Source organism: Pituophis catenifer, unplaced genomic scaffold (genome assembly GCF_029215685.1).
Source record: "Pituophis catenifer annectens isolate HBS135680 unplaced genomic scaffold, rPitCat1.0.hap2 SCAF_2, whole genome shotgun sequence".
Classification (NCBI taxonomy): Eukaryota; Metazoa; Chordata; class Lepidosauria; order Squamata; family Colubridae; genus Pituophis; species Pituophis catenifer.
The window spans coordinates 297,158,844-297,297,331 of record NW_027256882.1 but is presented as its reverse complement, the minus strand read 5'-3'; the positions used below and the strand labels follow the sequence as shown (position 1 = coordinate 297,297,331).

The window sequence follows — 138,488 nt, the reverse complement described above, 5'->3', positions numbered from 1 at the left end:
ACTCAGCAGTGGGGGCAGAAGAAAGTAGAAAGGCTCAAGACCGAGGACCAGCTGAAAAGCAGGAGAGGAGAGAGAGCGCAGCAAGGGCGTGAAAGAGACGAGGAAGAGGAGGGCAGGAGAGCCCCTACTCAGTACCTCTTCCTCTGCAGCCATCAAGGATTTGAGGGCCTGATCCATAGTACGCAGCTCCTCTTCCAGCTGCCTCACACGGCTGGGGAGGCAACGCAAGGTTTAGCCGGAGGAGAAGGCCAGCATGATCAACACAGCCAGGGCTGCCCACCCCCCGCCCCAACGTATGCCCAGGATGGGCTGCTCAGAACTCAAAATGTGGAGAAGCCATCAAAGGGGCACAAATTATGTTTGTGCCAAGATAGAAGCCACCTGGCACCTCTGAATCCTGTCAGCACCATTTGTCTTGCTCCTTCCTAGAAATGCAGGGTTGGAAGAGGCCTCAGAGATCATCTGAAGTCAGGAGCACAGTTAAGACAAGGACGTTGGCGCCCGTCTTCTTGACAGCAAGATCAGAGAAGGTGGAAGGACCACCATGCAGGGGAGCAGGGGCCATCTCCCCACTTGCACACAAGGGACCCACCCTGCATCCCAGCCCACTCTGGCCCATCAGTTCTCTGCGGAGAAGAGAGGAAAGTAGCGCAGGGGCTGAAGGAGGCTTGGGATGCTTTCTCGAATGGGAGCCGAGAAACGGACCGATTGTGAGAGAGGAAGCTATGTGTTTCTCCCCACAGCAGGGGAAGGGAGGGAGAGGAAAGCTGGCTGATTCCCCCAAAGGATGCCCCCTGCCCATTGGGCTCCCTACACTCCCAACTCCATGGCCAGACAAAGTAGCTGGCAGCTCCTGTGGCTGTACTCACCTCTCGGCCACCTCTGCCCTCTCCTCAGAGCGCTCTAGATCCCCCTCCAGGATCACCAGTTTACGGGCCACCTGGCAAGCAAAGGGCCACATCAAACGGGTGGGCTGGATGCCCCCCCCCCCCGAAAGGCAGCCAGGGCCATGGCTGACATCTCCCATCCCCGGCCCTCAGGGCTCACCTCCTCATACTTGCGATCTGCCTCTTCAGCGATGTGTTTGGCCTCCTTCAGCTGCATCTCCTGCAGTTCCATCTTCTCCTCATCCTTCATGGCTCGATTTTCGATGACCTTCATGCCTCTGGGGGAAACAAGTCCCAGTCAAGAAAGCCCTCCTGCAGCTGCTGACCTGGAGAATTGACCACAACCTCGACACAAGTGTCTGTGCACACGAGCCCATCCTGCCTTGCCCATTAGTTTCTGCTCAGCACCTGGAGTGCCCAACCTTGCACTGTGGCTCCCTGGGCTTTGACTGAAGTCCCCACAGCTCCTGTGTTGCCTTTGACCCCCTCCTCCATCTCATGGAACAGTTCACAAGTTCAGTGCTTCAAAAGCCCTGGGTTCTTAGATATAAGGATTTACTAACAGACAAGGGGGAATTGAGAGGAGAAAAGGAACTAGAAGCACAGGGGATTGAGACAGACTGGTATATGTATATGCAGATACAAACAAGATATGAGAAAGATGCTAAATCACATGGTTTTTATATGGAAAAGACTTGAGTTGGATGGGATACTCACAGGAACGGACGATAATTTAATAAAAAAGTTTTATAAGTTTCTACTTAGTATTGAATTAGGGGAGGAGCATGTAAAAGAGACAATGAAGAAATTGTCTTCATTGGGGAAGAAATTTTGGATATTCAATTGATTTGGAAAAATGGCAACAACTATGGGAAAGGAATTATAAATTAACGATGTCCATTGCATACAAGGAAAATCAATATAAAATGTTTTATAGATGGCATATGCCACCTGAGAAATTAGCAAAAATGTTTCAAGATAAATCAGCCAAATGTTGGAAGTCTCATCAACTTCCAGGATCATATTATCATATGTGGTGGACATGTTCAGAAGCCAAAAACTATTGGGGTAAAATTAAGACATGGTTGGAAGAAAGCTACATTATCGTATTGAATTTAAACCAGAGCTGTTTCTATTGGGCATCCTACCAGAAAAAACGAGCAAGGAAAATGCTTATTTGATAATACATGTAATAACAGCTGCAAGGATTGTTTTTGCACAAAATTGGAAAGCAGAGAAAATATCTTTGGAAGAAGTAATTTTAAAAAATGTAGACTGTGCTGAAATGAACAGATTAACAGACTCAGAATATTTTAAAATTTGGAATTATTTCTATCATTGGTTGGATAAGAGATATAAATGATTAAGTATATAAGTATGTATGTATTAGTGACGAATTGATATTATGGATTGTATAAGGATCAAGATAGAGGAAATAATAACTACACAGAAGAAGAAAGAACTATGGAAGATAACACCGAGATGTCACAGGGAAGAGATAATTGATGTACTAAATGTTGGTCTAAAAAATAAAAAAAAATTTTTTTAAAAAAGCCCTGGGTTCAGGTTCAGGCAACCCAACAAAGTTCTCTGCAGCCAGCTAGACAGGCAGAATGGGGCTGAAGAGCGACTTGGATTATTACACCTGCCTTCTCCTGAAAAACTTCCTTTGCTCGCCTCTTTCGTGAGCCCAACAGCCATTTATGCCAGCGAGACCCGGAAGGCATCAGCAAGTATAACGAGACTCGACGTCTTCCAACAAAGATGCCTCTACTGAACCCTAAAGATTCACTATTTTGACCCTGTTACTAACAAAGAAGTGCTCCAAAGAGTTTCTGCAAGCTACATAACATTGCTGCACACAGGGGACTCCAATTTGCAGGTCATATTTTCTGCATATGGAGAACAACCAAATCCCCAAAATGGCAGTCAGATGGACCCCTCCCAAACGACCATGAGGGCGTCCTCGAAATACATAGCAGAGAATGTTCATGGAAGACTCTCTGTATCAGGTGGGAAGACGCTGAAGCAACCACCCGAAAAATGCTTGGAGGACCCTGGCTGCCCAACACACTTCATAGCACGGGAGGATCTTCTCTTAGAAGCAGATTTCTTGGGCTACACTTATTTTCTTCTAATACCTTCAGTAAAAACAAGGACCTTCCAGCCCTTCCCAGCAGCCCCATGGCTTCATCTGGGTTGATCAGAGGAAGGATCCTCGCTTGCCTCCTAATGAACCTCAGTCCCACCTCTCGCTCTCATCAGCCATCTTCTCTGTCTCCTCCAGTTTCTGCAGCGCGGTGGCCAGGCGCTCCTGTGCTCGGTCCAGCTCCTCTTCCACCAGCTGGATACGGCGGTTCAGAGATGCCACATCTGACTCGGCCTGCAAAGAAATGAGTGCCCTGAGACCAGACCCTCTCCCTCCTTAAAGCTTACACCGACAGCCAGAGTAGTCTCATCACAACTTACACTTCAGAAGATTCACTCCCCACACGTCCAGGTGGGGACCCAATACCACCCTTCATCCAGACTGAGTTGGTCATTCTTCCCACAAATACCAGAACCCCCCTCCACCGAGCCATCCAGTACAAGATCCCCCAAAGGTGATTGATTTCTAGGAGCTGCCTGGCAAGGGTCTTGGCAGGCAACAACAACATCAGAGTAAGCCAGAGAAGCACATTTTCTGCCCTCCTCAGAGAAACTTCCAGGATTAAACCTAGACCCACACCCAGAAGGTCAGCCCTGACCCCGAGTACAGCCCTCCAGCCTCAGATTGTGCTGAGGAACTCTATTCCTGGCCCTGCTTTGCAAGCCCCAAGCACACCAAACGCGCTCCTGTAGGCCTCTGGGAAGATGACCTTGATGGAGCAATAAGGGGTGGAAGAGCCTTCGGGCCCCAGCAGACCAGTAATATTCAGAAGAGGCTCCGGCAGATGCCTCCCTAATTCACAGGAAGAGGAAGGAGGCACCCCTCAATCTGGCCTGCAAGATTCTATTATTATAGCCAATCTCAATAAAAGCCCTTTTACCCTTCCCGTGGATTTCATAGTCTGAATCTACTTATGGGTCTGACAATGCCCAGCCTACCCTGATGGATCCTGCTTCAACAATACAGGAAATAGACCTCAGTATTTGGAACTTTCCTGTCCTTTATTGACCGACTTAACTGATTTGTAGGTTGCCCTTCTATTAGAATCGATAAAAACATGCAGGAACCCTTTTCTGGAGGATGGCAGAAGGAATGTATTTCAGAAGCAGAGAAAGAGAAGACTGCCGCGAGGCTGTTGACTGCAATGCACACGTGTAGGTGCGCAGGGGGAAGCGCACTAGTAACTTATCACTCCCAGATGATATGCAGCGCCTTATTAGCCCGGAAATCTAATGACCCTGGGATCCAATTTCCCAAACAGTCCCTTTGCCTTTTGTAAATTCCTGCTAACATCAGGGAATGTCCCCCTCCCACAGAATGGGGGTGGCGCCTCCACCCCTCTGAACAGCTGCATGTACCCAGCACCTCAACCGGTCAGCTTTTGCTGACCCACCAACTAAGCTTGGTTAGGGATTTGAGTGTCCCTTTGCAGCTCAGCCCTGAGGGAATGGAAGGGGGAAGGGGCACCTGGTGGGCAGGGAAGGAAGGAGGAAGAGCCGCCCCAAGGGCAGAGTAGTGGATGAGGAGAGGTGGAGTAGGGCAGTGCCCGGCTATATGAGAAAAGAGGGCTGTTTTTGTTGGGCACGTCTGTGATGGGGCATCACTGCCCACCAGGACCTCCCCCCTCCCCCCCACCCCACACAGAAGGCAGCCTCTCCAGGGCTCCCTCTGCAGAGCTGCTGGCTTTCCTCCTACTCAACCCTACCCCTTCTCTCTCATCCTACATCCTGCCTTGGGGCCTGGGAACCTGCTGCTGCCCCATGGGCTTTGTAGCCTCTCCGTACAGCCCCCAGAAGCCAGCAGACACTACATAAAGGAGGAGGAAGAATGTGGGACCTTGGGCGTGGCAGGCCGGAAGACTGCTGGGAACCGGAAGTGACCCATGAACCCACTAAACGAATAAAAATGGAGCCAGGGACCTCGAGTGTTTGGGGCAAGGCAGCCTCACAGCCAACTCCGGCAGCACTGATGGGGAAAAGGAAAAGATCTTCCCTCACCCCCGTTGAGACACTCTGGATGCAGCTGGACTTTATTCTAGAACAGGAGCTCCATGGAGTAGCATGGGGGGTAGGGCTCCCACACACTGCCTGGGACTCCAGGTCCCCTCCCTAACAGGCTGTTCCTGGCAGTCTGACTCAACTCCTGCAAAGGCTGATGGGGAGGGGTAAAGCAGCAGCAAGGGTGGGGAGGAAGCCCTGCTGCTTTCTTTTAGGCAGTGTTGACTAAAGCGGGAGGAATGCCCCCCTTCCCAGAGCAGCATATTCCCCAGAGGAGGAGGACAATGGGAGCTGGGGGGGGGGAGGATTTCCTGTTTATTGCAGCCACAGCCCAATGGAGATGGGCTGCATGCTTAGAGTGGAGGAGGAGTGAGGCAGCCTCCCCACTCCACACATTCCAGGCAAGGGAGGAGCATCCTGCCAGGTCAAACTGCCACTGGCATGGGGGAGGCCCAAGAACTTGCAGGGGCGGGAGCCACTCAGCCATACCTAGGGTCAGAAAAGCAGCCTCTTCCCAGGGCTCTGGAGAGAGCGCTTAGCAGGAAACTGGCGCATGACACAACATGCTGGAGAGGAAGGGGGGGCGCAATCAAACCCCAGGATGAAGCAACCAAGCCTGGGCTGGAGAGGAGCCTCAGAGCGCCCAGGCCACAGGGCAGGAGGATAGGACAAAAGTTCCAAGCAGCCCAGCCCAATTCATGGCTTCACCTTCCAGGGTGTGGTCTTTGCATCCAGAGACTCGGCTCTCCTTTCTGGGCTGCTGACATCTGCCCATGGCATCCAGTGCCCTGAGGTGGCTTTATGGAAGCCTGAGACAATCCCTGCTGAACCATCAAGGCCTGTGGGTCACCTCTGAGGGCAACCTGCCTCAAAACAGCAGAGCCTAGTAGGGAAAGCTTCACTTCCATACCCTGCATGAACAGTTCACACATCTGGGCCCAAGCACAGGCACAGTAAGTCTGGATCAGCCATGGGGGGCAGGGCAATCCCCTTGTTACCCACATGGCATTGCACAGCGAAGGATGCTGAGGGTTCAACAAGATCCAGAAAGCAGTTAACTGAGCAGACAAAACTGAACTAGATGCACCTTCAAAACAGCTCTGAAATCCTTTGCGTAGTGAAGACAGCAGCCCCTCAAGTCCATTCAGCAAAGAAGCCCTCCTGGTGCACAAGATGCTGGATCTCTGGGGGAGGCTGTGCAGATGGACTCCCCCCCCAAACATGACACCTTGCAGGAAGGGGAGATTAAAGGGGGGGGGGTCCTGCCACCCCAGGCCATTTCATTCCTCCATGAGGCATCCTTGGTGGTCTCTGAGCTTGGTTGTATTCTTGAAGATGTTTCATTATCCAAAATAGGTAATATTATCTGTGCTCTAGGTAACCAGGTAGCATCACCAGCACTGATGTGGTTACCTAGTTTGGGTCATGGAACATCTGCAAGAAAACAGCCAAGCTCAGAGACCACCAAGACCCTTCATTTCAATCCTGAACTCCGAATATATATATTATGAGATCTCTCCTAACCCCCCCCCCAAAGTTTCAGCTGACCGGGTAGCAAGCGGAAGCAAGTCCACGCGCAGCCCAGTACTCTCTTGTCGACCCCCCACAGGAAATCAGGAGCAGCCAGACCGCTCCCCGCCCGGGTCTTATCCAGGTGACCGTGGCCTGGCTCAGTGGGAGGCTAGGAGGCTGCTTCTCCCCCATCCAGCAGCAGCCGAGAGCAGCGCGGGCTCCCGAAAGCCAGCTGCTGCGGACGCTGCTCCCTCCGCGCCGCGGGCTTCAGCTCGAGCCACAGAAGAATTTCCATTGCCCCGGAGAAGGGAAGGAGCAGCCGAGCCAGCCAGAAAACAGGAGGCGGCGTACCTGCGCAAGGCAGGGCCCGCTCGCGGGGGAATAGGAGGGCGATCCGAAGAGGAGGGCTCAGCCGGAGCTCCCCCTGGCTCCCGAAAGAGCCGCCTGCTGCTCGGCCTTGAGGCCGGCCGTGGGGCTGAGGCCCCGATGGGCTCTGCACGTGCTTAGGAGAGGAACAAGGTGCAGCCCTAGCTGGGCCCGGCGGGCGTTGCGGGGTCCACACCCGATGCCCATGGGGGCTCGCCGCTCACCCTTTCTCTGGCCTGGCGCTCGGCGTCCACCTCCCGCTGCAGGTGCTCGGCGCGCTCTTCGGCCTCGTCCGCCACTTGCTGCAGCGTCTGGATCTTCTTTTTGACCGCCTCAATGGAGCTGCCCCCGGCCATGGTCACAGAATCGGGGCGGGCGGGCGGGCGGACGGCAGGGGAGGCAGGGAAGGGCCGCTGGACCCGCCGAGGACGCGGACGCGGAGCGAACTGACTGACTGGCCAGCTGGCGGGGTTCTCGGGCCGCGATCTCTTGGCCCTCCTTCCCTCTGCCGCTCGCTCGCTCCTCGCTCGCTCGCTCGCCCGCCCGCCCAGCAGGAAGAAGCACGGAGGGTAGGGAACGAGGCGGCCCTTAGAGCCGCTGTTGCCGCCTCCCCCTCTCCCCGCCCCACCGGCTTTTCCGGCCAGGCCCTGCCTTAAAGAGCCCGCTCAGCCCGGTTGGGGTTGCCGCACCGGGGGCCCCTGCGGGTAGCAGGGCGAAGCTAGAGATGCCTCTAGAGGGCCCCAGCAGGGGAAGTGTGGGAACTCCCCTGGGACTCCCACCACTTGCCCTTCTTTCCAACGAAGTTCAACGCCACCTAGCGGTGTAACTGGAGACTGGCACTACCCACCTCCAGTGTTTCTTCCTTGAACAAACAGGTGTGCCAGACTAGCGCTCTCAAAACAGCCCATTCTCAACTGCCAAAGCCTCCAGATAGCCACACAAGGCACTGAGTAACACATTGCCATCTGTCTTAGAAGAACTGGTAGTACAGTGGTTTAATGCACCCTGTAATTAACACAGCTGCCTGCAATTTCTGCTGGTTCGAATCTCTCCAAGGCTCAAGGTTGACTCAGCCTTCCATCCTTTCTAAGGTAGGTTAAATGAGGATCCAGTTTGTGGGGGCAATAAGCTGACTTTGTATAAATATACAAAAGTATGAAGGCTATTGCTTAACGCATTGTAAGCCGCCCTGAGTCTCCGGAGAAGGGCGGCATATAAATCAAATTAAAAAAAAAAAAAAACTGGCAGACTCTCTAAAGAGGATTTGGGATTTTCTTCAAATATACTTGGACTTGGCAGGTGGGAGTTTTGTATTGACTGATGTCATCAGCTGCCATCTTTCCGTCCTTTTTCAAGCCCAGCTAGCTGAAAGAAAGAGTCTGGCTCTCAGCTGGGGTGGGCAGAGGGAAGGCTCAGGGTTGTCGTGAACCCAGAGATTCTGCTGCCGGAAACCAGGTGGTATAAGTTCATTTAAAATCCTGAAGCAAACCAAGCTGCAATCCTGCTGCAGCACAGTGGCAGGCGGGCAGGCAGAGAATTCGGGCCAGCAGAGATTACCCCAGGAAGTGGCTCTCTCAACCCACAGAAGGCAGCTCTAAGGCACTTTCTCTCTGATGAGGGTTGCAAATAAAGGCATCTCCCATTTGAAACTTCTCTGCTTCTCCAGAGTTACAGGAAATGACTTTTCCCAACCATCCGCTCAGCAAACCTTTGCTACTGGGCAAAGGCAGGAACTCTGGTTTTGGGCCAGCCAAAGGCCAGTTTGGAACATGGCTTCCAAGTGTGTACAGCAATATGAAGAATTAGAAGGAAGAAGCAGTGTGAGGAAGTGTTTCCTGCAGCACGTTGAACTTCCAAGTTAAATCTCACTATTCTTTTTAAAAGAATTCCTTTCTCCACAGCTGGTCCCAAGGAAGGATCTGTGTGGGGACCTCGGCTTCAAACTGGCTGACACTTGATTTGGGATAGCAGCTCTGGGTTTTTTTCTCCCTCCTTTCTATCAGTTGCCTGCACTTCCCCTGCTCCTCTGTCTGGCTGCAGGCTCCCCTCCTGCTCTCTGGTCCTCTCCTTTTCGCAACCTGGCTAAGCCTGCCTGATGTTGCTCTTACCCAAGAAGAGTGGGTGCCAAGAGTCCTCCTGGCATCCTGGCACCATACTAAGCCCAGCCTGTCTTGGACCGGTCTGTTCCCCTCAGCTGCTTCACAGGGCAGCTTGTCCATTCAATTGTCTGTTCAGGGCCGAACAGGAACTCTGTTGAGAGTCACAACCTATGACAGAACTGTGATGCTCTTCCGAGTCTGGCCATCCAGGCTGAGCTGTGGCTGAACTGCTGGCCAGAGGTCAGAGATGCAGCACTTGTGGACAAGTGGACATATTCCACAGATTGGAAAGATGGAAGGACAAACCTGGAAAAGGAGGGATGTCCTTCAAGGCAGCCCCTGGAATGTCATTTCAGTGTACCTTCCTAAAGCACAAAACCGCCCTTGGAGCACAAGTGACCTAGAATAATAGTCCAGCAGCCTAAGGATTTTCGTCTTGGCAGCCATGTCACATGATTGTTTCCAACTCATTTGCAGTCCACCCCATTCCAAAGGGTTTTTTTGCAAGTACAGCTCCAAGTCTGGTATCCCACATCTGGTGGTGGTGGGGTGCATTGGCTAAAATTATGGCATTGTATTTGAAGAAACATGGCACTGGTCTTGTTAAATTCATTCTATTCAGCTCATTTCTCCAACTTCCGAGAATAGTTTTGATTATTTTTTCTGTCCTCTGGGGTATTAGCTATCCTATCAAAACTGAAATGCCTGCAGATTTTATCAACATTCAACTCATTTATGAAAATATTAGAGAAGATTAGATTAGGAGATTAGATTAGGAGAAGATTAGGAGATTAGAGAAGCCAGGGTTAACCCAGGGTGAAATGCTCCTGGTTCGGACCCGATCACCCGATCCGGTAGTGATGGAGGCAGGTGGTTCGGAGAACCGGTAGCAAAAATCCCTGCCCCCCTCCCCCATGCCCAGCTGAGCCATGCAATCATCAGAGGCTTTTTTAAAAGAATTTTTAAAGCATTTTTTCTACAACCTCTTCAGCCGAAAAAATGCTTTTAAAAGTAAAAAAAAAAAGCCACTGATGATCCCAGCTGAGTTACCTGATTGGCAGAGGCTTTTAAAAGAAAAAAAACCTCTGCCGATCAGGCAACTCAGCTGGGATCGTCAGAGCCTTTTGAAAGCATTTTTTCTTCGCTGAAGAGGTTGTAGAAAAAATGGTTTTAAAAGTAAAAAAAAAAAAATGGCCACGCCCACCCAGTCACATTATCCCCACCACCACCAAGCCATGCCCACAGAACCGGTAGTAACAAATTTTAGATTTCACCACTGGGTTAACCTTTGTGGCACCCAAGCAATTTCCCTCCAACCTGATGCAAAAGCTTTGATCACCTTGCTACAAGGATTGTTTTCAAGCCAGCCCTGTAGGTTTTTAATTCTAAGACCATCCAACCAGTTCATTAATCAGCATATCGTAGGGGGTGCAGCTTTGCTGAAATCAACTGGTGTTATGACTATACATTCCCACAATCTATTAAGGAATTTACATGATCAAACACTGAATAAGACTGGCAAGATTTCTCTTGGAAATCCATGGTGGTTTCTGTTGATTATCGCATCAGAATAGATCAGCCTTTTTATGAACTGTTCTGTGGTTTTCCAAGGCATAGATATCAGAAAGCTTCTGTGGTTTATTGTTGCCCCTCCCCCATTTGTTTGAAGGCAGAGATATTTGTGTTTCTCCAGGCCTCTTTGATGCTCTCCTCCACCTGGCTGGTGTTTCTCTTGTCTCAGACTTCATTCCTGCCTTTCAGACCATATCTCAAAATGTCTGTTGGAAAACAGTTGGGGTGGGGTAGGGACAGAAGAGAGTGGACCGAAAGTGTGTTGCTTTCTTCCTTGAGCAGCTGCAGGACTGGCTCTTTTTATTTCGGATATAACTAAAGCCCTTTATATGATCCTCGCTGTCTGAATCAGCTACTAGCTGCACAGGCCGCTGACGGGCCACAACAGCATCTTCTGCTAAACTCTTCCGAGATTTTGCTTTCTTGATTCCAGCAAACAATTCAAGACTGCTTGTCTGTTCTCTTCCTGTGTGACCCGAGTCTCTTTTCATTTGGGTTGCTTGTTTTCAGATCTTTATTACACTTTTTGTGTAATCCCATTGGCTTTTTAAGTGTCTTCTGCTTTTTCTCCTCTCCAGAATTGCTTGCCATTCTGCTTTTCTTTAGGAACTTCTTCACCCATCCTGAGCAGCCTTTCCCATTCAGTTCTTCTGCTGCTGGATTGATTCTTGCTCTGAGTGATAGGTTCACACCATTCTAAGACCTCTAGGGTACAGGTGTCTGCATGTTTACTTTCGGTTCCCTTAAAATCAAACACTCCAGCAGCACCACATGGATCCAGAAAGATGGGCAAAGTGGGTTCTGCACAAGGACGGAAGGAGGACACAGGGGGACCCTGGGGTGCAGTAGGAGGCGATGGGGCCACCATGAAAGAGGGTGCGGCTGGACTTTCCAAGGCATTGCTCCTCCCCCTGTCAGCCCCACCTCCTCCCCCTGGCTCAGGGAATCACCAAATATGAGCAAAGGCGAGAGGGAGAGAAGGCAGGCCAGAGGAGGGCGGCAGTGCTCATCTTTCTTTCAGCTTCTGCTGAATTCCCTGGCCCCAGGAAGTGTGGGGATTCTAGTCTAAGGGGATGGGGGGAGAGGAGTCTTGAGGGCGCTTTGGGTGCTCATGGGTTGGGGGCAAGGGGGAAGCAGTTCCCTGATGCTGGGGATGCCTTGGGATGAGAAGCTCCAGTTGCTCCATGCAGGGAAAGGGCTCCTCTCTGAGCCAGGTCCCAGTGCCAGAGAGGCAGGCATGGTTTCCAGGCAGGTCTTGATAACTGGAAGGAGGGATCCCTTTGCCCATCTCAGCAGCCGAGCCTGGCTCCTCCAGTGGGCACCAGCTTGGAAGAGCCTGCGCATTGAAGGGCCGAGGTGGCCCCACGAAGAAGCTGCCTTCCTCTTCCTCGTCTCTTGATGGGTCGCCTGTTGCTTTCCCTTCGGGCAAGGCCAACCTTCCCAGTCGTGGGTCCTGTTCGCAGCTGGGGTATTTGACTGCCGGGATGTGCGCTGGCTGTCCTCCAAGTGGTGGCTACGTTTTAGCGGCTCCTTGAGTTTCCCGGATTGGTTTCCACCCAGACATGGGGCCGGCTTGGAAAGGAGCGTTTATTTATAGGGTCCCGAGTGCCTTCGCGAAGGCTGGATGTTAACATTACCCGCGACCGGCCTGCGACCACCTGCGCTGCCTTCTCAGCAGGGGTCAAAGCCGGTCTGCCCGGAATAGCGAAGGGAACTCAGAAATTGTCAGATTTTCGGGCGGCTGGCGCGGCGCCCGCCGATGCTTCTCTTAAACTCCGGTCACTTCTATGCACTCTGCGCGGAACACGCTGCGAGGCCCCTCCCCGGCGCCGCAGGCAGCAGCTGCTCGAGGCTTAAAGCGCTCGGAATACCTGCAGGGGCGTCGCGTCTATCTGCCGCTGCTCATCAGTGCGCCCCGGCCAACCCCGCCCCACAGGCTCGACCCTTACCCCGAAAGCACTCTCCCACGGATCTTGGACACCGCCCCACCGCCCCACCGCCCTTCGCTCGACTCACGTCGGCCGCCTTCTTCTCGGCCATCTCCAGCTTCTCCTGGGCTTCTTTGACCGCTTCGGAGTATTTCTCCACTTCATCCTCGGTTCCCTTCAGCTTTTTCTCCAGGCCCTGCTTCTCTTCCTCCAGCTATGGGGTGGGTGCCGGGGGAAGAAAGAAAAAGGCGGCAGGGAGTCAGGAGATGCTGTGCCTGGGACACTGCTGCCCACCAGCGAAGCTTAACAGGGTGGGAGCTGGGGAGAGGCGGGCCCGACCTGAACTCAGAGCCACGGAGTGTCCCCCTGGACTCTCGCCACCTTAGGAGACGGGGGAGGGAGACCAAGGGCGTCCCTCGCCTTTCCGAAGGGCACCCAGGGTCCCCCAGCCCAGGGCCCCGGAGGGGAGGTATGTTAATGGGGCTTGGCGAGCCGGGGGGCCCGGGTCAGAGACTGCAGATGGGTCCGGCTTCTCCGGGACAGTCGGGTCGCGGGCGATTCACCTGCTTGCACCGGTCTTCCGCCTGCTTCTTGTCGCCCTCCGCCTGCTCGGCTCGATCTATCGCGTTCTCCTTGTCCAACTTCAGCATCTGCATCTTTTTCTTGATGGCTTCCATGGTGGCGGCGGCTGGGAGACCGACGAAACGGACGGCTGGAGAAAGAGGAGAAGACGGGCGGCGGAGACGAGAGAGCCGAGTGGAGCCGGGAGCGGCGGGTGCTGGCTGGACGCCCCGGACCTCTGGCGCTGCCTAAAAGCTGGGGAGGGGCCGGTCCCTCCCCCGCCGACCAAGCAGCACCTTTTAGGGACAAGCTGGCAAACTCGGACAGGCCTGCGGGCGGGGAGAGAAAGGCAGACCGCCAAGGGGCAGCGCGTCTCTCCCCGTTTGGCCGTAAACGCTTCGGCATTCCCGCCTCCCCCTCCCGAGTCAGGACGGCCTAGAGGCTCCATAAACCCCGCTGACACGGATTTCTCTGCGGCCTGCTACATCGGGTGACCAAGCCACGGTGTCCCGCTGCTGCATCTCGGCGCAAAAGCACCGGAATCGGGAGGCAGAGTCATCCGAAGCCCTCAGCCAGCGCCTAGCCTGGGCTGCAGCTACCCTACCCGCATCCCCTCGCTATCCAGCCGTGTCAGGGAGCTTTGCCAGAACTTCGGCGGCAGACAGGGTGTCCAAAAACCTTTGGATTTGGGGGAATCGGGGGGGGGCATCGACTGTTGGAGGGATCTCCCTCCATTAGGCAGACTTTGATATTAATAACACGTGTAACCTGGTTTCTGAATAAATTCCTTTCCTGCATTTGTACTACACACCAAGGACTAAAGAAGTCCCCGGGCCTGGGGGAAGGGTGGGGGAACCTGTCACACTTCCAGATTGGGAGTTGGGAATGAGAGAATTGAACAGGTAGGAAAAGGGGATTGGCAGTAAGGGGGGGAGGGGGGAAGGGGCAAGGGGTAGGAGCTGGCAGCGGGACCATGCTGCTATGGCCTTCTGCTAGTCCAGAGAGGGCTGAAGAGGCAAGGCAGGTGTTGGAATAATGGGAAGGGTATGCTGGTGGGCTGCCACCCTGATGGGGACAAGGCAGACAAATGCTGTGCCATGGCCAGGCGCAAGGGGAGGCCTGGCCTCAGTCTCGGTGCATCAGAGAGGAGCAGGCCAGTAGGCTGCTTGGGGCTAGGTGTGGGGACCAGGAAGGGACAAGTTGGAGGCCTTTCATGCCCCTCACTCCTTTTTTTCCCACAAGAAAGGCTGAGAGACCCGTGCACAGGCCTTGTGGTACAGCTGTTGATGGGGGGGGGCTCCTCTCCAAGGAAAGGATGGGCAGAACCACAGACCCAGTGGTAGTCCCCTAGAGGCCCCAGCTCTCTCCTAGTTGGGTGGCACAGGCAAGCCTCATATCCAGCACAGCCCCTTTCTTACGGTTACCCATGAGTCAGAGGGTGCCTGTCAATCTGGCCGCTTTGCTATGGGACTCCCTAGGCCCATGGGGGAGGGGAGTGCTGGGCAGATTGCTTAGATGAGAATGGCTTTTCCAGCCCTGGCAGAGCTGCTTGGTTGCTGATTGGCTGTCCCAGGGCCTCCCCCCAGACTCCAGCTCAATGAGGGGCACCTGAGCCTTTTAGAAACAGAGTCATAAGGAAGGAAGTCAGGACAAGCCCTCCAGCCCCACACCAGGCGGTGAAGTCTCTCTTCTTCCGCCTCACTGCAAGGAACCCCAGATGGATGAACCCCTTTGGGGGGCCTCAGCACTGGCTTTGCCCCAACCCATAGTTCCTAGTCTTCTGAGGCCCAGAAAAACCACTAGGATCCCATGCCCTCTTCCCATAGCTCCACATGCAACCAGAGTCTTTGAGGCCAGGCAGATGAACCACTGCAGGTGTGCTGGCACATGGCCATGCCCCCTGACCACTAGTTGCTCTCTGCCCTCTTGTTTGGGCTTAGGCCCTGAGGCTTTCCTGGTCAGCCTCACCCTCCCTTTGAAACCAACTTCTCTCCAAAGAGATGGATTGCAGGATTGGTTCTTGTGCTGATTTAACCATAATCCCCAAATCCGGTTTCATCTTGGTTTGTGTGTGTTGTAGAAATGCAGCCTTCGTGCTTGAAGGGAAGCAATGTTAACAATATTAATTAAAATTGAAGAAAAAATTAAATGAATAAATTTGTTTGTTGCATTAACAAACAAAAAACAAAATATAAAATGCAGGAAAGCTCAGCATTACAGTTTAGTGGAAGGTCACATTATTCTGTGACTAATTCACGAAAATATGCCCAAATTAATTGGAATGCATATTCTCTTTGAAATTTAACATAAGTATTTTCACTGACAGCATAACGTATCTAATCTTAAATCTAAATATGTGTGTATGCTAAATACTTTTCAATTTTGCTTATTAATTAGCATATCCTTCTTAAAGCTTAAAATCTTTGATTTCTAAAATTAGAAGTGGAATCAAACTCCCTGATCAACTACAATTTTGTTGAAAGCCCCCAGAAAACCTGGACATTAAGCTTCCTCTTGAATGCATCCCACAAAAGCCCACCACCGCCATCGCCATCTCCCAGTCTGGACATGGGTTCCATTCTTGCACCCCTCTTAGGGCATTGAATCAGAATCTGACCTCTGACTCACACATTCTTCTTGATCTTGAGCAACTCACCTGTGGCCTGTCTCCAGAACCTTACCTGCTTGTGATGTGCCTGAATGCTGTTACACCTTGGGTGAAGTATGCTGCTGCAGAGCCACCTTCCAAGTTCTTCTAGATGATTTAGCAACTTTCAGTTTAAGAACTAATTTTGCATTCCATCAGCCTTCAGCAGTCCAGAGTAAGGTCATCTTGAGATAGAAAAATGTCATCTTGAGATAGAGAAATAATTCCTCTGTATTTGCACTAGTGCCATAAATCGTCACCTTCTTGGGGTTCATCTGTGGATCTGGAGTCAAACCATTTAGAATAAAAGAACATTTGAATTTTTAATTCAGAATTGCACCCGGAATTGATTGTATTCTAGAGAAGCTGGGCTATAGCTAGAGAGTGGTAATAGAGAAGCCTCTTGCTTTATGTTGTGAAGTGATCTGGCCTCATTTTTAATCTATGAATCCTGAGAATGTAGATACCTCTTTTGCTTCCTGGTGAGAGATCCTCATAGTTAAATCCTCCCATGAAGTGGCAGGAGGTTGGATCAATGCTGCTTCTTGGAGTGAAAAGATGTTTCCGCCATCTCTGCTCCCACTCCTGCAGAAGCCTTCACCTGACCTGCTTTGGAGGAATTTAGAACTGTCTCCAACCTTCCTTTTCTAGAAGTGATCTGGATAAAGCGGTCAAGAGCTCTAGAGCAGCGGGCACCAACTGGTGGTCCGTGGACCACTGGTGATCTGCGAGAAAATTTTGGTGGTCCGCAGAAAAATTATTTGCATTTTTTATATTGCACTAAATCAGGGGTCCTCAAACTATGGCCCCTGGGCCGGATACATGCAATTAATATTTGTGTTGCTGCAGGGAGTCTCCCCCTTCGGGGTCTTTATGTGCAGGTAGGATGGGTGCAGAAATTCCAACTTGGAGTCTGCTTTAGCTTCCTGGTGCAGAGCTTTGGGCAAAGGCTGGAGAGAAGTGCCGCTGGTGGTGAAGAGCCAGAGAGCCTTGTTCCAGTGGGACTGCATCATGTCTTGGAACTGGCTGACCATCTCAGCCCACTGAGCCTCCAGGCGCCCGTACCTGGCCTTGCACTCCCGCAGGTCTTCCCTCTGCTTGGAAAGCCTATGCTCCTAGTCTTCAGTCAGGTGCTTCTGCTGAGCCTCCTTCTTGGTCAGATCCAGTTTGAACTGAGCCAGCTGTTTGGCCAACTCTTTCTCATGGTGGCTGCTTAGCTCCAACAACTGCTTCCTGTTGGAGCCCTAAGGAGCCTGGGCAGGCAGGTGAGGAGTGGCTGGGAGGGGTGGGGCGAGTAGAGGTCGGTGAGATGCCCCTTGATGTGAGTCACATCAAGTTAGCCACACTCACCCAGTCACATGACCACCTAGCCACCACCACCCACCCAGCCGGTCATTAGGCAGATCATATTAGTGGTCTGTGGGATTTAAAATTATGAGGTTAATGGTCCCTGAGGTCTGAAAGGTTGGTGACCCCTGCTCTAGAGGCTATTTGGACCCCTGGAGTCAGGACTTATCAGTAGATCAGGGATTAGATCCAGCAGCAGGATTACATCGGTTGTCTTTGTGGGGATTCCTGGAATCAGAAGAGGGGGTGGTAGGCCCCCTGGTCCCTCTTGACTTCTTGGTGGCTTTCAATCACATGATATCCTTCCAGACTGCCTGCAAAGAGTTGGAATGGTGGGGGTGGGGGGCAGCTGTTCTGCAGGGATCCTCTCTCTTCCTTGAGTGCCTCAGGGGCCTTGTCATCTCCCCATTCCTTTTTACCATCTCCATGAGGCTAATGGGAGAAATTGCCCTCCAAGATGGAGGAACCTTGGTTTGTGGGGCCAACAATTCCAGGAAATTCAAAGCTGGGTTATGCCCATCAGAGTGCTCCAGAATTCCCCTACCTTAGAAGACCAGGTGGAAGTTTATTGCAACTCAGGTCATGAACTCCCTTTTTGTAAAATAACAAAAGCAAGCAACATTATTAGACCAACAACATTAATTAACATTAATATGTAATCTAATTATGTAATGAAGGCACAGAGATTTGTGATAAGCAGAGTGCCTGCAAAACTCTGAACTGAAATTTGTGGCATCAGTGTAGATGAGTCCCAAAGGTGCTTTTTCAGGAGGCAACTGGACTTTCTTGTTTTTTCTTTTGAAGACATTTTGCTTCTCATCCAAGAAGCTTCTTCAGCTCTGGCAGGATAGTGGGGAATGGAAGGATTTATATTCCTTACAGACAGCTGATCATTTGCATCCTTTTAGAGGGTTATTGAAGCACTTGGAGGTTTATATGTGTCCTCAGGGCCATCTGAGGGGTGCAAATGGTTCCTGTAGTCTGCATTTTTTTTCCTTTGGAAATACATTTCCACTCCCAGACCATTCAAAGGGTGCTCATCCCAAATTGTATAACTAAAAGTCTATAGAGATTCTCAGTCATCCAGGTCCTGGTTGTCTCAAAGGTGCTTTTTCAGGAGGTGTTTTGCTTCTCATTCAAGACATTTCGCTTCTCATCCAAGAAGCTTCTCCAGCTCTGACAGGATAGTGAGGAATGGAAATTTCTTGGATGAGAAGCAAAACTGAGCCTGTAGTACAGTGGACTAAAGCACTGTTATTAACATCTGCTGCTTGCAATTACTGCAAGTATGAAGGCTATTGTTTAACGCATTGTAAGCCGCCCTGAGTCTCCGGAGAAGGGCGGCATATAAATTAAAGCAAAAAAAAAAAAAAAAACCCTCCTGAAAAAGCACCTTTGGGACAACCAGGACCTGGAGGACAGAGAATCTCTACAGACTTACAGTGTAGATGAGGCAAGTGAACACATCCAGACCAGTGGGGAAATCTGAACCTGTTTGCTACTGATTTGCTGGCTGTGCATGCGTTGCACATGCATTGTTCGCACCAAACATGTGCTGCATGCACACGTGCAGTATGCACCAAAATGCGGCTTGGGAAGATAAGTAGAACAGCGGGGAGGAATCAGCTGTGGCATACGATCTTGGGAACCTTTTAAAAAACTTTTTTATTACCTATTCGCCTGAACCGATAGTAAAAAAAATGCTTTAAATAGTACAAAAAAAAGGTTCTGACAATCACGTGGCACAGCTGTGATCTTGGTAACCTTTTTAAAAACCTTTTTAAAGCATTTTTTTACTACCAGTTCGGGTGAATAGGTAGTAAAAAAATGCTTTAAAAAAGTAAAAAAAAAAGCTCGGATGATCACAGCTGTGCCATGCGATCATGAGCCTTTTTTTTTACTTTTTTAAAGCATTTTTTTACTACCTTATTCGCCCGAACCAGTAGTAAAAAAATGCTTAAAAAGTTTAAAAAAAAATGTTCCGACAATCAGCTGAGTGACGCGCGATCGTCGGAACTTCCCACCCCCTTTTTTTTTTACTACCGGTTCGGCGAATCAGTAGCATTTTTTACTACCAGTTTGAGTGAACTGGCCCAAACTAGTAGCATTACACCCCTGATCCAGACAGGCAGGAGGAGAAACCAGGCAAAACGGCTTAAGAAGGGAGGGAAGTCGCAATGACAGAGCCGTAGAGGTGTCATCTCAACCACATTGGCGCAGTGGTTAGAGTGCAGTACTGCAGGCTATTTTTGCTTCCTGCTGGCTGCCTGCAATTTGGCAGTTCAAATCTCACCAGCCTCAAGGTTGACTCTCCTTGCCATCCTTCCGAGGTGGGTAAAATGAGGACCCAAATTTTTGGGGCCAATACACTGACTCTGTAAACCTCTTAGAGAGGGCTGGAAAGAACTGTAAAGTGGTATATATCTAAGTGCTATTGCTATCTCTGATCTTTTCTTGGCAGAGCCCTTCGGCCTACAATCCTGGTCCTCTGGTCTGCCTTGCAGCAGCTGCTCAGGAAAGGACAGTGTTGTCGCCTTAGCTCTGGGACAGTCAAGTATCTTGCCATTCTGTGCACCCCCCTGGCAAGGAAAGAAAAAAAGGGGGGCCATAACAGGGGAGAGCCATCTCCCTCCCTCCCTCCCTTCCTCAATCTCGTACTCCCTTCCATGCCTACCTGAAACAAAAGAATGGCTGGGAAAAGCTGCCAGACATTGCTGGATGAGATCACATCAGTCAAGGAACTAGAGAAACATTTGCCCAACTAAGCCTCGGATTTCTGGGATGAACAGGAACAGACAAATTGTTACACCAAGAAACTGAGGATAAGAATTCAATGAGAGAGATGAGTTATTTATTTAAGGAACTTACAGAAAGCAAGATAAACTTTTATGAGCATGCCAAGAGACAGAAAACAAGAGTTAGATAAATGAAAGAGGAGAGAGTAACAAAGATTCCCTAATCAATGACGCATCCAGGTATTTGATCACTGGACTAGTGTCAGATATTCTGGAAAGTGAAGTTAATGGGTTCTAGAAAGTATTGCTCAATAAAGTTCAATGTTTCTTGAGGATACCTGGGGCTATAAGAAGCGGAATGGGACCTTCAGGCTCCCACCCTTGGCCGCACCTCCAAGCTTGGTAAAATGAGGACCCGATTGTTGGGTGTGATATGCTGGCTCTATAAACTGAGAAGAGCTATTTCAATACCAGATGAAATAAACCCAGACTGGTCTTCCAAAGTGCCAATAACTGGACAGATATTAAAATATGAGTCGATTCCTGATGGGAGCAGTGGTCCCTCAGATAATGATGTTCTGAGCAACTAACAACTTCAGAAGTGAAAGCCAACACCAGTTCTGTCCAATAGGCAACTGGCAACTGATGCAAAGTTAACAGTCTGGCATTTTGCACCAACTGCAATTTTGTGATACTTTTCAAGATGACTCCCACCTACGAGGTAGTGATGGTCAAGGAGTTGCAATTGAGGCATGGATAATAACTTGCTCATCCAGTCAATTCTGAGAATATTGTAGTTCATGTGCCAGCCATTAAGTGTGTGAACACCTCTTGCTGCAGCCATCTTGAAGCTGATCTGGTGAGAGCTAGCAGACTACGTGATGACTGAGGAGGCATTCCCTTAATCCTGCAGCAGCCATTGGAGTTTTGCATCCAAGAAACTATGGGCACCCATTTTCATCTCATGGCCTAGGGATGGAGGGCATACTCCCCGAGTCCAAAGAACAGCAGCTCCTGGGTTATCCTGCTTGCCCCTTGCTCCCTCCCTCCCTTGCTTCCATGGCTCTGTGGCTTCCTTTACTAGGGGATCAGGGAGAGCAGAGGTAACACTAGGGAACCATGGCTTCTTTTTTCTGACCTCACTGAATTGTGCATAACTTCTGTTTGGCCCTGGAAGGCCCTGATACTTGGAAGAGATGAGCAAGTTTTCAATTGATAAACTTCTCTTCAGGTTTCCATATTTCTGCCTGCTTGGCACGCAAAACCCTGATTTCATATAGGAGTGGATGCTGGGTTGGAACTGCTACCAGTAATACAAGAGCGGGGGGGGGGGCATTCATTCTCCTTTTCTGCTGGATTGCTTCTAAAAAACTTTTTCTATTTGGAGAAACCCTTTTGAAAACCTGCTTTATGCCAATTTATACAACCTGTGAGGTTCCGTTAGGTGAAATTACACCTTACACATCCATGCTGGCAGCCAATGGCTTTCTAGGTACCATCTTAGGTTGTGCTGCAGCCTCCAAGGTGTCCAGGTGGGACACCTGCAGGGGGCTTTTCACCACTGGTGGCTCTTCTTCAGGGCTTCCCCTTGTTGGAGGGCAGGGTCTCCAGGCACTTGCCACCGAGCTCCATGCAGCATGCACTAGTCAAGTTCCCTTTCTGCATAGGGTGGGCGGTAACTGCAATTAATAATAAAGCAGTACCTACCTTGCAACACACAGCACTCCTGGCAGATCCCTCATTTTTAGTTTATGGCTTAACCAGGGTGGGGAACAATTTGGCGGCCATGTTGGTACAAAAGATTGGCTGCTGAATGAACGGAAAGGGTGTTTTGGCTCTCTTTTGCAGCCAAGCTGCTGTGTGAGCATGCCCTCCTCCAGCCAGGAATAGCTCATTCAGCAGGTGCAGGGAGGCACAGCACATCCCTCCCTCTGGGCAGCCCGAGGATGTGGGGCAGGGTGCCTGCTGGCTCACTCCCACTGGTGTGATGGGCATGGAGCAGGTGGGGATCAGGAAGGCCTTCCTTGATCCCTGTCCATCAAATCACCCCAGTGGGCTATTTCTGGCTCTGGGCAGGCAGCCGGGGATTAGGGGCCACTTGCCAAGAACGTGGCCTCTTGCACAGGCCGATTCCTGCTCAGGGTGCTTGGCTCTTCGGCAGATGGTGGGGCAGCTTCCATAGCCTGGAACTGGTGCAATAACAAAGATGGGTGGGGGTTCCTAGGAAATGGCAAAACGCAGGCTGAATCCGCCTGAAATCTGGATGCCCCCCCCTCCCGTCGCAGCAGGATTGGCAGCAGAGTTCCTCCAGGGGTGGCGGATTTAGGGGCACCATGCACATCCGACTGAGGATCAGGTCGGTGACCCTCCTTTACGAGCAGCAGGAATGCTTCTCTGCTGCCATCCCTGACTTTGGGGTCTTCGCAGGTTGGCAGGATGCAGAGCAGCGCCCACCTTCAGAACCACAACTCCTGCCCCCTCAGGAAAGGAAGCCCCACAACCCACCTGGGGAGCCATGGGAGCAAAGCCTGCAGCCCCCACATATCGCACCATTCTCTGGGACACACATTGCCTGCTCCCCAGTGGCCAGGGGTGCTTCCTCAGTAAGAGGGGCTGCATCTTCTTCTCCAAGGGAAGAGCCCCTGCGGACCCCACCCACTGAGAAATCTGCCCCTCGGCCCATTCTCACCGGTGCTGCTTAAGCCAGCTGGCCAGAAGCCGCTCCCCAGGCTCAGGAAGGGGCCGAGTGGCAAAGGGGGAGCTGAAGGCTGAACCTCGCAGGTGCTGGTTCCTGGCTCTGGTAGAGGCTGGCCAGTTCCAGTGATGCCTGCTTGAGAAGGAAGCCATGTCCGGGCCCTGACTCTTCCTTTGGCCGCTTGTGGGGAGCAGCTGAAGGGAGCACCCCCAGGCAGAAGAAGCTGAGGATTCATCTCTGCCTTTACCCCCCTCCCCACGCTAGAGTAGGATTGTGCCATTCACAAGGGAAAGGAAACACACCCAGGAGAGAAGCGTTCACCAAGGCTCCAGGCAGGGCAGGAATCAGCAAGACCCCTCCTCTCTCGCTTGTGGGTGATGGCAGCACTCCCCTCCTGCCCCTCTCCCCCAGCCCAGGCCTGCCACTCTTCCCGTGCCAGATCAGAGCACCCACTGCCAGGGATAGACTGCTATCACAGGAAGTCGCTGGAAGCACTGCAGAGAGTGCCGCGCCTAGACGCCTACTGGGAAGATTGGCAGGAGCCTGGCACAGCCCTGACATCCACGTGTGGGAAGGGGGCAGCCGAGCAAGGATGGGCTCCTTTGGGACCCTCTATAACGGTCTTCCTAGCCAGCAAGAGGGCCAGTCTTCTGGGAACTTGGAAGGGGTGGAGGCTGCTGCGGAGGTGTGGGTCTGCCCCTAGGAGCCGACATTGGGAGCTGGCAAGCAGGTGTGGGACTCTTCTCTAGGGGAGAGGGAAGAATCCCACACCAAGCAGCATGGCTAGGAGTGGCCTACTCTCGAAAGCTGGAAAGGCCACTGGGGCCATGCAATGTGGATTCCTTCCACACGAGCTGGGGCTGTTTCCCCGGAGCACCGTTTCTCACAGCTCCAATGGTGGGAGCTGCTGCTGGCCACAAAGGAGGGTGTAGAGAGTCAGAAGAGCAGAGAAACCAGTTTATTGCAGACCAGCCCTTTCCAGACAGCCCGAGGGGCTTGGAAGCAGACCCCTCTCCCTCCCACTTCCCAACCCTGGGTTTCCTGCCTTATGGATGTATCAAAAGTACAAAGGTGAGAAGCCTCAGCTTGTGAATGGTCCCCAGATGTGGTGAAGCACACAACGCTTGGGAGCTTGTGCAGGAGAGGGGCTCCTGCCACAGAGGAAGGAGGCTCAGGATGTGGGGGGAGCCAGGCGACATTGGAGGGCTGTGGGGTCTGGCAGGCACTTGGGAATAAAGGGCAGAGCCAGCCCTTTGGCCACGGGCCAGCACCCGCCCTTAAGGCAAAATGCTCAGAGGCAGAGGGTAGGAGGGGTGGGCAGAGCCCGTGGTCCCCCCAGATTGCACAGCCCCATGGGGGCTCCACGGCCCTCAAAACAATCAGGCTGAGCAAGCAGCCAAGGCACAGGGAAAGCTCCCAGGACGGGCAGCCCAGGAAGGCAGTCCAGAGTATGGCATGAAGGGGCTTTGGGGCTCGCGCAGAAGCAGTGGGCCTGGCGGCAAGGGCCCCGGGGCCCGGCTATGAGGAGGGCTGTCCTTGCTTGGGGTCCGGCCTTGGGGCAGCTCAGTTCTGCCCTTCGTCCCGCAGCTCGGAGGGGAGGAACTTGTACTGTTGCTGCCGGATCATAGCCAGCTTCTTCCGCGCCTCCTCCAGTTCCCGCTCTTTGCGCAACATCTCTTCCTGGGCAGCGATGATCTGAGGAGAAGGAAGTGGCAGAAGTCACCTCGGGGGAAGCTCCTTTGGCTCTGTTCCAGCCCCTCCGGGGGGGGAAACCCTTACCTGTGCAATCCCCCCGACCATCCGCTCCTTCACTACCACTGTTGCGTTCTCCTCGTCCTCGAAGGCCGCAGCCTTCTGTGCTGCCTTCACCAGGTTGTCTGAGGCCCTCTTGACTGCGTTGCCGGCCGCCTGGCAGATTCGGAAGGGAAGGGGGTTACCCACCAGGGCAGCCTCGGTCACCCTGTGCCTGCAGACCCCTTACACAGGGCCCTGACCCCCCGGGGAACCTTCCAGCCGATTGCTGCCTCTGGTGGTGGAGCCGGTCTGGCTGGCAAGGGCTGGGCAGTTGAGGCACTCCCCTCGCCTCCAGCAGCAGGGCTGCCCGGGCCCTGGAGCCAGTGTGCTGTATGGAGACCCGGACCCAGCTGGCCCAAGGAAAGGTGGCCCTGACTGAATCCACCAGGGCCCGAACTGGACCCAAGAAAGGTCGACAGCGGCCACTGGGACCAATGGGGAAGGCGGGCCCGCCTCCTTCAAGTCCTCCATCCATGGGAGGAAGAAGGGCAGCTCCCTCAGACCCTCTGCCGCCTCTGCTCTCCTCACCTGCAGGCGCTTCATTGCCTCAGAGTCCTGGTCTGCCTTCACCTTGCACGCCACCAGGAGCTGTGCCGTGGAGGCTGCCACCTGCTTAGCTGAGGAGATGAGCTTCTCTTCACTGGCGTGGCCTTGGACCGCTGCATTGGCGGCTTCACAGAGGTTGTTGGTGGCAGCAGCCACCATCCGGGCCTTGGCAGAAGGAGGAGGGAGGTGAGCAAAGAGTGAAGTGGACGTTGTGGCCGCCACTTGCCACAAAGGGCCCACACAGACCAAGCCCCCAAGAGCCCAGGATGCCGTGGCCTAGGGAGCCCCATTTCTGCCCGAGCTTTCCCTTCTCTGATTGACATGGCTCTGCAGGATGGCTGGGGAGGAGCTTGGGGTCTTGGGTTAGGGCAAAAGAGCTCCCCTGCCCACACCAGAGAGAGTGGACAATGGGTGTGGGAGAGGCCTCCCTCTGTAATGAAAGGACGTCATTCTAAGCAAGAAGAGCCTCTTTCCGGTGAGTGGACAGCCACCCCCCAGCCCCCTCCACACTCACAGCTGAAATGAGGCCTTGAGACCACTGTCCGTCATCCAGGGCGTTGGCTGGGATAGCGCCCACCTGGCAGAGAAAGAGAGAGGCAGAGAGATGGGGTAGTCAGCTCCAGACCAGACTCGAGGGCTTCCTGCCCAGCCCACCCTCCCCCCACTCACTCACCTTGCCTTGGGCCACCAACTCCCTCTGGGCCGCAGAGGCCGCCTTCACCAAAGCACTGGTGGCCGCAGCAATGGACTTGGCTGCCTCCAAGATCTGCTCTTCAAAGTTGAGGCTCTCATCTGCTTGCTTGAGAGGGAGGGGACCATTAATGAGGGAGGAGGCCTTCCTCACCAGAAAACATTTCCCTGGGGAGTAACGACTGGGGCTCTGAGCCAGACGGAGTGCTTCTGCTCCCCCCTTGTGTTCGAAACGGGCATGAAAAAGCCCCAGACTGGCTCTGCTCGGGATGGAGGAAGCCCGGCTGGCACAGGGCCATGTCATCCCAGGGGGGGGTAAGCTGTGGCCGGAGTCCTCCTTAGGCCCCCTGCGATGTGGGTCTGCAAGGGGGCTGCCCAGGCTGTTCCTGGACCCAGCAGTTCTGGTGCAGCGAGTGGGGCCCTCCCCACTTCCTCCCACCGGGCGTCATGGAAGGGGCAGAGCTCAGCTGGTAGCGACTCTCGTGTGGTGCTAGGGATGGGAGCCCACCTTGGGCTTGGCTCGTGGCTTCAACTGCTCCAGCTTCTTTGCTGCAGCCTCGATTGCAGCGGCTGCCCCCAACAGCTCGTTTTCGGCAATGACCGTGGGGTCCTCAGGGTCCACCCACTCGGTCCCTGTGGGAGACAAGAGAGCACAGGGGTCCAGAGCTGCCCCAGGCGATGCCCCAATTCCCGACTCTCCTTCCATGAAGGCTGCCCTTGCTGAAAAGCGCCGTCCTTTTTTTAAGTGCAGGGCCCCACGGCATTCACACCGCATGGCTGACTGGGTCTCTCCCCCCTCTCCTCTCCCATTACGTTGTGCAAGTGCAGCCTATTGGATGGACCCACCACTCAACAATTGAACAAATCCAAAAAAGTAGAGACGGGCAGTCTGGATGGAGGCCCAATGCCCTGCGAGGAGGAGGAGGGGCGGGCAGTCCCAGGCCTCCCCGCCTACCTTTCATGGCTTCGGCTGCTTGGATGAGCTCCGTGACAGAGCCAGCTACCCGCTTGGAGTAGCCAGCCAGCTGCTGCTTCAGGTCGTGGCTGGGCTTCTGCAGGATCTGAGGAAGGGGGAGGAATCATGCTGGGCACCCTCAGGGCCCACCGGAGCCCACCGCTACCAGGGACGAAAGGGAGCAGGGAAGTCAAGAGGAAAGGGAGGAAGATCTGGATTTGCCCAGAAGAGCTGGGGAAGCCAGTTGGGTGTCCAAGCAGCCGGATCACAGGGGCCTCCCAGCGCCCTTCCCCCTTTCCCATGGGGCTTCCCCAACTCACAGGACGGGTGCTTCCTCTGCCCTGGGCAGCCTGGCCGGGCAGGGAGATGGACCTAGATGAAGGTTAACCTCTCTGCATGTGGGGGCTGCTTCTGCCAGTTAGAATTGTCCAGCACCCCACAAGGCTGGTGGCTTAACGTTTCACCACGCGGGGGAAGGCAGTCATCCTTGGGCACCCCTAGGGCCAAGCCCTAGTCCCCCTCCCTCCCGTGGTCACACCCTCACATACAGTGCATGCCACACTCACCGGCTGGGTCAAGGAAAGTGGGGGAGGGAAGAAGGGACACGCTATTTGGCGGCGGGATTGGGGAGGGATGGTACCTACCACGAGGACGTGTTCCAGAAGCTCCAGGTAGCCGCTAGCACACTCCTTGCCAAAGCGCAGGGCTCGGTGCCGCACCTCACTGCCCACATCTGGATGGCATGCAGCTTCCTGGAAAGAGACGGACAGATGATTGCCAGCCCAACACAGAAAGGAGGGGCCTGCCCTCCACCCCCCGAGCTGCCCAGCCACAGCTTCTGCTTCCTGGAGGAGAGTTGCAAGAGCCTCGTTTGAGGGAGTGCCCCTGCCACCCCACCAGGTTGCTTGTCCAATGACTGCATGATCAGACGCCTTCCTCCTCTCCGAACACCCCACTGCTCCTGACCGTGTCCCCTCCTGAGAAATGACCACAGGGCCCACCTTACAAGAGCGTAGCATGTCCGCAATGGCACGACGGCTCAGGTTGGCTGTGGCGATCACATCTTCCTGCCGGCATGAGTTGCCGGCTGCCACCGCCTTGGCTGTTGCCATGGTGATGCCTTTTGTCATGCGAATGAAGTCTTCTGGCGTAGAGGTCTTGGCGGGGGGCACCTGGGAGCAGAACACCTGGAGGAGGAGGAGGAGGAAGAGGAGTTAGCCTGAGAGGCCGGGTAGTCAGCCAGTGTTTATGGGGAGCAGGGGGACCAACCCTCACCGCCAACTCCTGCCGAATGTGTTCGATGGTGGCCTCTAGTGCCCGTGTCCCCTTGGTGGCCTCGTCCTCCACAGCTTTGACGGTCTTCAAGAGCGACGTGACGTTGGTGACCATCACCTGCTGACAACCAGCCAAAGAGCTGTTCAAGGACCAGCTGGCCATCTCCTGTGTGTCTCATGTGGTGCCCCACCTCTTCTCCTCACAAGCAGGAGGACTCCGCCGGGCCCACCCTCAGCCGCCACCTTGCTCCGCCCTGACCTTCGCTGAGTTCTTCAGCTGGTATACGGCAGGATCATCCCCAGACTTGCCAGCGGCAGCTTTGGTAGCACTGATCAGGTCTCCCAGGGCTTTAGCGACGTCCTTGACTGCATTGATCAGGACCACCTGGGCACAGAGGAGGGCAGGATGAGGCACAGCAGCCGGGACCCGCACAGGCATACCTGCCAGCCACCTGTGGCTGCGATCCTGACCTGAGTCTCGGGGTCCTCAGAGCCCAAACTGGCAGCGCCCAGCTTCACCACCTCTGCCAGGCGTGTAATGGTCGTCACCGAAGACTGCGCAGCTTGGGCTAATTTCTCTTGGCTCGCAGTGGCGTTCTGCACCAGCACTTTGGTGTCTTCCACCAGCGCTTTGGCTGTCTTCAAGATACCTTCCCTGCCAAGGAAAGAGCCCGTCACAGCCCACTGGAGACAGACGTGATGGCATCAAGGAGCTCCCGCCCACCAGCCCACAGGAGCCACAACCTGTGGTCAGCGAAGGTTTCCGCATTCTCCCGGTTGAGGGTTCCAGCGGTGGCAAACATGATGGTGGTGTCCAGATCTGCAATGATGCCTGACACGGCACTGGCTGCGGTGATGCATGCCTGGGTGCCCCTGTTGCCAGCCTGAAGGGCTGCCAGCACATGTGAAACCTGCAGGGGAGCAAAGGCAGGACATCCGCTATGGTCTGTGGGTCCAATCCCCAATACGCACCTAGGTGGGGGGTAGGCACGAGGGGGGCTCTTCCACTCCCGGCTGGAGTCACCTTCTCAGAAACCTTGCGGGCGCATTCAATCAACTCCTTCTTGGTGTAGGCATCGCTGGGGCTGCACTGGAGGGCTCCAGCGTTGGTCACAAGAGCAGCACAGCCATGGCCCAGTTCCTGCACTCTGTTCTTAATGTGGGCGCCAATCTGGATGGGAGCATGGAATTCAAGAAAGCACCTCACTGGCTGCCAGCTCTGCCTTGGAACCCTTCTAGGGGGGACAGGGGGGGATGTGGTATGCGCCTTTTCCACAAACCCACTTTGGAGCTATCCGACTCACCACTGACAAAGGGGCCCCAATATCTACCTTGCTCTCGGCTTTTATGCCTGTCAAGCCAGGCTAGGAACAGGGGCAACCGACTCCCAGGGAGACAGGGCAGCTTTCTCGAGACAGATGCAGAACTGGGCCAGCCTGCCCCCTTCCCACCACCCCAGGAAATCGACCTGCCTGGCGCACTACTCTCTGTTGCCAGGGTCTCTGCAGCAGCCTCTAAATGCTCCTGGAAAGATCACCTCCAAGGTCCTCCCCTCCCCCAACTCTCATGCCCTCCCTCACCTCTTCATTCTCTGCTGTGAGGGCAGCGGGCTTGGCCTGCAGGGCTAGGTGCCCGTAGTCCGTGGTGAGCTGGTTGGCCAAGATGCCAAGTTCATCTGGGTTGGTGGTGGATTTGGTCACCTGTGGCGGCAGCATAAGATAAGAGGTAGGAAAGGGGGCAAAAGGACCAGGCCTGGGCTCTGGAAGGGGGTCTGCCCAAAGCCCACCCTTCCCCAAAGAGGTCATCCAATCGGCTCACCATCTCCTGTACTGTCACAGCTATGGCCTTGGCAGTCTTCACCATGGTGGTCTGGTAGTCCACAAATGTGCCTTCGGGCTCTCCCATCGGGCCCTCGTCCAGCTGCCCAATGGAAGGAAAGAGCCCAGGAGGGGGGCTACTGCCCTGCTTCTCAGCATAAACCTGTGTCCCCCCCCCTTCCCTCCACTTTTCTTTTGGCTGACGCAAAGATTGCACCAATTGGGGGGGGGGGCAGGCAAGCTGGCCGATGGGAGTGACTTCAGCGCCCCAAAAGACTCGACAGCAAATTCTTTCAAGATCTCACCTGAGCCTCTCTGGCTCCGCCTGAACCCCCTGGGGTGCCTACAAAGCTGGTTTCGCAAGGCTTCTGGTGCCATAGGGCAGCCGGGCACAGAGGCTTCCCAGAGAAGAGGCCCAGTGGCCCAAGGAAGGCCGGACCGTGGTTTCTTTGCTCACCTGGTTGATGGCCTGCCTGATAGAGTCCACCATGCCGCCTACCACCCCCGCGGCGCTGGCAGCTTCGTTCAGGGTGGCTGTGAGGTCTTCCACTGCCTCCCTCATCATCTGCGCTGCCTCCTCCAGGGCCTCCTGCGTGTGGGCCGCCTGCTGCAGAGAGAAACCCCCGTCAGGCCCTGATCGCAGTCCAGGTGGCAAATGCGTAGCCTCCACACACACATGGATCTGGTGCCAGCCCCATGGGTACCTTGGGGTTTCCTCCGGCCTCCTTGGCCGTGTAGAGCATCTGCAGACCGGACTCTGCCAGCGTCTTGGTCTGGTCCAGAAGGTTCATTTGCTGCTGGTGATTCAACATCTTGGAGGCTGCGCCCACCGCGGCCATGACCAGGGGTTCAAAATACTGGGCCAGCTGGGAGACCTGGAGGAGGAGGAGGAGGAGGAGGAGGAGGAGGAGGAGGAGAAAAAGGGGTGTGGGGATGGGAAGGGGCACCCGAGATGGAGCGGGAGGGGCACGTGTAAGGGGTTGGGCAATCAAGGCACTGCTCTCCAAGCCCGAACAAGGGGGCCAGTCCAGAGGACAAGAGGGCTGGCACCAAGGGGACCTCACATTGAGTCTCCCCCATCTTCTTCAGGATCCCGAGAGCTTTCCGTCTTTTTCACCAAGCGAAAGCACATCCCTCCACGTGTCTCACCCTAGAGCTGGGTGGGCATGGAGAGCAATGCTGGTGTCACAGGTAGCCCAAGCAGGATTGCAAGTGGCCCTGGCAGAGGCTCAGCCAGGGAACCCCGAGGGCTCCCACCGTACTCCAGAGCAGCCCAGTCACGTCTAGCACCCAGACTCCCCACTGGCAGCCCTCCCACAGCCTTCTTGGCCCCAGCCTTGGGTTCATCACCTACCCGAGGACACCAAGCCATCCAAATCCTCCCCCCCTCCATGCCTTGAAGGTCATTTCCTAATTTGAAAGATTGCAGTGCCTGGCTGTGGAATGAAAAAGCAACGCCAGGGCTGTGGCCGGTCGCTGCCTGCTGCCGCCAGAGCAGGTGAGGCACCCTTTGGGGACCCCATGTTCCCCCAAGGGGGCCAATTGAAGCACAGAACAGCTTTTTTACTGCTTGAAGCCCACCTTGGCTTCAAGTCCCATGTCTTGGGGTCTTATAGCTTTGCCCCTTCAACCGCCCAACCCCTTACCCGAAGATCTCAGGATTGTAGATTGAGGAAGGGCCTTAGGATCACCCGGTGCACCGCCTGCCCTGTGCAGGAAAAGCATTCCCAGGACAAGCGTCCAGCTTCTTCTTCTGAGAAGCCTCCAGAGATGGAGAAACCTTGACTGCTGTTCCACTGTGGCATCCTAATCCTACCACTGGCCAAGTTTTGCTTATAGTTAAATGCTGTCTTAAGTAGCTGCCACTCAAAAATCAGAATACCAGCCCATCCACTTAGGGGCTTTAAGGCTGCATTTTTCCTGGGTGACTTTCTGCTGGCCCTACATGAAGGCAAAGGAGGCCTATCTGGGGTCAGCCTGCAGGGCAACCTGGTGGCCTCTCAGAGAAGCGCTCGAGATGCTGGTGGATCAGCCCCTGTCCTCAAACTAGTCTCCTGGCGGGATGATATCCAGGATCCCACGGGGCAGGGAGAGGAGAGGCTACGTCCACTCAGGAAAATGAACTTGGATCAGTGAAAGTACAGAACGTCCTAAACAGTGCCAACAAACCACAATGGCTGTTTGTACCACAGACCATGGCCAAAAGACTATAATGGCTGTGTGTGATGGGCTTTTGGACTGTGTGCTACCAAACCTGTTTTGAGCCTGGCCAAGAATCTGCCGCAAACAGAGCCAGGATGGCACCACCCTGGCAGCCAGAAAGACTCTTCTGGCTTGGAGCAAGAGGAAGACCTCAAGCCCCCACAGGGCGGCCAGGCGGGGGGCAGTGGGGTGGGGGCTGCAGACGTTCAAAGCCCTATAGTGGGACTGGAGCTCCCCCTTTCCCTCCACTGCATCACGAAGAAGGTGTCAGAGTGCAGCCTGGCCAAGGAGAGCCAGGGCTTGCCAGCCTTCCCACTTGACTCTGGCGGCGGAGGTCTCCTGTTGCTGTAGCCAGCGGCCTCACCTTGTGACCCAGCTGGGAGGCCTCAGCACGAGCAGCACCTGCCACGGGTTCAATGAGGTTCCTGATCTCCTGAACAGCTGTAAGCATCTGGTTATGCAGGGCCTGCAGAAGGAGTCAGTCCTGAGCACCAGTTTGGGGCAGCAGGAGGACAATTCCCCCCACCCCAGAAGCTGGAGCAGGACCCAATTCTGATACTGGAGGGCCTGCAGTCTCTGCCCCTGGCCAGAAGGGGCCACCCAGCTGCCGGCCTCCCTCCCACCTCCTTTTCTGCATTGCTGGAGACAGACAGCTCCTCAGGCTCTCCAACTTGGTGAACTAGTGGTCAGACTCTCCCCAGAAGCCCATCTGGCTGCTCCCCCAGCACCCGCCGAGCCCCTCCTCACCTCCTGGGAGATGCCTTCGCGAGGCGCCAGCTGCTGGCTGATGGCTGCCAAGGAGGCCTGGTCCACGTCACGGACACACCTGTTCAGTGCTTCAATGGCCTCGTCGCACTCACGCTGGCCAGGAGCTTTGTCCCTACAGACAGCAACGGCAACCAGATGTGCACACTTGGGCACCTTCCTACTTCCCCTCCCCCAATGGCTGCCTCATCTGTTCTCCCCTCCCCAGTTCTGCCACCCACAGAGATGCCAATGTCCTGCCAATGATTTGGAGGGCAGAGCAGTCACTTTTCCAGACATCTGGCAAGGAATTAAAGATGGCAATTCCTGAATCTTAAGGTAACAACACCCTCCGCCTTCCCCGTTGTGTGAATGGTCTCTCTCTCTCTCTCCCTGTCTCTCTCTCTCCCCCCACCCACCCATGGGGGAAAGAGAGCCGGGCAAACAGTGGGCACCCACCTCATGTTGGTGATCAGCTTCTTGATCGAATCGGAGACAGTGCGCGAATGGCCCGCCAGCACCGACCACTTGGGAGGGTCCTTTGGGTTGACCGCCAGAGAGCGAGCGGTCTGGATGAGGCCAGCAGAGCTTTCTAACATGGTCTTGGCAGAGGAGAGGATGGGCTCCATGGCCCTGCGCCCCTACAGGGAATCAGCAGAGAGTCATTCCAGGGCAACAGGCCAAGGGCTGCCCAGAGTGGACCCTTCCTCCTTCCCGGGCCCCCAGCAACCTCTGCCTACCTCTGGGCTGATCTGGGCAGGGATGGTGGCAAACTCAGGATTAGAGGCGAAGGCAGTCAGGTTCTCCACTGCTTCTATCAGTGGGGCCGTGGCTTCACGGCAGCGCTCGCGGTTCTCTGGAGTGAAAGCGCCATCCAAAGCCTGCGGGAGACCCCCGTTGAGCTTTTACCTTCCATGCTGTGATAGAAAAGCTCCCGGAGCCCAGAACCAGCCACTTCTCGCTCCCACAGAGGTAGAAAGCTGAGAGGCACCCACACAGCCAAGATGGAGGAGGGTCAGCCTGCAGTGGCAAGGGCGATCACTTCAACCTCACAGCCACCCTCCCCCGGCCAGAAACTTTCCCCCATCCTTTGCAAGATGACTTCACAAAACGTCTAAAATCTGTCCTTTGGGCCAACCTCCGTCATCAGGCCCAGAGAATGACCTAAGCATGTAGCGCAAACGTAGCTGCTCAGTTCGCGAGCCAGCCAGACGTGAGGCCCCTATTAACCCTGGGCCTTCTCCCTCGGGGGGCTTTGCGTTTCATGGCCCCCAACTGCAGGGCTCTCATTTCTCTCTGCTGAACATCCCCTTCCCAGCTGGAAATCTGGGGGTACCTTGATGGTCTTGACGAGGTTGGCTGTGCTGTTGGCTACCTCCTTGGCAGACTGGACAAACTGGCGCTTGGCCACCGGATTCGCGGTGCGGGAGGAGGCCAGTCGGCAGGTATTGCAAAGGGCGGAGGTATGCTTGGCCACAATGGTAGCGGCCGACAAGACCTGCGGAAGGCAAGGAGGCCCCTCCGCCTTAGCTCTACCCACAAGGAGGCTCAAGGAATCACCCGATGACAAAAAGCCCACCCCCCCTGCCTCCATGTGAGGATCGCCATTGGCTGTGGGGCTGCATTCACAACTGCTTGGCTCAAGGGTCCCCCCCAACACAGAATAACAAAGTTGGAAGGGACCTTGGAGGTGTTCTAGTCCAACCCCCTGCTCAGGCAGGACACCCTATACCATTCTGGACAAGTAGTTATCCAGTATCTTCTTGGAAACCTCCAGTTTTGGAAAACCCACAACATCTGGAGGCAAGCCGTTGCACTGATTAATTGTTCTAAGTGCTAAGAAATTTCTCCTTAGAAACATCCACCTTCCCTCCCGGCCACAGGTAGCCATTACCTGGGACTGTGTGCAGGCTGGGTCGATGAGGTTCTGGCAGGCCATCTGGATGGCTTGGTTGGCTCTGGCAAACTGGGTGGGGTCCACCAGGCCTTGCTGACCGGCCTGGCTGTTGGGGTCAGAAACGCCAACCAAATACGCTGCCTGTAACAGAGCATGAATGGGGGAGTCCTGCAACGTCTCTGCTCCACAGTGGGAGCATTCCCCCCCGCCCCCCAGCCTCACGAGGGGCCTCTGCCTCCCACCTGGGCAGCCGCTTCAGTGAAGCCGCAGAGGGCCTTGGAGGCTGTACTGACGGATTCTCCAAACTCTGGCAGCTTGCTGTTCTTGGCATTCTGTGAGATGCCAGCCATGGCCTCGCCCAGCACCTGCAGGAGACAGAAGGCAGGGAAACACGTGCATGCATGCGTGGGTGCACGTGTGCACGGAACTATGGATCCTGAGGGCTTCTGGCACTGCAATGGCAATAAGCAGCTTTCCATGGCGTTCAGAGAGAGCAGGTTTTAAAGGGGGAGGTAGAAGAGGTTCCAGAGATCTGCAAAACTTCCCAAGATGACTCAGAAAGGGGATGGACACCCCCTGCCCCAAACCCCCTTGGAGCAGAAGCTGGACTTCCTTCTATCTGGATACCTTGGTTGAGGTACCAAGGCTCTCCCAACCAGAGTTCTAAGAGCCTGGCTCAGCCTGCTGGCCATCGGATCCCCACCCACCCACCCCCGCTCACCTTGGAGTTCTCCATGACGCTGTCCAGGCAGTTGAAATAGGACATGTCACTGACGGCCTGGGTGGGGTTCTCCAGAAGTTCTCGCACCGTCTGGAGAAGGTTAGGGTTAGGGTTAGGCCTGCTTCCCAGTCAGCCTCATGGCACCTGCCCTCCTCTGGGTGGGGCTGGCTCACCTCCAGCTCCCGCAGAGCATTGTCACACTCCTTCTGTCCAGGTGCCTGCTGGGTGCACATGGTGATCAGCTGGTTGATGCTGTCCGTCACAGCCCTGCCAGGGTTGGGGGGCAGGAGAGGAAGAGACGCTGCCATTAAGCCTGCCCTGCACTCGACCCTGGGCATCCAGGTGTCACACAGCTCTCTTGTCCTAACCCCTCCCTCCTTCTCCAAGAGTGGCCCCATTGAGCATCCCGGAAGTTCTTGGGGAAGGGAGGGGGAGGCCCCACTCCCCCCCCCCGCCACCACCAGGGCCACGTACCGGGCAGCTGCTGCCAGCTGGTTCTTGAGATTGGGTGCTGCAGGGTCTGCGGAGAGCGCTTTGGCTGCCAGGAGCAACTTGCTGGAGGAGAGCGAGATGCCCTTGAGGTTGGACACCAGCTGGCCCTGGGCCTCCTTTGACTGCAGGGGAGGGAGACAGAGGGCGTCATCAGACCCTCGAACCACACCCAGCCAGCCCATCGCTGCAATCGGTGTTCTGTGACGGGCGGCCCCCTCCCCTGCCTAAATTTTCTCCCTGCTGCTCAACTTGCTAGAAGTGGGGCAGTTCCCAGAGCAAGCAGCCAAACCCTTCCCTTTTTGCCTTGGGACTTCACAGCCCTTCTGGAACAACGACCGTGCCAAGCACAGGATTTCTCAGCAGCCTGAGCTCTTAGTCCCCAGACCCCAAGTGCAGCTGTGACTTGACCCAGCCTCCCTCCCCCCCCCGGGTAGTGCCTCTGCCTTCCACAGGATGTCAAGAGCGAAGAGGGATCTGGCCGGCCCTGCCGCATCTCATCCCAGGCCCTCCGCCAATCCCAACTTCTGGTCTGACCTGCTCTGCCCCCCTGGGCTGTGCTGGACCTTCAGACTCCCCCAAGCAGACTCCCCTCATTCCAGGGAGAAGGGCCTAAGTTTCCTCCCACCCCTCCGCACTGGAACTGCCTTGCAGGAAAGAGATTTTCATCTCTGGTCCCCCCCACACACACGAGCGTTCTCTGCTCTGAAACCCCTGAGGCCTCACCCGGCCTGCCAGTCATGGGGCCTGATGCTGCAAACCCAGCTCCCTTGGCCATGGGCACCATGGCATCTGCCTGGCAGCCCCGGGGAACCCGCCCTGGACACTGTCTGGAGCAGCTCATGCCTTCAATTCGCATCCCGCCTGGGCTCTGCACTTCCAAACATCCTGCTTGTGCCTCCCACCACACACGATGTGGGAGTGCACCCATGCACGTGCTTTAAGACGAGGTGCTCCTTCTGCACAGGCACTGGAGAGCTTCTCCGCCCATCCAGGCAGCTCTTACCTGGGACTGTCCGGCCATCTCCACCCCAGCCTGTAGGAACTCATTGAAGTCCTGGCCAAACTTGCCGGAAGCCTTGGCCAAGTTCTGGGGTGTCCCGCGCGACGCCTGGACAAGCTCATTAGCCGACTGGTTCAAGCCAGCTGCAGCCTGGTTCAGCTGGCTCTGGGCCTCCTGGAAGTTCTTGGTGCTGGGAGGAAACTGGGAGCAGAAACAGGGGTCAAGCTCGGAGGCCTGGGGGCCCATTTCAACTCCTGACAAATCAGGAACTGGCCACAGCTCAGGCGGTTTCCCTTAAGGACTAGGTCACAATATCCGGTTCTCCTCCTCCCAGACACCTGCAGGCCATCCCTCCAGCAGACACCACCCCTGTGGCCGGGGTGGGGGTTGGCATGTTTCAATCTGGGTCTCTCCCAGGGATCAGTTCAGCAGGCCAGTGGGGGCGGCTTTCTTCAGAGTTCAGCAGCTGGCCCCCCCACATGGGGCCGGTCTCTCCTCGGCCCTGGCCCTGGGCCCCCCACCTGCCCAGACCTAAAGTGGCCCCCGACTCACAGAATCGGCCAACAGCCTCTTGCTAGCCTCGCCAACCGTGTGGATGGCAGCATCGACGTCCCGCTGACCGGGCAGACAGTTGACACAACGGTTCAGGGCTTGGGACACGGCCTTGGCCACCTGCAGAGAGGATGTGGAGTGTTTGGCCTGCCCTCCCAGACACCTCCCCACCCCAAGCAGCTGCTGCCCCTAGCAAGAATAGGCCCAGCCAGGCCCCTGGGCTCACCTGGGCCAGGCGCTGCTGGCTCTCAGCATCTCCTGGCTTGGACACCGCCTTGCGGGCCTCCCGGATGAGGCTGCTGGCTTTGTCCATGACGTCTCCAGCACAGTCCAGGGTGGCTGCTTGAGCCTGAGGGTCCTCCATGCTGGCAGCCACACCCCGTGCAGCCTGGCTGAGGGAGCGCAGCGCTTGCGCTGCGTCCCGGGCTGCAATCCCTGCGGAGAGGGGAAAGGGGCATGGGAGTCCCTGGGGATGGGCAGCCCAGCCATACCCACCCTGCTCAGCCATCTTCCTGCATTCAGAGCCTGGAGATGAACAAGGGCCTTGCCCCCATCCCAAGCAAGGCAAACCCAGCTGGGCTGGGGCATCTCAAGGGGAAGCGGGGTGCAGCTGTAGAGCAAAATGAGCCTCTGACCTCTCAGGCCAGGTGGGGGAGGACAGCGTCCTGGCCAAAGGACAGGGCAGGCCACCCACAAATATGCATCCCTCCAGCCACGATTGTAGCCACAACTGTCACAACCCCTGAAGAACCAGATACCTGTGTAGTTCTCGTTGCCCTGGGCAATCTCTCCCAGCAGGTGAGCAATGGCAGAGCTGACCGCCTTGGTGCTATTGCCCAGGTCCTGGGCACACTTCTCCATCTGCAGCACAGACAGGCTGTCAGGAAGGCCCTGGAGCCCCCAGAGGCTCCCCCCCCCCCCCACAGCTCCCCTGAATCCCCCTCCCCAACATACCGTCTCCCCTGGAAGGGGCTTCAGTTTGCCATCCCGTGCAGCCGCCTTGGCCTCCTGCAAGTCTCTCTCCAGGCTCTGCACCAGGCTGAGGGCCGAGTCGATCTCCAGCGGGCCACAGGCCTCCTGCGCCTGGAGGGAACAGGGGAATCCGTCCTGATCACCTGCACACACTGCCCCCCAGGGGGAGTTCCTGCCAAGACCAGGGGTTCCACATTTTCCTGACAAAAGGGAAGCCCCATCCCCACCCCGGGAAAGAGGCCAGGCTCAGCCGGGCCTGGCACAAGCAGCCTCTCAGACAGATCGAGGCATCTCCCTTGTGCTCCTGGGGGAGGGGGGGTGATACCAGAGCCCCACAGGCAAAGTTACTGACCTTCTGTGCTGCTGTGCGGAGTTCGGCAAGAGCTGCTGCCAGGTTCTTAGCGCACTGGCTGAGCTGCATGGCAGAGGCCTGATCCGAGACGGTGGGTACCGTAGCCTTGGCAGCAGCCACCATCTTCCCACCAGGCTACAATGGAAAGAGGACAGATAGGTGTCATGTGCAGTGACCAGGTTTGCCAAGCATGTGCCGTAAACCCTCTGCTAGCCCCTGGCCGGGCCAGAGCGTCTGCTCACCTGCAGGAAGTTCTGGCTGGCAGCAATGAGGGCCAGCTGGGCACTGGGGCTGTCAGGCTGCGACTGGCTGCCACGAACTCCCTGCACCAGCATCGGGATCTGATCAGCCACCACCTGCCAGGAGAGAAGATGGGAGAATGTCTTGGCTGCAGGCCCACCTTGGGGCACCCTGTTCTACTGGGGGAGGATGGTGAAGACAGGCCCACCCCACCCGTGTCGGGGCCAAGGAATCAGAGGGGGCTTCAAGGTAGGGTTTGGCCCCCCCTTCCAGCTTACCTTGCAGCTCTGCACGAGCTGCTGCTGGGCGGAAGGGTTCTTGCTCCCCCCGGCACTGTGCTGGGCAGCCGCAATCATCTGTGTGGCAGCTGCAGCGGCTTGCTTGGCTGCGTGCTGGACAGAAAGATCCGGGTGAGACCCTCACTTTCCGAGTCAGAAAGAGCTGGCCAGGAAGAACAAAATCGGAGAGCTTTGCCCTTCCCCGAAACTGACCTCTAGCCGATGCACCAGCTTCTTCTTGATGGCATTCTGGGCTGCTGCATTGGTAGCCATGCGAAGCCCCTCAGCCGCTTCCCGTAGCCGCTGCTGCTGCTCCTCACTGTCTGGGTGGGCTGCTGCCCCCTGGCAGGAAGGACGGAGGCCCGTCAGGAACAAGCTCATCCCTAAATTCCTCTGCTCCACCCGGAAGGGGCGGCTCTAATAAACAGCCACCCACAAGGATGGGCTCTGGCAGGGTCCACTCGCCGGAAAGCTGCCTGCCAGGGGGCAGAGCGTGCCTTTGCCTGGCACTGCTTGCCCAGGGGAAAGGGCCATTTTCTGCACTGTCCAGCTTTGGCCATAGAGTCAAACAGGCACCGCACACCCCAACACTCTTCTCCGTGCATTTCAGGGCCAGACCTTTGCTGCTTCCACCATCTTGGCTGTAGCATCTGCCAGGATCTTGGCGGCACTCAGCAATTTCCGTGAGTTTTCCAGGTCGGTCTCTCCCTCCGCATCAGCCTTGATGGCATTCACCAGGTCAGATGTCGCCTGGGCCAGGATGCGAGCCTGACGAACCATTTCACCTGGGGGGCAGAGATCAGGGAGAGGCCGTGAGGGGTTGTCCAGTAACCACGGCTGGCATCGCCTTGCAACTCTGGGGCTTTGCAGACAGGGCAGCCTCCCAGGTGGCGTTCCTTACCAGCATCGCCCATGGAGCTGAAGATGTTCTCAGTGACGTTGAGGATGGTGTCGGTAGCCTGGTCGTAGCGCCCAACGGGCTGTCCACCTGTGGCGTGCTGCTTGATGTGCTCCAGCAGGTCATTGAGCGCCTGAGTTACTGCGGTGGCGGCCACTCCCACCTGTTTCAGCAGCTGCTCGTCAGAGGTGGCCGCCTGGGAGGCATCCACACAGCCTTCCACTGACTTGGCCACCAGCTTCCCAGCCTCGATCAGTTGTTCCTGGCAGACGGGGGAGCTGATGGTGGGAGCGACCACCTGCCAAAGAAAGAGCAAGGTGCACAGGTCGGGAGAGGGCTCTCTGGCCACAGTCCAGCGGAGAAAGGAAGAGGGCCTCTGGGCCCAGGCAAGAAGGGAGAGCACCCCCCCAGCTGCCCCCCCAGAGGCTATGCTGCTGACCACCCAAATCCCAGGCAAGAAGGACCCACCTTGGTGCAGGCCACCAGCTGGGAAGTGGAGAGGGCACACTGTGTGGCTGCAGCGATCACCTGCGTTTGCAGCACCGAGTCCTCTGTCTTCTGGGCCACATTCTTGGCCTTCAGAACCAAAGCGGCTGCTGCACTGGCCACCGCCTTGGCAAGCTGCATCAGCACATCCTGGGGAAGGAAGGGCCACATCAGGCCACGTCCAGTGCAGGATCTCCGGCTTCTCCCCCCAGAGCCCTGCCTGGAGGTGCCACACTTCCGCCACCAGCCTGCCCAAGCAGGAATCTTCACCACCAGAGCAACTCAATCTCAGGCGCAGAGTGCCGCACACCAAGCCCATCACCAAGCCCAAGCCGTCACAGCTTGGGGGCTGAGAGAGCAGAAGGGGCTGCCAGGGCCGAGCATCCCTTTGTGCCAGTTTGTAAACCTACCCCCCCCTCCTTTTCTGACCAGCTGAAACTCCCCACATCGAGAAGGGACCCTATATCTCCGGGTGCTCAGAGAGTGCCAGGTCACCCCTGAGGAAGGCAGGTCAGATCCATGCAGTGAGCGCAGTGGGGGACCCTCATTACCCAGTCACAGATCGCTTTCCAAGGAGCTTTTAAATTAGACGGTGGGGATTGGCAGCAGACAGAGTCTAGCCAGAGAGCGGCTTTGAAGAGCCCGGCAAAGAGAAAGCTTTGCAGAAACCCCTCCGCCAAGCACACCGATTGGGGATGGATTGGCAAGAGCAGGAGCTCTTCAAGGAGCACAGCCACAGACCAGCTCGGGCCCTTTTACCGTCTTGCCATCGGGGGCGGACAGGGTCCGGAGGCGCCGGCTCTCCACAATCTGTATGTGAACATCCACAACCTGAGAAAGAGATTATGCCAAGCCCACGAACCTTGGCTGCCCGTTGTGGAGTCACTTTCCAGGCCATCAGACCTCACTGAATCCCCACCCCATCCCGACTCAAGGCAGGAACCTCAGTTTCGGACTCTCCCAGCAGATGGTTGGAGCCCTCCTGGCAGGGAAAGCTCACTCTGACTCTGCACCGCCAACTGACTGCCGACTCTCAGGCAGTCCTTGCTGGGGTGGGGCAAACTCATTAGTCTGTGACCCCAGACCCTGGGGCCCTGGTAGTCTTGGCCTCCTTTGTGGACACCCCTCTGGGGATCAGAAGGGCCCGCTGTCACCCCATAGTCCCACTGACTTTTTTCCCAGTCTCTCCACCTAGAGACTTCTCTACAGCCCCCCGGATGTCATTCAGCCACTCCTAAGCCGGTCCAATCTATTTGGGGTGGCAGGCTGGGACCAGTCTGCTCTTAGCAGACCCCTCACCTGGAAATGGGGATCCATGTCACTCTCTCCAATCTCCTGCAGCAATTCTCCGCTGGTCTGTCCCACCGCGCCAGCTGCCTGCAACAGAGTCTGCCGTGGCTGGAAGTAAGAAAGCAGGACCCACATCAGCGCCTGGTCCTCAGTCTGGTCATGTGTCCCGAGAAGGGCAGGCTGCCACTGTGCACCCTCTGGACTGTTAATGGCAAGAGTCACCCTCTCCCCCAGGATTAAGAAACTAGCTGCCGCAGGAGCTGGGGCACCTAGGCGAAAGCCCCACCAGGAAAACAGGACCAGCCCAGGAGCCCCTGGGCCAACACTGCTGTCAGGAAACTATTCTAGGTCTCAAGATAGGCAATATCCCACCCTGCTCCCCCTCCCCACCCCCCGGCCCTGCTGCTTGTTCCCGCAGGACCAGAAGTGCAATTGCACCGGTGGAATCAGGCAGGGGCCGAATTCACCTGCTCCTTTCCTGTTCCTTTTCCACGGGAGCTCTAAGCAGCAGTCACAGCGTTCCCTCCACCCCTATTTACTGCACAACAACACTGTGAGTTGGGTTGGGGTGCAAAAGAGGAATGAGCCCAAAGACTCCCAGACAGATTCCACTGCCAAGGGGGATGGGAATCTGCAGCCCCCTCCCACTCCCACCAGCTCCTACCCCACCCTGGCTCTCCTAGGTCCAGTGTCCCAAGCCAACTCCCCACCCCTTTGGAGCAGGTTCCGGGCCATTCCCTCTGTCACTGACCTCAGCGCTGGACGGCTGGGCTGTTTTTAACAGTTCTGAGACAGCCCCAGCCAGATTTTTAGCGGCATGAAGGAGTTGCCGCCCATTGCCGCCCTCGTCCTCCATTAGTGCCGCCAGCAGCTTCACCCCCTTGGACATCTCGGTCAGGTTGGAGGAGATGGTAGTGACGGCGCAGCCCACGGCCGTGTAGTCTGTTTCTGCCGGGTCACCAGCGGTCAGGTTGACCACTGAAGCCGTGCCTGCGGTGATGGCATCGACTTGGGAGTGGATTTCGTGCTTCGACTCGTCCATCTTGTTCTTTCGCCAGGCCTTGGAGGCCTACAGATGGAGAAACAGGAGTCATCCCAGGGGGCCGGCCCCAGGAAGGGCCTCTTCATGGGGACACCCAGCCTCCCTCCTTCCTGGCACTCTCACCGCATCTTGGCCCAGGGGCGGGAGGGTCTCGAAGTCGTCCAGGCTGGACTGCGCAGCTTTCACGGCCTGCAGGCTGGAGTTGAGTGTGCCCGTGAGGGCCTGCTGAGCCGATGTCTGCAGGGCAGAGCAGAAGAAAGATGGATGAGCCAATGCCCCACTAACTGTCCCGCCCCAACAGCAGCAGCAACAGCAGGAGGGGTGGGCAAGTGGGGCGAGTGTGGGGCTGCCTCCCTGTTTCCCAAGAATCAGAGGTTACTTTAGGAAGGAGCACCAAGCCTCGGAGGGCAGCAGGAATACCAACACCCGTGCCCGAGCAGCAAGGACCCAGGGGACGCAGTGGCTGGAGCTGAGGCCAACTAGGAGGTCCAGAGTCCAGCCTAAAGCATGGGACCCTTACCAGAGGGGGCATGTGCCCCCGATGCATCTGCCCACTCGTGACCTGCTGCTGGGCCTGGGGCATGGTGCCCATCTGGAAGTTCTCCGGTCCACTGGCTCCCGGCCGTATGATGACTGGGAGGGCCACGGAGCTGTGCTCGGCTTTGTTCAGCTGGTTGAACTGCTGCTGCAGAAGGGTCGACCTAGGAGGCAAGCAGGGCGTGAGGTGCAGCCCCCACTGCCTCCTCCCTGACAGACTCCCACCCCCACTCCAGTAAAGCCGGTCTTACTTCTTGGGGGACACGGAGTCCTCCAGCATGGTGGATTCCTCGTCTCCTTCCAAGCCAAAGTGGTCTTTGCTCTTTTTCTGCAAGTCAGAGGCAGCAATCATCCCTGCTCCCCCAGGCCAGACCCCGAGACAGCAGCTGAAGCCACACAGACCAAGTCAGGGGACACACACCCAAAGTGAGGCTATGGCTCAGGGTGTTGTGGTCCGCCAGCAGCCTGCAGAGCTGGCAGCGGAGTCGGACAGTGAGGAGGCTGGGGAGGAATATGGGCCAGTCCTGGAGTCTGGGGAAGGCCCGGACGAGGGCTCTGAGTTTGAGGCAGAGATGGGGCCAGGGCCATCTGGGAGTGATGCATGGACTCCGGAGCCCCCAGAATCGGGCAGCAGAGAGGCAGATAAACAGGAGGAGACTTTTCCTAATGCACGCATGCGCAGAGCTGCCAGAAGGCAAGAGCAGCTAAAGCAAAAGGGACGACTCGGGAGTAAGGCCAGGAGATGATTGGCCCCTCCCATAAGGCTTAAAAGAGAAACAAAGGCACTTGGGCCTTTTGCAGGAAAGCAACATTGCTAACTCTGTTTCTAGTTGTCATCTCTTGTTTGTTTCTGAACTTCATGGAGCTTTGCCAAGTAAGGCCTTTGGCAGGGTGTCAAAGAAGATAAAGGTTGGTGATTATCCCGAAGGACTTCTTCCTAAGGACTTGTTTTGCACCTAATTGGGACTCAGCTGGAAATGAACCTAATTCTCAGCTGTTATAATAAAATAGGTTTGTTTGGGACTAATTGTGTATTGTAATGACTCAGTAAGCCTAGGTCACAACACAGGGCACCCCTTGATCCAGATCAGGAGCCGGCCTTCCTCTCCTGCCCAGACCCCCACCCACCCGAGACCCACCTTCTTCAAGATGATGTCAATGTACCCAGCGATGAGCTGGGCAATCTGCTCCCCTTCGGTTGTCTGTACAGAGTAATAGCCGTCCTGATAGTCCCCAAAGTCCTGCAACCCCAAAGCCAAGGCAGTCACTGGAGGGGGGGTTCCGGCTGGGGTTGCTGCCCCCCCAAAAGGCGACTGCTGAAGATCTTGCTGCTCCTGGAAGGGGCAGCCAGGGAGCAACGTCTCTCCCCATGACCACCTCCCTCCACACTCCTGGGCCGGCCAAAACAAGCCCCTCTTGCTGCCGCTCAGGAGCAGCCGGACTGAAAGGCTAGGCTGCTGGTGCTAGGCTGCTGGTCAGCGGGCGGCAGATTCAGCCATTCCGTTTAGTTAGGACCACCCCATGATCCCTTGGGGGTCTCTCAGGTGGCAATGGGTTTGGAAGGCGGGTGGGCACAGCTGTTTCAGAGGGCAGTTCTCTGGGAAGTGGCCTATAAGGCCCCAAGTGGTTGGGGGTCCAGGCAGACTCTGCCTGCTCCAGGAAGTCAGGGGGCTCTCAGGGTGGCCTCTCCCCTCCAGATCTGCCTTTCGCCTGCAGACTTTGGGGTGGGGGGAGAAGGGCTTCCCCAGTCAGGCCTTAATGGGCCTTCATCTCTGTGGCCTTTTTCTTGGGGCTGGAGAGTGGAACCCTTACCAGGGTGAAGCTCTTGGGAGAGGCTGCCCAGCGCTTGATGTTGGTCAGATTCCACTCCTGAATGACCTCCTTGGTCTTCTCGTCCACACGCATCACACACTCCTTGGTGATGCCCAGGAGACGGGGGACCAGCTTGTTCTTCCCCTTCATCTTCTCCTACAAGGCAGATGCCCATGCCATAGGGTGCGCCCCCTCCCCAGCCTGGAGCAGGAAAGCTCCAGCCAGCCCCCTTCCCCCCCACCGGAGCGAGACACCTCCCTCCTCCCTCCCAGAGCCGCTGAGCAGGTTCTCCCAGGCGGGGGCAAAAGGGGGCCTGAAGGAGCATCACTTACTTTGACCAAGAAGAAGGAGACACCGTATGTCTTGAGTGAGCGGGCGAGCTTCACGTACCGTACCTTGGCTTCAATCTCACTCATGATGCCACAGTTCTTGTGGGCCTTGGGGGAGGGGAGGGAGAGCAGGTGGCTGCATTCTCTTGCTCCCAAATGACCAACCCCTCCCTGCCCCATCGCTCTCCCAGCCCTTCTGCACCATCCTCCTTCTGCACATTCTTTCTCCCCCGTCCCCCATGCCGGCCAGGCCTCCAAGGCCCTTCAAAAGTAGATTGGGGGGGGCAGAAGGGACGTGGCCCACAACGTCTGCTTTCAAGAGCCCCTCTGCTCACCAGGAAAATCTTCCGCTCCCCCTTCTGCTTGATGTACTCCTTTGGCAGAAAATCCTTCAACCTGCACAAGGGGAAAGTGGGTCTCTGTCAGAGACGGGCCTTCCAAAGCCTGACTCCCCTGTTCTGTCCAGCCCTCGAGCCAAATGCCCAGCCAAGGGAACTGCAGGGGCAAACTCTGCCCCCTGCCCAAGGAAAGGACCCAGCGGGGCCTGGGCCCAAGCTACAGACAGGCGTACTCACTCCAGAAACCCAGTCTTGTGCTTCTGCTCATTGTGAGGACCAAACTGGATCTGACACTGGTAACCGGCAAACTCGCAGGCTTTGTCGAAGGAGACAGGGTGGGAGCCATTCAGGATGTCATCTCGGGCCTGAAGACAGAGGAGCAAGATCAGCAGGGACCCTCTGCGCTGCTCCTCCCTGGAAGTGCTGGGCCTCCCTGAGCAGCCTCCTTTGCGTGCAGACGGGCTAAACCATCCTGTGCCAGCCCCCAAAGTGAAGGGAGAAGCCCTGGCAGAGGGGCAGTGAAAGGCACCTGGACATATAAGAGGTTGAGCTGCACAGGGTCGCGGGAATCCACGTTCTGGTCGGAGTAGAAGAACTTCCGCCGGAGGAGCAGTGTCTCGTTGTCATCAATGCCCTGTTCGCGCAAAGTGCGTCCGTGATCCAGCCAGTTCACTGCACGAGGAGGCAGGGCAGGATGAGAGCCGCCAAGGTCCCCTCCGCCCGCCCCCACAACTCCCTCTGAGCGCTTGGCTCGGCTCACATACGCTCGTCATCCGTGTGGAGCTTCTGCTTCAGCCTCTCCATCTTCTTCTCGTCGCGCAGGAGGGTCTTGTCCTTTCTGAGCGTGCCCGTCTGCTCCTCCTTCTTCTCCTCCAGGATCTCCCGCACCAGCGAGTACTCGTCGTAATTGGTGATGCCTGGGGGCACAAAACAGCCTTGCCAGGGACAAAGGTGGCCCTGCCCACAGCCATGGGCACAGCTCCCAGCAGCCCATCTCAGCTTTGCTAACACTGTTGTCCCTCCTGGCCCGAGGCGGGTGGCGGGAGGAAAGGAAGAACCCACAGAACAGAGGCTGTCTCCTCACTCCTCCCCCTCCCATCCGTCAACCCAACCTTCCTCAGTCTGCTCACCGATCCGGGCACAAATGGTCATGAGAATGTCGGTGACTGTCTTGGAGTCATCCACCATGACTGTCTTGACCGTTCCATCCAGCATACGGATCTTCAGGGGCCGTTGCTTCTTCTTGTACTCCATGGTGTCCTGGGAAGCCAGATTTAGGGGTGGGGGTGAGTCAAGAAATGCCAGGGTCAGAATTTGGGGGGGGGGAGGGCACGGACTACCAATGGGGTAGGAAAGAGCGAGCACGAAGGAGCCAAGAAGGCAGTCCCTCTTGGACTCCTCCTGGAAAGTCATCAGCCAGGGCTTTCTCCTGGGCTGAAGCGGTTGGGGCTATGTTGGACACGCTCTCCTCCTCTTCAAGTAGCCAGCTCCAAGGGGGGGGGGGTGTAGAGGTCAGGTCCTTGGCTCGCCTCTGAGGGATGCTTCAAGGCCCAGCCGTCTCCTCTGACAGCAGCAGCCAAGAGGACCCTCCGTAGGCAGGAGGTACCTGTCTCCCTGCTTCTCTTACAGCCCCAGGGTTAGGGTTACGGTTAGGGTTAGGGTGGCCTCTGGCTCCACATCTCCTCTGGCTCCGATGCTGGCCCAGCCAGAGGGAGCAGCTGACTTGGCTCTGGACTTCGATCAATGCCGTTCCAGAGGAATTTTAGTGGGCATTTCTGGAGGAGTGGCTTTGCTCGGGGCCACGTGTGTCCTGGTCAAGGGCACCCTATCCTGGGGGGGGGGGGGAGTTATGCTAGGCTAAGAACCCTTCATTAACTGCTGTGACTAAAACTGGCATTCAGCCTTACCCTCTACCAATTCGCTCGGCTGATCAGAAAGCCCCTCCGCAGGGAAGCACTCACCCCATTGCGGAGCATGTAGTAGTCCAGAGCCTTCCCGGCCTCCAACCATATCCCCTTCTTGGGGTCTTCATCCGAGAGAAAAAGGCCAAAGTCGTGGGCTGAAGAAAGAACAGCAGGAAGGGGGTTGGACCAGGGCGGGGCGGGGGGGGGGGCTTGAGGTCAGCCAGCAATACCCCCAAGCCACAGGGACATGAGCAAGGGACAAGGTGGAAGCAGGGACCAGTCTCCCTGGCCCACCCCTCTCTCCCTCGGCATCTCCTTCTCCAATGAAAGCCTGCCTGGCCACTTACGCTGCCCCATCTGGGCCTCCGGCACCCGTTCCCGGATGATGCGGCAGGCATCGTACACCATGGTGGAGGGCTCAAACTGCATAGTCTTCACCACATTGCCAATGCTTATCTTGAGCGATAAGGCCACCATGGTGGCGCCTGAGATGTGCCCTCTCCTGCTTCACCTGTTGAGGAAAGGTGGGGTGAGCAGGGAGCCCTCCCCAGGTGCCACGGGAGGGAGACAGGCAGGTGCCCACACAGGTGGCCCAAGCTGACTGGTTCCAAAGCAGCTCAGCCTTCAGCATCCAGCCCAATCCCGCAGCACATCCCAAAAGCATTCTCTGTGTGTGCCAACTCCCCTCCCGCTTTCCCTGGCACAGCTGCTGGAGGGAGGCAGTGGTCAAGATGAGAACAGGAGGCTGCCGCCCCATGACAAGAAACTTCCCTTTTACTACCACCGCTGTGGAGAAGTGTGGAGATCCCATGCCTAGGCAGGCACTGCTTGCGCCAGGGCAGGGCAGCAGGAAGGGGGTGGGCCCAGAAGGAGCCTGTGGGCAAAGATGTGCCGCATCATGCCCACAGGAGGAAGCCCCTCCTGGTGGAGCTGAACTGATAAGGCCGGTGGTCGGAGGAGGCTGATTATGCTCAGATGGCCGGCGAGAGGAAACCGCTGAAGGAAGCCAGAAGGCCCAGCCTGGCACCCGACAGTTGCCTCCCCCCCCCCCGGAAGGCTTCTCCAATGCCTCTGGCACAAAGTGAAGATAGTGCCTGAAATGAGGAGGCTGCAGAGGACCCTCCCAGGCACAGCTACCTCATGAGGCGGGGAGCAGGGGAGAGAGTTCTCCCTCTTGGGTTTAAAGTCAAGGATGCGCTTCCCAGAGGAGAAAAGGAGCCCCTCCAACTAGGAAGGCAGCCCATGCCAGAAAACCGAGGTGCCAACACCACACTGTGCTGTATCCCACCGTGCCACCTATACCCTTTCATCACGCCCTGCTGCTTCCCTAGAGCTCAGACAGACCATGGGGCTGGCAGCAGTTTCCAGGGAGGAGTTACCTTCGTGACCTCCATCCTGAGGGTGGCTAAAGGGGTGTGCGCTGGGCCCGCCCTGATATCTCTGATGCACCTGCCTTTTGGACCTCTTGTGCCACTGCCAGAGGCAGACTGGCAGCTTGCAGGGTCCTTTGCAGGGCTTGGAGGAGGCAGGGGCTTCTTCTGCCCTCCCCCCATCCCCCTGCGACTCCTCTGGGTACATGATTCTGCCTGTCCAGTTGCCCAGTTCTTTGTGGTCTTTGACGGGGGACTTTGGGTGTGGAGCCCACCTGCTTCGGCTTCTGGACAGGGCGAGACTCTCCTATCTGCGCCCCAGCAGCTGCAGCCCCTTTCCTCTCACCTGACCCCAAGGCCAGGCCCCCTTCTGCTTGGGTGGGTCACGCCTACTCCCCAAAGCCCCTCCCCTCAATGGCACCCACCAATCAGGTGAATTTGAATGCCTACCACCTCTCGCCCCAAAGCATCCAGGAGCAGTGAGGGGGCCTGGACAGGGATGGGCAGCTCCCAGCCCAAGTCAGAGCCCGGCCACAAGGGCATCTTTTCTGCACCCAAAGTGAGGACCAGCAGCTCAAGCCCAGCCCAGCCCAGCCAGCAGAACAGGCTTTTTCTCATTGCCCAAGGGAGGCCGCATTTGAGGAGTGGGGAGCAGAACCAGGCATCCCAGAATGCTCATAAACTGGAGGTGGTCAAACCCTGCTCCTCCTCCTCCTCAGCCACAAATCCCCCCACCTGTCACTTTGCAGTCACAGGTAGAATTGACTCTCCCTCCCAAAGGGGCTCCAGGAACCCTAGCAGCTCCCGAAGGACCACCTGGGAGGAAGGCTGAAGGAGGCTCTGCCCACTGCTGCTGCTTCTGGTTGGCCTCAGTGGGCTTCACTGCCTTTACTGCTGGGCTCCAGGATGCTGTCCCCCAATCCTGATTGACCCAGAAATCAGCAAATTCTCTACCTGCCCCACCCTGGAATTGGGCTGGGGGTGGTAGTAATCTTGTTAATGTTGTAGGCCAACATTGCGAGGGAAAGGCCAAAGCAGGCAGCAAAGACAATCTCTCAAGGGCGGGGAGAGGCTCTTAGCCCTCCCTTCTTCCTATAGACCCACTGGGCTGTTCTGAGACCCCAGTCAAGAAGCAGCTGGTAATGGGGCAAGTGCCTCTCTGCCTCTGCCTCACAGTCCTCCCTGGCCTCCCCCTAGGAAGCAGGCGCTCGCCCCGTGTCCCGTCCCCCCCATGCCCCCTGCCAGGGAGACATTCCAGGGCTGCATTCTCAGCATGCCCCAAAAATGTCTGCTCCCAGGGAGGCCCCCACCTTCCCCCTGGCTGGCTCAGCCCCAGGCATGCCAGAGGCTCTGTGGTCTGTGGGGTGAGGAAGGAGGGGCAGGCCTGTGCCTAAGCACCCCCCTCCCCCCTCTGAAAGAGGAAGCAGGGCCAGCAACCAATGGGGGACGACGACTTCTGTGCTTTCCTTTCCAGTTCCCAGAAGACATTCTCCAGCTGTTCTTTGGTTAGGCTTCCCCTTTCTCGCAACCCCCAACCCTCCTTCCAACTGCCAACAGGACAAGCAGACCCTTCTCTGAAAGACAGGAGGGGAGCCCCCTCATTCCTCAGCCCTCCTGGGCAAGGTGGCCCATCTCTTAGAGGTTGGCAAAGTTCAGGATCACAGCCTGTTTTTCGTCTCACGCCTCCTCTCTCTCGTTCGACACTCTTGATGCTGCCATAGTCCTTCACCTCCAGCTCAGGCCCATTTTGTGAGCTCCAGCATCCTAGAAATGACTTCCTAAGGTGGGAGGACACAACCCCCCCCCACACACAAAGCCTTTCTCCCATTTCCTTCTGAGGCAACAAGATTGACTCATTAAACACAGACAGACTGACTCACTGGCACCACTTGCCAGCTTCAGTCCCAAAATCCAAAGCCCCTCCACCCCCACCCCCACCCCCACCCCCCGTACCTGGCAAGGGACTCCATTGCCACCACTCTGCCTGTCCTAGAACTAAGGCAGACAATGCAGGAGGAAATGGAAGGAAGCCCCGCTGCCCCCACAGACGGTCACCTGGCGAAGCAGGAAGGAGGGCAACCAAGGGAGGCAGCTTGCCAGGAGGCTGCAGAGTGGAAAAAGAGCTGGCCTAGACTGCCCCCTCCCCCGAAACCTCCCCTGGCCTTGGCAGTGCCCCGAAGACCTCCTGTCCTCCTGCACAGCCGGTGGCTGCACCCGTCTCCGGGCAAAAAGGCTGCTGCCACCTGTTGTGCTCTAAATCGGCTCTAATGCAGCCTGGGAATTGTCAACTGCATTGGACACTACATGCGTGTGTGTGCGTGCGTGCGTGCGCGCAGGCACGCAAGGATGGTGAGCCAATTTCTTAAAACGGAAGTGCAGGAGATCAACCCCTTTAGCAAGCAGCAGAAGCTATCAGATGGGCTTCAACCACTACTTGGGGACTGGAGGACTAGGGGTGGTCTGGCCAAATCCAGAGAATTGTGTTGGCAAACTATCTGCCGAATGGGCTGGGGAAGAGCGCGGAGGAGGCTGACCCCGCCCCCCTTCCCCACCCTGATTTCCCCAAAGAAATGCTGTGCCTGGACAGGTAACAGCCACACTTTCCCACAGGGAATCCTGGTTGGAGGAGAAGGGGCTCATGCCTCTCCTCCTAAACCTACACATCCTGTCGGGACCGGGAGGGGTCAAAATGTAAGGATAAGGATAATTTTATTTCTATACCGCCTCTCTCCCGAAGGACTCGGGGCGGTGTATAGCCAGGTAAAAACACAATACAAATATCACAATTTAAATTTAAGTCTAAATGTAGGCAGCTGCAAACTTTCTGGGTCAGTTTTCAAACCCGATGAAGTCCCACCAGTACCTCATGGTTGCCAGAGAGCCAGACCTTCCTTTGCAAGAGACATATGTTGGAGGGGGGCAGTTGTGGGGGGTGTCTGGGGGACACACAGGCCCAGGCATTCTCAGCTCATTCTCAGAAACAGTGAAGCAGCGTCCGGCAAGCCTTTGCCAAGCCTCTGGTGCAGCCTGATGCAAAGGCAGGCCGTCATTCAAAAGAGCACAAATGGACATGCAGCAGATGCCTGACTGCCCCGAGCCAAGCACCCCCTGAATCATTGCCCTTCTTTCCTCACACTTTTGCTCAAGGTGGGTCCCCCATCCCCTCCGCTTACAGACAGAAGGACAAAAACACAGAAATCGGGAATTGGAAAAAAAGAGCTGCCAACTTTCTAGCTTGGATAAGCACCGAGTCCCAAAGGAAGATGGCAGCATCATTCAAAATTAAACCTCTCCCCAGTAGGACCCAGGACCAACCAAAGCCAAGCAATGGCAACACCAGGACGGAACCCCAGCAGAAAAAACTCTCTGGGGGGGTCTCAGGTGGGGGTGGGTGCCTCATGTAGAGCAGAATCACCAGAAGCAGTGGTTGGGGGGGGGCATGATGGGGTAGAGCACAGATGGACCCAAGGCAACACTAGACCATAGACTGGGAGAGGCAGATCAGCTGAACTGCACAAATGTGTTTCAATTCTAGAACTGACCCTGAAGATTTTTATAAACTCATTAACTACTTTGAAGTTCTTGGTTAAAAAATGCAGCCCGAATCCACCCCCACCCCCCCTGCCAGGTGTTTGCTACAGGTTTATCCTTCCATCCTCAGTCCATGATTATCTGGAGAAGCAGAGCCTTAACATCAAATGGTTTGAAAATAATTTGGGGTGCTGAATGCCCCTACAGAAATATGAAACAGCCTAAGAAGAAATAAGGAAGGAGGAAGAGAAGAGCTGGGCCTGGTTGCGTTCCTTCTCTGTGTTTCAGTTTGTGGCACCAAACAAGGAATCTGCCAGGCTCGGCTCTTGGCTGCAACAGGGCAGATAGAAATGGGGGTCCAGAAGGCAACGGGGGAGCCAAGTCTGGAATAGGGATAGGTGGACAACTCCTTGATGCAGGAGCGGCCCCTACCTGAGGGGCCTGTGGGAAGGTGATGGAACTGAATCCCCCTGCTCAAAGACCACCAGACACTTTTAACCTTATGCTTCACCACCCTGGAAAGGCAAAGCCGGAAAGTTTCAAAAGATAAAGCCCATTCCAGCTGAAAGGGCCATGCAGCAGGCAAGGGCAAGGTCTCCTCCTCCTCCTCCTCGCTCTCCAGAAAGCCAAAGCAAACCTGAAGCTGGTTGTGCCAGGGCCAAAGGCTTCCGAGAGCCCCAGTGCAAGGGGGAGATCTGGCTGTGCCAGGGGCACCCCAAGGCCAGCTGAGCTATCCAAGTCCCTTGACCCTTTTATGTGATGCTCAAAGGGAGCAGGCAGGGTAGTTGCTCTTTAGGAGAGTTTCTCAAAGTCTCAAGGATCAGCACCACACGGAGGGAGGAAGGAAGGAAGGAAGGAAGGAAGGAAGGAAGGAAGGAAGGAAGGAAGGAAGGAAGGAAGGAAGGAAGGAAGGAAGGAGCAGCCACCCACCCACCCGCAGGCCCAGGGCCATCTCTCCACAAGAGAAATGCAACAGGAAACAGCTCACCCGCCCAGCTTCCACTGCTCTTCTGCGGCCTGGGCTAGAGTTGACAGGCCTCCAAACACCCAGGCAGGGCTCTCCTCCTTCCCTTCCCCACACGGCACCGCCTGCCCTCCTTCTTGCTAAGGGAGGAGATGAGAGCCTGCCCTGGGCTATGCCATTCCAAGTCAGTCAGCCCCCTCCCCCCCTGGGCGTGGGGTCCATCACAGCCCCACCCTCTCTGAGCTGGGTCTACTTCCCCTGACTCTGCCCTGCAGCAGCCGCCTGGGACCCAGCCAGCTCCAGCTTCCCAATGGAAGCACAACATCTGCAGCCTTTGGCACATTGGCAGGTATGGAAGGAAGCCCCCGACCCAAACTTCTGGAGGTGCTAAGCGGCCTCGCCTGCACCCTGACTCCACAGGACAGAAGGGCCAACTCTCCCCTGCAGGACAGTCCCTGGTCAGCTGCCCGCAGCTGCACTTCCTGCCCATCCAGCTCATGGCTGCCTCAACAGGCTCCACTAACGTCAGAGCTTCCTCCCTCCTGTTCTCGGCACAAGGGAAGAAGAGCAAGTGTCAAAGGCAGAGGGGGCACAAGAGGTCCCCAGCAAGAGGATGCCCTTTCCAGCATTCCAAGGTGCCCCAAAGAGTGGAGGAGAAAGAGGAAGCACCCCCTCCCACAGAGCCAGGAGCAGGCTCAGGGCTCCCTCCCTTCAAAAGCCATCCTGGGATGGTCATCTGTAGTCTGGCTCTCCCTGAACCAGAAACCAGGAGAGGGAGTGGATGGAGGTGGCCCACGCGCACCCGGTTTCTTCTCTGTGCCCACCATGCTTGGAAGATGTGCACTCAAGAGGGCCCTTCGGCTTGACACGCCAACCTGAACCCTGTAGGGCACTCTTGGCTATGCCTCATCCCTCCCACAGCCCTCCCAAATGTGGAGACAGCAGAATCCAGCCAGAAGGAGGAGGAACTGAGTGCGAAGTGTCCCCCTCCCACGGCAAAAGAGTCCACAACGATTGCTACCAAATATGGAATTCCTGGCCACCTCTGGCCCCCACCTCAGCAGCAGCAGTCGAGGATGAGGAGGCTGCAGGGCCTCTATTCTGAGGCAGAGAGAACCACAGCACCAAGAACTGGCAGATGGCACAACCCCCGACAGGGAGGGGGCCTAGGTTTCTCTTGGTGTCAGATGAGGAAAGTGAAGGGCAAACCCCCCCCCCCAAATTCTGGCTATGCCCCCTGAGGCGCCCTCCCCACCCTGGCCAAGCATACCACTGTCCCTCTGGGGACACACTTGTGGGATTCCTGCCCCTTTGCAGCTTTCAAGCGCTCTAACCCAGGTTGTAGGGGTAGCCTTGAATGTGGCATTGCTGAGCAAAGCAGATGTTACAGCTGCAGTCAAAGGCTCTGCAGTCAGTGGGGGGAGGCCCCACTTTTGCAACTACAAGAAACAAGGGAGATGCCGAGATGTGCCCGGAGACACCTGGCAGTACCCTTTCAAGCTGAGCACTGCAATATAACTTCCACATGGGAGAAAAGCTGGCTGCATGCTCTAGAGGCCTCCCCTTGGGCACACCTGCTGCCCTGAGGAAACCCAAGGCCATAGAGCTTGGGGGTGGGGGCTTCCCACGGGCTTCCTACAATCCCTCACAAAGCAAGCCAGGATGGCATCAGCAGCCCCCACCAAGGAAGTGCAGCTTTAGAAAGAAACAGAAAGTGGAAATCAACTTGGCAGCCACCAAAGAGCAAAGCAGATAACTGTAGACAAACCGATTACTCCAAATTTCACAGCTCCATTTTCAGTAGGTTAAAAATAATCCGTCATCTTGATCAAAATGTCCCAAAACATTTGACAAAGCCTGCAGCCTTGGCGGCAGTTTGTGGTTTTATTTTTTCCTGTAAACACTTGCCTGCTAATTCTGGGGTACGCATTGCACAAGACACAATTGGTGTTATAAACCTAGTAGAGTGCTCATTTTTCAAAAAAAGTGCATCTCTGATACACTCTGGTTGCTTGCAGGCATTCATGGAAGGTCTGCTAGCAAGCAACCAAACTCAGAGAACCCCAAGACCTCCACAATTCCGCCCCCAGCCGCTACAGATTCCCTTCTATTAGAAAAAATATTTCAGAAATCTAACAGAGATCTCTTCATGCAAAGACCCGTCACCAGCCAGAAATGCCCCTCCCTCAGCCCCCTCCCCCCGCCGGAGGACAGCGCCATAAAAGGGACTATTTTGTTCACATTCGGTTGAATGTGGAAACTCCGCCTTTTCCCCCGCCTGGAATTTAAGGAGCAGGCGAGCTTCTCCCTCTTCTGCTGCGCCAACCACCACCCTGCAAAGTAGACCCGGGGGTGGGATTGCCGCCGGGGAGGGGGCTCCGAGAGCTGCAGAGTGGGCGAAGCCAGGAGTTCCCGCTTTCCTTCCGCCCAGAGGCCAACTTTCCCGGAGGCCCCTCGCGGAGTGGCAGGACCGTCCAGCCAAGAGGGGGGTGGCCGGGCCAAAGCGCTGCCGGCTCAGGCAGGAGAGCTCCCAAACTCTCGGGGGCTGCACGGGGCAGGCAGCGAGCGCGGGGATCCCAAGGCCGGGAGACGGCGGGGGGCAAGGACGGAAGGGATGGAAGCGGCGCCCGCCACGCAGAGCGACGCCTTCCTCTGCACGGCACCCCAAGGCCCCGCTGCCCTCCCGGGACCCTCCCCTCTCGGCCGGGGAAGGGGGGCTTTCTCCGCCCCCCACCCGGGGGAGACTCCCAGCGACCGCCACTTCGCGGCCGTCCTGCAAACCCGGGAAGCGCTGGACGGCGCCCGGGCCCTCCTCGGCCCGGGTCGCCTTGGGGCTCCGGGCTCTTCCCACAGGGCGGGCGAGCGCGAGGGCCGGAGCGGCGCCCCTCCCCGCCCGTCGGGCGCGCTGCCGGCTGGGCCTCCCGGGGGAGCGGCGGCGGCGCGTTCCTACCTGCGGGGCGAGGCGGCGGCGGCGGGCGGCGGCGGCGGACGTAGGTCTGTGAGCGAGGGCGGGGAGGGGAGGGTCGCCCCACCTCCCTCCCGGCCCCGCCCCGCCCGAGAGGCGCCTCCCCGCCAGGGCGCATGCCCGGGGCCGTCGGGGGGAACCTCCCTCCCAGCCGCCGCTGAGTCGAGATCCTCGAAACGCCTCTTTGCCGTCGTGGGAGCGCCGTCGGGCCGAGGGGAGAAGGGAAGTGGCGGAGCCCCTCCGGCCTTGATTTGCTTTTTCCCCGGTGGACCGGACCGTCCTCCGCGCGGTGACCTTTCGAACCTGGTCTTCGAAATGTTCCCGTACGTCAACTACCGAAATTCCTCGGCCAACTTGGCCGATCTGGAGGTTCGCTTTCAAGCCGGGGAGTTCTGGAAGTTGAAGTCTACCGGTGTTAATAGCAATAGCATTTAGACCGCTTCACAGTGCTTTGACAGCCCTCACTAAGCAGTTTACAGAGTCAACATATTGCCCCCAATAATCTGGGTTCTCGTTTTACCCACCTCGGAAGGATGCAAGGCTCAGTCAACCTTGAGCCTGGTGAGATTCGATCTGCCAAACAGCTGGCAGCCAGTGATCAGCAGAAGTAGCCTGCAGTGCTACACTCTAAGACTGCGCCATCGCGGCTCTTATAGAAGTTAAACTGGCCAAGATTGCAAAGCAGTGCTCTGGAGGTTCAGTTTCGCACTTTTGTTGCTTTTAGTGAGTGGAGAATATTGGAATGCGTCTCATCCCCCGTGTGCTGCTGGAGTCTGCGCCGGTGTCCTTGGGGAACGGACGAAGCACCTGGGCAGGATGCCCTGGGCAGGGTCTCCTGGGGCTGCCCCTTCAAAGCAGGCAGCCACCTCCCTTGGGCAGCAGCAGCTACAGAGGGAGGCTGCTTTGGAGGCCTCGGCAGAGGAGTTGACCTGTGCCATGCCAGAGGAAGTAGTCTGGAAAAACACCGGTAGGCAAGACGTCGATGATGTTGCTGGTCGGCTGACACTCGACATGCTACCAGGGAAGAGCTGAGGGTCTTTCGGGGCTCTAATGGTGTTTGTCATGGGTCGACTTTAAGACCTTCAGAACCTCTAGTTGCTGATGCTGCCCTGCAGGGAAAGAAAAAGCAAAGCTGCAAAGACAAAATCACATTAAGAACCTAGAACATAAAGCAGTTCTTGGGTGGCCCATGTGGCACCGCCTGCAAGCTGCACCGGTTGCCAGTTTGTTTCCAGGTCCAAGTCAAACTGTTGGAAACCCTTCATGGCAGATCCTCCCCATCTGCATTTTGCTCCCTTCATTTTAGTTAATTGAATTTTAACTGAATTTTAAATTTATGCTACTTAAATGTATATTTAATGCTTTATATAATGTAATTGTATGATTACAAGCTGCCTAGAGTTGCCTCAGCGAAATGGGAGGCATAGAAGTGTAATAATAATAATATAAAAACCATGAATCTGAGAAAGCTCAAGACAGTGAAAGATTAAATGCACCAATTGCCCCTTGACATCTCCAGCATCAGAAATAGTCCCTTAGAACACCATGCTGTCTTCTATTCAGGATAGAAAAAAAACAAGAGTTGCCTTCATAGGAAAGACACAGAAAGGCACGACTTGCATACAATGCAGTCAAGGAATAAATAATATGACCAACACTTTAAGTAATGGGTAGCCAACAGGGGTGGGTTCTACTTACCTTTACTACCGGTTCACAACGGGGCCGTGCACAGGCTTCTGTGCATGCACAGAAGCTCCCTGATGATGTCGGGGTCGGTGGGCGGAGCCGCCTGCCGGTTTTACTACCGGTTCTATAGAGCCGGTCTGAACCGGGAGCAGCCAACCACTGGTAGCCAAGTTTATATTCTAACCACTAATTCAGAAAAAACGGAGGCTGAAGTTGCAAAGTTCAATCTGAAATAAACAATAAACACAGTTGTTAGGCAAAGCAACTTTCTGCTGGCTTCTGTTGGAAGAAATATCCATCTGGGTTCAGTTCCAAGTCAGGAGAAAGACACTGGAAACATGGAGGTTATTTGGAAAGATGGTGTAATGGTGGACAGGACCACATGGTTTGAGGTCTTGGGCAAAATGAGCACATGGAAGAGAGATAGAGATAGATTTATATCCTCTCTTGGGCCCTGCCTTGGATCCTCCTGTTCCTGTGTAAGAAATGTATTCTGTTTGGTTGTCAGACTCCCATGGGGCCATGCAGGGGTAACTTTGTAGGTTGTCTTGAGTCCCAGGCTTGGTTGAATCTTGCTGAGTGATGCAGTCTCCTCAGGTGCCATGTGGTGAGTTCTGTTGCTAGATGGGTAGAGGTGGGTGAAATCTAAAATTTTTTGCTACAGATTCTGTGGGTGGGGCTTAATTAGTGGGTGGAGCTTGGTGGTAAGGTGACTGGGTGGGCATGGCCAAGTCAATGTCACTTCTTTGCTCTTTTTTAACCTACAACACAACTGGCTCACCCACAATGTAAAAGCAGCTGTGCTAGACCCAAAATGGCCCCTGCAACAAGCAGGAACTTCATACAGCCACAAAAAGCCCAAAAAACCAACTTTCACACTTTACACACACAAAATTCCACATACAGCTTTGTGAGATTTTGTGTGTTTGTGTAGTTAGAGTGAAACACTACAGAAACACACTAAATCTCAGAAAGCTGCACAAATATTACTTTATTTTAATTTATACTTATTTTTATATAAAAGCAGCTAAATTTAAAACTTCCTAAACTTTAAATGGCTAGGTCTAAAAAAAGAACAATTAAAAAAAAAACCCAATTAACTATTTTTTTTAAAACTCCCAAAGGGGAAAAAAAACTTACCCAATAGAACAGGGGTCTCCAACCTTGGCAACTTTAAGACTTGTGGACTTCAACTCCCAGAATTCCTCAGCCAGCTTTGCTGGGAGTTGAAGTCCACAAGTCTTAAAGTTGCCAAGGTTGGAGATCCCTGCAAGGCAGGCAGGAAGGCAGATAGAGTTGCTCACCGATGAGCTTGATTGCAGGCAGGGAGATTCAGTTGCTTGCTGATGCAATGGATTGCAGGTATTACAGCAAGCGAAGCAAGGCAGGCGTTGTGACCAGCAGCTAAGGTAAGCAAGCTGGAGGCTGGGTGGGGGAAGGGATTTTTGCTACCAGTTAGCAGGCAACTCAGCTGGGATTGTCAGAGCATGAATCGTCAGAGCCATTTAAAAGAAAAAAAAGGCTCTGATGATCATGCGGCTCAGCTGGGCATGGGGGGCGGGGGCAGGGATTTTTGCTTCCGGTTCTCCGAACTGCCTGCCACCATCGCTACCTACTCGCCGGAGCTGGTCCGAACTGGGAGCATTTCACCCCTGGGTAGAGGACTATTCCTATCATGTCCTGAGGGCCATGTCTTAATACCATCACCCTGGAGCTGAAGTGGGGGGGCAGGGAGCTCTTTAAAACATGTTTCTCCTTTTCTCATCCAGGGAAATACAATATTCTGCATTTTTAATATTACCTAAAATATTTCATTCTTCTAGGACGGGGGTGGCTGCTAATTTTCTTTCTTTTTTTATTTTATCTTATACATCCAACAAACATTAAATCTATAGCGGTCTACATCACAACGCGAGAAGGAAATAAACTTGTCCCATTACATATATAGGATAACGTACAAAAGTTTATTACATATACCAATTGACATGCTTATCCAATATCTATTTATAGCTTGATTTGACATCCAATTATACCATTGACTCCAAGATATATAGTAATATGTGTGTGTCCCCCCCCCCCCGTCCTTTCAGTAACATAGTAAGCCGATCTGATGCCACACAATTCATTATTTTCTGAATTACTACTTGTTCGGGTGGGCTAACATCCATCTTCCAGTATTGGGCCCATGCCAATCTTGCAGCTGTTGTTATATGCAGCAGCAGGTACCATGCCGTTCTATTAACATTTTCAGGTCTTATCCCTAATAAAAATACCTCAGGACGCAATTGTATATGCTATCCCAACATTTCATTGAGCCACTTCAGAATATTTTTCCAAAATTTCATTGCGTCTCGGCAGGTCCACCATTGGTGGAAATATGTGCCTTCTTTAACGCCACATTTCCAACAGACTGAGGGTGTTCCAGGGAACATTTTTGCGAGTCTGGCCGGTGGTAAATGCCATCGATATGCCATTTTATATATATTTTCTTTATATCCTATTGACTGGGTTAATTTCATATTCTTAGTCCAAATTTCGCTCCACCTCTCAGGCTCTATTGAATAACCTAGATTCTTCTCCCAGGCATGAACCGAATTCTTCACACCTTCCTCACCTACCTCTATAGTCATAAAGAATTTATAACATTTAGATAACACCTTTTCATCCACCCCAATAATATTCTATCCAAAATCTGCACCTCTCGGCTAATCTCAAATCTCTGTCTATCTCTCATATACTTAACTGCTAATTTGCATTTATGTCCACCAGTCTAGGTTCACTCCCTGTTCCTGAAGTAACAATTTAGTTTTTAACTTCCCATTCGTATCTAATATTTCTTTGTAAGTCAATTTTTTCTCCGGATTATACAGACTCGGATAGATCACAGCTTCCACAGGTGAAACCCAGAGTGGTACCTTATTATAATATGTTTTCCCAATTTCCATCCAACTCTCAATCAGGACTCCTCGCATGTGATGTTTCGTAAAATATGCTGGGGGTTTGCCTCTCTCCCACCATAGGTGGGCATGCCACCCCTGTTGGAGATCATGACCTTTGATTGCTAACAGACGTCTCCTTTGTAGTGTAATCCACTCACAGATCCAAACCAAAACTGCCCAATTATAGTAATACTTCCAATTTGGGACCCCCAACCCGCCTTGTTCTTTTGGTTTCTGCATCATTTTCAACTTAATTCAAGGCTTCTTGCTCTGCCAAATAAATCTATTTGTAGCCCTGTCCAGCTTCCTAAAAAAGGTTTTATCTAGTCTAACTGGAGCCATTTGAAAGAGAAATACCATTCTGGGCATTACATGGGTCTTAATTAAGGCTATCCGTCCCATTAGTGACAATTGTATCTTGCCCCATTTCTCCTAATCTAGTTGCTCAGTTAATTTTAGATAGTTATCAGCCTTTATTGAGGAGCATCTATCAGACAGCCAAATCCCTAAATATTTGACTTTACGAACTACCTGGAGACCCAAAGTGTTTTGTAATTCTAATTTTTGTGTTTCCGTCATGTTTTTAACTATAATATTTGTTTTTTTCCTATTTATTTGTAATCCAGCCACCTCACCAAATTTCTGTATTATGTCAATAAGTCGCCCTCCAGAGGTTAATGGCTCTTCCAGAACAAAGACCAGGTCGTCCGCAAACACCTGGACCTTGTATTCTTGTTCTCTGATCTTCAATCCTCATATACTCACCTCTTGTCTTATTGACCTAAGTAAAGGTTCTAGCGTGAATATAAACAGCAATGGGGAGAGTGGGCAGCCTTGTCTCATTCCCTTAGCTATCGTCACCTCCACCGACTCTTCTCCATTGACCAAAATCTTGGCCTTCTGTTGACTATAAATTGCCTGGATTGCATTTATGAAATGATCGCCAGCCTCCATATATTTCAATTGTGATATAAGATCATTCCAATTGACCCTATCGAAGGCTTTCTGGGCGTCCAAAAAGAGGAACGCCGCCTGCTTCTCAGGGTGAGCCTCGTAATATTCCAGGGCATCCATTATGATCCATACATTATCTTTCAACTGTCTGGCCGGTAGAAAACCATTTTGATCTATATGGATGAATTTGCTAAGGTATCTCTTAAATCTAGCTGCCATTACAGCTGCAAAAATTACAGCTAATTGTCAAATCGCTTTTAAAAAGTGCAGCAGTAATAAAGTAGGGGGTAGAGTCTACAAAAGCTCCAATTACAACCAAAATTAAGAGGAAACAGCACCATCTGCAAATGCCTTTATTCTGTAATCCTTGTTACCCTATCACAACCAATGGAATCAATAATCCTGATGAAGGACATTATACAAGACTATGGTAAAGTTTCAGGTTTTAGACTGAATCCAAAAAAGACTAAAATGATAGTTAAAAATATGACACAAGATCGTAAATATGAGCTTGAAAGGAGGGCAGGTTTTGAGACTGTACCTAAGGTAAAATATCTAGGAGTTCAGGTTGCAGAATCAAACATGAAATTGTTTCAAAATAACTATGAGGTGTTGTGGCGAGAGGTGCAGAAAGACATGGAGACTTGAAAAAAACTGCAGCTGTCTTTACTTGGAAGAATAGCAGCAGTTAAGATGAACATTTTGCCAAGATTTCTTTTTTTGTTTCAAATGATTCCGGTGCTTAAAAGTGATAAACAATTGAAAGTTTGGCAATCTGGAGTGAATAAGTTTGTCTGGAACGAGAAGAAGCCGAGAGTGAAATTGAAAATTATGCAAGATGTTCCAGAAAGAGGAGGTCTTAAACTTCCAAACCTACAGCTATATTATGATGCAGCAGCTTTAACTTTAACAAGTGATTGGTTTGGAAGGAAAAAGACTGGAATATTGAATGCAGAAAGTTTTGATCTTGAATTTGGATGGCATGCTTACTTATTTTACGACGACAAAGTAGATAAAGTATTCAAAAGTCATATACTTAGAGATTCTTTGATGAGAGTTTGGAAGAAGCACCGACTCAAATGGGATTATAAAATACCGTTATGGCTGGATCTTGGTCATACTTTGTGGAATACAAATATAATGTCACTCGGGGGGTTTTTATATAAAGAGGTTCTTTTTACAGATGCGGGCAGATGGCAGCTGAAGACATTGCAGACACTGTTGGATGAAGGGATTAATTTAACTTGGTTACAATATAATCAATTACAATTGAGATGGAAAGAGGACCAAAAAACTGGTATTATGTTGCATGAGGAAGAATTGGTTAGACATATAAGAGAGAAAGGTCCAATGCATATCAAAAGGCTTTATAATGTTTTGCTAGAAAGAGATTCAGAAACTGAATTAGTCAAAGACTGTATGATTAAGTGGGCACAGAATTTTGAAGAACCAGTGATGCTGGAAACATGGGAAAAAATTTGGGTTCAGAATGTTAAATTTACACAGTCGCAGAACCTGAGGGAAAATTTCTACAAAATGTTTTATAAATGGCATTTAGATCCCAAAAAGTTGTCATGTATGTACCCTAATGTTCAGCCAAAATGTTGGAGATGTGAATGTTTGGATGCTACGTATTATCATGTTTGGTGGACCTGTAGGAAAGTTAAGGCTTTTTGGATAAAAATTTGGTGGGTCATGCAGAATGTTTTGAAGAAAAAAATTCAATTTTCTCCACAACTGTTTTTATTGGGTATAGTTCAGGGTTTTACATCGGGTGAAACAAAATTGATATTGTATATGATAACAGCAGCAAGATTGTTGATAGGTAAATATTGGAAGAATGAAGCTTTGCCCACAATTGAGGAATGGACTTTGAAGATGGCCAGTTTTGCAGAGATGGCGAAGATTTCAGCATATTTAAAAGACTGTTCACAAGAGACTTATGAGTGGGAATGGAAAAGGTGGATAGAATATGTTCAGAACAAATATCAAACTAGAAAGTATCAAATAGCATTTATTTGAAAATAATGTACTAGAAATTTTTTAATGTAATGAGATAAAGAGAAAAATTATACAGGGGAGGGAGGGGTTCAAGTTTATATATAAGTGTTATATTAGGGTTCTTTATGAGTATGAGTATATTATAGGGAAGTCTGGGGGGAGGGGAGGGTTAGGGAGGGTTAGGGAGGTTGGGAAGTTTGGGGGGGAGGTGGGGGGGGGAAAAGGGGTGAAAATGTAATTGTAAAACTTTTGCAATAAAAAAAAAAAAGAGGAAACAGCACCCATCCGACCCAACAGGTCACTCGGCACCCAATCTCTCCGATCTTCCAGTATCGCCTCCAAGTTACTCACGAAACCAATCTGCCGCTTCCAGTCAAAAATCAGCCTTGCGCCCCCCCGAATCTTCAGCATTAACCCTGAGGGGACAATCCATTTCTTTCTCACAATCCAGTCTATTTATTTCTCTGCCAGTGCTGCTTCCGCTCCATTCCCCCAAAAGCGCTCTGTCATGGCAATGGGGCCTCTGCCCTCTCTGCAGGGCCCTTTTCTTTCTCACCAGAGATCAGGATCGTCTTTCACTTTGTCGGGAGTTCGCATTACTCCCAGCAAGCCCGGACCTTCATCCTTCTTTGCTGATCGCTCCACAATCAGCAACGGCTCCTTTAACCGCTCGGCAGAGAAACAAAAGTTTCACGGCTCAGGAAAACTTTACCTACCGTTCCACTCGCCTATGACATCACATGGGTGCTAATTTTCTTCAGTCCCCCCTTTGGGCCATAAAAGTGTGGGTTGAACACTTTTTCTGGCCAAAATTAAGGGAGACTTGATGGGTGCTTTTAATTTTATTGATGCAAAGGGGAAGGCATTGATAGAGGCATCAGAAGAAGGATTCCTTCAGTGGCTCTCAAAAGGAGAGCTTTCAACCATGAAAGTGTAGCAGCCAGAGGAAAAGTTCTGGAAAGAAATTTACAGTATCCCATTTTCTATGCCAATTATTTTCAGATGTTTGATGTCACTTTCTGTGAGCTTCCAGTCAGTTTTCAAGCAAGCCCAAGTCCCAAAATTCTTCACAGCCATGGTTTTCCTTTAAATCAGACACTGGTAAGATCTCATATTAAGAATTACCTAGTGGCTATAATGTATGTACCCGAATTTGCAAGCTAAATGTTGGAGATGTGAATGTGATGATGCAACTTATTATCATATATGGTGGATTTGTAAGAAAATCAAGGCATTTTGGATAAAAATTTGGTGGGTGATGCAGAACATTCTGAAAAAAAGGTTGAAATTTACTCCTCAATTGTTTTTATTGGGTATAACGACGGATTGTACAGCATGAGAGACTAAACTGATTTTGAACTTAATATCAGCAGCTAGGCTGTTGGTAGCGCAATACTGGAAGAAAGACTCTTTACCTACTATTGAAGAATGGATATTGAAAGTAGCGAATTTAGCGGAAATGGTGAAAATTTCAGCGTATTTGAAGGACTATACACAAGAAAGATACATATCGGAATGGAGAAGATGGATTGATTATATTCAAAATAAGTATCAGACAAGAAAATATCAAATAGCTTATGAATGAATGTTAAATTCTAGCCATAGTGGAGTTAAGGTTTCAGGGGGGATTTTGTAATTTAAGAATAGTTAGGTTAATTTAGCTTATGATTAATTGAAATACCCTGTATTTTGCTCTGGGAAGTCGGGGGGGGGGGGGAGGGTGGGATGGGAAGGGGGTGGGCGTGGTGGGGAGGGAAAAGGGGTGGGGGGGAATGGGGGGGGAAATTTTCTTTGTAAAACTTTTCAATAAAAAAAAAAAGAATTACCTAGTGGCAATAAAAGCAGCAAAGTATAATTATTTTGCTGCTCTTATTGCATCATCAGATAACCACCCAGCCGTCCTGTTTAGGGTGACCCGCTTCTTGCTCCACCAGGGAGTGCGGGAGGACCCCTTGGAGGGTAGAGCCGAGGACCTTGTACCGTATCTGTATGACAAAATCACTCAGATTCGGGAAGGTCTGGACTCCGACTGGGTAGTTTCAGGGGGGATGACTGAGGCAGGTCTTGAGAACGTTATCTGGGATGAGTTTGATCCTGTGACTCCTGATGACATGGACAGGATTCTGGGTAGACTGAACGCGACCACATGTTTGTTGGACCCGTATCCCTCCTGGTTAGTGCTGGCTTCTCGGGAGGTGACGCGGGGCTGGCTCCAGGGGATTATAAATGCTTCATTGAGTGAGGGTGACTTCCCCGCCACCTTGAAAGAGGAGGTGGTGAGGCCTCTCCTCAAGAAGCTTCCCTGGACCCGGCATGTTGTCTAATTATCGTCCGGTCTACAACCTTCGCTTTGTGGCAAAGGTTGTTGAGAGTGTGGTTGCGCGACAGCTCCCCCAGCACCTGGATGAAACGGTGTTTCATCTAAATATTTTAATCCTTACAATTCATAAACAAGTCTGGTTCACAAAATCAAAGGTTTATTGGAGATAAAATGAAGAAAAATAAAAAGCGGTTGCAAGCACGGACTCTTGGACCCTTCCCAAATGGATTGAGTTCAAAGAGCGCAAAAAGCAGTTTTCAAGCTACACATTTTATACTCCTACACAATGCACGCCACGCCTAAGAAGCCCTCCCAAATCCCCTTTTTTCTCCTAAGTCATTCTTTGTTACAAGTAAACGCCTAACGTTGCCCACTGGCTGAGTAAGGGTTAACCCTAACCATTCACCCATCCAGACCCTCCCCGATCCCTCCTTACCTCGGCTTCGCCTCCCAGGTATATAAGATGTGGTCCAGAGATCCAGAGGCACTCCCAGACGTATACCTGTAACGGAAACATCCAATTAATAAAGAGATCTGATTTATTGCATTTCGTGTTGGAGTTATTGGGTAAGATCCTTGGAAACATTTCACATTCTTCAAGTTGTTTTACACTTTAAAGGGCCATCTTGACATTTCCTGCCTAACAACAACTATCTTGTCATGTTTACTTTACTTTTCAACTTGAGCGGATGTTCCTTTCTACCAAGGCATAGGTTCCTGTCTCCAAGAGAGCTTTTAGCAAGTCAACACATTGTCTCTACTAATTACAGTTTGTGGTCAGTTTGCAACAGTAAGAACATCATCATTTTTTAATACATTAAAAACTTTTATAAAAGAGTAACTTATTATTCATTTCCTTAAGGGCCGCCAAGTCGCTCTCATAAGTTGCACCCATCCGTTTTTCTCCCAATCAGCCCCGCTACAGAATACAGCCAGCCACCCACGCATTCACCCAAACGTGCTCTATAGTGCCTGCCTGCAGCATTCCCCCACCTGCCCATCATTCTGCTTGCCTAGGTTTCTTGTCACATGAGGTCCTGAGTGACTTACAAGTCTCTGAGTTAAGATAGCAATATGGACGTCACGCGTTAGGACTGCATTACTTAGTGATGGAAATTCCGGGCCCAATTGTCCTCCTAATCCATGGACTTTCCAGGTCTTTTTCGTAAGCACCATTGCCAAGCCAGGGGTCCCAATCCCGCATTAAGCTTTCATTTCTCAAAGGGAATACTTTAGGACTTCTTTCTGTTAAAATTTAATTTTGTTACTTTCGGCTCATCCTGACAATCTAACATGATTGATGGAATTCTATTCTATTTCTGTCTTCTAGGGTGATAACTATCCCACCCAGTGTGGTGTCATCGGCAAATTCAACAAGCACCCTCATTCCCCTCTTCCTCAAAGTCATTCCTGAGAAGATCCTGTAAATCCAGAGGATGGGCCTGGACTGATCCTTGTGGCCATTCTCGTTGGACCTCCCTCACCAAGTTCTGTTGATGAGCACAATTTTTGAGTAACTCTCTCTCTCCGCTTGTCCCCCAGACCAATTCTTCCTTCCCTTGTTATCAGAATGAGAAAGTGCTGTGCTGAAGGTTAAACCTCAGACTAGCTGTGATGGGGGATATGGGGGTGTTCTCCAAAGTGCCCAAAGGCAGGACAAGCAGTGGCAGATGGAGGCCCCTGACACAGGGAGATCCAAACAGTGTTTATGTATTGAATCTATGGGCCACATTACATCTCATTTATAATAATCTTTAACACCATCAAGCAACATCCGCCTATCCCAGGTTCTTGGAAAGGACCCAGTAGTAGACAAATATGCCAGAGCTAGTCTAAACATCTGGCTGGCTGTGACTCATCATCATCCTGAAAAGATTTACATAGCCACCACAGGATTAAAAAGCATACAGTAACCCGGTCCGCTGGGGACTTCTGGAAGCCTCCACATCTAAAGGCAGTTCCAACTGAGAATCTCTATCCTAGGCAGCTCACAAGCAATGGAAACATAGCTTTTATTTCGTATCCTATTGTGATTTATGTGGATTGCTATCACTATCACTGAGTGTTGTATATGAGTACAGCTGGAGATAGGGCGGCATATAAATCTCAATAATAATAATAATAATACATCTCCACCCCAGGCCACCCCAACGATGCCCTTGAAGTGATGTCCCAGTGCCTGGAGGCCGTGCAGGCCTGGATGGGGAGAAACAGGCTCCGACTCAACCCTTCCAAGACCGAGTGGCTGTGGCTTCTGGCGTCCCGATATAGCCAGCTGGTGCCATCGCTGGCTATTGGGGGCGAATCATTGGCCCCCACGGAGAGGGCTCACAACTTAGGCATCCTCCTGGATGCACGGCTGTCTTTAGAAGAGCATATGACGGCCGTGGCCAGGGAGGCTTTCTATCAGGTTCGCCTGATACGCCAGTTGCGTCCCTTTCTGGATCGGGACTCCCTACGCACGGTCACTCAAGCACTCGTCACTTCCCGCCTGGACTACTGCAATGCTCTCTACATGGGGCTCCCCTTGGGGTGCACCTGGAGGCTGCAGTTGGTCCAGAATGCGGCCGCGCGGGGGATTATGGGAGCGACGGGGCGCTCCCATGTGTCCCCTCTCCTGCGCGAGCTGCACTGACTTCCTGTGGTCTTCTGGGTGCGCTTCAAGGTGTTGGTGATCACCTTTAAAGCGCTCCATGGCTTAGGGCCGGGGTATTTGCGAGACCGCCTTCTGCCGCCAATAGCCTCCCACCGGCTGGTTCGCTCGCACAGAGAGGGCCTCCTCAGGGTGCCGTCGGCCAGACAGTGCCGGCTGGCGACCCCCAGGGGGAGAGCCTTCTCTGTGGTGGCACCAGCCCTCTGGAACGACCTACCCCCTGAGTTACGCACGATATCAGACCTCCGAACCTTTCGTCAGGCCCTAAAAACACACTTATTCCATCTAGCTGGGCTGGCTTGATCCCGTCCTCTCAGTTTTAATTGATTCGGTTTTAATTTGGGTTGTTTTAAATTATTTGGGCCAAAATTATTTAATTGTTTTTAAATTGTTTTTTAAATTTTGTATACAATGTTTTATTTTGGCTGTGCACCGCCCTGAGTCCTGCAGGAGAAGGGCGGTATAGAAATAAAATTAATAATAATAATAATAATAATAATAATAATAATAATAATAATAATAATAATAGGCAAAGCTGACCAGAAACTAACTTGGAACTGGTTAAGATCAGGAGTACTGAAAAAAGAAACAGAAAGCTTTATTTTGGCAGCTCAAGAACAAGCCCTAGCCACAAACTGTATGAAGGCAAAAATTCAACATGTTACCACCAACAGCAAATGCTGCCTCTGCAATGAAAAAGAAGAGACAGTTGACCACCTGATTAGTGGGTGCAGCAAAATTTCACAAACTGACTACCTACAACGCCATGACCGTGTTGCTAAAATCATTCACTGGAAATTGTGCCAGAAGTTTGGATTTGAGTACAGCAAAAACCACTGGGAACATCAGGTTGAGAAAGTTTTAGAGAATGAGAAACTCAAGATCTTGTGGGACTTTAGGATACAGACTGACAGGCACTTGGTCCCCAACACACCTGACATAACAATAGTTGAAAAGAAAAAAGTATGGTTCATTGACATTGCAATACCTGGTGATGCACGGATTGAAGATAAGCAGCAAGAAAAAAATCACAAAGTACCGGGACTTACAAATTGAAGTTGAGCGACTGTGGAAAAAGAAATCGTGTGTTGTCCCGATTGTAATTGGAGCCCTCGGAGCAATACCCAAAGGGCTACCCCGCTATTTAGAAATTCTAAATTTGCCGGACTTGAACATTTTGACTCTACAAAAAACCACCTTACTCGGAACAGCTTACATCCTCCGACGATACCTTAACAGTTCCTAGGTCCTTGGTTAGGACTCGAGCTGCTGAGCTATTAACCAGCCTCAAAGGCTGTGAATCTCACTAAAGATTAACCAATAATAATAATTTATGATAATAATAATAACTTTATTGTCATTGTACGCATATACACAGTATACCCCTACAACGAAATTCACTTAACACCCAAAGACCAGGTCCAACACACATAATCCCCAAACACACCCCCACCCACCCAAATATCCACACAACAGACCAAGTCATGGTGTCCAACAGTTCACTGATGGAGGCCCTTTAGTTCATTGTTGAGTGCAATTATAGCTCTGAGATAAAAACTATTCAGAAGACGTGTGATCCAAGTTTTAATTATTCTGTATCTTCTGCCAGAAGGCAACAGTCCAAAAAGATTGTAAGCAGGATGGGAAGTCTCTCTGAGAATGTTATGCAACTTCCTCCAACAGCGAGATGCGAAGATGTCGTCCAGGGCTGGTAGCTGGAGCCCGATGATATTCTATTGATGATTGTATTTTATAATTATGATCGTGATTGATCACGTTGCTTGTATGTACGCTCACAGCTTAGGCACCGGAGACAAGGCATCCCTTGTGTGCCATTCACACGTGGCCAATAAAGAATTCTGTTTTATTCTATTCTAAAAAACAAGGGCTACGAACAGCTATGAAAAGCGAGCGGGGTTTTCTGACTGCGATTAACTCCCTCTTGAGGTCAGGCAGGGGTTCAACGGCGGAGGGGGCAAGCCAAGCTCGATTAGAGCATCTCCGAGACCCCCATGACGTCAGGCATTCAGCCTAGCGCCGGTGCCGCCACACAGCGACCGGAAGCTCCCGAGGGAGAACCCGGCGTCCGCGCCCCATGACGTCAGAAGCCGCGGGATTCTCCCAGGCTCGAGTGACGCCCGCGCCAGCCAGCGAGCGGCCGCGAGAGAGGCGGGACAAGAGAAAGACGGAGAGACTTCCGGGGTGACGTCATCTCTGCTGTGTTGGAAGGGGCGGCGAGGTCGGAGCGGGAGCGAGTGGCGGCCGGTGGGGCTTTTTGCCGGCTTCCCTTCCGCGGATCCCGCCCGGGGTTCGTCCGCGCGGCGCTTCTGCCCGGAGAGGCGGCGGGCATGGCCGAGCAGGACCTGCTGGACTTCCTGCTGCGGGAAGAGCTTTTCCTGGGGAACGGGCCGGGGCCGGAGCCGGAGCCGTGGGGCTTCCCGCAGGTGAGCGGCGGGCCGGGCAGGGGGGGCGGGCGGCCGGGCGGTGCCCTCGGCTGGCCCTGGTTGCTCCTGCCTCTTCTCGCCCCGCAGGTCCCGAGCGGGCAGGAGGAGGAGCTGGAGGAGCTGCTGCGGTGCCTCTGGAGCCCCTTCGGGGAGGAATCGGACAGCTCCGCCGAGCCCTCCGGCCAGAGCAGCCTCGCCGAGGACCGGAGCCCGTCTCCCGCCAGCCGCCTCCCTGCCTCGGGCCGCGTGGAGCGGGAGCACAACTACTCCCTGCACCTGACTTGCCCCGACGCCACGCGCACGGAGCCCTCCTGGGAGGCGTCCGAGGGCGACGTGGCCATCGATTTGGGTGAGCGGAGCTGGCGGAGGCTTCGCGGCCGTCCGGGCTGAGGCGGGCGACGGCTCGGGGGCTGCCGTGGGCCGAGAGCGAACTTACGGGCCGCCCTGCCGCTTCCTTGTGCGTGGCGCAGAGGATGGAGAAACGGCCGCAGCAACCCGGAAGAGCCACCTGAGCTGCCAAGGCTGGCCTTCTCCTGCTCTGGTTCTCTGGCGGGGCGGGGGGGGGGGGCACCGCTTTCCCACTTGCAAAATTCTGACTTCAGTAAGGCAATTGATAACATAGACCACCGCCTACTTCTTGGTAAGATAGAACAATGTGGGATAGGCAGCAGCACCACCAGCAGATGGATTGGTAACTGGCTGACCAGCCGCGCTCAACTTGCAGTCCTCAGTGGAAGTGCATCTAGGGACTCCAGGACTCCAGTGTTTTCCATCAATGATTTAGAAGAGGGGGATAGAAGGGGAATCCATCAAATTTGCAGATGACACCAAGCTGGGGGGAATTGCTAACACTTTAGATGATAGACTCAAAATACAGACGAATCTTGACAGACTTGAGCATTGGGCCCTATCCAGCAATACACATTTTAGCGGCGAAAAAAGCAAAGTCCTGCATCTAGGCAGAAAAATCAAATGCACGGGTGTTGAATAGAAGGTACTTGGCTCAACAGTAGTAACTCTAAGGGGGACTCAGGTGTCTGGGGGACCACCACTTAAGTGTGAGCCAGCAGTGTGCTGCAGCTGCCAAAAAAGCCAACCTAGTCCATCAACAGAGCAATAGTGTCAAGATTGTGTAAAGTGTTAGTACTGCTATATAGTGCTCTGGAAAGGCCACACCTGGAATACTGCATCCAGTTTTGGCCACCACAATACAAAAAAGATGATGAGACTAGAAAGAGTGCAGAGAAGAGCAGCAAAAAGACTCGATGGACAATTGGGGGAACTGGCTGTGTCTAGTCTAGGAGGACTAAGGATGACAGGGTAGCAATGTTCCAATATTTGAGGAGCTGTCACAGGGGTGTCAAACTATTTTCAAAAGCACTGGAGGGAAAGACAGGAAGCAACGGATGGAAGCTTATCTTATCTTATCTTATCTTATCAATGAGAGATCCAACCTAGAACTAAGGAGAAATTTCCTGGCAGTGAAAACAAAACCAGTGGAACAGTTTGTCTCTGAAAGTTGTGAATGCTCCAACACTGAAAGTTTTTAAGAAGACAGCCGTTTGTCCAGAATGGTATAGTGTTTTCAGCTTGAGCAGGGAGTTTTATTTTATTTTATTTTTTTTAATTTGATTTATATGCCGCCCTTCTCCGGAGACTCAGGGCGGCTTACAATGCTTTGGACTGCTTTGGAGTTGGACTAGAAGATCTCCAAGGTCCCTTACAACCCTGTTACTCTGGGCTTCAGCTCCAATCTGCTCCCTTTGGGACAGTAACTTGCTATTTCCTGACACCCTCCCCGCTTTCGTAGGAGGCCCCTGAGTCAGGGGCTTTCACACCTCAGGCGGCCTTCAGCCACACGCCAAAAGTCATGGAGAGATGTTTTATAAGGTTACACAGAGGATTAGACAGCCCTTCCCTCCCAAGCCAGTTGTATAGTAAAAAGCGACCGGTACGCTCCCACAGAGAGTAGCTCCTCTGGCTGACGACCCCCAGGGGGAGAGCATTCTCTGTGGGGGCCCCCACCCTCTGGAATGAGCTGCCCCCGGAGATTCGTAGGATTCCCGACCTGCGTACCTTTCGCCATGCCCTTAAAAACATTACTATTCCAACAAGCAGGGCTGGCCTAAATAATAATATTTTTATTATTTTAATGGGTTGTTTTATTAGAATTTTTGGCCAATTGATTTAATTGTTTTAAATTGTTTTTAATTTTTTATATTGTCATGGTTTTATTTCTGGCTGTACACTGCCCTGAGTCCTTCGGGAGAAGGGCGGTATAGAAATTTAATAAAATAAATAAAAAATAAATAAAAAGAAGGGGGGGGGCTTGCTTTTTAGCTTTTAAGTATCAGAATGTATATAGACATTCAGACTTATAGAGTTGACAGGGCTATAAGGGGGCTGTTTGCTCCCCTGTAAGGAAATGAGGATGCAATTTTAGCAAAGCACCCTGGATCGAGGGAGGCTAATCTGAGGGTTTGGAAATTGGATTCTCAGAACTCAGCTAGCCTTACAGGGGCTTCCTATGGCTCTGTGCCCCAGCTGGCTTCCCCCAACCCTTGGACAAATGACCCACACTGGCATCCCTGGCTGGGCCCATCAAAGCCCATCCCCCTCAGTAGCTGGCTGGTTCTGCCAACAAGCCAATGTGCTGGAGCCTTCCACTAACCAGACCTGCTCTAACCAGCTTAGTGTCTTGTGTGAACCCAGCCCCAGGGCAAGGGTGAGGTTTGCACGGGGGGGGGGGAGCTGTTTGCCAGTTGCACAGCTCTCTTTCCTCTTCCAGAAATGTGGGCAGATGTGGAGACCACCGAGGGCCTCGGCCTTCCCATTGCAGCACCAACAGCAGAGCCCATGGTAGGAGAAAGCATGCAGGTAAGCAGCCTGGCCAGGCCACTCTTCCAGAGCCCCTCAGCCCTGGTGCTTCCCAGGCCCTGACCCTGATCAGCCACCATCTTTTCTGCATTTCCAGTTGGACTTCCCCCCGCTGGTCCTGACAGATGAGGAGAAGCAGCTCCTGGAGAAGGAGGGCATCGCAATTCCCTCCCACTTGCCCCTGACCAAGGTGGGCCCTCCTCACCTGGCCTGCGGGACAGCCAAAGGCACAGGGAGAGTGAAAGCCCCCTGCCCCTCTCTTGACTTCAGGAGGGAAAGGGAGACAGAGCAGCCTGGGCCTTGCCCTGCAGGGTGGCCAGCCTGATGCTCCCTCCGGGCGGTGGAGGAGGGGCATAGGGCTAAGGGCTGGAAAAAGCCTTGGCAGGCAGGCTGAAAAGCAGAAGTTGCCTGGGGGAGGGAAGGCTCTTGGCTGACCCATCCCTACCCCCGTGTGCTGCCAGACAGAGGAGCGGGTCCTGAAGCGAGTCCGGAGGAAGATCCGCAACAAGCAGTCGGCCCAGGACAGCCGGCGGCGGAAGAAGGTCTACATGGACAACCTGGAGAGCAGGTGGGTATCCTCGCTGAGCAGAGGGGTGGGGGAGGGGGTCTGGGAGCCCCCCTCCTCATGAGACAGCAGGGCAGGGTGTTCCTTGCTCTCCTGTCTCCTTGCCACCCTGGCATCTACCCTGTCTGGGCTTCCTCCTTGACCCGTCTCTCTTCAGGGTTCTGGCCTGCACAGCCCAGAACAGCGAGCTTCAGAAGAAGGTGCAGCTGCTGCAGAAGCAGAACACGTGAGTTGGGGTGGGGGAGGCCACTCTTCTCTTGAGGGTTCTGCAGGCCAATTGGGGATGGCCGTAGCAGCCCTGTGCTTTATTTGCCCGCACGCGGATCAAACAATGACCGAGACTGTGCCCCTCCATAGTGGTGCAGCCCTCGGCTGAGTCCTGGTTCAGGGCAGGGGGCTGAACCAGCGAGAGACCCCCCTGGTGCAGCTGAGGGCGAGTCAGCCTTGCTTTGTTGCAGGTCCCTGCTTGAGCAGTTGAGGAAGCTGCAAGCGCTCATCCAGCACTCCTCCACCAAGACGGCTGCAGCCAGTACCTGTGTCCTGGTGAGTTTCCGTGCCTCCAGGCCTCTGGCCATCCCTTCCTTGCACCCCTCCTGTGTGACAAATACGGGATCTGCAAGGAGGGGGCACGTTTCGGCCATGCAAGCTGCGGTCTGATTGCCTTCCATGCCCTCTCTGCCTAGGTGCTGCTCTTCTCCTTCTGCCTGGTCCTCCTGCCCAGCCTCTATCCTCTCGGCAGCCAGAAGCAACCTCTGGGGCAGCATGGAGGTGAGTCTCCAGGGCTGGGTTGGCCCCTGCAACCGCTAAGCCCCCTCGGGTGGAGCTTCCCCCCCCGCAAGAAAACCTTTTGCTTTCGGCTGCAGTTCCTGCAAAGACTGAGCAAATTCCTGGGGCTACAACCCCCTGCGGCCTTTGGCCTGCCCGGCCGGCTTCAGTCAGTGCAAAACCAAGGATTGCATGTTGGAGCAGTTCGCCGTATGGGTGAAAGAGAAGGAGATGCTTTGTTGACTTCCTTCACTGGTCATAAAGAGGAAAGACCAAGTAGCCTCCAAGAGTCCTTGGCAGATACCTTTGCAAAATGATATTTTCCTTGGCCAGGGGCTCGATGGCATCCCCAGAGGGACAGGGCTGCTTTGGGGGCACTTCCGATAACTTCTTCCAAAGGAAGGAAAGGGGCAAGCAGGAGATGCCATCCTACTAAGAAGCACAAAGTTTTGGAGGGCAGTTCATTCCAAGGGAGGAGGAGGCAGGGAAAGGGGAAGCTGCTAGGGACCCCGAGGAGGGCAACCCAGCTCCCCTACAGTGCTGTAACTGCCCCATTTTTCTTCTTCCAGTGTTGTCCCGAAAGCTGCGCGAGTTGTCAAACGGAGCTTCCCGGACGTTGGCTGGTGCCTCCCAGCCAGCAGAAGTGACGATGTCCCTCTCCCATCCTGGGTCCCCCAGGTTGCTTTCATCAGAGAAAGCTGTGTCCCCCAAAGCCTTTGGGGCTGCAGGAAGCCTCAACGGGTCTCTGGAAGGCCCACGGAGCGCCCTGGGGGGGGCCTCTGCCAGCAACGACAGCTCCTCCTCAGACTCACCTTCTCCTGCCTTGGAGGGGCTCCTCCTGGCCCCCAAGGACCCTCCTCCGGGGAAGGAGAGGGCACTCCTGCCTGCCTCTGTCGACCAGCAGCCTGGCTGGGCAGATGGTGCTGCCAGCGTCATCCTGCAGCCCCATCACTCTGATGAGATGTGAGGACTGAGGCTTGGGGCTGCTTTGCCAGCAATGTGTAAATGCTGAGATCTGGAAGGGGAGACTCTGGACGGAGGAGTGGGGGACAGCAGGGGAGCAGGAAAGCTGGGGCTGCTCACCAAGAGAGGCTGGGGCCTCACTTCACCGGCCATCCCTGGGCTCAGAAGAACGGCCATTGCGAGCCCCAGCAGGAGCTGCTGCCCAGACTCTTTGCCCTCATCCTAGGCATCTGCCCTGCCCCTCTGGGGGTTCCCCACCCCAGCTAGCATGAGGCAAGGGTGGGGGTTGGCCCACCCCAGAGCGGGACGCTGGGCTGAAGAGGAAGGACACTGCAAGGTTTGCTCTGGCCCTGCTTTGTGTGATGCTCTTGTACAGGGCAACCAATAAATGGCTTGGGAGGGGAGCCCCTCCCTCCAGAGTGGCCTGTGTCCTTCCCAGCGGCCTCTTGGAGGGGAAGGCCAGCCCCTCCTTTCCCACTGGTGGATTATGCGCCACCTGTGTGGCCACCTTGCTGAGCCTCCTACAGGATCGTCCATCCCCAGCTGCCTCCCTAGAGTGTCCCGATTGCCATTGGGACTGTCCCCAGACTTGTGGGTGGTCTTCATCCCTCTCCCAGCATCGGGCCTTCCGGGCCACGTGGAGAGCACCTGGCCATGCTCCCTTGCAGTCCTGGGCCGTGTTTTCCTCTGAGTTTAGGAGTGGCTGTGTTTGGCGAGACTTCAGAACAAGGGGGAAATGCTACTTTGGCAAGCCAAAGGCCCTTTGCCCCCCTCAGAATCACCTGAATCCATGGGTGGCAAATAAATTGGGTAAATAAATAAAAATTGCCCCCAACCATGGCACAAACAGGACTTCTCCCTTCTCTGTTCTGCTCCCCCCCCCCGAAGTCCTCCTTCACTATCCAGCCCCACACCAGGGCAGCCCCCCCACCCCAGGAAGTCTCTTCATGACAGCCGGAACCCTCCTGGCTTGTGGGGGCTAGGTAACAGTAATAGAGTTGGAAGGGACCTTGGAGACCATCTAGTCCAATCCCCTGCTCACACAGGAGACCTATAGTAGGGATTTGAACCGCCAAACTGCCGACCTTTCTGATCAACAAACTCAGTGTCTTAACCACTGAGCCACCTAGTCAGTCTTGGCAGGCAGCCTGTGGTTGGGCCCTGGAAGGAGCATCGGTCTCCTTGAGGAGGAGGGGGGGTGTCCCATGACCTTGAAGGAGATTATCACGTGTGCCCCTTTATCATTGTTTTATTGAAGTTTCTTATAGTATAAAATAGGGAAAGGGGGTGCAGGATAAAAGAAGCACTAAATAAAAAAAGCATTGACTTCTAACTCCAGTGCTAGCGACAGTTACAGTCTCATCTTTTTGCATTTACATTTCGTTACTACAGGCCATTTCTATCCCTATGCAATTATCCAGTTTTCAGTCTCCGGTCTAAGCTGAAACCCTCTCGGAGATGCATCCATCCGGATTTAGGGTGTGGTGCTCGTCCAGGAGCTCCTTGTGCAACCATGCTGGACTCTTTTGTTTTTCTTTCTCTGTGGTGTTGCTTTTGGAGGTCTTTAGTTTTTCAGAACATCCCAGGCATCCTGTACTGTTTTTCCTTTTAGGTTTTCCATCCATGGAATCCTTCCTAATGTCTCAGTTTGTTGAAGCCAGCTCTTTTAAAGTCTAAAATACTAGTTTGACTTTGTTCAGCCACCTTTGCCTACATTATGGGGAATTCTAGTTTGAGATGACCATTCTCCTTCCAAGTTCCCGTAATTTCCACTCCCTCAACCATTTCATCCCTTTTAGTAAGAATTAAGTCCCTCTAGTTCCCTCCTCCACCTTTTCTAGGACAAAGTTGTCAACCAGGCAAGTCAGGAGCCTGTTTGATCTCCCCACTGCCTGCAGAGTTGGTTTCCCAGTTGACTTCAGTTCAGGGTAGTTAAAATCACCGATTACTACAGTGTTGTGTTTCCTGGATGCCTCAGCTAACTGGCAGAGTTCATTGATTTCTTCTTATTGGCTGAGCACACACCTATGACAATGCCATTTCTTTATATATATAATATATATATATTATACTTTCAAGAAGGTTTTCATCCCTAGTACTGTGTACTTCTGTGGAAGGGTAGTAATTATTTACATTCTTTTTTGTATCATTCATCCCAACATGAAAGAGGAGAAGGGAGAGGGAAGGGTTTATCTATTCTAGTGAAGAGAAAGACTAGGGGGGACATGAGAGCAGCCTTCCAATATTTTAGAGGCTGCCACAAAGAAGGGTGTGTGTGTGTCAAATTATTCTCCAAAGCAGCTGAAGGCAGGACAAAAAGGATGGAAACTAATCAAGGAGAGATCCAGCCTAGATTAAGGAGAAACTTTCTGACAGGACGATTAATCAGTGGAATGGCTTGTCTCTGGAAGCTGTGAATGCTCGAACACTGGAAGTTTTTAAAAAGAGATTGGGCAGCCATTTGTCTGAAGTGATATAGGTTTCCTGCTTGAGCAAGTGGTTGGATTAGAAGACCTCCAAGGTCCATTCCAATTTTGTTATTCAGTTGATATGGAAAATAATCAGTCAGCTTGATCATTTTAGTAAGCCTCTCTGTCACATCTTAAATCTTTGAACCTGGGAGACAACATAGCCCCCTGGAAAAATTGTCTAGCTAGAAATTGATGACTGTTTTAACAAAGTTAAAGTAAATCTGAGCTCCTGATAAAAGCAGTCTTCTGTTGAAAAATAGTCCGCTCACAAAAAGTCCTGTAGATAGCTTAGCAGTCTTCTGACCTATTGCTCACAAAAAACATTAAGGAAAAGTAAAGCTGAACTCCCTTAGTTTGACACAAATTAGTATTTTGCTCCCTCTTGTGGTTAGTGTTGAAATAACCCCCAGGAGTAACGAAGCAAGGCAAATCATGTGATGGTTTCAACCAATGGTATCACGCCTTTGTCTAAAACTCTAAAAATTTATAAGACAGAAACAAAAAACCATTAAAGGGGGGAAAAAAGAAAAATCGCGAAGAAGGACTTCAACAAACAAGAAAGATTTACAGCCAACCAAAAAAAAAAGTCTCTCCTTTCTCCTACTGCATACGCTGCGAGAGGAAAAGGCTGCCGTTGATCAACCTCCCTCCTCCTCCTCTTCCCCCCTTAACTAAAGCGAGGGTGGGGCATGAGACGGGAGAAAGATCCTTCGGTTCTCACCGGAGCTTAATGGTTTATCGACAGGACTCCGTGGCTGATTAATTGCACCACCGGGAGTGAAAGACTCTCACAGGAAGCAGCTACGGGCAGGCGGCCAGCCCCCACCCCCAACTGCCCTCGGGAGCTCTGCAGTCGCTCCCGGTGGCCATCTTTGCGCAGAGTATTGCAATATTGCCTGGAGAGTATTGCGGTGGTCGAAATGGGAAGCGATCGCGGTGGGTGGGTGTGGCAGGGCCTCCCAGAACAGAACCGAAGATCAAGGTGGGAGAGGGTCCTCCTACCCACGACTGCCACCGCTTCCCCCAGCAGGAACCTCCCCCCCCCCCAACACCAGCCCTGTGGAGAAGTGCATTTAAGGATAACAAGATTCTCCAGATTCAGGGGTGACCCAACCGTCCAGAAGCCCTCTGTCTTGCTAGGATCGAGTCTCTGACAATCCCCCCTACCCCCCCACCCCCGGGCACTGGAAAAGCACTTGAGCAACGCCACCTGTGGTATCCTAGGGTAGAGATATCTAACCAAAACCCAATGCTGTCCAGTCACTTAACCAGGAGCCTTGTGTGGGTATGGAACAGCAGAGGTGAGAGACCCAGACCCCGCATAAAAGGGGCCTAGGGCTGGATGAGGTGCCCCCCACTCTCAACCTCCAGGGTCAGTCCACTAGGATAGCATGGCTGATGGTATGAAAAACCTCCCGGAGATGAGGGAGGGTGCAGGAAGAACGCAGTGCCCTCGATTTAAGCTTTTCAGAGGTCTCATGCTGCCTTTGTGGCAGAATCAGGCTGGAACCTGTGTACTTTGCTTGGTCTTTAGGGGAGCCAAATACCAAGCAGGGAGTCACTGTTCAAACTCTGCCATCATCAGAAAAGCTGGAGCAATCAGACAACGAGGCAGAGCCCCCAGGCCGTGTGTGTGTGTAGAGAAGAGAGGCCCTAGAGCCGTGATGGCGAAACTATGGCATGTGTGCCGGAAGTGGCATGCAGAGCCATCTCACCGAGCATGTCAGCCAGCCAGCTGGTCTTCTCATGGGCATGCACGCCAGAAACCAAAAGGCCAGATGGGAAACTGAAAGCTCACTCGGTGCCAACAAATGGGACCGTGAGTGTGTGGGTGGGAGCGCCAGAAACCGGAAGTGCAGCTGAGTTTCTGGTCACCTGGTCTTTTGGTTTCTGGCGCACATGTGCGCGCAAAGGCCAGAAGCTCAGCTTCCTGGCACACACATGCGCGCTAGGGAGCTGTTCTTCTGGTTTCCGGCGCTCCCGCACACGCAAAGACCAGCCAGCCGGCACACATGTGCACACCGGAACCCAGAAGAGCAACGGACAACGGCTGGTGTGCCCCGAGTGATGTCTCTGTGTGCCACTTCCAGCATACGTGCCATAAGTTCCCCATCACGGCCCTAGAGGTTCTCTGAGGCTCCTGACCCAGCAAGGAAAGTGCTCTCTTAATTAAGGACAACTAGCTGCAACCTGGTTTAGCAAGTAGTCCTGAGCCATGATTCTCTGCAGGGAAATTGCCACCGGCTCCCGCTTCTTGTTCCTGTGTAGTCTGGTCATGTAAAACACCGTGGAATTCTGGCTTTGGGTCAGGCTGATGAACCTGGCTTGGCTTTCCAAACTTCGGACTAGACTTTAACTTTTCTGAATTCCCTTTGAAAACAAAACCGGCAGGCTTTCCTTCCAAGACAGTTTTGTCTTACATTCCTTTTCCTCATCTGTTATTTAACTGTTCAGCTTGAGTAATTTACTATTATCTCATAGTAACTCTGTGCGTGTGTGTTGAGTCTGAGATTTAAATAGTGCTCTCAGCACAGGTCACCGACAAGCCTGACCGAGGCACTCTGCCCTGTCCTATATCCTGCTGTCCTTGTCTTGCTTGTCAGAAGGAGATTCAACCTGGAAAGAGGGATGAATTTCCTGACAGACTGATCAATCAATGGAACAGCTTGCCTCCTGGAGCTGTGGAAGCTCCATTGTTGGAGGACTTCAAGACAAGATTGGACAACCACTTGTCCCTGCACATCATGGGTGATCAATTGTGATGACTCCCCACCCCCCCCCACCCCCATACGCTTCCCCTGATACCTTATGTCAGCTTGGAGGAGGATGAACTGTTCCCAGCCACGGCTGGAGGGGAGTTGGCCAATGGCTCCGAGCAGCCATCAGAGAGGGATTTGGCTGAAGCGCAGCAGGGCAGCCCTGAGGATTCAGATGGGGAAAGCATGCAGCTGCAGCCGGTCAGGGATGAGGAAGAGGAACTCTGCCTTCTGCACCTGATCCAAGGACATGTAGGGCAGAGAAAAGGCAGGAGCAGCGATGATCAGCGAGATTACTCGTGAGGAGAAAGTCTCGCCCTTCTTGGTGGGCTGCACCAAAAGCTGGCTGTTTAGCACAGGTTTAGGTTTAGGTTTATTAAATTCGTATACCGCCCTTCTCCCAAAGGACTCAGGGTGGTGAACAGCCAAAATTAAAATACATACAGTATAAAAATTAAAATAAATTAAAACAGAATTAGATCAGTTTGGCTTCCCCAAATTTTAAAACCCTTTACCCATAAAATAGCCCATTAAAATTTTAAGCCAGCCTGTCTTGCTGGAATAAGAAGGTCTTCAACGGTCGGCGGAAAGTACGGAGGTCCGGGATCAGTCGTATTCCTGGGGGTAGCTCGTTCCAGAGGGCTGGTGCCCCCACAGAGAAAGCTCTCCCCCTGGGGGTCGTCAGCCGACATTGCTTGACCGACGGCACCCTGAGGAGACCCTCTCTGTGGGAGCAGATTGGCCGGTGGGAGGTTATCAGTGGCAGAAGATGGTCTCGTAAATACCCGGGCCCTAAGCCATGGAGCGCTTTAAAGATGAGAGCCAATACCTTGAAGCACACCCGGAAGACCACCAGGAGCCAGTGCAGCTCGTGCAGGAGAGGTGTTACATGGGAGCGCCATGTCGCCCCCATAATTATCCACGCGGCTGCATTCTGGACCAGCTGGAGCCTCCGGGTGCTCCTCAAGGGGAGCCCCATGTAGAGAGCATTGCAGTAGTCCAGGCGAGAGGTGACAAGGGCGTGGGTGACCGTGCATAAGGAGTCCCAATCCAAAAAGGGATGCAACTGGCGTATCAGGCGAACCTGATAAAAAGCCCCCCTGGCCACGGCTGTCATATGCTCTTCTAAAGACAGCCGTGCATCCAGGAGGACGCCCAAGTTACGAGGAGAGAGATGGGAGCCATGCTGGGAACAATGTGTTCATTTTCTATCTGCCTATTGGTGGTTGTGATTCCTGCCTTGCTTTGGATTGACGCCTTGACTTTGGATCATGCCTTGAGAAGTATGGACTTTTCTTGCCTTGTGAATCCTCTTGTCTTGTGGATTTAATTTTGCCTGGTGGGTTTATCTTGTTTGGGAAACTTTCAAGTGCCTTGTGGCCTCATTGGCCATTGCTCTGTGGATTAGCATTGGCTGCTTTTGGCTGAATTGGGACCGTTCTGGAATTTTGGTGAAGGGAAATGCTGGTGAATATTAATAACCCACTAAAACACTGTTGTATGTGTGAGTGAGCAGGACAGCACACCAATCTCTCAACTGAATCAAAGAATCATAGGACTGGAAGGGATCTTGGAGATCTTCTAGTCCAACCCCCCTGCCCAAGGCAGGAGTCCTTAACCATCCTGGACAAGTGGTTGTCCAATGTCGTCTTGAAGTCCTCCAGCAATGGAGCTTCCACAGCTCCAGGAGGCATGCTGTTCCATTGATTGATCACTCTGTCAGGAAATTCATCCCTATTTTCAGGTTGAATCTCCTGATGAGTTTCCACCCATTGTGTCTAGTCCTGCCCTCAGGCACAGTGGAGAACAGATGGATGCTCCCTTCCCCATGGCAGCCCTTGAAGTAGTGGAAGACTGCTGTCATATCTCCCCTTCATTAGACTAAACACACCTGCTATCCTTAGGCATTTGTTGTATGATTTTGCCTCCAGATCCCTGATCAGCTTTGTTGCTCTTCTCTGTGCTCTTTCTAGGCTTTTCTTATCATGCTGACCAGAATTGGATGCAGAATTCCGAATGTGGCCTCACTAGTGTGTTATAGAGGGGTACTGTCACTTCCCTTGGTCTCTCTATTGATGCAGCTGGAACTGTGCTGGCTTTTTTTGGCAGCTGCAGCACATTCCTGACTCACACCTCAGTAATGATCCACCAGGACACCTAGAGTTACTATTGTACTGTTGATCCAGGTACCTTCTATACCTATACATTTGGTTTTTCCACCTAAGTGCAGGATTGTACTTTTCTCACTGGTGAACTGCATCTTGTTGGATGGGATGCTCAATGCTCAAGTCTGCCAAGATCTTTCTGAATCTTGACTCTGTCATCTAAAGGGTTTGCAATCTCCCCCCCCCCCCCAGCTTGCTGTCATCTGCAAATTTGATGAGTTCCCTTTCTATTCCCTCATCTAGACCATTTAAGAAGAAGTTGAAGAGTGCAAGGCCCAAGATCAAACCTTGAGGTGTCCCACTGCATGCCTGGCTTAAAGCTTCTCTTGGATCCAGTCAGAGCAACCTGCTCGGCCTCATTTCTATGCTTACAAACTCACTCAGGGCCATTCTTCTGCTTCTGCAAAATTTTCCCTTTCATCCTCCATCCTGCAAAATTATTTCAGTGCATTCATGTTATACCACAATAATCTATCAGTAAGGAATCCATGAATGCAGAGGTCATGGCCATAATGCTATTAGCACATCTACTGTCTCTCTTCAAACAATGCTGCTTAACTGAAGGGACCCCGAGGGTGCAGCTCTGTCTAATCTTGTCCAGTGGCAGAGATGGTTGGGGACAAAGGGCTTATCGGGTGATCCCCAGCAGCTTGTATTGTACAGAGACCCACTGAGAACCAGCTCAGCTCACAAAGTACAAGGTGCCCAGGCCCCATCAGGACAGGTCTATAACTCCTCGCACTGCTGCCCTATGGATCAGATGCAGGTTCCCAACAGTCCTCCAGGGCAACAGCTATGTAAAATGCAGAGTGATCATAGAGATGAGAGGGCCAAATCAGGATTGACCACAAGAACAACTTCCCTTAAGCCCCTATCTCTCCAGAGGGCTCCTCAAAACAAGCCTGTCTGCATGTAGAAAGCACCCTCCCCCCAGGACCAAGCCAAGACAAAATATGGGGGAAAGTACCAGAAAAGGGCCCTTGAACCCCAGAGCTGGCTTGAGCCCACCCTCCAGATGGGGGTCCTAGCTAGTATCTCTGGGAAGCCTGCAGACTGGCACCCAGAGAACTTCTGAAAGAGCAGGGAAGCAGATGCTGCTCAGGAAAACATTTTATTGGAGAAGACTGGCTGATGGGTGAGGTAGGAAGGCTTGCCCCCCCCCCCCGTCCCCCCAAGGCAGAAACCACGGAAGCCTGGCTCTCTTCACCTTCTCACTTGGTGCGGTAGAAAGTGTCTGTGCCAACCCTACAATGAAGCAGGAGGGAGGAAAATTTCAAAATTCATGGTGGCATGATTGCTGTCCCCCCAGACTGAGCATCCCACTCACCCACCCACATTCCCTCCTTCCACCCACTCAGGCCACATCTGACGGGAACAGCACAAAGAAGGCTGGGTGAAATCTCCTGTGTCTTTGGTGGGCCTCCCTTGAAGCGGCTTCTGAGGGACCCAAGAAAATGGCCTCTTTGGAGGTGAGATGAAGAGCTGCAGGCCTTGTGCTTGTGGAAGGCACCCTGTTTGCCTCTTTGCCCCATACAAATATGGGGGCTGTGCTGGCCACTTCTCTCCAATTTGAGTAAAGCAATTAATGCCAACTCTCTGAGTTTTGCCAACTGTGGGCCCTCCAGACTGTGATGCCACCCAAACCATATTTCAACAGCTTGTCAGTGAGAAGGACCTGAGGAACCTCATCAAAAGCTTTGCTGGGTTTCTTTGTGGGGGAAGTGGTAGAAATGGGATCTGCTAATGCCAGCCTCTACCACGGGACACGCTCAGCCCTGGGTGCTGAAACGACCCTGAGAGACGCAAACCATTGGTGCATCCTTTCAAGAGCCACTTGGGAAGGGTGGAAGGAAAGAGAGGAAAAGAAGGGGCACCGCCGGGCCCTTCCAGTTAGGGGGCAAAGTAGTTCAGCTCCTCCTTTTCCTTACCGGGTTGCCCCCCAGTCCTCTGCCACGGATCCCACCTCCACACGCAACAGCCAGGTGGTCTTCAGCTGCTCCTCTCCATCCTCATCCAGGAAACACTGCCCCGCAAAGACAGCGGTGGACTCTGAGGGAGGAATTGGCCAGAGACTCACTGGCAGGTAACTGGGTTATAGCACTTGGGGTGGGCGGAGGGGGCTGTATGTTCCATAGATCAACCAGCCTGAATGATTTACTCCATGCCAGTGGCACCTGGAATCTTTGGGCAGCTCCAACTAAAGTGGGGGGGGAACATTCAGTGAAAAAAACCTGCAAGGAATGGGAGATCCACTAGATTCCTTCCTCCCATTCTATTTGCTTCCATCCCAAATAATGATTGGCTGTACCAGCGAAACTCCAGTTGACGGTGAAGCCGAAGGTGGGCTGGGCCCGCTGGTCCACCTGGTGCTGGACGCCCTGAAGAGGGGATGGCCGGATGAGGTTGTCGGTGGCAGCCATGGCCGTCAGGTAGGAGCCGCTGAACACCCCGGAATTATTGCTGTCGGAAATGACCATCTTGGAGCCCTGGTCACTCACCCAGTGGCCAGTCAGGACGCACTAAAGGAGGTGCGGGGAGGAAAGCAGATCACGGCGCTGGCCGAGCCAGGCTGTCCAACAGGTAGAGAGACTGGCAGCGCAGACACCATTTTCTCCGGGGATCTGAAAACTCCCGCTGCGCCCACATGCCCGATCCCCCGGGCTGCCCACGGCGGGAGGGGCTGGCAGAGGCGGCCCATCCCAAAGTCCCGTCGGTCGAGGCGCCTGCCAGACCGCGCCCCGATGGCACCCCCGCGGGCGGATCGCTCTGCTGTTTGCCCAGCGAGCGAGAGCAGCAGCCCCGGCGGCAGAGGAGTAAACGCTCAGCCGACCATCCGTCGGGGACTGAAAGCCTCTGGCGCTCAGCGCAACGGGACTGGGTGCGACCAACCCCGAGGAAGCGGCACCCTCTGCGCCTCACCTGCCGCCCACCCGAGCAGAGACTGGTAGCGGGGGCTTTCCAGGAGGGAGGCTGGGACCCTCTGCCCGCCACCCCTCATCCTACCTTCCGCATGGCGGAGCGCCCCGAGTTTTGGAGTTCGGCAGAGGTGCCGGAGCAGCCGAGCAAGAAAGCGAGGAGCCCCAGAAGTGCTGTGCCTATCGCCATGGTGCTCTCCAGGAATCTAGACTTGCCAGCCCCGGGCGGGACGGCCCCTTATAAAGCCCCGCTTATGCTGGCGCTGGCTACACCCCCTCCCATTGAGCTGCCGCCTCCCCACGCCCCTCGTGGCAGGGAGGGGCAGGATCCCCCCCCTCCCAGGGGACGGAGGCTTCTGAGAAATTGCTGGCCGTGACTTTGGCATGTCGCCTGCTGCTACCGACGACCTCCCATCCACCCGTGCGCTCCCACAGAGAGGGCCTCCTCAGGGTGCCATCAGCCAAACAATGTAGGCTGGTGACCCCCAGGGGGAGGGCTTTCTCTGTGGGGGCACCTACCCTCTGGAATCAGTTGCCCCCAGAGATAAGGAGAATCCAAGACCTCAGTGCCTTCCGCCGTGCCCTTAAAACCCACTTTTTCCAGCAAGCCGGGCTAGCTTAAGAATAAATTTTTAAATGTTTTAATTGGTTTGTGATTTTTAATTTTTGGGCCAAATTTATATATATATTAATTGTTTTTAATATTTGTATTTCATGTTCTTAATTCTGGCTGTACACCGCCCTGAGTCCTCAGGGAGAAGGGCGGTATATAAATTGGAAATAAAATAAAATAAATAAATGTGAGGGCGGTGGGGCAGGGACAGACATAAAATGAAAAGAGGGACAATGGGACACATAACTAAGGCAGGATATCAGCAGACATCCAGAATCTGCAAAGACAAGTCAGGAAAGCAAAGACTCAGAATGAACAAAGACTTACAACAAAAGTCAAAAATAACAAAAAAAGTTTCTTCCAACATATAAATAACAAGAAAGAAATCAAGGAAACAGTCAGTCCACTAAAGAGAGAAGACAGCAAGGAGGCAACAGAGAGAAAGCAGAGCTGCTTAATTCATTCTTTGCATCTGTCTTCACACAAAAAGAAACTATAGCCCAACCTACCAGAAACATAACTGTAAAAACCAGACTGGAAATAAAAGTTAAAAGCCTTGGTAGTACAGTGGTTTAATGCACCGTTATTAACACAGCTGCCTGCAATTTCTGCAGGTTCGAATCTTACCAGGCTCAAGGTTGACTCAGCCTTCCATCCTTTCTAAGGTAAGTTAAATGAGGACCCAGTTTGTGGGGGCAATAAGCTGACTTTGTATAAATATACAAAAAGTATGAAGGCTATTGCTTAACACACTGTAAGCCGCCCTGAGTCTCCAGAGAAGGGCAGCATATAAATCAAATTAAAAAAAAAAAAGCAAAAAAACAATAAGGGAACACCTGTCTGATCTTGATGAATACAAATAACCAGGACCTGATGAATTACACCCTAGAGTTCTAAAGGAGCTGGCAGGTATCATCTCAGAACCATTGCACCACATCTTTCAAAAATCCTGGAACACCGAGGAACTACCAGAGGACTGGAAAAGAGCTGATGTGGTTCCCATCTTCAAAAAAGGAAAAAAAACAGACCCAGGAAACTATAGACCAATCAGTTTAACATCAATAACTGGGAAGCTACTGGAAAAGATAATAAAAAAACAGATCTGCCAACACCTAGAAATGAGTAAAGTAATAACTAGCAGTCAGCACAGGTTTGTTAAAAACAGATCATGCCAAACCAATCTTATTTCATTCTTCAACATAGTTAACTAAATTAGTAGACCAGCAAAATACTGTGGACATAATATATTCAGCAAGGCCTTCAACAAAGTAGACCACAACCTACTTCTTGGTAAGCTAGAAAAAAGTAGGATAGATAGCTTCACCACCAGATGGATTTGCAACTGGCTGACAAACCGAACTCAATGAGTAGTCCTTAGTAGTCTAAGTCTACATGGAGTGAAGTAAGCAGTGGGGTGCCACAAGGTTCCGTCTTAGGCCCAGTACTCTTCAATATCTTCATAAACGACTTAAATGAGGGAATAGAAGGGGAACTCACCAAATTTGCAGATGATACTTAGATGGCAGGAATAGTTAACCCCTAGAAGATAGGCTCAAGATCCAGATGGATCTTGACAGACTTGAACACTGGGCCCTATCTAACAAAATGAAATTCAATTTAGAGAAAATTAAAGTCCTACACTTAGGTAAAAAAAACCAAAAGCACACATATAAACTGGGGAAAACCAGGCTTAATAGCAGTGACTGGGAAAGGGATCTTGGAGTTTTAGTGGACAACCAGCTAAATATGAGCCAGCAGTGTGCAGCGGCAGCTAAAAAAGCCAATGTAATCCTAAATTGCGTTAACAGAGGGATACAATCCAGATCAAGGGAGGTACTAATACCACTCTATAAAGCCCTAGTAAGACCACACCTAGAATATTGCATCTAGTTTTGGTCACCACACTATAAAAAAGATATTGAGACTCTAGAAAAAGTGCAGAGGAGAGCAATCAGGATGATTAGGGGACTGGAGACTAAAACATATGAAGAACTATTGCAGGAACTGGGCATGGCTAGTCTAGTGAAGAGAAGGACCAGGGCAGACATGATAGCCGTCTTCCAATACTTGCGGGGCTGCCACAGAGAGGAGGAAGGGGGTCAAGCTGTTTTCCAAAGCAACTGAAGGCCAGACAAGGAATAATGGATGAAAACTGACCAAAGAGAGATTCAGCCTAGAAATGAGGAGGAACTTTCTGACAGTGAGAATAATCAACCCATGGAACAGAACTTGCCTTCGGAAGTTGTGGGAGCTTCATCACTTGAGACTTTCAAGAAAGATTGGACTGCCATTTGTCAGAAATGGTGTAGGGTCTCCTGCTTGAGAGGGGGGTTGGACTAGATGACCTATAAGATCCCCTCCAACTCTGTTAATCTGTTAAAGACCACGAAGGCCATCCCGGGGGTCCCCACACTTTTCTTGGTCTGCTGCCCGGAAAATGTGTCTCAGTGTCTGGCAGAAATTGTCGCTCTGCAGGGCAAAGGGTCGGTTTGCTTCACTTAGCAATTGATCTCCAGGGAAGCTGATCCTTGGAACCGGTTGCCACACAGCCCCAGGAGGACCCTGCAGTGCCCATGGTGGCCCAACCCTGGCTCACCTAACGCCACCAAATCACTCAAGGGATGCAGCAGAAGTTTCCTTACATGCAAACAAGCAACAAGGCAGGATATAGTGGAGCCCCAGGAGGGCTTTGCCGAGCGGCCATTAGCAAAAGCGAAAGCAAGGCTCCAATACCTTTGGCCCAGTCCCCCTTTTGCTCTCCCAGGCATTGGCAGATTGCAAGGTTTGTGTGACATTATTATTATTATTATTCATCTCTTCCTACTAGGTCAGCATGCAGATTATCCTTGAGATCTGGTCAGTGAACAACAACATTTTGGCTTTCTAGGCCAGAAGTTCCTGGCCGAGACGCCTCCTTGTCGCCACTTGGGGTGGGGGGGGGGTGTTCGGCTTGCTCTGAAGGTCGGTTTCTTACAAGGGCACTTTAAGCAGCTCATATGTTTTGGCAGGCGGGAAGGGCATCCGATAGGCTTCTCTTGAATGCAGTTAGCATGGGGCGGGGGAGGGGGGGAATTTACCACCACCTTCCCTATTTCTCTTCTTCCTCCTTTCAGATGCATAACATGGCAAAAGTTTCCAGAGAGAGAAGCAACCCAACTGAGGTACCCCTGCAGGAGAATCTTTGCAGCTGAGGGTTGAAATGAAGGGTCCTTGGTGGTCTCTCAGCTTGGTTATTTTCTTGCAGATGTTTTATGACCCAACTATGTAATTTCATCAGTGTTAGGAAGGAGTGGGGTTCTCTCTTTACACTGTAGTGTCTTGCCCTGTCAGCCTTGGTAGGGGATGGTCTTGGAGGCTCTTTGAAAACACCTTCAAGGAAATCACCAAGCTCAGAGAGCACGAAGCGACTGAAAGGGGTAGCGAGAATTGTGTGGAGCAAAGTCAGGTGCTTGTTCGCATAATGCTGTGAGTAGCCACATCAGCTGAAAAGCATCAAGATTCACTTTTTATTCTTTACTTTTAGTGTGAGTGAGATCATGGGAAGCGAGTGCATTATGAAACATCCGCAGGTTCTCCATGCAGGCTGGCGATAATATTCTCAGGTGTCACATGTGCCTTGGCTGTAATTCAAGCAAGGCCTGACATCAAAGAGGGCCACTCCAGGGGAAATTGCCATGCAGCCCCTGGGGGTGTGTGGTGTGGTGGCCCAACCTTCTTCACCTAAAGCAAACTGTGTCAAACTCACAACACGTTGTCACATGACGTATCACTTTTCCCCCATCACTAAAATGGGGTTGGGCGTGGCCGGCGCATGATGCATCTGGGCTGCGGGCAGTGAGTTTCACACCAAATCAACCAAAGCATGTTGGGGATGCAACAGAAGTTTCTTTGCATGCAAACAAGCAACATGTATTGGGGCTTCTCCCCACTTTCTCCCCCTACCATAGAGCCCCCAGGTGGTGGCCTTCCCCTTCCCTTTCTTCCTCTCAAGCACCCGAGTGACATGGCCCACAATCCTCCTCCCCTTAGCTCCAAGCCACCCTCCCAAGCACTTTGTGTGTGGGAGGGGGAGAAGAGTCTGGCTGCTGCTCGTGGCACTTTTGCAGCCCCTATTTTCCTCTTCCAGGCATTGGCTTCATTTTCAGAAGGGGGGAGCCAATGGCCCCCCTCCTCCTCGGCTGCAGGACTGACCTGGGACCCTTTTGCGCTCTGGACGGGGAACTTGTGCACTGCCGCATGGAAGAGGCGCCTTCGAACCGCCAGGAAAGCGGTTCAGGAAAGTGGCTGAGGAGTGACCCTCCCATCCTCCCAATGGGTCCTCTGGCCTCCCAGTTCCTTTGCCAGAAACGCACTTGGCTTTGCCCAAGAACCCCATGCCCGGGCAATCCCTTGACTTGACCAGCCAGGCACAGTGACCGCCAGCAAGAACTTCACTTCCCTTAATTATTGAGGGACTTATCAGCCTGGCACTCTTCCCCCTTCAGCCTGGAAAGCAATAAAAGCACCCAGCCTCTCCCTCAGGGTCCCCTGGGCTCTTCAGCAGCAGCAGGGGGTCTTGGCAAGGCACTTTCCATCGGCAATGTAGAAATGGGCGCTGCCCCAGCAGTCTCCTTCCTGCCCAGTGCTGGGATTCCTTGGCAGCTAGGCAGGGCTGGGTGCAGGTGAGGTGGCCTCTTGCACCAGAGGTCGGCCTTTGGGCAATGGCGGTGTGTGTGTGTCACATTCGGCAGCTCCCTGTGGTTCACGCTGTTGCCAGAAGAGGGCTGTAGCCGACCCTACGGACGGTACAGAGGCTTTCCCTACCAGGTGGGGCAGCATTAAGATTGGCCACATGGGGGTCTCAGCTCAGCCTCCAGAGGGCACTACTAATTGGGCCTTGTCCTCTGAATGGAATGCTGTGTCTCGAGAGCCACATTTTGGGGTGCAGGGACACCCACAACAGGTGACTTCACCTCTCCCCCCCAGTGGGGAAGCACAGAGGCTTTTTCTGAACTTCCAGGAAGGTGGGGTTCAAGGCAGCTGAAGCCCTGGGCTGAGGCCGAGTGATGCGGCACGGTTGCCAGGAAGGCCTCAGGGTGCCCAGCGTCCAATCCTGCTGCTAAGCTTTCCAGGAGGCACACAGCAGCTCCTCCTCTGGGTGGATCACTGAGAGATCCTCCCCTCTCAACCAGGGCCCCCTCTAGAACCACTCACAGGTCCTCTGCTCCCAGCTGCCAGAGGGCCACATCTCAGCCACGTTTGAACGCCACAATGGTCAGGGCAGGCAAGCGTGCTGATCTCACAGGGCAAGAATGAGATGGAGTTCCACCTTCTGCGTTTGTTTGAATGAACAGAGGTGAAAGATTAGGTCCATGAGGCCACTTAAGTACACCGTTCATACAGGACTGGCCAAACTTTGAATGTTTTCAGAAGAAGGCAATGTCAGCCCTTTGCAGGCAAGTTCCCTCTTGCTCAAGCCCAGCTGCTCAGCTAGATGCTGCCCCCTCCCAGTGGATGGACACCTGTGCCCAAGTCTCCAGAAGTCCTAGAAGAATTTGGACAGGCTGGCAGGGCACTGGCAGAGATTGGCAGCACGGCTGCAGCAAACCCCCTGCCCTGGAAGATGGAGAGAAGCACCCCACCCCACCCCTGGGAAGGACCAGGTCTGCAGGAAGGAGCTCCATCTATGCCCGACCAGGGGCACCCAGGTAACGGCCCCCTCCTGCCTTTGTATGTCATGGCCAACATCAAGGGTTCTGCAAAGCCTTCTTGCCAAGTTCAATTTATTTTAAATTAAAATTATTCAGTATCTAAAAATAACTTCAGATTATACAGAACGTGATTGTGTGCAAATCAAAAGAATGCCGAGACGTCTTAACTGCCCCCTTGCCCAACAGCTCAGCTCTGCCCTGTGTCGGGGGGAGGGGTTTCCTTCATACCGCCCAAGGCGGACCGGTTGGCACCTGTGGACCTGCTCTGGCTCAGGAGGGCCAAGCGGAAGCGACAGCCTGTCTGCCTCCCCTGGCTCACGGGCCCATGCATTTGGCCGCAGGCGGGGCTGGGAAGGGCTGCCCTTCTGCTGCCCGCCGCTCCAAGGCCAGCTGCATGCTCCAGATGCTGAGGGGGCGCATGTAGGCCAGCGAGCGGAAGACTTTCTTCTCACAGTAGGCCTCGGGGGTCTGGAACGCCATGCCCAGCCGCTCCCAGACCGTCCGATAGCAGCCCTCGGCAGTGCAAAAGCCCTCTTGCACCAGGCCCTGTGCCAGGCGAGAGGAAGCCCAGTCAGTCAGGCTAGCATCCTGCACCCCTGCCCTCCCCCCATCCCCCACGTCACCCACCTCCTGGATCATGGTGGCGGCCAGGGCGTACACCACACCCACCCACACCTCGTCCGACTGCAGGCTGGAGGTGTCTGGCAACCCTGAGGGGCGCATGCCGTTCACGGCTCCCATGGCCCCTCCCGAAAAGCCCAGCACGTTCAGCTCAAAGATGGTCTTCAAGGCGCTGAGCACGTGGCTGCGAGGGAACACCTGCGGACCAGAGAGGGACTCGTGGAGCCTATTCCCGCTCACAGCCCTCCCCTCCCAAGGCCCCTGACCCCTGTCCTCACCTCGGACTGCCCCTCGCCCAACCCGCACGCCCGAAGGAACCATTGCCCGGCCAGCTGGTCCGCCATGATGCTGTCCGAAGAGGGACCGCGGCTGCTGTCATAGTTGTAGTACTTCCCTGCAAGGGGGAAAGGTGGTGACTGGGGGCTCTTTCCGGCCTTGCTGACCCGCCTGGCCCGGCCTGGACCTACCATTCCAGAGCAGCCGCTCAAATGCTGCCGCACCCTTAGCCAGGATGCCAGAGTACCTCTCCAGGGCCGGGCCGTCTGCCAAGGCCTCCGCCATTCTGCACATCACGCAAACGGACGCCAGCCAGAGGCCGCCACAGTAGGCACTGGTGAAGCAAAGGAGAGGGATGCCTAAAGGAGGGGACGAGAGGCGACTGCCCATGGCCTCTCCCAACCGGGTGCGTGTGTGTGTGCAGGGAGACCCACTCCTGCATCCCTCAGAGTGGTGGCTGGGCACTCAGAGCTGCCCTCTTCCCTGGCATCAGGAGGGCAGACAGCTGGGCTGCTTTGTTCCGAGAATCTGCTGCCGGCAGCTGGCTGGTGAGGAGGGTTGGGAAGGGGACCCCCCAAAAAAGAACGCGGACGGGGCAATGAGAAACCCCTCAGGAGCAGCTCAGCTAGGTTCTCGCTGCTGACTTCCAGAGGTGGAAGAAGGATCGATCCCTAGAGCCCATCTCCTTAAAAGGAGAGCTCTACCCTTTTCTGACCTTATCCACCTCACAAGGCTGGCGTCGACTGCAGCAGAATCCCACAAGGCTGAGGTTGCTTTACTTCCCACCCACCACCCGGTGGAATTGTGTGTGTGTGTGTGTGGGGGGGGAACCTGTTTCTGGTGGTACCTCCTTCAGGGGCACTCAGGCCTTCTGACGCCTCCAGCTATTTCCCACCAGGCTATCCCCTCCCTCCCTCCCCGATGCTACAGGTGCAGAGGCCATGGAGGACGCCCTGGATCAAGGCCATGTGATTTGTTGCTGTGGTGGTTCCCCCTTAGTTCTGCCAGCTCTGCAGAGCAGGGCACCCGCCTCTGTCCTCCTCGGCCTCACCCAGACAGGTCACCAGGATGCCCAGCCCCATCAGCAAGGGAGCCCTTCTCTCCATGGAAGCATGATATTGGGGCACCCAGCCAGCAGAGTCCAAAAGCCCCAGGGACGGTGTGCAGGGGGAGGCAAGTGCCTCAGCTGGTGAAGGCAAGCGGGCCCTCCGGGAGGGGCGTAGCTACCAAGAGGCCACCTCCTGGGGGAAGGGGGAACTCAAGCAGGAATCAGCCTTGAATCGTTGGGCAGCCGCAAGAGAACCAGGAGTGACCACACCTACACCTGGCTCTTTTACCCTGGGCACTGGGGTCTCAGGATCATGTTTCAAAGCCCTTGAGAGAAGACCACCCACCCCTGCTACTTAAGGGAAAGGAAATAAGAAGAGACAGCAAGAAATGGGTGCCAGCCCAACAGCCCCGGGCCCCACAGCAGCCGGTGTGGGGCCACAGTGCGGGGAGAGGAGCTCTGTCAGCCCTTCCACACAGAGGCTGGAGGGGGGCTCCCGACACCCCCGCAGGAAGATGTTTCTGGGCTGGGTTCTAGGATGGGGTGGGGGGCAGGGCCTCTGGCCCGTCACCCACCTGGCTCCGGTGGCCACCCAGGCATCATAGGTTTGGTCAGCAAAGCCTGAGTTCTCAATGAGGCCGTCTCCGTCTGTGTCGAACCTCAGTTCTGATTCCATCACGGTCTGAGGGTGGCAAAGGAGTCTGAGGAAGGGTCCGCAGGGACCCCTGGGTGGCTGGCAGTCCCTGCCCTCCCCACCACTGCACCTGGCAGACAGGCCACATGTCTTGCAAGAAGGCCGTGTCCTGCATGAGGAAGTAGTCCCGGTACACCTGCAGCACAAACTTCAGGTTGAGGTCCTTCCAGGTGGCTGTGTCATGGATAAGGTAGGCATTGACCCGCTGCCAGGGCTCGTCGTCTGGCCGAAGAGAGCAGGAGAAGGTGTGGCAGCCCATCTTCCCAGAAAGCCTCATCCCCCCCCCCACTTGCAAGTGGCCCCAACATGCTCCTCAGCACCCCAAGGAAGGACTCCAGATGATTTCCCCCAAAGGCCAGGACCCCCTAGCCTCTGAGCTGCTGACAGCCTCTGAGGGCTTTTGCTGAGGTGCCCAAGGCTTCCTCCCGTCAACCCAGAGGCACAGAAGGTGGGGGCCGCACAATCTCCTCCCCCAACAGCCCCGCTCACCCCAAGAGCGGCCACAGGGAAAGCTGTCTTGGGGGTGCATTCAGGCAAATTGGAGACAACCTGCCTTCCTGAGGGGCAGCCCCCAGGAAGGTCCAGACCCTTCCCCATGCAGCGAGGCCCCAAGCTGAGGGAGGGAAGCCGCTGGCGTCCTTGCTAAGGGCGGCTGCTGTGAGCTCCTCAGACTACACGGCTGCCAAACGCAGCCTGACCTGCGTCCAGACAGGAGGTGCTTTACCTGGCTCTCCGATGTCGTGTGGAACGACATTGCGCAGCTTCACTGGGGCCGTCTGTCCACTCATGAGATACTGCCGAGGGCGAGCATCCTCGTTCAGCACCGCAGCAGCTGGGGCAGGGCAGGGCAGGGCAGAGGCATCAGCAGCAGCTCTGGCAGCTGTCCAAACGCCCAGCCCGCTGCCTCTGTCACCAGCCAAGCACAGGCCAGGCCGTCAGGAGCATTCAACGCAGCTCAAGGGGGCGCATTCCTTCCCACCCCTGCCAGGGGCATCCCTCGGTCCAGACCTCCTGTAGTGCTGGCCGTGGAAGACCACTCGGAGCTCAAGGGGGAGGGCACCCACCCACGTCATACTGCAGGCTGAGCTCCAACTTGGGCCACAGCATGGCAAGCGCAAAGGAGGCGTAGAAGTGGACGTCATAGGTGTTATACATCCGGTACTCCTGGCCTGGAAGGAGGAAGCAGCAGTGGCTGCACATCACACTGGCGGCCCAGGCGCTCCCTCCTGGGGGAAAGCCCAGACGCACCCCGCCCAGGGCCCAAAGCAAAGCCTCACCTTCCAGATAAGCAAACCTCCCGTACTCTTGCAAGACCGGGAGCAGCTGGGAGAGACCCTGGGTGTGCCGCAGGGCCTCCCTGTCCTCAGGCAGCAGCTCCAGCCAGAGGGTACCTCCATCGGCCAGGAAGTACAGCTCATTGAAGAGGGCCGACTTGTACCAGGGGGGCAGGTCGCTGCAAGAGACGCACGTGGGACCTCAGTGGGTCTGCCCAGAGAACCCCCCACCAGGGCCAGGACCCCCAGCATGCCTGCCCACCTGGCCTAGTGACCCAGGAAGAGCCAGGGCACAGCCATCAGTTCAGCAGAAACAAGGCAGAGCCGTTGGGGGGGAAGCAGCCCCACCCCCAACCTCACAGAGTTTGGACAGCCCCAGGCAGGGGGGAACAACCAGGGGCGGGGGGATGGAGGAGACAGCCTGGAAGCAGCCTAATTTGGCCAGAGTGGACCATGGCAGCACCTCAGCAAAGGGAGAGCAGGAAAACTCTGGCGCTGGGCACCTTCCTGCACTTCAAAGCCTCTCACCCACAGGGCGCTCGCTACCTGTTTGCCAAAATGGGCCCCTGCCAGGCCTCAATCCTCTCCTCCCAGACCTTGTAGCGACTGAGCAGATGGTGGGAGAGCGCTGGGCAGGCGTTCCCGTCGCTGCCGAAGAAGCGGGTGTACCACCTGCGGGCAGAGAGGAAGACGGACCCTCAGCCAGCCAGAGCATCAGTCGGGAAGACGGCCCGGCCAAGAGGCGGTGTCCCCGTCACACACAGAGGACCCTCCAGACTGAGGGGGGGAAGCAATTTTCCCAAGGAGATGCCTGGGAAACTGGGACTGTTGCGTGGCTGCTGCCATGGCTTTTGCCCCTGCTCCACAGGCCTGACAGGGACAGCCAGATAGACCCACAGGCCATAGGATGCCCAGGTCTGTGCCAAGCAGGGCTGCCCCCCCCTCCCCACCCTGCAGTGTGGTCCTGAGACAGCCCCATTTTCTGGATCAGGTTAGAGTTAGCTCCATGAGTGTGCTGCATGCTGGCACAGCCCTGGGCACCTCCCCACAGGCAGAGCTGTGTGGTTCACCAAAGTAGGTCCACCCCCAAAGCACAGAGGCACCCCCGGGAGTCTGCCCTTCCCAGGAAGCCCCCACCTGCGATGCTCCTTCTCCCCCGATCCAAAGCGAATGCGAGGTATGTCCCAGGCCAGACCCAGCTCCAGCACCCCATGACCGTGACCGGCCACCACGCACGTGGCACACACTGCTGCTGCACATACCTCCCCCTTCTCCGTGGGGGGGCTCTGACCTGCAAGAGAGCCCTGAGCATCAGGGACCTGGCCTCCTGCCTTCCTCTGCCCACCTTACAGCCCAGGGCTCACCATGAGGAGATGCCAGCCGGCCATCCGCCAAGAGATCCTGCCAAACCTCCTGCCCGCTGCCAGCAGGATTGAAGGCCGTGAGGTGGGTAACAGCAACACCTGCCTGGGGGGAAAGGGGGGGGGCAAGAAAGAAGGGAAGGATAGAGGGGAATAAAAAGCCAGGCCCTTCCCTCCCTCCCCAGAGACAGAGGTGAAGATAGAGGCGGGGAGGTGCAATGGAGCAGGGCAGCCATGGGCGATGAGAGGGTAGCTCCAGAACAGGCTGAGGGGAGGGAGGTGGGGTACTAGCAAGGGGGCCTTCTAGAACCCAGAGGCACCAGAGGTGGGGAATGCACCCACCACGTGGGCCTTATAAGTAGGGATGTGGCAAAGAAGCCACAATGGGGCATTGTTGGCGCTCCAAGAAGCCTCTCTGCCAGCCTGCAAGAGACAGCCCCGAAGACCATGGAAGGCTCCTGTCCCAGCGGCTTCCATGGACCCTTTCTAAGCCTTGCGGGGTCTCCGGGGGGCCTACCTTCTCTCGGGCAGAGATGGCCAGCGTGTAGGGGTTTGCAGGAGTCACGTGGTGCAGCATCACCCCACGGACACAGCTACCGCCCTTCTCCACGCTGAAGGGCTCGTTCCAATGGCCGCCCCGGCGGTCTTCCTTGGTCTCCGTGCCATTTTGGAAGGTGAACATGATGGAGACCTCCACCTCCTCTGCACCCTCGTTCTCCACCTCCCAGACGAAAGCGCCCACAGGAAGGCTTGAGTCCTAAGGACGCAACACGGGCGGCTCGTCTGAGGTCAGACCAGTGGGCGGCCCAGCCTCATCCACCCCCCTCTGCCCCACCTTCCTTGCAGGAGCACCTGAGTGTGACCAGATTAAGAAGCTAACACCCCCACCCCACCCAAATCCAGAAGACATATCTAGTTTTGGCTAGAAGGCATTGACAGCCCCATGTACAGACAATCCTCAAACTAGAACCATACGTTTAGTGGCCAAAGTTACAATGGCGTTGAAAGAAATGACCTATAACTGGTAATTCTCGCCTGCAACCATGACAGCATTCCCACGGCCAGGTCATCCGGATTCCAGCACCCGGCACATCTTTACGATGGCAGCAGCCTCCCGAGGCCATGTGACCCCTTCTGCGACTTTCCCAGCCAACTCCCAACATGGGGGAGGCCAGGTTCACTTAATATCGGTATGATTCACTTAATAACTGCAGTGACTCACTTAACCACGGTGGCAGAAGAGATCGTAAAGTCAGATGAATTTGTTACTACCGGTTCTGTGGGCGCGGCTTGGTGGGCGGGTAATGTGACTGGGTGGGCTTGGCCAACTTGTTTTTTTTTTTACTTTTAAAAGCATTTTTTCTACAACCTTAAGAGGTTGTAGAAAAAATGCTTTTAAAAGCCTCTGACGATCCCAGCTGAGCCACGCGATCATCAGAGTTTTTTTTTTCTTTTAAAAGTATTTTTTTGGCTGAAGAGATTGTAGAAAAAATGCTTTTAAAAGTAAAAAAAAAAAAAGCCTCTGATGATTGCACAGCTCAACTGGGCATGGGGGGGGGGGCAGGGATTTTTGCTACTGGTTTTCCGAACCACCCACCGTCATCACTACCGGATCAGGCGATCCGGTCCAAACCGGGAGCATTTCACCCCTGTTCCTGGCCCACCCCGAGGCTTTTGGTGCCATCAGCCATGGTATCCTGTCGGAGTTACTGCGGAGGAAGGGAGTGGGGGTGTTCCACGTTGAGAGCTTCTTCTTCCTCCTTGCCTGGAATCAGTTGAGTTGGGGGGCATGGAAAGGCCCAGCCCTTTTGTTTGTGCGTGTGGGATCTCTCAGCTCTCTTTCCACTTACATGAACTCCTAGGGGAGGTCATTCAACAGCATGGGGGTCTTTAATACAGTGAGGATGACCCTTGATTCTGCAACTCTGCCCTAGGCATCTTCGGAGGCATCTCCAGTGCCCAGAAGCTGGGACAGTTGGGAGGACAGGGGGGGAATTGGCAGGGACTCAATCCTAGCAAGATAGAGGGGCTCTGGGCATTTGGGTCTCCCCAGAATCTGGAGAGTTGTTACCCTTAACTCTCGATGGGAAAGCACTGGACTTCTGGCTCCTGCTGGGGGAAGAAGTGGCAGCTGTGGCAAGCGGGATCTTTGTCCAGGATTATCTTGCACTCTGCTTGCACCCATTCCTGGACCAGGAGGCCCTGCTCAAGCTTTATCCACACCCCAGTTGCTTCCCTTTGGATCCCTGCAATACTCTGCACATCAGACGACCATCAAAGACCCCCCAGAAATTTCAACCAGTCCAGAACATGATGGTGCAAGTAATTTGGGCTTGCCTGTGCTTTCTGCCCCTGCTGTGCTTTCCCAGCGCAATCTGAAGTGCTAACGATCAGCTTTAAAGCCCCAAGGGGCACAGCAGCAGGTTCTCCGAAGGTTGCCTTTCCTGGAAGGCATGGCTGTCCCGCTCGAGGGGAGACGTCTCCCTTCTGCCCAGGCAATACTGCTCTTTCTGGCTGAGCCCTTCCTTCCCTGTGGCTTCACGCTGGCCCTTGGCCTCCATGGACTGGAAAAGGGCCAGGGAGAGGGGGCGTGGAGCGTGGGGGTCACCTAGAGGAGCCCCTCTATAGCCACTCTACTCGCTGGATCAGCTACCTTCTAAATTGAAACCTCAAGCGTGAAGTTACACTTTATGTAATTACTCAACAGTCAGATTTTGACAGGCTGATTATAAATTGCACAGCCCAGGGCAGGATGTTCTCTCCGGATGAGGAAATTTGCTGGAGCAATTAATTCCAGCAGGTGTGTGGTTGGGAAGCCACGCGGGGGAGGGGCAGGAGGCAGCTGCCGGTGGGGCGGGGCTTTCCTCCCCAGGGGGCGCTCCCATTAAGGGGGCCTGGTGGGGGGCTCACCTGGTAGTCGTGCGGGATGACGGGCGTGATCTGCCGGCAGGTCAGCACCACCTCCTGCCCGGGCAGCTGGTAGACGGTCCAGGCGCGCGGGTAGAGCGCGTGGTAGAAGGCGTAGTGGCCGCAGAAGCCCCAGTTCCAGCCCTGCAGCCGGCTGGGCCTCTCGGGGGAGAGCACCTGCTGGTAGACCGTCCGGCCCTTCCGCCGCAGGCAGACCGTGAACTGGGGCGGGAAGGGAGAGGCCGGCGGTCAGGGCGCCGCAGCCGAGAGCGCACCGGGGGAGCCCCAGGGCGCGCCTCCCCGCCCGACCCACCTGATCCGCCGCTACGGCCCGGTGCTGGTACATGCCCGGCGAGAGCTGCCACCTGCAGAAGTCCCCGCGCCAGCCGCGCGTGACGGTGCCGCCGCCCAGGCCCCCCAGCGGGCAGCCTGCGGAGAAGGAAGGAAAGAAGGACGGCCGGCCTTGGAGGAGCCGTTGAACGGCGCTTCCCCGGCCCCGCTGCCCCCCACCCCCCGGCCGGCCCCTACCGTAGATCGGGCGCAGCGGCTGCGGCTGCAGCAGGTCGATGAAGGGCTGCCGCTTCTCCACGCGCGTCTTCCGGTACCACCAGCCGAGGTACCTGCAGGGGGGGGGGAGGCAGCGTCAGCCGGGGGTGGGGTGGGCTGCCCGGCCCCCCTCCGGGGAAGGGGCGCCCGCTACCTGAAGGCCAGCCCCAGGTGCCGCAGGGCGTGCGCGGGGGAGACGTCGCCGGCCTGCAGGGGCTTCCTGCGCTCGGCGAAGCGGTGGGCCAGGCACAGCCGCCACCCGAACCGCGGCACGCCGCGCCCCGCCGCCCGGCCCTCGTAGCGGCTCATCAGCTCCGCCGCCTCCCCGGGCGCGCCCCGCCCGCAGCCCGCGCAGCCCCCGGACGCCATGGCGGGATCGGCCGGCGCGGCGCAGCGGAGCCACCGGCGGCACCCAGTCGGAAAGCGGAGGAGGCGGGGCCGGACCGACGGCCCCGCCCCGGAGAGCGAGTGCGCGTGCGCCCGTCCACGTGGCCGGCCCCGCCCTCCGCGGCCATGATCGAGGTGTCGGCGTCGCTGCTGCGGGGCGCCGCTTTCCTGGCCGGGGAGGCTGTGGAGTGCCTGGTGACGCTGCGCAACCCGCTCCCGCCGGACGCCACCTCCGCCTCCAGGTACGCCCCGCGCGAGGGGGAGGGGGGGCTCCCGCTCCCTCCCCCTCCGGCACTGAGAGGGCCGCTGCAGGCCGCGCCTCGTCTCGGTCCTTCGCCCCGCCCCGCGATAAAATCCCGGTTTCCTAGGCGAATGAGAGTCGGGCGTCCCTGTAGCGCAACCGCCGTTCCCAGGCAGGAGCCCTGATGCCGTTCCGGCCTCTTCTTCAAAAGCTCCCGGGATGGAGAAGGCCGGTTGTCCTGAGTGGCCGGAATTCCCTCCTTAACTCCAGGCTGCTTCTCTCCGTCCGTCGCTGCCTTTGCTCCTGCCTTCTGGTCCGTCCCGCCCGCCGCCTTCTTCGGGGCAGCCCCTCAAACGCTGGGACGCCCCCAGGCCCCCTTTTCAGTCCACCGGATTTAGCCGCTTCTTGCAACCGTTCCTGGTGCCTTTTAGCCTCCCGGTTGCTTCTCTCTGTGCTCTTTCCAGGGTCTCCGCACTTTTTCTGTACTGGGGCGACCAGAACCGGATATTCCAAGCGGGCTACTAACCCTTCGCCTCGGATCCCGCTTCTGTCTGTCCCTCTGTTAATGCGGCCTAGTAACCCTGCAGTTACTGCGGTGGTTGAGCCAGGTTTCGCCTAACCTGGACCTACGCGGTGGGTTTTCCTTGCCTAAGAAGGGTAACCTTTTCTCTAGGTTGAATTTCATTTTGTTAGATAGGCTCCAGGGTTCGAGTCTGTCGAGAGCCATCGGGATGGACTCATCGGCCTTTGCGGATGGCATTGAGGGTCAAAACCCGGCAAAGATCGGCCTTTGAGAGGCTGATGGTAGCTGCCTCCTTGATGAAGTCATGGGACTGCATCAGTGGCCCGCAGTGGAGGGAGCTGTGTGTAGGTGAAGGGAGGGACGCAGTGCCCCCTCGCCGAGGGTCTCCCGTGGGTACAGCCCTCTTGGTTGCATTCATAGAGCTAAACAATAATGCAGTGACGGAACGGAGCCCAGGCAGGATCTGGGGGGATCCCGTTTCATCTCCCTGTTTATTTTTATTTATTAGGTTTCTGTGCCACCCATCTCCCCTACTCCAGGTGGCTTATAAATGATAGAAACGAGTGAAAAATAATTTAAAGATTAAAAGGAGCTGACATTAAAATGTTATTAAAAGCTGCGCTATAACCATGCCTACAAGAGCTGGATGGGATGGGAATGAGGACTTTTTACTGCCCCCCTTGGGGCCCAAGGTCAGTGGGTAAAGTTTTGATTCCCTCCCAGTAGGCCAAAATGGAGGGGGCAGTTTTCACCTGGGGAGTGGGGGACACACGGCCACAGCAGAAAGGACTCTCCTCCTTGACCTGCCTGCTTCTGTTCCTGAACAGATGGGATCCATAGCAGGATATCCACAGCATCTTCCACTGCTGTGAGGGGTTGGGCTAGTCTCCTCCTTGGATACCCTGAGCTTCAAAGGTAACTACCAACACCTTGAATTTGATCCGGAAGCAAACTGTCAACCAATGCAGCTCACACACTAACACTATTGTATGTGCAGCCCAAGGAGCTCCCAGTTTATTTATTTAGCGTATGGCTGGTCACACACAATATTAAAACACTTCATTTTTACAGGTTAAAACAATTAAAACATTTTTTTAAAAAAAGTAAGAAAACCTAAGAGGAAAACAGAAATAACATTTCAGAGTTTAATGTCGAGTTTGAAGATCCAGTCAGTAGCTGTTGTTGTTACACAGAGGAAGTCCCTAACATCTCCTGGATACCTTCTGTTAGAGCATTCCCTCACTATATGTTGGATAGCCTGTTGGGGGGGGGGCGCAATCACATTGTGCTGAAGGTATCTTTCCCCATTTATACAAGGAATTGGCTCACACCCCATGAGTCGTTCGAATTCTATTGTATGTCACCCATTATGTGTCGGGGTAGATTAAATGCTGGAGGTATACTATTAGGATTAATATGCTCAGAGATATCTTGGGGGGAATAGTTACTCCACACTTCCATCCACTTTTGTGTGGTGTTCTGATGATCGGTCAGCAGCTTAAACGCTGTCAAGAGTGGTGGGTTTTTTGACTTTAATCGGCATTTTGACTTTAATCGGCATCTTAAGACAGTGGTCCCCAACCTTTTTATCGCCGCGGACCAATCAGCCTTTGATAATTTTACCGTGGCCCGCCCAGGAGCTTTTGCGCACGGCCCAGGAGCTTTTGCGCACGGCCCAGGAGCCTTTGCGCTGCAGCGTTCATGTCCCCCGGCCGCTGCGCGGCCCGGTGCCAGGTACTCCATGGCCCGGCACCGGTCCGCGGACCGGGGGTTGGGGACCACTGTCTTAAGAGATCAGGAATGTAGCCATGAATGGGTAGAGAGGAATTTAACAGGATCTTACTATACTCCCGAATGAGAGCTTCTTGTCGTAAGTGCGGGGGAAGTATGTGACTAAGAACTGGTAGCCAGTAACTAAGTGTAGATTTTATGCACCCAGTAATTATCCATACAGGTGCGCAGTATTCCGCTGCAGAGTAGCAAAGCCCGAGGGCTGCACATCGAACAGTTGTGTCTGAAGCTCCCCAAGTTGTTCCGCATAGTTTTTGTAGAATGTTATTTCTGCTGTTAACCTGGGCAGCCATATTCTGAATATGTTTTTTAAAAGACAGAGTCTTGTCTAAGGTAACCCCCAAGTATTTTGGTGTTGCCTCATATGGGGGCAGTTTGTTGTTTAAGTATACATTGAGTTCTTTTTTTGCCAATTTGTTGTTAAGGTGAAAACATGATGTAACTGTTTTACTTACGCTTGGGATTAACCTCCATTGGTGGAAGTATGTGCTCAAAGTTGTAAGGTGGGCTGTAAGTATGGCTTCTGTAGCTTCAATGTCCTTGTGGCTATATGTAATGCCAGGTCATCAGCATAAGAGAACTTTGTTGATAGCGTGGGTGCTATATCGGAAATATATAAGTTAAATAGAGATGGGGCCAGCACGGAGCCCTGAGGGAGTCCGTTATTCAGGTGTCATTGTTTAGTGATTTTGTCACCCATAATAACTTGAAAGGTCCTTGCTGAAAGCATGTTATTTATTAGGCGGCCCATAGTCCTACAGCCCATACTGTATTGTATGCTGCTGTGAGATCCACAATTACAACAGATGTTTTCAATTTATTATTTTTTTTTTTTTAAAAAAGTATTTATTTTCTTTCAACATAAAATATAAAATATATCTTTCAAGAGCGAAGTCTCGATCCGGTCATAGATAGGTACAATCGCTTAAATATTAAAAAGCTCCATTCACAATTTTCTTTCTTTCTTTTTTTTTATTAAAGAGTTTTACAGAAAGAAGAAAAAAACAAAAAATTTTTTACAAGTATTTCCCCGCCCCCCCTCCCTTTCTTACCCCCACCCCCCCCACCCCGAACTTCCCAGAACAAAATCCAGGGTATAACAATTAACAATCATATGCTAAACTAAGCTAATAAACTAAGGATTCCTATCCCCCCCCTTCACACTTTAACTCCTCTTTTACTAACTAAACATAAATACTCTTAATTTTTCTATTCATTCATAAGCTATTTGATACTTTTTAGTCTGATATTTGTTTTGAATATAATCAATCCATCTTCTCCATTCCAATATATATCTTTCTTGAGAGTGATCTTTCAAATATGCTGAAATCTTTGCCATTTCTGCCAGATTCGCTACTTTTAATGTCCATTCTTCAATAGTAGGCAAATCTTCCTTCTTCCAATATTGCGCCACCAAAAGTCTAGCTGCAGTTATTAAATTTAAAATCAATTTAGTCTCTATAACCGTACAATCTGTAATTATGCCCAGGAAAAACAATTCCCTTTATTTTATTTGACCCTCGTATTTTATTCAATAAAGATTCCAAAGTTAAAATAAACAATAACGGTGATAAAGGGCATCCTGTCTTGTTCCTTTTTCAATTTTAAAAGTTTCTGTTAAATAATAATAATAATAATAATAATAATAATAATAATAATAATAATAATAATAATTTTATTTCTATACCGCCCTTCTCCCGAAGGACTCAGGGCGGTGTACAGCCTATTTAAAAACAGAATAGACATCAATTTAAAATAATTTAAAAGTATTAAATAAATTTGGCTTAATTTAAAACCCCCAAAATTTAAAACATCCAATTTAAAATTATGTTGCTAACCCAGCCTGGCGGAACAATAGGTTCTTGAGTGCGCAGCGAAATACCCGGAGGTCAGAAATCTTACGAATTTCCGGGGGCAGTTCATTCCACAGGGCTGGGGCCCCCACAGAGAAGGCCCTCCCCCTGGGTGTCGCCAGCCGACATGACTTGGCCGATGGCACCCTGAGGAGACCCTCTCTGTGGGAGCGGACTGGCTGGTGGGAGGCTATTGGTGGCAGAAGACGGTCTCAAAGGTACCCGGGTCCTGTGCCATGGAGCGCTTTAAAGGTGGTGACCAACACCTTGAATCGCACCCGGAAGACCACTGGGAGCCAGTGCAGCTTGCGCAGGAGGGCTATCACGTGGGCGTAACGAGTTGCACCCATAACCACCCGCGCGGCCGCATTCTGGACCAGTTGGAGCCTCCGAGTGCTCTTCAAGGGGAGCCCCATGTAGAGAGCATTACAGTAGTCCAACCGGGAGGTAACAAGGGCGTGAGTGACCGTGCGCAGGGCGTCCCAGTCCAGAAAGGGCTGCAACTGGCGAATCAGGCGGACCTGATAAAAGGCCCCCCTGGCCACGGCCGTCATATGCTCTTCTAAAGACAGCCGCGCGTCCAGGAGGACACCCAGATTGCGAGCCCTCTCTGTGGGGGGCAAAGATTCACCCCCAATAGTCAGCGATGGCACCTGCTGACTATATCGGGACGCCAGAAGCCACAACCACTCGGTCTTGGAAGGGTTGAGTCTGAGCCTGTTCCTCCCCATCCAGACCCGCACGGCCTCCAGGCAGCGAGACATCACATCAAGGGCATCGTTGGGGTGGTCTGGGGTGGAGATGTACAGCTGAGTGTCAGCGTACAGATGACACTTCACCCCAAAACCACGGATGATCTCACCCAGCGGCTTCACATAAATGTTGAACAGGAGGGGCGAGAGGACTGACCCTTGCGGCACTCCCCATGCGAGATGCCTCGAGGTCGACCTCTGCCCCCCTGCCAACACAAACTGCGAGCGGTCGGAGAGGAAGGAGGAGAACCACCGCAGAACGGTGCCCCCTATTCCTAACCCCCTCAACCGCTGCAGCATGATACCATGGTCGATGGTATCAAAAGCCGCTGAGAGATCTAATAGGACTAGGGCAGAGGAGCAACCCCTGTCCCAAGCCCTCCAGAGATCATCCACCAATGCGACCAATGCCATTTCTGTGCTGTAACCCTGCCTGAAGCCCGACTGGCATGGGTCCAGATAGATTGTGAGTTTTCCGCAGGCCGCCCATGAGGTCAATATTGAGAAAAGACATGGACACGAGTTTTCTCGGGATGAGACGACCCAGATCTGTTACAACATCTCCTACTTTTTGTTTTAATTTTTTTTGCAACAGGGTTAGCTGTGTTGTTATTATGATGTTCTCTTTATGCCTGGGAAACATGTTTGTCATCATAGCAAACAAAGCAGGAATACATTGGATACTACAACATACAGAAATAAGCAAAGCAATGATCATGAGTACAGTAGACAATATGTTCTTCAGCCATCCGGTTTCTGCAAATGTTTGTAGCTCACCCATCCTTTTACGGTGAACAAAGTTAGTGGAAAAGTGGCCAGGAGATGTCAAGCGAGGTAGGCCATCAAGTTTCTGAGTTGTATTCCAGTTATACATTTCCACAAATCGCTCGCACAAATTGTAAATCCATCCAGATCCAGGCACCCAAGAAAACCACATGTCAGGAGTTTGTAACCTCTGAGTTATTCTGGAAGCCCTATCCTGTAAGTCCCGAGCACCTTCTCTGACCACACCTGATTTGTTCCTCCAGTTCCAGAAAGGCTTTGGTTTCACTTATCAGGACGTCCTTCCTATTGGAGGGAATAAAACCTTTGCACATTTGCAGAAGGGGGGGGAGACATTGGATACAGCAACAAAGCAAAACAAGCAGTACGATTATAAATACAATAGTTGGCATAATTGATTTCAACCAAGAACCATCCGGGAGCCATGACCAAAGAGCAGTCCAGATGTCAATGGCGCCAGATCCATTGGATGATAAGGGATTGTTTTTGATCAACTTTTCCATATGTTCTATGGTGTGAGTGATGTTATACTGATAATCAGATACATAGGTAGCTACTAGCATAATATCTAAGGCATATCGGTTTTGTAAGACCACCTCCCTGATTTCAGCCAGTTCTTTGTTCATCAGCTTCAGCACCTTGATAGTCTCGTTGAACATATGTACTGTCCAGTTATTTAGTAAATGAAGATCCCGATTGTTCATTGCCACCCGAGATTGGGCAAGATGCCTCTGGATATCTGAGTTTTTAATGAGCCACCCAGTGTCAGTGGTGGGTGTGGTTTGGGAAATAGGAGTAGTGGAGTTTGTCCGATTAGCAGCTATTTGAATGTCTTTTATTACTGTCCCATCATGATTGAATGTAGAGGCTGCTGACATGAAGGATCATGAGATGTAGGGGCAACAGATGCAAGATCGTGACTTAATTCCAGAATCTGTGATATATAGTCTCCTTTATGCAATTGTTGCAGAGGCCCATTGTCCTTATTCACTCCCCCTTCAGCTGGAAATGTCAATATGGGAACCTTAGGTGGTGGAGTAGACTTAGGTAGAAAGTAAGGACCTTGTGCATAGACAATGCGTTTGTGGCGGAAGCATACTTGACTTGAAGTGTATGTATGTGGGGATTTTATGTTCCTTACATGGTCACTTGAGAGTCCCAAAGCTAACAATGTCCAAGGCCATAAGCAAATCATAGTCACTTATACGTGTGAAACAAAATTACTAGCAAAATTAGAAAAACAATTACCCACAATACCCACTCCCAAACTTCTACTAACATTAGTATGTGTAAGAAAGTGTTATATTTTTTTTTTATTGCAAAAGTTTTACAATTACATTTTCACCCCTTTTTTCACCCCCCCACCTCCCTCCCCAAACTTCCCATCCTCCCTAACCCTCCCTAACCCTCCCCCCCCCGACTTCCCTATTACATACTCATAACTAATAACACTAATATATAAACCTGAACCCATCCCTCCCCCTATATAATTTTTCCTCTTTGTCTCTTTACATTAAAATATTTCTAATACATTATTTTCAAATAAAAGCTATTTGATACTTTCTAGTTTGGTATTTGTTCTGAACATATTCTATCCACCTTTTCCATTCCCATTCATAAGTCTCTTGTGAACAATCTTTTAAATACGCTGAAATCTTCGCCATCTCTGCAAAACTAGCCATCTTCAAAGTCCATTCCTCGATAGTAGGCAAAGCTTCATTCTTCCAATATTTACCTATCAACAATCTTGCTGCTGTTATCATATACAATATTAGTTTTATTTCACCCCGTGTAAAACCCTTAACTATACCCAATAAAAACAATTGTGGAGAAAATTGAATTTTTTTCTTCAAAACATTCTGCATGACCCACCAAATTTTTATCCAAAAAGCCTTAACTTTCCTACAGGTCCACCATACATGATAATACGTAGCATCCAAACATTCGCATCTCCAACATTTTGGCTGAACATTAGGGTACATACATGACAACTTTTTAGGATCCAAATGCCATCTATAAAACATTTTATAAAAATTTTCCCTCAAATTCTGCGACTGTGTGAACTTAACATTCTGAACCCAAATTTTTTCCCATGTTTCCAACATCACTGGTTCTTCAAAATTTTGTGCCCACTTAATCATACAATCTTTAACTAATTCAGTTTCTGAGTCCCTTTCTAACAAAACATTATAAAGCCTTTTAATATGCATTGGACCTTTCTCTCTTATATGTCTAACTAATTCTTCCTCATGCAGTATAATACCAGTTTTTTGGTCCTCTTTCCATCTCAATTGTAATTGATTATATTGTAACCAGGTTAAATTAATCCCTTCGTCCAACAGTGTCTGCAATGTCTTCAGCTGCCATCTGCCCGCATCTGTAAAAAGAACCTCTTTGTATAAAAACCCCCCGAGTGACATTATATTTGTATTCCACAAGGTATGACCAAGATCCAGCCATAGCGGTATTTTATAATCCCATTTGAGTCGGTGCTTCTTCCAAACTCTCATCAAAGAATCTCTGAGTATATGACTTTTAAATACTTTATCAACTTTATCATCATAAAATAAGTAAGCATGCCATCCAAATTCAAGATCAAAACTTTCTGCATTCAATATTCCAGCCTTCTTATTTCCAAACCAATCGCTTGTTAAAGTTAAAGCTGCTGCATCATAATATAACTGTAGGTTTGGGAGTTTAAGACCTCCTCTTTCTGGAACATCTTGCATAATTTTCAATTTCACTCTCGGCTTTTTCTCGTTCCAGACAAACTTATTCACGCCAGACTGCCAGACTTTCAATTGTTTATCACTTTTAAGCACCGGAATCATTTGAAACAAAAACAGAAATCTTGGCAAAATATTCATCTTAACTGCTGCTATTCTTCCAAGTAAAGACAGTTGCAGCTTTTTCCAAGTCTCCATGTCTTTCTGAACCTCTCGCCACAACACCTCATAATTATTTTGAAACAATTTCATATTTGATTCTGCAACCTGAACTCCAAGATATTTTACCTTAGGTACAATTTCAAAACCTGCCCTCCTTTCAAGCTCATGTTTACGATCTTGTGTCATATTCTTAACTATCATTTTAGTCTTTTTTGAATTCAGTCTAAAACCTGAAACTCTACCATAGTCTTGTATAATGTCGTTCATCAGGATTGTTGATTCCATTGGTTGTGATAGGGTAACAACCAGATCATCTGCAAATGCCTTTATTCTATAATCCTCTTGCCTTATCACTATGCCTTTCAGAATTTTTGAGTCCCGTATTGTATTTAGCAAGACTTCCAATGTTAAAATAAATAAAAGTGGGGACAACGGACATCCCTGTCTTGTTCCTTTTTCAATTTTAAACTCTGTCGTCAAACTTCCATTAATAATAATCTGTGCTTTTTGCTCTTGATAAATTGCTGAGATCGCCTGTATAAATTGGTCCCCAAAGCCCATCTTTTTTAAAGTCTTTAGTAGAAAATTCCAATCCACTCTATCAAAGGCCTTCTCCGCATCCAAAAAAACCAGCACTGCAGAAATCTGTTTATTCTTATCAAGATATTCCAATAAGTCTATTACTTGCCTTACATTGTCCTTCATGTATCTGCCCTCAATAAATCCCGCTTGGTCCTCATGAATCACTTTTTGGATTACTGGCATCAACCTGTTGGCTAATACCTTCGCATAAATTTTATAGTCTGTGTTCAAAAGAGATATTGGTCTGTAGTTCTCTGGTTTTTTAGGACCAACTTGTTCCTTTGGTATCAAAGATATATAAGCAGTTGTCCAAGATGGGGGTATTCTACCCCCTTGTTGAATATTGCAAAATAAATCTCTAAGTTGTCCCACCATTTCAGCTTGTAAAGTTTTGTAATACACTGCAGTCAAACCATCCGTGCCAGGAGCTTTGGCTGTTTTTAGCTGCTTAATTGCTGCTATTATCTCCTCCTCTGTTATAGGATAATTCATTCTTTCCTTTTGTTGATCAGTAATTTTTGTAACTCTCTTATCCTTTAAATATTTTTCTATAAGTCCATTCTGCACCTCTTCTTTGGCATATAATTTAGTATAATAATCCACAAAAGCTTCTTTAATTAATTTTTGTTGAAAAATTTCTTTCCCTCCAATGTCAATACTATCAATAGTCCGTATACTTTGTTTTTTCCTCAGTGTGTAAGCCAACCATCTGCCCGGTTTGTTAGCGTTGCAAAATGTATTATGCTTCGCGTATTGTAAACTTGTTGCAACTTGTTCTGCCATAAGCATTTGAAATTGGTCTTTCAAAAGTTTTATAGCGCTTCGTATTCTTTCATCTGTTGGGTTTTTAATAAGTAACTGTTCTTTATTTTTTATTTCCATTTCCAACTCAGATCTTTTCTTTTGTCGGAACAGTCTATGTTTAGAATTCATGTAAATAAGTACCCCTCTCATATAAGCTTTACTTGCGTCCCAAACAATTTCAATTGGAGTACCTTTATTCAAATTTATTTCAAAAAATTCTTTCAAATGCTTTTTAAGTTCTATTGTATTTTTTTCATATCTAAACAAGTTCTCATTTAATCTCCAAGAACGTCTCTCAACCTTATCCATCTCGATTTCTATCCATACAGGGCTATGGTCCGTCAAAGTTCTTGGAAAAATCTTTGTTCTTTTTGTCTTAACAAGTAGATCATTTGACAACAGGATAAAATCAATCCTAGAAAAGGATCTATATCTATCGGAAAAGAAAGTGTAATCCAATTCATTTGGATTATGTATTCTCCAAACATCTTTTAGTTCCATATCTTCTTTCATATCAAAAAAGGTCTGCGGTAGTCTAATTCTAGACTTTGCCAAGCTCTTTTTATCTAATTTAGAATCAATTACTCCATTCCAATCTCCCATAAGTAAAATAGATCTATAGTCCCATTGCAATATTTTAGTATGTAACATCTTGTAAAAATAATCCTGTTGTTGGTTGGGAGCATAAATTCCAATCAAAAGAATTTGACCATTTGCTGTGAGCAATTCAATTGCTACAAACCTACCATCTTGATCTACTTCTATAACTTTTGCTGTTAATTTTTTATTTACATAAATAACCACACCATTCTTTTTCTGCGAAGTTGAAGATATATAATGTGCTCCTAATTTTGAGTTTATCAAATATTTTTGATCTTGAGTTGTAATATGCGTTTCTTGTAAACATATTATATCATTATTAAATTGTTTCAAATATGTAAATAATTTCTTCCTTTTCTGTGCTGAATTCAACCCATTAACATTCCAAGATAGACACTTAAGGGTCATCAGCCTGTTTCTGGAGCGCAGAGCAAAATATTTGAAGTTCATCCAAGAGCTTCGATCTTGCTCCTCCCATAGCTCCACTCTCTTGTGGGGTACTCTTAGCTGCCTTCTTGTCTTGTCTTTCCTGTTGTTGTTGTTGCTTTTGTTTAAGTAACTTGGATTGAGCTCTAGTTATACGTTGATCTTTAACTTCAGTCAACTGAATCAAATCCAAAATTGGAGAAGAATCCAACAAGGGCTCACTCAGAAAACCTCCTTCTGCACCTTGCACTTCTAATTCCTGCTTAGACTGTTCTTCCAATTGCCTCTCTTCACTCTCCTTAATCTCCAAAACTGTAGATGTACGTGGAGATGGTGTTCTTTCCTTAAGAATAGTACTATAAAAATGTTGTGCCTTCTCCACGGTATTCAACCGATATCCTTCTCCCTTATATCTAAAAATTATCCCAGCTGGTGCATCCCACCGGAAAGGTATCTGTAAATCTTTCAATTCCTTAACAAGAAAACCAAATTCCTTTCTAGCTTTCAGCATTTTAGGAGGTAATTCTTTAAAAATTACAAGTCGTGAGCCCCCCACTTGTACAGAGGTGTGAAAAGATTTTTGGAGGATTTCATTTCTAATTTCTCTCTCAGTGAAGTATATGACCACATCTCTAGGCAGTTGTCTTTGTCTGGCCACCCAAGAGTTCACTCTGTAAATTTTATCTATTTTATGAAATACCAAATCAGGATTAACTTGTAAAATCTTAGCCAGGGCTTCAGAGCAAACTTGTCTCAAGTCCTGTCTCTCCTCCTCTCGAATTCCCCGAAGCCGTATAGCAAATTCCATCGCCCGGAATTGTATCATGACAATCTCATCTTCAATTCTCTGCATTTTATTGTCAACTTCATCAATTTTATAGTCATTATCTTTCATCCTAACATTAACTTCTGATTTGAATTCTTCAACTTTAAAATCAACTTTCCCAATAAAATTTGCCAGGCCAGACGCCACTTCTGATATTTTTTTGGTCACCATATTTTGATTCTGTTTCACCATGTCTTTAACTTCATTAATTTCCTGCAAAAATTCCTCATGTGATTTTTGAAGTTTATAATCTATTTCCTGTTGAGATTCTTGAAATTTGTCATCCAAAGTTTTAGAAATAAATTCTTTTAAATCTCCCACATCAAGTTCTTTTTTCTGAGTTTGTAGCTGTTGAGCAGGGGGAAGTTGCGTTTGATGTTTGTGTGTGGGGGATCCCCCCCCGATGCCTTCCCTTCCTGCTTCTTTGAAGCCATCGTGCCACGTAAGCTAGTTTTTCTGAAGAGGGAAGTTCTTTTTCCTTTCCCTCTTCCACAGAAACTTCTAAAAAAGTCCCCCAGATTTAATCAAGTAAAACTGAAGTAAAGCAAAGTCAAATTTTAGCAAAAAAAAAATTTTTTCTTTAGGTAGAACAACTTTGTAGCAACTTTTCAACTTTGTAACAAAGCAGGGAGGCTTCACAAATCCACTTTCACTAGCTCGTTAACTCAAATGCTGGACGCCATATTTTTTCAAATCACTTTCACTCGCTCACTTTCTCTTTGATTTAAAAAGTCAATAAAACACTAATACTTGCAATTTTCAGGTTTCTGGATTCAAGTTGATATTTCCGCTATTTGTTAGAATTAGTTCCTCTCACTTTAAAAGTTTGCTGCTATCGGCTTGTTCTGCTGAAGGCAGAATCGTCCCACGCCGCCCGGAGTCTCCGCAGGTTGGAAGGGAGCCGCTCCTGTTTTCACCCCCAGAAGCAATTCCCTGGGGGGGTTACAGGGGCTCAACCTGTACCCTGCTGTCTCTGCTCCTGCAATCTTCAAGATTTCGGAGTTTTCGAGCCGCTCCTCGTTCGCGGGGCGGCTCTACAGGCGGCGGGGCTGGCGGTCTTTAAAAAAATCACCGCCGTCGCCGAAGCTCGCAAACCGGAAGTCAAGAAAGTGTTATATTAAAGCTAATAAAATGTGTATGTACAATGTGAAGGTAATTTCCTCCTGATGAATCTTCCGCTGTGCGTTGAGAGTCTGTTGTCGGTAGGACTCAACAAGGTGTTTTCTTCTTAAATCTCAGCATGAGGGGTTTCTCCTTCTTTTTGTTGTAAATGAAATGGTTTTACGTGTCTTCTGGGGATTCAAATGATGCGATCATTGTCCTGGACAGCAGCGTATCCACGGCCCCAGGTAATAAGGTCAGCGGGCCCTCTCCATGCAGGATCAGGTAGTTGGCGGAAATAAACCTTCAGTTTTGGGGTAGCTGATGGAGAAGCAGAAAAATGACGGGTCGCAGCCGATGTGGGAGGCTGTCCAGTCAGGTTAAGAAAGTTCAAAGTATATAAGCAAGGATTGAGTTTGTTTTGCATGGCTGGGAGGCCGAGGCATTTTTCCTCTTTCAATTTATAAGCCAAATTTGTGTGTGATGGACCACTTGTTACAAAAGTCTGCAAAGGCAGTACTGGTGTATGCAGGTCCATTGTCAGTTTTAAGTTCAATTGGGCGTCCCATCGATGCAGAAGTCTGAATACAATGATTTATTACATGTTTGGTTGCTTTTCCCCTTTGTGGGGATGCCATGATAAATCCAGAATAGGTATCAATGGTCACATGCAGGTAGTTCCATGGTTTAAAGGAGTCGTACCTTGTGACGTCCATTTGCCAAATTTCACAAGCTTTGAGACCTCTAGGGTTTACACCCATAGGGATAGAATGAGCTTGTTGACTACAGGTAGGACATTGTTGTATGATGGCAGTCGCTTCGGCTGCCGTGAGACCAAATTGCTTCGCTAATGCTTTTTTATTTTGATGGAAATCTCTGTCTCCGCCACCCACAATATCTATAACCTTCCAATAAACAAATCTCCTTATAACACTATACATTCAAATCCTTTTCCCACTGCCATTCTGACTTCCAAGCCAGCCCAAGTCTGTGCAAACCAACTTACCTAAATGTCTTTTCTTACATGCAACCACTTTCTCTTACTTCCAAAAGTCAACTTTCTGTTTTCCTTCACTAACTCTCTCTTCCCTCCCCACTTCTGGGTTAAAACCCTCAAAGCCATACCCTTACATTCCCTGTAACACTGGGTTCTTTGCATACCAGTCTTCATACAAATAGCACAATTATCTATTCACAGCCTACAATATCCAGTCAATCCTAGAAATTTCCTCAACTCTTCAGGTGTTATCTTCTTTCATTAATTAAATGTCCTAAGTATTTTACCTCTCTTTCTACATATTGTAGAAACTTATCTCTGTGACAATTCCTAAAAAGGCAGCAATTTATGCTGCTGACAAACAAACAACAAACAAACAAACAAACATACATACAAACGAACAAACAAACGTGCCATCTGTTAAGTATGCAGAATGCACGCAGACATAAAAACATAAAGGAGTAAGAAAAACAGCTTCAAAAATAAAACAAACAATCTAAATGAGGTATTTTGAGTCAATACTCTGAAACTGCAAAGGCAGGTATCAGATATCACCCTTTACCCCGTCTTTCTCAGGCTGGTTCTCTGAGAGAAAAAAAATGGTGAAGAGAACAAAAACTCATAGCCCCCCTCTTGTGCCTCTCACCTCCCAGGGAAAAAAAGGAGGGGGTGAGAGAAAGGAAAAAACTTTTTAAAACGGACGAGCCTCCCTCCTCCTGGGAGGACAGGAAGAGAAAGGAAAAAAAAATGCTTATACACAAAATTACATTTCATGCAATCCAATAAATGACTTCATACACACCCATTCACATCTGTACTGCAATCAGACCTTTTGTATAATACGTCCTCCATGCAAATCAGTCATTCAAATTATTTCAATGAACTAGCTTATTCCCAAAACAGTGGAAAAAATTTCAGGCAGCAGTTTTAATCACAATGGTGATTTTTGGGCCCATAACCATTGCCTGTTTCTCCACAGCTTCAAGTTCAAGCCTAGTCAATTTTTGCTGGCCAGCCAAGCATATCATAATTAAAATTATTTCAATCACATACTATTCCACACACTATCATTATAGCAACAAAATATTTTTAACAGAAATCACTTCAAGTTGATCAGTTCAAATTATCTGAGTCTTCCCATTTAGACAGGTTTTAATTTTATTACCTGCTAAACCCCGGGTGGGAAGAACAATAAACAATTTATTTTTTTCAGCCTGAGAAACATACTGAGAGTCAGAGATCAGATTAAAAGGTTGTTGAGAAAAAGTGTGAAAGCTAAGATAGAAAAGTAAAAGTCAGATTTTGAGATAGAAAGAATAATATTTATTAAATCAGTTCCATTTCTTCGACAGTCTGGAGTATGCCCCAAGGTTATAATTTCAGCAATAGCTTGGATAAAGGGTAAAACATTTTTAGATGGTAATGAGACAAATAAAGCCATTCAATGCAATATACTTTTTGCTGTTCTAAAGCAGCCAATACTCCTGTGGGTAGCTTACTAGTAGGAAATATTAACAAACTGACAATTTCTATGAGGGATCCAATCTACAAACTGAATACTCAAGATGTTAATTAAATCTCCTGGCTTTTTTTTCCTTTAGTCAATAACTCAAATAATGGGCTAAGTAAATGCATAGGTAAAAAAAATATGAGCGGACCCAATTAATAGTACCCAGTAATTGTTGCAAATTTACTAAGGAAATAACTTTTGGTAACTTTATACAAGGGAAAGCCGGAACAGAAAGAAATTGCACATACAGATAAGGAGTGTACAGCTGTATTTTTTCTGGGGCAATGTGCAATTCATTTACACATAAATCATTTTGTATTTCAAAAAGCCAATTAGGTTGTTTTCTTGAGGTTTGCTGCCTGGTGATAAAGCAGTGCTAACAAATTGGTTTTATACAATGTTTCTATATCCTGACACACTTGAACCATATCTGCCAAATCAAGATCTTTTCCCAGCCCAACAATTGCTCCTCGGCATTCAGAAGTGGCGTTCTTTGTAGCTTTTTTCCTTATGTTAGAGAAGGCTTGTTGACGCTTGCCAAAAACAGGCATTTTTCTGAAGGTTTGATAAGCACATTCAGAAGAAACTTGCAAAGTTGCAGCCGATAGGAATTTCTTCTATATTCCACCCCCCCTTTTTTTTGTCTAACTGTTTCTTTGAATTCTGCTTAGTGGGGGTGTTACCAGTTCCTTCAGAAGGAACTGATGATTCAATTAAAGATGGTTTTGAGGTGACAATTTTAACTTTATAATCAGGTGGAGGACTTGTAATTAATTGTTGCTCTTCCAAGGCATCAGAGCTATATTTTCTATTCCTTGATGACATTAATCTAAAAAGGAACCATTATCAGTGTCCTGAAGGCTCTTTTTTTTTTTTTCATGCATAATTAAACACTCTATAGCCAATCTCCAGAGTGCCAGAATTTTTCCAGGGCTCGGGGAGGTTCATGGAGGCATGTTCCTATATGCTTCCACACTTTCACTTTTAAAGAGCCCTTTTCCGGATAAGCCGGATAATGTTGCCAAATGTATTTTAGTACACTGATTAGATATTTTTTCGGGGGAATGGGAAGCGGCTTACCCGCCGCCTGGAATTACACTAGATAATTTGCAGATATCTCGAAGTTCATTGAGATGAATTGCCTGGTCCTTCGAGAAGCCCGATCCCATACTCACGATGTGGGAGGGTGCTCCGTTCACCGACGGCCGTCCCTGGGTGCGAGGCTATTCCCAGCCGGGGGTGAGATGGGTGGGTGACACGGATATCACGTCGGGGTCACCAGATGTGAGTTTTCCGCGGGCCGCCCATGAGGTCAATATTGAGAAAAGACATGGACACGAGTTTTCTCGGGATGAGACGACCCAGATCTGACTCCGGGAGCCTCTTTTATTGTACACAAACAAAGGCAGGAGGGGTTTGTTAGCTTAAGCCAATAATATATTACAGCATGTCTCATGTAATGCATACGTAAGTACAAGTAATACATGGAAGCAATGCCCAAATTTGGGAAGATCTACAATCCTAGCTGCTAGTGAATTGTTGCAGCCCTTATCTATGAGTTGTTGCAACCTTTATCTAGTTTTTCGCATACGCGGTACAGCATGATTCTCTCATGCCTGCGCGTAGCTCCTGAGCATGTTACAACAATAGATAGCTTCATCCAGGTGTCGGGGAAGCTGTCGTGCCACCACACTCTCAACAACCTTCGCCACAAAACGAAGGTTGGAGACCGGACGGTAGTTGGCTAATTCAGCCGGGTCCAGGGAAGGCTTCTTGAGGAGGGGCCTCACTACCGCCTCTAAATCACCATTAATTATTATTTGTGCTGTTTGTCTCTGATATATTGCTCTAATAGATTGTGTAAAGTATTCTCCAAACTGCATCTTTTCTATTTTCAATAAAAATTGCCAATTCAATCGATCAAATGCCTTTTCCACATCCAAAAAGATAAGCGCTGCAGGGACTTGGTTGTTCCTTTCAAAGTATTCCAATAAGTTTACAATTTGTCTTACATTACCTTTCATTTGTCTCCCACTTATAAATCCAGATTGGTCCTTATGAATCATTTGTTGCATGATTACCATTAACCTGTTTGCTAATATTTTAGCAAAAATATTGTAATCAGTATTTAAAAGCGATATTGGCCTATAATTCTTAGGTTGACTACGGTCTTGATCCTCCTTTGGAATCAATGAAATAAAAGCTGTTCTCCACGAAGGGGGTATATCTCCTCCAGCTTGAATCTTGCAAAATAGTTCCTTAAGCGGTTCTACCATTTCTAACTGCAAATTTTTATAATAAACAGCTGTCAGTCCATCTGTGCCTGGAGCTTTACCCCCCTTTAACTGTTTAATTGCTAAGATAATTTCTTCTGAAGTTATTGGTTGGTTCAGTCCTTCCCTTTGCTCTGGTGTAATTACAGGGATATTCTCCTCCTGTAAATATCTGTCTATATCTTTGTCTTGAATTGTATCACTAGCATATAACTTTGTATAGAATTCTAAAAAGGCTTTTTTAATCATATTTTGTTGATATACCTCTTTACCTTTGTATTCTATTTTTTCTATAGTACATATAGAAACTCCATATCCATATATCAAAAAAAGATTTAGGCAATCTTGCACGATTTTGGGTATTTTGAAGTAATCCTTTTTTGTCCTTTTGGGTATCCAATACTCCATTCCAATCACCCATTAATATACACGATTTATAATCCCATTGTATTATTTTGGTATGCAAAAGCTTATAAAATTTTTCTTGCTATTGGTTAGGAGCATATACTCCAATTAAAAGTGTTTTCTTCCCTTCTATTAGGAATTCAATTGCAATATATCTTCCTTGAGCATCTGCCTCAATTAATTTAGCTGTTAAATCTGTCCTTAGGTATATAACTATACCATTTTTCTTCTCTGGTGCAGATGCAACAAAATGTGTCCCCAATCTTGAATTTATCAAGTATTTTTGATCTGTCACTCTAATATGTGTTTCTTGTAGACAAATTACATCATTTTTAAACTGTTTCAAATAATGAAATATTTTCTTTCTCTTTTGTGGTGAATTCAAACCATTGACATTCCAGGTCAAAAATTTAGTTACCATTCTTGGCACCTTGAAGCTTTACGAGTGCCAGCTGAAGATCCTCCTTCACCTGTCTCTTCGGCCTTGCTCCTCCCACTGCTTCTGTTTTTGTAGCTTCTTGAGTTTTCATTTGGGATTGCTGTAACTTTAAATCTTGTTCTTTTCGCTTTGCTGCAGCGCGAGTCTGCCTTTGATCTTTTGGTTCTTCTCTTTTTTCTACTACTTCCAAAGGTTAATCAGTACCAAAAAATTGCAATAAATCTTCTTCAATAAGCGAGGTCTCTCCTGGAGCTTGTGGCTGTTTCCTGTCCCTGTATCGCCAGCTCTTCTTTTCTTCTCCTCATTTCCTGAGATGGTGGACATCTAGCCTTTAATATGTTAGTATAAAAATCTCTTGCCTTCCAAATTTATTTATTTATTTATTTATTTATTTATTTATTTATTTATTTATTTATTAAATTTTTATACCGCCCCCTCTCCCGAAGGACTCGGGGCGGTGAACAGCCAAAATTAAAAACACACAATACAAATATTAAAATACATTAAAACAAAATTAAATTATCTTAGGCTTCTCCAATTTAAAACCCCGTTACCCATAAAATTCACCAATTAAAATTTTTTTTTAACCCAGCCCGGCTTGCTGAAATAAAAAAAGTCTTGTGTTAAGACGATACTTTTCTCCCATATAATTCACCAGCGGTCCAGCTGGAACATCCCATCTAAACTGAATCTGTTGATTTCTAAGTTCATCCACCAAGAAAGCAAACTCCTTTCTGCTTCTCAACATTTTTGGGGGAATTTCTTTCAACACTAAAACCTCTTGTCATTCAATTTGAAGTTTATTTTTATAGAAAGCTTGTAAAAATTCATTTTGGGTCGTCCTTGTTGTAAAATTAATCACAATGTCTCTTGGCAATTGATTCTATCTAGCAAACCAGGAATTAACACGATATATTTTGTCAATTTGCAATGAGAGATCTGCTTGTTGCTCCCCAGTTATCTTTGCAAAAGCCTCTGCAACGATCTCTCTCAAGTTCTCTCGATTGTGTTCTCTCAGACCTCTTACTCTCAGGGCAAATTCCATCGCTCTATACTGTAACATCACCACTTCATCGTCTGCCCTGTCCACCTTGGTCTGAACTTCATTTTATTTTCCAAATTCAGATTGGACTGATTAATTTCTTCTACTCTTTCATCCAACAATTCAATGTGTTTTGCCAGAACCTGAAATGCCCTTACTATTTTTTCTCTCATTTCCTTATTCCGAATCTCTATGACTTCTTTAATTTCTGCCATCTCTTCAGACACTCCCTTAATTTTCCCCTCTAAAAAAGAAGTTTGTTGCTTCAAAGCCTCCTGGAGAGATTCCTGTAAAACTTCCAAAGTCAGTATTTGTGGGTTTGAAGTAGACAAAGATTGTAGTTTTGATGGTTGTGCTGGCGATCCTTGAGCACTTTTAAAGCCAGATTTTATTTGCTTAGAAGCCATTTTTAGCTTTCAATTTATACTTCCTACAGCAACCAAATCAATAAATCCAAATGTTTTAAAATCTTTTTTAAGCATTATAGTTTGTTTAAAGTCCAAACTGTAGCCTTTTCACTTTAAATGTTTCTTTCTTTGGTGCAGAATCCAGTAATCTTAAACAGCCTTAGAAGCGCTAACGATGTTAACTATCACTTTCACTATAACTTTCACTTTCACGCCCTGTTACAGTTCAGGCGCCATTTTTGCTTTTGTTTTAAAAGTCTTAGAAGGAAGAAGTATAGACACAGAGTTAAAGTTCAGTACTTGCAGTTGCTAGGATTCCTGTTTTTGTTCTGCCTGCTTTGAGCTTATTTTGAATAAATTGGTTTAATGCTTAGCAGGAGCTCCGTAACAACGCTGAGCACTATAGTAGTTTAAAGTTGGCACTACGAACAGCTGCTACGTAGCGCCCTTTATACATTTGCTCCACCCCTCCCTAATTTACTGGTCGGAGAGCATTCAGCTGTGACAGGCAATCACGCACGCCTCTCTTCCGGGCGCCTCGTTCCTGGGAGCGCCCCGGTCACCGCCCCTCCTCCGCCGTTCCCTAGCCTGCCGCCCCGGCCGCAAAAGCCCGTTGCCACCACCACCACTTGTGAGTTTCTGTGTTCAGCATCTGGATGCAGTCCTGCGTCCTCGTTTGCTTGGTTTGCTGGGCGCAGTCTTGCAGTATCAGGTACGTGTGCCCATTCTCTTTCTCCTCCCCATCCCATTATTGTCGAGCGGAGGCTTGGGCTCAACATGTTGATTGCAGGGGTGGGCGCGGCGTCTTGTTCTGCTCGAAGCAGTAAAGACTCGGATTCGGAGCTTAGTCGAACTCACCCTCCAAGCCCCAGAATTACTCCTAGGGCTTTTGGGGAGCTCTGCCTTTGTTCGGCTGCTCACCTTCTTCTCTTCTCCCGAGGGGAAGGTTTCCAAGCTGCCAGACAGCTGATTTGCACTGTCTTGGCGGTTTTAACGAAATTGCGGGGCTGACGGTCCGAGAGGAGCATCTGTCAGCGCCTGCGGTGCCACTGGAAGTCCCCCTATTCACAATTTTCCATTACATCTTTTAAAATTAAAGAGCAGAACATAATAAAAAAAAATTTTTTTTTAACATGGATTCTAGTATCTTGATCAGAACCATTGTATTATATTACCACCAATTTAGTTTCCAAATAGAAGCTTAATTCATTTTATATACCCATTTATAAATTCAATTATATCTGGTTCTTTCCCAAGCTCCCTTCATTACGCCTTTTAACATCAATATCAAAACATAAGATTTTAAAAAAATATTCTAACCTCTTGGTTGATTATTTACCGTACAATTTTATCACCATGCATCTTAGTTTCTATTTTTTATTTCTATTTTTTATTTCAATTTATAAATCAAAGTTCTATCCATATTTCTTAATCTCTAGACCCCTTCATCAAATCTTTAAATCTTAAACTTTATCAATTTACCTTTAATTTTACATATTTCATATTACACAACTTTATCTCAAAATCCATATCCTCCTCCATATCTCCTCCTATTGTTTGGCTGATTTCCAGCATATTTTATTTTGGCTGATTTACAGCATATTCTCCATACCTCCAACTTTTGTTTGGCTGATTTCCAGCATGTTTTATTTTGGCTGATTTCCAGCAAAGTCACCTCCATACCTCCATCCATTGTTTGGCTGATTTCCAGCATATTGTGTTTTGGCTGGTCTCCAAACCTCCCACTGTTATTTGGCTGATTTCCACCATATTCTCCTCCAAATCTCCACCTCTTGTTTAACTGGTATACCAGCATGCTTTCCTCCACGCCTACTTCTATTATTTTAGCTGTTTTATTTTAACTAATTCGCAGCATATTACATAAGTTGCTTTTTCAACGCATTCTCCCACAATTTTTAACTCAAAATTATTTTAACAGATATCTTCTCACATATTTTCTCCTGGATTGTAAATTTCCTTTAAAGTCATCTCTCTTCATATTTATTTTAAAATTCAAAAATTCATTTAAGCATTCAAAACATTTAAAAACTCATATTCTTATTCAATCATTTATAATCTTATTTCATGACCAAATTAGTATATGTGTATTTATATAATCAAGTTTAAAAGGAATGGAAGTGAAAAGTAAGAAAGGAAACAGAGAGAGAGAGAGAAGAGAGAGAGTAAAAGTAAAGAGGAAAAAAATAGCAAAAGAAGGAAAAGAAAAAAAGATAACAAAAGAGAAAAAGGGAGAAGGAAAACACCTCATATCAGTATTCAGGCTTCAGATATGCATTAAGCATTATATTTCCATTTTAATCAAATTATGTTATTTTTCTTATCTTGCAAGCCACTATATTCCATTTCTTCTTTTTCCAATCTGTCCAAAACTGTTCCTTTTCAATTTCAATATTATCAAAGTTAAAAGTTCTATAAAGTTTAGTTCTTTTGTATCTTCTTTTCCATATATGATATCATCGTTCCTTCTTTTGTTACCACACCATTTTCTTTTATTGCTGCGCCTATTAGTTCAATTATAATTGTTCCATTTTATTTCTTCTTTCTTTCCATCAATAAAACCTCCACTAGACAGATTGGATATCTCCAGAATCAAACCTCCTTGGTTGTTGCCAAAGTAATCCAGTTTAAATAGCAAGACACATAGTTTCTCTTCCAAGCCGCAAGCAATCCACAATTGCACTTTCACTTCGTCACGGCATCTCCATTTTGTCTTTTATATAGTTATCTGCTTGTCTTTTTCCCTTGTTTTAAAAAGTTCCTGTTTATCGCCTCTTTCCTCTTTCTCTGTTCAAAGATAATTCATTCCCATTTAGAAAAAAGAAATTTTCAGTTTTGTAACTTTCCAAAAAAATGATCACTCAAAATCGGTCAGTAATAGCAATAATTCATTAATGGGTCTTTTCCTCCTGTAAAGTATTTTACTGGATCTTCTTGCCCCAGTAGTCGATAGCTGCTAATTAAGGCTAGGGGCACACTTGTAATTAATTTAAGCGCTGTTCCCGCCTTGGTTGGGTCTCACTTACCTGGCTTCCGAATACTTCGCTCTTTCTCTTCATTCTTCCTCCAGCGCGATGCTTCTTCGGTTGGCCCCGGCTTCGAGGCAGCCGCCATGGCTGCCGCTCCCTCGCCGCCGGCTCAGACGGCCCATTCCTCTCGGCCATCCAAGGGGTCCCTCTCTTTCCCCCTGTCCCTACAGGACAGGGTAGGTCCGCAGACTTGTCAGCGGTGTCTGGACAGTCGGGGGTTTCGCGGGGCTTGTGAGACCCCCCCACCATTTCCCCGACTGGATTGCTGCGGCGCCAACTGGAAGTCCTGATGTTTTCAATTTATTCTGATAGCTGCTTTCAATATGGCTTGTAAGACTAAGGACCTGATCAATACAGCTCCGATAAGATCTAATACCAGCCTGTTCAACCGGTATTTGTTCATTAATTTTCTGTCCGATTCTGTTAAGTAACAACCTTTCAAGTAGTTTATAACAGACACCTAACAGAGCAATGGGCGATAGTTTTCTGGCTTATTGCTTTCTTTTCCAGGTTTTAATATGCCGATTACCTTGGTTCTTTTAAATTCTGGAGGGAGCTTACTGGAAGTTAGAATATCTGTATAAAATTTTGCCAGCCATTCTTTTGTGCGAGGTCCAGAATGGATGATAAATTCTGGCATTACTCCATCAAAACTAGGAGATTTTCCAGCTTTGACATTCTTCAGGGCAATGTCTATTTCAGCTGCTTGGAAGGGTCGAGCGTATTCCTGGTTAGGCAATCCCAGAGTTTTTAGATACTTTAGTTCTCTTTTCACTAGTTTAGTATGTTTCTTATCATGGGGTACTCTAATTAAGTTGACAATTCGAGTTGCTACTTGATCTGGAGTAACCTCTTGATGTTTACGGTGAACTGGTTGGTCTCCTCCCAGTTTTCTCAGTAGGCTCCATGCCTTCCTGCTTGAGTGTTTAAAATCTAATCCAGACGTAGTTTGCTCCCATTTCTGCCTACGTGCCAGGTCCAGATTATGAGGAAGTTCATCGGCTATCTCAGCATCATCATTCTCTAAAAGTTTTTGGTACAGGTTTTCGCAAGTTTCATTCCATCCTGGGATATATTCCTTGCGGAAGCCACGTGGGATGGATTTTTTAGCCTATGACATAATTGCTCCAACAAAGCGATAGTAGCTGTTACTAATTGCCGGGATACGTCCAATTGTGTTCTCAAGGTCCATTGTGTACTTTTCCCAGTTAGCCTTCTTCAGGTTCCACCTTGGTTGAGGTATAGATCTAATAATAGGTATCTTTATTCCTGTCTTAATGATGACAGGTCTATGTTGGCTATGGGGGAACGTTGGTAGCACTTGTCGAGAGGCAGGTATAGGTTTGGTATTATCTTGTGTAACAAAACATAGGTCTGGGTTATACTCTTTCTTCCATGCAGCTGATTTAAAAGTGCCTTGATCTTTAGCATCAAAAACTAGGTATAGATTGTTCTGCTCTGCCCATTCGCAGAGAGTCTCACCGTTAGTATCGTTAAGCGTATATCTCCATTGAGTATGATGGCTATTAAAATCTCCTATGTAGATGCCCGGGTGTGGAATCCTTGGAAGAACTGTGTTAGGCCAGGAGATAGTAGGGGGCTTATAGATGTTCATGACTTGGGTATCTCCAATCTTAGTTGTGATAGTATATATGTTATCCTCACTGCTTGTTTCCAGTAGATATGCGTTTTCAATATTATTACGCACATATGTTATCAGGCCATAAGTTTGATGAAAAATAGCGCCTAAGATGTCATATCCAGGTATTTTTCCTCTGCTTTTAAGCTGCTGTTCATTCTCAATGCGTGTTCCCTGGATCACAGCCAAATCAACATAGTATTCAAGTAGTAGTTTGGAGAGATGTTTGCATTTTGACCTACTACTACTGCCTTCGATATTAAGTTAGCATATACATATTGAACTTCTAATATTCCGAATCATTTTAGCATTAGTATTTATTTCTGTTATTTCTGCTGTTTCTGCTATATATATATATATATATATTTGGTACTTAAAAGGTCCTTAAAAGGACTATGGGATTGTGTGTGAAGCCAGGAGATCCTTGCGGATGTCTGGCTACTAGTCCGTCTGTTACTCATTTAGCACCACCCAGGAGGCTTGAGGATTGCCACGGAGTAACTTTGCCTCCAAGACTGCACCACACTGCATTCTGCACCAGCTGCAGCTTCCGAATACTCTTCAAGGGTAGCCCCATGTAGAGCGCATTGTTTGTTTGTTAAATTGTTATCACTAGACTGAGATGGGGGACCATATAAATTGTTAAAATAAATTATAAAGTGTGGGATGGGGTCATACTATCTCAAATAGACCCAGTGTAGAGTCGGGGGGGGGGTCCTTCTGGACTCAGGACTCCTGCTCAAGGAGCAGATGGCCTGAAGGGCCTATGCGCATTGCCTTGGTCACCTCCGTGATCTGTATGGGGCTGCCCTGCAGGAACGTCCAAAGAGGTTTTGGCTGCTGTACACAGTGCAATGGCACAGGCACTTGGGGATGTTCCTGGGTGGGCATGTTTCAGTTTCAGTTTCAGTTTATTTAAATTTATATACCGCCCTACTCCCGAAGGACTCAGGGCGGTGAACAGCCATAAATAAAACAAATATAATATAAAATTTAAAAACAAGTTAAAAGACATATTAAATAGATTTGGCCCACTAATTAAAACACCCCTATTTTTAAGAACAGATCCGAATTAAAATAAACAATTAAAAAGGGTTAGGCCAGCCCCGCTTGATGGAATAAAAAGGTCTTGAGGGCACGGCGGAAAGTGCGCAAATCTGGTATCTCTGGGGGGAGCTTGTTCCAAAGGGCAGGTGCCCCCACAGAGAAGGCTCTCTACAAGGTACAGGTGTGCTGTGCCTTTGTGCCGTGAGCTTCCTTCCTTGCCAGTTTGCTTCGGTACAATTCCAGGGCCTTCCTCTGCCAGCAGAGCACATCCTAAATTAACCCTCAGAATCCATTTTTACTTATAATTATTTGATTGCTTTGATTGGATTATTTATTCGGTTTTAATGGTTGGTTTTATTGCACACTGTCCAAACTTCCCTTGTATGTAATGGGAAGCCATATAAATTTGATAGCTAAAAATAAATAAATTGCCTAGATGAGAGAATAGAAGGGATGCTCTTCAAATTTGCAGATGACACAAGGCAAGGAATTTGGGGGGGGGGAGCATTGTTAATAACTAAAAAGACAGGATCAAGCCTGACACAAACCTGGGGGGAACTGCTAACACTTTAGAAGATAGACTCGAGATGATTCAGGAGGATCCTGACAGACCTGAGCATAGGGCCCTATCCAACAAGATGCAGTTGGTGAGAAAAGGAATGTCCTGCAGTTAGGCAGGAAAAACCAGATGCACAGGTACAAGATAGGCAGCCCCCGGCTCAGCAATAGTGAGAGGGATCTAGTGGACAACCACTTAGGTATGAGTCGGCAATGTACTGCAGCTGCCAAAAACACCAATGCAGTTCTAGGTTGCATCAACGGGCAGCATCAAAATCAGGGGAAGTGATAATACCATTTTATACTGCGCTAGTGAGGTCACATTGGGAATATTGCATTCAGTTCTGATCACTGTAATACAAAAATGATAGTGAGACCCTAGAAACAGTGCAGAGAAGAGCAACAAAGATGATCTTGGCTCTTGTAGGCATGGTTTTAGCACAGTTTTTAATAATATTTTGTTTTAATCTTTCAATTATTTTTCACTTGTTTCTATAACTTAAAAGAGGCTAAATTGTAAGAGGCTAAACTACAATGAGCAGCTAAAGGAACTACAGGTAGGTAAGTTTAGCTTAATGAAGGGAAGGCTTAGGGGGAGACCTAATAGCTGCCTCCCAATACATGAAGGGCTGCCAGAGGGAAGAAGGGGTTGATTTATTCTCTAGGACAGGAACCCGATGGGTGGAAGTTCCTCAGAGGAAAATGGAACCTGGAAATCAGGAGGAATTTCAGCGGGAACAATTAATCAGTGGAACAGCTTGCATCCTGGAATTATGGGTCCTGGAGTTTTTAAAGAAAAGATTGGACAACCATTTCTCCTGGATGGCAGAAGGACTTCTGCCTCAGGCAGGGGGTTGGACTAAAACAGGTGTCGGCATCCCGTGGCTCCGGAGCTGCATGCGGCTCTTTCATTCCTCTACTGCGGCTCCCTGTCGCCCTGTCATGGCAGAGGGATGAAAGAGCTGCCGCCCTGTTGCAGGGGTGACGATGGCTAGAGCCTTAGTGCGGGAGTGAAGCGCCCCTGCGTTTGCACGAAACAGCATTCCGCCTTTGTCGCGGTACATTTGCTGTTGCTACCTCCATGGTTTGCGTGTGCTCTCTCAGCGCCTTTTGTGTAGCACAATGAAATTTAGCACGCTTCGCAATGAAGAAGGCAGGGTCCCCTCCTCCTGGAGCCCATTACAACACGAAACCACAATGCGACCCTGCCCCACTCCCCCCTGGCAATAGCAGCGTCGTCATTGGGTCGCTCTCGCCTCCTGGATGTCAGTTGCTTTTCCTGAAGAGCTGCCGGTGTTGTGATGACTTGCTTCGGCTCTCCGCCGACCAGGTGATCATCGGCATGCTGGTCCTGAGCTCGTTGGCTTCCGGATGTCAGATTCCCACCACCTACCACCAGTTCAGAGGTTCCTTCCCCCCCCCCACCTGGGACAGAGAGAGAAGGAGGGAAAGAGGGAGAAAGAGAGAGGAGCACAAGGGCGGCTGGGGATGCCTCTTTTGCCCTCGGGCCCTGTTTCTTGAGGAAGGTTTGCAAGCATCGTCCAGGAATGTGGCCAGAGGAGGGGCTCCTGTCTTCCTCAAAGACTCCCAGAGCCTTAATTGGTTGGGCTGATCATGGCTTGTGGCTAAGCTCTAACACCCGAGCAGAGCCCTGGCAAGCTGAAGCTGGGGGTCTGGAGGAGGCAGCCTTTGGTTCCATAAGGCTGTGGCTGCCCTGAGTAGGGCAGAGTGTGCCAGCCCCATATCCTGCACAGTGGCCTCAGAAGCAGTCCAGGAGCCCCATTTGCCCCACAAGGAGATCAGGAAGGGCAGCATAAACATGTGGAGCAGCCAGGGCGGTCAGCTGGGACTCGCTCTAGGTGAAAAGGAGGGACTGCAGGCAGGATCTCTGCACCGACAGTCCTCAGATGATCGGACAAGGAATACGAATGAAAATCAGACACAAAACACTTTTAGCCCTGTTGAACTCATGTGGAATTCATTAAAGACATTATGCAGTTAACACAGATTGCAGTCATTAAAAGTTCATGTTTCTCAACATTTCTATATAATACAGTCATTCTGAAATTATATTTCCATTCAGTTTGAAGGGTCTGCCGTAGTCACCAAAAGTTTTTCAGGAAGCAAAACCCTTGCATCACCAGGCGATGAAGCAAGCAGTAGCCGGGCCAAAACCCTAACCCCCACCCCTTCCGAGGGGTTCCTCTGCTTTCCTGAGCAGTTTGGCTGGCAGCCTGACCTCTGCTCGAGAGTCCTGACTGACCCAGGGTTCAAGCAGGGAAGGCAGACTCCCAAGGGGGCCTGGGAGGAACTCGCCAGCGGAGCCAGAGTCCCCAGACACTCCCCACTGGATGGGGGCCAAACAGAGGCCGGCCAGCTGCAGCACCAGGGCTGTAGGAGAGAATAATTCCACAAGAAACAAGGCTTTTGAGGCATCGTCAGCGCAAAAGGTACCTGCTCATTAGAGGGCTTTGTGAACTGAATGGCCCAGTGCCCTCCCCATGCCCAGTTCTCTCCTGGCACCCTGGGAGCATCCAAGGCTGCCTCAGAAATTTCAAAGGGGGATTGCTGCAAGGGTAGAACAGAGTATGGGCACTGTAGTCCCGGAAGAGAGGAGGAGGAGGAGGCGGCATGAAACTTAGGTAGAAAACAGTGTTTTCCTTGCCCTCTGAAGGTTTTCTTTTCACTGGACTCTAGCAGGTGACCCACCCAATGGCCTGGCCCTGGCATTCGCTTGCATTCCTCTCCTCTTCCTTTCTTCCAGTGAGATTCTGGCCTGGGCCAGTGCTCAGATCCACTGCCAGTTGCATACCAGTGAGAGCCGGGTTGCTTTGCCACCTTCACAAGATACCAGCTATGATGCCCAAGCAGAAAACGAGACTGTCTTTGTGCCCAACAGAGGTAAGTTGCATCTCAAGGAAGAAGCCTCTTGGGGAGGGGGAGTCTCTGCTGGGGTTGGTGCCCTTGCCTGACCCCAGAGGGTCGAAGGGGGACCCCTGGGACTGGGAGAAGGAGGCCCTTGCCGGTCTTCCAAGCGAGGTATGGCACACTGAAGACCACCCTGAAAACAGTGGTCACAATCGTGGCACGTGAGGCACAGAAGCAGTGAGTGGACCACCGTTTCCTTGGAGCCTCTGGATAAGGAGAGGACGGGAGATCACCACCTGTGCATGGGCTTCGGATGACTGCTCCTCACCAGGAGGCTGCAGGAGGGGTGGCTTTCTGTGGCTTTGGGCGCTGAGAGACAAAGGGATCAGCCCTTTTGTTCACAGCTGCCTCAGAGACTTTGAAAGGACACGGAATTTGCAAACTTCACTTGCTAATTACTTTGGAAATTGCTCATTAACTCCTTATAAGCTATTAAAGACTTTTGGACCTTGAGCTTTCCTTCAATCCTGAATAAAATAATAATAATCATCATAAGGTTAAGAATGTGAAATAAACAGCAAAATAAAGATTTTGATCATAGAAGATAATACACAGACCAAGGATCCAGAAAAAATTGGAATACTGAAACTTCTACAGTTAAATTTTTCAAGTAATTCTAAAGAACTGTTACTCATGGGAAATAGATTTTATCTTGGTTTTTACAAGACAAAACAAAATAATTTCATTATTTCAAAGGAAGAGAAGTGTGATATTGTGACAATACACAATACTTTGAATGAACTAAAGATTTAAGACTCTTAAAAGTAAAAGGAAGAAATATAAATATAATTTGATCAAGGTTACAACAAAATAGAGGCAGTCTTCCACTTATGACCATTAGTTTATTTATTTATTTATTTATTTATTTAATTTGTATACCGCCCTTCTCCCAGAAGGGACTCAGGGCGGTGAACAGCCAAAATTAAAAAAAATACAAATGCAAAAGTTAAGATAATTAAAAGAATTAAATCATTGGCTACCCAATTTAAAACCCCAAATCCATAAAATTTAAAATCCCAATTAAAAACCATTTAGGCTAGGCCGGCTTGATGAAATAAAAACGTCTTCAGGGCTTTACAGAAGGTCCGGAGGTCCGGGATCAATCGTATTCCAGGAGGCAGCTCATTCCACAGGGCGGGTGCCCCCACAGAGAAGGCTCGCCCCCTGGGGGCCGCCAGCCGACATTGCCTGACCGACGGCACCCCGAGGAGGCCCTCTCTGTGAGAGCGTATTGGCCGGTGGGAGGTTATCGGTAGCAGCAGGCGGTCTCGCAAATACCCTGGCCCTAAGCCATGGAGCGCTTTAAAGATGAGAACCAACACCTTAAAGCGCACCCGGAAGACCACCGGGAGCCAATGCAGCTCGCGCGAGAGAGGTGTTACGTGGGAGCGCCACGTCGCTCCCATAATCACCCGCGCGGCCGCATTCTGCACCAGCTGGAGCCTCCGGGTGCTCCTCAGGGGGAGCCCCATGTAGAGAGCGTTACAGTAGTCCAGGCGTGACGTAACCAAGGCATGAGTGACTGTGCACAAGGAGTCCCGATCCAGAAAGGGGCGCAACTGGCGTGTCAGGCGAACCTGATAAAAAGCCCCCCTGGCCATGGCCGTCATATGCTCTTCTAAAGACAGCCGTGTGTCCAGGAGGACGCCCAAGTTGCGAGCCCCCTCTGTGGGGGTCAGTGACTCGCCCCCAATAGCCAGCGATGGCACCAGCTGGCTATACCGGGACGCCGGAGGAGGATGGAAACAGGAGGAGCCGTTCTCATGATCCGTGGGAAGCCCTGATCCCCCTGCACCCTCCAGATCATGCGATGGGGCTTCCCAAAGATTGGAAGAACCGGATCCCACATAGAGAACATCCTGAGGCGGCCTCGGGAGGAAAGCCTCGCTCAGCCAGGTGCTCCCTCACACAGGCCAGGCACGCCTGAGCAGGAGAAGCCTGGCAGGGAAAGAGCAGCAGACAATAGAGGCTGTGGAGGACAGGCTGGTGGGGGCTGGTCTGCTGGCAGTGGGTCTTGAGGTGGCATTTCTTGGGGGCAGGACTGTGGGGCTGAAGGCAAACCTGGGGCCAGGAGTGGCTGGCTGTTGAAGACGCCCGGCCTCTACTTTGACAACCCCCCTCCCCCCGCAGCACTGCCACCGATGCCAATCCACAGGGCAGCCCAAAGGGCATAGGAAGGTAAGTAGGTGGGAGCAGCTGCAGATCATACGTGCTGCTAGGCAGGGTGAGGGCTGAGTCTCCCAGGGGCAGCTATGGCTTTGCATTGCAGCCCCTCCCTCCCACCCCCCCACCCCCGGGTTGTGCGCACAGCCTGTGCCGGGCCTCCCCGAGGCACCCCAACAATCCTTACCTGGGATTCCGCCCTCTTAATGGGCCACAATTCTTGTATAACCACAACCGGAAGAGCCAGGATTGCGGTTGAGCAAGTGGCCACATGGCATCTTGCTTAATGACTGTTTTGTTCAGCGACGGAGATCACAGTCCGATTTGCACTTATATGTCGAGGTTACCTGTACGTTGTTACTTCTGATAATCCTTCGTAGGCTTGTTGCTTCCCCCAGGACCCGAGAAGGAGGTTATGTAGATTGCAAGAGAAGGGTCTGGGGTACAGAGGGCCTTCAGGTGGATAGAGGGGTGGCTAAATTTGTTTGTGCTTGTAATGAAGGTTGGAAGCCATTTCATTATTTTTTTCTCTTTATTCTTTTTTTTTCCCTTGTATTTTTTTCTCCTTCATTGAAGTCTAGTTCATATTAGATTTCACTACTATAACCAAACTTCTTAATAAAAGTTACATTTTTAAAAAAAAAAAGGAAGAGGAAGGCCTTGCTGTGGGCTAGTGACATGCGTTGCCTTGCAGGCGAGCGGGGTCAGTGCATCCTGTCGACACCCCCAAAGATCCTCTTCTGTGACTTGAGGCTGGATCCCGGCGAGTCCAAGAGCTGTGAGCGCTGCCCTCCCTTCCCTGTGGCTTGCACAGAAGGGTGAGGTGGGTGGGTGGTCACACCATAGCTGCAGGAGGGGCTGAGAGCAGAATGGGAGCAGCTGGGACCCGCCATGCCCTTCCCGCCTGGAGGAAATCGGTTTCCCTTCCTGCCCCAGAGCTCCTGCCCCCATCTTGGCTGGCCTGGCTCAGCGGCCCCCTCCCTCTTCCCCCAGACTCCTACTGCGAGACACTACCAGTGGACGGCCCACCCTCCTTCCGTGGGCAGACGGTGAAGTACGTCTACAAGCTGACCATTGGCTGCCAGCGGGTGAACTCAGCCATCAAGCTGCTCCGTGTCCCCTTCCGAGTGATGGTGCTGCAGGGTAAGCCCCCCTCGGCCTCCGCCTGCCCGGGACTCCAGCCTGTCAGGCCTCTGACTTTGTTTCCCTCTCTCCCCAGGGCTCAGAGACTACCCATTCCCTCAGGATGAGGCTGTGGCCCCCTCCAACCCCTTCTTGGAGGAGGAAGAGGGCGGTATGAAGAACTCCTCCCGCCTGGCGGACCTGGCCACAGAGCTCCTGACTGTCGCGACTTCACGGCGGAGTTTGCGTGAGTCCCCCATCTCTCCGGACGATCGTCCCCCACCAAAACCCATCATGGCCTCAGCACTTCCTCCCTGCTCCCATTGTGCCCAGTGGTTTCTTTGGAAGAAGGCCTCCAAGAGTCCGGCAGCCCCTTTCTGACCCCGGCAGCCGGTGCGAGGCTGAGCACAGCAGGCCTCGTCTATCACGGCGTCAACCCCACTTCTGACCGTCCATCCTGGGGGCCTCCGTCAGCCTCGGGAGGCAGCTCCCTACGGGGCCCTGCAGCCTAGGCAGCTCCCCCCTTGGTATAAGCACCTGCTGGGTCATTTGGGGCCTGTGCTGGGCCACAGAGCCTCCCCCCACCAATCTTAGGGCAGCTCTCTCCGTCCTCAGATTTGTTCAACATCAGCAGTGCCCAGGGCCGAGTGGCCACCTTCTGCATCTTCAAGACCGTCTACAAGATTGGGGAGGATGTGGTGGGGACTTTCAGCTTCTCCGAGGGCGATACGCCGTGCCTGCAGGTGAGGGGAGCAGGGGCCTCCCAGAGGGCTGCGTAGACTGGGGGGAGGCACCTTTGGTGACAGGCTGCTGTCCCCACCAGTACCTGGTGAGTTTGCAGACAGAGGAGCGGGTCCAGGAGGCCTTCCAGCGCCACAGGGGCCAGGCTGCCTCCTACAGCACCCACGCCCGGCACCAGGAGTCCTGCCTGCACACAGCTCGGACCAGCTTCAGCCTGCCCATCCCACTCAGCTCAGCCCCGGGATTCAGCACCAACGTTGGTGAGCCTGCAGGGTTAGAGCTCCCAAAGCAGCCCTGGTCTTCTGGGGGAGCCCTCCCAGGGGCCTCCTTTCCCCTCTGGCTGCTCTGGAGCTGGGGCAACGGTGGAGGGGGGGGCAGGGATACTGTGAGCAGACCTGCCTGGCTCCCTTTGCCCTGAATGCCTGCCTGCCCGTCTTCTACAGTGTCCCTCCAGTGGAGGCTTCACTTTGAGTTTGTCACTCTGCGAGACGTGGCTGAGGCGCACGTGGCTCCCAAGGACAAGTCGGAAGCTGCCAGCTGGACAGGAGTGGAGCAGATGGATGTGGACACTTTCAGCTGGGACTTGCCCATCAAGGTGCTGCCGACCAGTCCCCTGCTGGCCACCTCTGTCTCCCAGCTGCCCAGCTGCAGTGCTCTCTCCATCTGAACAGAAGCACTTGCGGGAGAGGAGCTGGGGGTCCTGGAAGCCGCCTTCTGACACTTCCTGAAGCCCGGGACTCTTCACCTCCGGAGGGCCAGGCTGTTGGCAGTCAAGGCCGGCAAGACCTGCCCCGTCCTGGCTGGGGTGTTTTCCTTCCCCATGCAGACCCAGTGAAGCCCTCGCCCTGCCCTTTTGCCTTATGAAACAGCTCCAAGGCTGAAAGGGGACGGGACTCTTTTCTGATCTTCCACCCCACCCAGCGGTCTGTTTTGTGTCTGTCAATAACTCCTGGCCCTTTGTGTGCCCATGGCACTGCCCCAGGATACAGGGGAGCAGGCAGGAGGCCCACCCTTTTTGCAGGCCTGCCTGGAGGAGGAGCCCTGCCCTTCTATCTGGAAGCCCCACTCCCAGAGCAGGAGCCCAGGACAGTCCCTGGCCGCTGCCCTCTCCTACCACCCACCTGGCAACTAGGACTGGGGAGCAGTAGCGCAGCTGAGGGCAGCTGCTGGTTCTTCAGCCTCCCGCAAACACACGCTGAACCTGCGACTCTTGTGGCACCTGTCTGGCCGAGTTGTTGCCCCTAGGAAAAAGCTTTAGTTTCTTCCCTTGTGGAAATCCAGGTGAAATGTCACACACACCCATGCCTGAGCTATTCTCTCTGGTGCCCGAAGGCGCTGTGCAAAAACTTGCACAGTGAGCTCCTCGGCTGCATTTGTGGTGCATGGAGTTAGGTGAGGATTTGCCTTGGTTTGGATTTCTTTACTACATCTCTCCCCCTCTCCCCCCCCCCCGCCCATCTGGGCTTTGCCTTGTAGAGGAGCCGCTGAGGGGCAGGGTCCCAGGAGGGGGGCATGACTGGCTTTTGGGATTAATGGGTTCCATTTCATTCCTGGCAACCTGGGAAGAGGTTTCTCCAATCGCGCCCCTTCCCCTCCTTCCCATTACTGGTTGGCTGAGACCAGAGGAGCAAAGGGTCCCCACACCCTGATCCCAGCAGTCCCTCCTGCCGGAGGGCGCACTAGGGCAGGTCCCTAGTTCTGGTGGGCAGGACTCTAGTGGAGCTGTGGTGGGCTCCATTCCGAAGCAGCTGGCTTTTCCCTTGGGGGCCTTGGCTGGTAGACGAACCCCACCAGGTCTTTATGGGGTTCAGTCCCTGCTAACCTGGATGATGCTTTGGAATTTGGGGGGGGGCTGCTTGGTTCATTGTGGGGTCTCAAGGGAAAGCAGTTCAGTCAGGCCACTGCCCCTCCTGGACCTTTCCCCGCTTGGCTCCCTTCCAAGGTCCTGCAGCAACTCTGGTTTCAGAGATCATTTATAATGCCTCTCCATCCCCTCCCCCATCTGAAAAGATTGGACCATTTAGTAGCGCCGGAAGGGCCCTGGGTTTAAGGTCTGAACCCCGTTCTGCCTTGTGTCGTGCTCTGTGTGTTTCTCCAAGGACATAGCCGAGCCCTTCGCATCTTCTAACCAAATCATATTTTGATCAGTGAAGAGTTTGGCTTTTCTTACAGCCCTTAAATTACTCTGTAGACTCAGTTACTTCATGTTACCTTCTTAGGAAAGAAATTTTAGTATAAGTGTGACTTTCCTTGTGTATTTAATTGAACAATCACTAAATAAATGGAAGTAACACTGTGGAGTTGTGTCTTGCTGGCATCTCGCCACAAGGCTCTGTGGAGGCAGAACGTGGTCCGTGCCTGTTTGGGGAATGATAATTATTACATTTATTAGCTTGGTTTGATTTTCACAGATGCACCCAAAATCTGACTTCTCCGCTTGCTTTTGGGGTGGAAAGAACAGATGAGATCCACCCTCTGCAAGAGGCTTCATAACTGCCAGGTTGACCATGGGCTGCCCTTTCTTTCTTTCTTGTATCTTGTAACCTCTCCAGAAGAGGTAAGAAGAGCCAGGAAGGGAGGGAGTCCAGGAACCCCAAAGGAGGAGCCGAGGTGGGGGTGATG

General features: G+C 51.5%; 6 protein-coding genes across 9 annotated transcripts in view; 2 read left to right on the top strand and 4 right to left on the bottom strand.

Annotated features, from left to right (window-relative positions):
* TPM2 (tropomyosin 2) overlaps window positions 1-13,306 on the bottom strand; it is a 20,447-nt gene extending 7,141 nt beyond the window's left edge. The window contains exons 1-6 of one of the 4 annotated variants that reach the window (XM_070939019.1): window positions 13,074-13,306; window positions 12,599-12,724; window positions 3,137-3,270; window positions 1,048-1,165; window positions 870-940; window positions 136-211 (exon numbers count right to left, since the gene is read on the bottom strand). In XM_070939019.1, coding sequence (XP_070795120.1) covers window positions 136-211; window positions 870-940; window positions 1,048-1,165; window positions 3,137-3,270; window positions 12,599-12,724; window positions 13,074-13,187 — 639 coding nt within the window. In that variant the 5' untranslated portion in view covers window positions 13,188-13,306. The remainder of the gene's footprint in view (window positions 1-135; window positions 212-869; window positions 941-1,047; window positions 1,166-3,136; window positions 3,271-12,598; window positions 12,725-13,073) is intronic. The other 3 variants (XM_070939017.1, XM_070939016.1, XM_070939015.1) reach the window with 3 other exon arrangements.
* A 9,731-nt stretch (window positions 13,307-23,037) lies between these two features.
* On the bottom strand, window positions 23,038-56,541 carry TLN1 (talin 1). Its single transcript, XM_070939014.1, has 56 exons — window positions 56,473-56,541; window positions 48,005-48,168; window positions 47,715-47,812; window positions 46,884-47,013; window positions 46,518-46,670; window positions 46,283-46,425; window positions 45,991-46,118; window positions 45,751-45,811; window positions 45,419-45,523; window positions 45,087-45,242; window positions 44,414-44,515; window positions 43,526-43,602; window positions 43,258-43,438; window positions 42,861-42,974; window positions 42,447-42,764; window positions 41,705-41,803; window positions 40,388-40,555; window positions 39,923-40,217; window positions 39,640-39,806; window positions 39,235-39,363; window positions 39,022-39,135; window positions 38,746-38,859; window positions 38,504-38,638; window positions 38,134-38,262; window positions 37,938-38,040; window positions 37,406-37,614; window positions 37,180-37,299; window positions 36,631-36,828; window positions 35,610-35,749; window positions 35,309-35,402; window positions 35,136-35,225; window positions 34,657-34,779; window positions 34,412-34,555; window positions 33,854-34,015; window positions 33,258-33,398; window positions 32,977-33,158; window positions 32,521-32,653; window positions 32,138-32,239; window positions 30,276-30,446; window positions 30,029-30,178; window positions 29,573-29,674; window positions 29,335-29,454; window positions 28,779-28,925; window positions 28,499-28,665; window positions 28,226-28,409; window positions 28,014-28,139; window positions 27,756-27,872; window positions 27,482-27,667; window positions 27,125-27,232; window positions 26,481-26,586; window positions 26,034-26,158; window positions 25,509-25,634; window positions 25,350-25,412; window positions 24,818-25,000; window positions 24,275-24,403; window positions 23,038-24,190 (listed from the first exon to the last, which is right to left on the bottom strand). Exons 2-56 carry the CDS (start codon window positions 48,132-48,134, stop codon window positions 24,059-24,061), a joined length of 7,629 nt encoding a protein of 2,542 aa, XP_070795115.1. The 5' UTR covers window positions 48,135-48,168; window positions 56,473-56,541; the 3' UTR covers window positions 23,038-24,058.
* A 14,733-nt stretch (window positions 56,542-71,274) lies between these two features.
* On the top strand, window positions 71,275-78,026 carry CREB3 (cAMP responsive element binding protein 3). The gene is made up of 9 exons (XM_070939013.1): window positions 71,275-71,484; window positions 71,572-71,833; window positions 74,273-74,361; window positions 74,459-74,551; window positions 74,823-74,929; window positions 75,084-75,152; window positions 75,385-75,469; window positions 75,610-75,694; window positions 76,261-78,026. The coding sequence occupies exons 1-9, from the start codon at window positions 71,389-71,391 to the stop codon at window positions 76,656-76,658; spliced, it is 1,284 nt and encodes a 427-aa protein (XP_070795114.1). The 5' UTR covers window positions 71,275-71,388; the 3' UTR covers window positions 76,659-78,026.
* Window positions 78,027-85,257: 7,231 nt separating this feature from the next.
* On the bottom strand, window positions 85,258-87,151 carry LOC139311580 (avidin-like). The gene is made up of 4 exons (XM_070936042.1): window positions 87,050-87,151; window positions 86,355-86,565; window positions 85,975-86,095; window positions 85,258-85,291 (listed from the first exon to the last, which is right to left on the bottom strand). Exons 1-4 carry the CDS (start codon window positions 87,149-87,151, stop codon window positions 85,258-85,260), a joined length of 468 nt encoding a protein of 155 aa, XP_070792143.1.
* A 6,168-nt stretch (window positions 87,152-93,319) lies between these two features.
* Window positions 93,320-102,365, bottom strand: GBA2 (glucosylceramidase beta 2). Its single transcript, XM_070939012.1, has 17 exons — window positions 102,146-102,365; window positions 101,974-102,065; window positions 101,759-101,874; window positions 101,449-101,667; window positions 99,056-99,295; window positions 98,542-98,644; window positions 98,315-98,468; window positions 97,724-97,849; window positions 97,181-97,356; window positions 96,968-97,072; window positions 96,628-96,735; window positions 95,974-96,125; window positions 95,785-95,891; window positions 94,353-94,495; window positions 94,164-94,279; window positions 93,892-94,083; window positions 93,320-93,810 (listed from the first exon to the last, which is right to left on the bottom strand). The coding sequence occupies exons 1-17, from the start codon at window positions 102,358-102,360 to the stop codon at window positions 93,580-93,582; spliced, it is 2,595 nt and encodes an 864-aa protein (XP_070795113.1). The 5' UTR covers window positions 102,361-102,365; the 3' UTR covers window positions 93,320-93,579.
* Window positions 102,366-102,504: 139 nt separating this feature from the next.
* On the top strand, window positions 102,505-138,164 carry RGP1 (RGP1 homolog, RAB6A GEF complex partner 1). The gene is made up of 8 exons (XM_070936041.1): window positions 102,505-102,620; window positions 131,677-131,813; window positions 134,698-134,781; window positions 134,997-135,146; window positions 135,223-135,372; window positions 135,741-135,868; window positions 135,949-136,126; window positions 136,310-138,164. Exons 1-8 carry the CDS (start codon window positions 102,505-102,507, stop codon window positions 136,531-136,533), a joined length of 1,167 nt encoding a protein of 388 aa, XP_070792142.1. The 3' UTR covers window positions 136,534-138,164.
* Window positions 138,165-138,488: the final 324 nt, after the last annotated feature.

What these genes read in the sequence shown, in the direction of transcription:
- TLN1 (XM_070939014.1), bottom strand. Translation starts at nt 48,134, where the DNA reads ATGGTGGCCTTATCGCTCAAGATAAGCATTGGCAATGTGGTGAAGACT. An exon ending in GGGGGCACATGCCCCCTCTG is followed by an intron (nt 42,975 to 43,257) that starts GTAAGGGTCCCA and finishes TCTGCCCTGCAG; the next exon opens with ACATCGGCTCAGCAGGCCCT. An exon ending in AAGCTGATCACCAACATGAG is followed by an intron (nt 32,654 to 32,976) that starts GTGGGTGCCCAC and finishes TGCTGTCTGTAG; the next exon opens with GGACAAAGCTCCTGGCCAGC.
- CREB3 (XM_070939013.1), top strand. Translation starts at nt 71,389, where the DNA reads ATGGCCGAGCAGGACCTGCTGGACTTCCTGCTGCGGGAAGAGCTTTTC. An exon ending in CGACGTGGCCATCGATTTGG is followed by an intron (nt 71,834 to 74,272) that starts GTGAGCGGAGCT and finishes TTCCTCTTCCAG; the next exon opens with AAATGTGGGCAGATGTGGAG. An exon ending in ATGGACAACCTGGAGAGCAG is followed by an intron (nt 74,930 to 75,083) that starts GTGGGTATCCTC and finishes GTCTCTCTTCAG; the next exon opens with GGTTCTGGCCTGCACAGCCC.
- LOC139311580 (XM_070936042.1), bottom strand. Translation starts at nt 87,151, where the DNA reads ATGGCGATAGGCACAGCACTTCTGGGGCTCCTCGCTTTCTTGCTCGGC. An exon ending in CGTCAACTGGAGTTTCGCTG is followed by an intron (nt 86,096 to 86,354) that starts GTACAGCCAATC and finishes TTCCTCCCTCAG; the next exon opens with AGTCCACCGCTGTCTTTGCG. An exon ending in GAGGACTGGGGGGCAACCCG is followed by an intron (nt 85,292 to 85,974) that starts GTAAGGAAAAGG and finishes GCTTCATTGTAG; the next exon opens with GGTTGGCACAGACACTTTCT.
- GBA2 (XM_070939012.1), bottom strand. Translation starts at nt 102,360, where the DNA reads ATGGCGTCCGGGGGCTGCGCGGGCTGCGGGCGGGGCGCGCCCGGGGAG. An exon ending in GAGGTTTGCTTATCTGGAAG is followed by an intron (nt 97,073 to 97,180) that starts GTGAGGCTTTGC and finishes TCCTCCTTCCAG; the next exon opens with GCCAGGAGTACCGGATGTAT. An exon ending in TGAGCGGCTGCTCTGGAATG is followed by an intron (nt 94,280 to 94,352) that starts GTAGGTCCAGGC and finishes TCCCCCTTGCAG; the next exon opens with GGAAGTACTACAACTATGAC.
- RGP1 (XM_070936041.1), top strand. Translation starts at nt 102,505, where the DNA reads ATGATCGAGGTGTCGGCGTCGCTGCTGCGGGGCGCCGCTTTCCTGGCC. An exon ending in GACGCCACCTCCGCCTCCAG is followed by an intron (nt 102,621 to 131,676) that starts GTACGCCCCGCG and finishes CCTTTCTTCCAG; the next exon opens with TGAGATTCTGGCCTGGGCCA. An exon ending in TGTCTTTGTGCCCAACAGAG is followed by an intron (nt 131,814 to 134,697) that starts GTAAGTTGCATC and finishes GTTGCCTTGCAG; the next exon opens with GCGAGCGGGGTCAGTGCATC.